This window comes from Styela clava, chromosome 5 (assembly GCF_964204865.1).
Source record: "Styela clava chromosome 5, kaStyClav1.hap1.2, whole genome shotgun sequence".
NCBI lineage: Eukaryota > Metazoa > Chordata > Ascidiacea > Stolidobranchia > Styelidae > Styela > Styela clava.
The window spans coordinates 12,934,059-13,078,237 of record NC_135254.1 but is presented as its reverse complement, the minus strand read 5'-3'; the positions used below and the strand labels follow the sequence as shown (position 1 = coordinate 13,078,237).

At 34.4% G+C, this 144,179-nt stretch overlaps 10 protein-coding genes and 2 long non-coding RNA genes across 17 annotated transcripts in view; 7 read left to right on the top strand and 5 right to left on the bottom strand.

Moving 5' to 3' along the window:
- The window catches only part of LOC144422999 (uncharacterized), a 3,476-nt gene extending 1,748 nt beyond the window's left edge, over positions 1-1,728 (bottom strand). Inside the window, exons 1-3 of the mRNA XM_078113141.1 lie at positions 1,446-1,728; positions 601-758; positions 25-169 (exon numbers count right to left, since the gene is read on the bottom strand). Of these exons, the coding sequence (XP_077969267.1) occupies positions 25-169; positions 601-758; positions 1,446-1,728 (586 nt within the window). The remainder of the gene's footprint in view (positions 1-24; positions 170-600; positions 759-1,445) is intronic.
- On the bottom strand, positions 1,684-3,712 carry LOC144423069 (uncharacterized). The gene is made up of 4 exons (XM_078113274.1): positions 3,628-3,712; positions 2,926-3,054; positions 2,525-2,671; positions 1,684-1,858 (listed from the first exon to the last, which is right to left on the bottom strand). Exons 1-4 carry the CDS (start codon positions 3,674-3,676, stop codon positions 1,755-1,757), a joined length of 429 nt encoding a protein of 142 aa, XP_077969400.1. The 5' UTR covers positions 3,677-3,712; the 3' UTR covers positions 1,684-1,754.
- Positions 3,713-6,546: 2,834 nt separating this feature from the next.
- LOC120344863 (complement factor B-like) lies at positions 6,547-22,005 on the top strand. Of its 2 annotated transcripts, none has more exons than XM_039414184.2 (18): positions 6,547-6,642; positions 7,138-7,272; positions 7,495-7,638; positions 8,927-9,163; positions 10,233-10,469; positions 11,800-11,957; positions 12,328-12,472; positions 13,172-13,318; positions 13,589-13,662; positions 14,108-14,261; positions 14,597-14,742; positions 17,211-17,340; positions 18,548-18,681; positions 18,952-19,144; positions 19,411-19,537; positions 20,179-20,326; positions 21,063-21,216; positions 21,738-22,005. In XM_039414184.2, exons 1-17 carry the CDS (start codon positions 6,591-6,593, stop codon positions 21,204-21,206), a joined length of 2,505 nt encoding a protein of 834 aa, XP_039270118.2. In that variant the 5' UTR covers positions 6,547-6,590; the 3' UTR covers positions 21,207-21,216; positions 21,738-22,005. The 2 variants fall into 2 exon arrangements, with proteins under 2 accessions (XP_039270118.2, XP_077969385.1); XM_078113259.1 differs by having other exon boundaries at positions 21,063-21,225.
- Positions 22,006-32,230: 10,225 nt separating this feature from the next.
- Positions 32,231-33,692, top strand: LOC144422903 (uncharacterized). Its single transcript, XR_013475434.1, has 2 exons — positions 32,231-32,480; positions 33,220-33,692. It is a non-coding gene; the product is annotated as an uncharacterized LOC144422903 (long non-coding RNA).
- A 3,039-nt stretch (positions 33,693-36,731) lies between these two features.
- LOC120344749 (transmembrane protein 50A-like) lies at positions 36,732-39,585 on the top strand. Its single transcript, XM_039414060.2, has one exon. The coding sequence runs from the start codon at positions 36,863-36,865 to the stop codon at positions 37,337-37,339; it is 477 nt and encodes a 158-aa protein (XP_039269994.1). The 5' UTR covers positions 36,732-36,862; the 3' UTR covers positions 37,340-39,585.
- Positions 39,586-50,945: 11,360 nt separating this feature from the next.
- LOC120344944 (spliceosome RNA helicase DDX39B) lies at positions 50,946-54,555 on the top strand. 2 transcript variants are annotated; one of them, XM_039414288.2, is made up of 10 exons: positions 50,946-51,214; positions 51,555-51,682; positions 51,877-51,969; positions 52,188-52,371; positions 52,463-52,581; positions 53,405-53,536; positions 53,619-53,753; positions 53,841-53,960; positions 54,032-54,179; positions 54,324-54,555. In XM_039414288.2, exons 1-10 carry the CDS (start codon positions 51,010-51,012, stop codon positions 54,335-54,337), a joined length of 1,278 nt encoding a protein of 425 aa, XP_039270222.1. In that variant the 5' UTR covers positions 50,946-51,009; the 3' UTR covers positions 54,338-54,555. The 2 variants fall into 2 exon arrangements, with proteins under 2 accessions (XP_039270222.1, XP_039270221.1); XM_039414287.2 differs by lacking the exon at positions 54,324-54,555 and having other exon boundaries at positions 54,032-54,196.
- A 3,880-nt stretch (positions 54,556-58,435) lies between these two features.
- On the top strand, positions 58,436-60,044 carry LOC144422947 (uncharacterized). Its single transcript, XR_013475470.1, has 3 exons — positions 58,436-58,738; positions 58,956-59,030; positions 59,632-60,044. It is a non-coding gene; the product is annotated as an uncharacterized LOC144422947 (long non-coding RNA).
- A 3,005-nt stretch (positions 60,045-63,049) lies between these two features.
- Positions 63,050-89,652, top strand: LOC120344037 (uncharacterized). 4 transcript variants are annotated; one of them, XM_078112519.1, is made up of 27 exons: positions 63,050-63,696; positions 68,862-69,033; positions 70,104-70,220; positions 70,757-70,814; positions 72,446-72,546; positions 73,513-73,752; positions 74,493-74,626; positions 75,396-75,473; positions 75,748-75,851; positions 76,378-77,290; positions 77,844-78,027; positions 78,882-79,004; positions 79,543-79,708; positions 80,226-80,454; positions 81,255-81,393; positions 81,875-82,032; positions 82,520-82,672; positions 83,141-83,239; positions 83,806-83,942; positions 84,165-84,266; positions 84,673-84,860; positions 85,059-85,238; positions 86,138-86,480; positions 87,268-87,368; positions 87,674-87,783; positions 88,255-88,419; positions 88,753-89,652. In XM_078112519.1, the coding sequence occupies exons 1-27, from the start codon at positions 63,169-63,171 to the stop codon at positions 88,954-88,956; spliced, it is 5,226 nt and encodes a 1,741-aa protein (XP_077968645.1). In that variant the 5' UTR covers positions 63,050-63,168; the 3' UTR covers positions 88,957-89,652. The 4 variants fall into 4 exon arrangements, with proteins under 4 accessions (XP_077968645.1, XP_039269052.2, XP_039269054.2 ...); XM_039413118.2 differs by having other exon boundaries at positions 87,265-87,368; XM_039413120.2 differs by lacking the exon at positions 63,050-63,696 and adding an exon at positions 66,884-67,066 and having other exon boundaries at positions 87,265-87,368.
- A 2,857-nt stretch (positions 89,653-92,509) lies between these two features.
- Positions 92,510-113,756, top strand: LOC120345197 (uncharacterized). The gene is made up of 10 exons (XM_039414632.2): positions 92,510-92,711; positions 93,346-93,456; positions 96,272-96,420; positions 98,829-99,057; positions 105,307-105,477; positions 106,225-106,373; positions 109,214-109,367; positions 111,268-111,707; positions 112,051-112,135; positions 112,204-113,756. Exons 1-10 carry the CDS (start codon positions 92,636-92,638, stop codon positions 113,631-113,633), a joined length of 2,994 nt encoding a protein of 997 aa, XP_039270566.2. The 5' UTR covers positions 92,510-92,635; the 3' UTR covers positions 113,634-113,756.
- Positions 113,757-118,741: 4,985 nt separating this feature from the next.
- LOC120344387 (tubulin-specific chaperone D-like) lies at positions 118,742-122,848 on the bottom strand. The gene has a single exon (XM_039413593.2). It carries the CDS (start codon positions 122,808-122,810, stop codon positions 119,250-119,252), a length of 3,561 nt encoding a protein of 1,186 aa, XP_039269527.2. The 5' UTR covers positions 122,811-122,848; the 3' UTR covers positions 118,742-119,249.
- Positions 122,849-128,876: 6,028 nt separating this feature from the next.
- Positions 128,877-131,432, bottom strand: LOC120344184 (CCR4-NOT transcription complex subunit 3-like). The gene has a single exon (XM_039413294.2). It carries the CDS (start codon positions 131,386-131,388, stop codon positions 129,178-129,180), a length of 2,211 nt encoding a protein of 736 aa, XP_039269228.2. The 5' UTR covers positions 131,389-131,432; the 3' UTR covers positions 128,877-129,177.
- A 10,920-nt stretch (positions 131,433-142,352) lies between these two features.
- The window catches only part of LOC120344207 (gap junction Cx32.7 protein-like), a 10,052-nt gene continuing 8,225 nt past the window's right edge, over positions 142,353-144,179 (bottom strand). Inside the window, exon 7 of the mRNA XM_039413323.2 lies at positions 142,353-143,867. Coding sequence (XP_039269257.2) covers positions 143,626-143,867 — 242 coding nt within the window. The 3' untranslated portion in view covers positions 142,353-143,625. The remainder of the gene's footprint in view (positions 143,868-144,179) is intronic.

Below are 144,179 nucleotides of genomic sequence, written 5' to 3'. Positions count from 1 at the left end.
AATAGTGTTAACAATAATAGGTACCATTTACGTAGACTTTGTCTAAAGTTAATAATATCTGTTCCGCGCTCTTCGGACTAATCGTACTTTCAAAAATATTCAGGATCATAACACATTCCGATGCAAAAACAAATATTCCAATGTGTATACTTCCTTTGAATCCTTCCATCTGAATTAAAAAACAAATTTAGTGAAAAACGCTAGTTGATCTTGGTCTTGACGATTTAAAAAAAGAGGAAGAATGATTTTTGTGGGTATCCGAATGTGAAAAAGTTATTTAATATTTGAAGTATTCACTTCAGCTATAGATGCCTTGCCACGAAGTGCAATAAAAATATGAATTGGCAATGAAATATCATCATTCCGAAACTTTCATAATTCATCTTGGTAAGTAACTGATCGAATGTTTTATACTAAATCTTGGTTATTATAAATTACTAACAATTTATTTCAGTTCAACTACCGGATTCCAGCCATCAGTTCCAAATTCCAACTCCAAATAGAAAAAAACTTTTCAAAAATTGTTATATTAACAATTTAGTCAGATTAAATATACTAAACAAATTTTGAAGTCTTTATATAAAATGTTTCTCAATTTACCCGTTTAACAAGTCGCTTTGCAAATTCTATTTCATATTTTATATCTTTTGGTTGTTTTATTACGCTTGCTGAAACATCGAACAGGAAGTAAATCTCTTGCCCTTCGGTTGCATTTGCGCTGATGGATCGCCCAAAATCCGTATGAGGATACCGAGGTTCTATAACAATAAAATTCAGGTAATTACATTTCATAATAATTTTTATATATTTTTTTTTCAAAGTACTATCTAAAGCTAACCATAGAAATAACCTGGTATTTATTTAACATAATGCACCATTTTAGTCCCATTTATTTTATGTTAATAAGCTACATAAAGATTCGGAATGGTAGACGATCCTAAACAAAAGCACATAACGTGCAAATGAAAAATATATATATATGTTAGAAATATTAATTCTGATTTTAATTGGGGGTGAATGTCTGCGGGATCGACTTTCGTAAATTTCAGTCTTGTAAATCGATTTTATGTGAACGGTAAAATAAGAAAACAATATAATATATAAAATCAAACGCATGTAAAATTATTTTTTTACTGAAAGTCCAGCATTTTAAAATTGAGCCAAAGTTGAAACCAAAGTTTTATTAATGCTCCATGTAAAATAAAAAACAAAGCATGAAAACTAGTTTACACGTTTACAAGTGTTCTTATTGGTCATCAAATTAATAATCGTAGAAAGACGTCATTGCACAGTTATAAACACTTGAAATTAAGCTGGTTATCCAATTACGTCAACTTCTGTCGGTTCATGTCGTTGTTCAGACAAATTAATAATATTCATTAGCGCTTACATGAGTATAATAAACATTGAGAAATACCACATCGAGTGATGCGTAAAATGCGTACCAATACATTGTGTGGTATGAGTTGACCACTTGGTATTATCCTGACATTTCGGAGGTTCGCCCGTGAGCAAAAATCCTTCTTCGCATGTGTATTCAACCACGTCATTCACAAGAGGGAATGGCCAATTAGAAACTGGCGACTTTCTTCCTCCATACGGTCTCACAATTTGATGGTATGCTGAATGACTTACATCTGGGATAGGACCCGGACATGTAATTTCTAATAGAAATAACGGCAAAGGACCTACCAAACGTCGTCCACGTTCGCATGTGTAAGTTATCATATCCCACAAGTAGTAAGGAGGTCTTACTAGATTGACAATTTCTTGAAACCGTTTGCAGTTAAAATGGTTCGCCTGATATTCCGGTAAACAGCGTGTTCAACAGTTGGTGGTTCATCTTTACATATTGATTCTATAATAAAACATTAACACTTCACAAAGTACTAACTGACACTGTTTTCAAGTTTAAGATGTTTTGATCTATTTAAATAATTGCAACATTTTTTTCATCTTTTCAATCAATAGTATTGAGATTTCATGTATAATTGCACAGTACAATAGCTTACAAACGTTACGGGTCTAACTATGTAATTTTCAATTACAACCTGATGAGAAACAACATATTGCCCTTACAATAGATTATAGAAGTGGAAGAGAAGTTTTACAGAGTGAGGCAAAAAATCTCCCACATAATGAATTCCCGGCATTGCCATAGTTATTCACCGACCAACCGACCCACAGGCAACAACCTCTAATAAACTGAAGGCTTACATTTGTAAAACAAAAATTAATTTTTAGGGGAAAGGACTCAGAGTGTCGTAAAAAACTTTAAAATACGCCTCAATTATTGTAAGGGAGGCCATATTGGAGAACGCCACATGAAGACGTTGTTTTTATAAAGAAGTTAACACAAAATGACTTCTTTTGTCTCACCCTGTACCGTTAATTATGAAAATGTCACCATAAGAGCTTGTTCAAATTTTGAAAAAATTAAAAAATAATTTGCGCAAGCTATTTTAATGATATTTTCATAATTGTTGGTAATTAGTTTTATTTTATAATGATTTTGATTTCTTACTCGGATTGATGCAACTCATTCCACACTCATCATCGCATACACATTGCTTCAGTCGACCTTTGCATTCTCGAGTCGATCCACAACCTTGCTTGCAGATGTATCCATTTGTAAACCACCAAGTATCATTTCTTTGGCAGGTGGACGCTGCTATAGTTGGGAAATATATTGATATTGTATTACCAACGTAATATTTTACTATTTAATGTCTTTGACGTGAATAGCTGTGATTGAAAAATTTTAGTTAGCTAACCAGGAATCTAATATTTCGTGGTGAAACTATAGTTTAAAAGATTTTTCTACATAAATAAATTCGAAGTGCTGGGAGATTATGAAAACTGGATACCGAAAAGTAACTATTGTAATGCAAAATCAAAGAATATTGATTTGCCAAGGTATTTCACCACAATTCGATTCATCTTCCCCCCGAAGGCAGTCTGCTACTCCATTGCAAAGTCTAGCTCTTGATATGCAAACTCCGTCCGAACACGTATATCTTCCTGTACCGTCGCACAATGATGCCTGGCATGACCCTTTGTAAAATTATATTGAATGAATGTTTAATTCGGAATAGACTCGATAACTTTTTAAAAGGTTGTGGAGTCAGAGGATGACTTTTCAAACATTCATAAACCATTGCTTCTACCACTACAATAATGACCTAATTAGGAATAAAAACTACGGGCATGAAACTTTGATGTAGCCCGAACTGACACTTAGTTATACTCTCTCTACTCTATTACGGAGATGTTTAAAAGTCATTTATGGTATGTTCTAGCATTAAAATTATGCGAAATTGAATAATTCTCAAGCAAGGTTCAAAATGACACCAACGAATCAAGGTCAGCGCATATTTGCACAATAGTACCAAGTTTCATTGCTTAATATTAGTTGTCGAAGCGAAAGAAAAAAAAAATTCTTTCCATTATTTGTTGTGGTCCAATATAATTTAACTTAAAAATGAATTAGCGTAACAAAGTAAGCTCTGAGTATAAACGATAAATAAGGAGTAATTGTACTAAATAAGATCGCTGTTACATTGCAATGATCATGATTTATAATCTAACTCATTCAAATGGAATGAATTCGATAATGACTGCACTTACCGTGCCCAATAAACAGAGCGACAAATAGACTTAATAATATTATTAACATTTTAGTGTAAGTAGCTAAATATTAATTAAGTATTCTGAAATAAAAACCAAGTATAATAAATGATTCAAAATCATAATAAGGATATGAGCTCAATCCAAACTTTCATAAATCCCTATTACAAGGTTGACCCCCAAAAAACGTATTCTATCAATTTCTCAATGACTTCCGTGAGAATGGAGTAGAAAGATCATTTGATTTTGTTTACACTTAAACTTCGTTTGGTGCGGGATTGTCCCCCGAAGTTTTAAAAATCTAGAACTTTTTGTACAAAGTTATATTCTCTCCAGAATATGTTCCAAATCATCTGCAAACAGGCTTTTGTATCCGTTATGCAAATTTGCCAATCCCTAACTTAGTTTCCTGCTGAAACGCACTTTCTTCTGTCTGAGCATGTAAAAATAATTTTCTACATTAAAAATCGATGTAATAATTTCATCCCCCGCGCCAAAATTCCACCCCGGCTGGGAAACGCTGCTTAGACTGTATTAGCGAAACCCTGGGGTGCCGCGAAACAACTGTTGAAAACCACTACACCACTCAAAATTATACGCCTACACATAATTTGAAACGCGGAGCAATATTGTACGATTATTTTGTCTCAATTGTTTAATATTTTGTTGGGAATTTTAGCAGTTTCAAAAATAAATTTGAACACAGAACCGAACTGTTCGTCGAAACCTCCGTACGCAATATGGTTTTCTAATTGCATTAAACTTTCATATGGAAAGAAAAACAGGAAACAGTTAATCTACAATCTAGTCTAGCAATATGCATTCTGTTCGTGCATGGTATTTATTTGGCAGCTGTGTCAAACTTGAATGACATTTCGATTGAACAAAATCATGTTTGATACAGCTGGCAAGTATTCACCATGCACGAACAGAATACATATTGCTAGACTAGATTGTAGATCAACTGTTTCCTGTTTTTTCTTTCCATCTGAAACTTCAAGGCAATTAGAAAACAATATTGCGCACGAAAGTTTTGCGAAAAACAGCTCGTTTCTGCTGTAAAAATTCCCAACGAAATATTAAAAAATGGAGAGAATATAATGGTGCAATATTGCTCCGCGTTTAAATTTTGAGTAGGCGTATAATTTTGTGTAATGTAGTGGTTTTCAACAGTTGTTCCGCGACATCTCCGGGTTTTGCCAATACAGTCTAGACATCGTTTTGAATCGGGGAGTAAGTTTGGTGCTTTCGGGATGAAATTGTTACTTCGATTTTGATGTAGAAAGTTATTTAGTGATTTACATGCCCAGATAGCAGAAAGAGCGGTTCAGCAGAAATCTAAGTCAGGAATTGGCAAATTTGCGCAACGGTTACAAGCCTGTTTGCACTGCCTAGAACAAACTTTTTTTTCGCGACCCCAATTTTCATAAATTCAACATCTACAGATACTCGCGACCCCACAACCAGAAACGTTAAGCAACCTCAAAAATCAGTACTATATATCAGTTTAATTATCTCAATGGGAACAATGTACCCGTATATCGACTGCAAGTGGACGTTTACGGTGAACATTGGCCAAAAAAATATATGAACTAGTCCGACAATGCGCCGGAAAAACGGAGAAACTTCAGAAGAATTGATAACACATGGCATCGTATGAATACCACGATGTAAAAATCTCTTAGATCTGAATTATAACGGTTCTTTGGCGAAACATAGACGAACTTAATAAAATGTTGTACATTGTAAGGAAGCGTACGATACTTAGTGAGCGTACGGAAATAGTGAGATTGATTCTAACTATACATAAAGTTAAAATCTTATTTGGTATATACTAACAGTGTCTTCATTATTTTTAGTTCGATATTAACATATTATAGATTGCTCCATTATTATTTTTAAAGTAAAATAGGAAAAAAACGTGTACGGAATCGCATCTTTTGAGTGCCTTTCATTATGCTAGAACTTGTGGTTTTGTGTTTGACCGCTCGGAACGCTTTGAAACTATATATGAAACGTCTAAATACGTAATATTGCAATACAAAAATTCACTTTTATTTTACTCGTAGTCGTAGATTTTATACACGTGCGCGAATTAACAAAGCGTTTTCGCAACTGATCGAAACCTTAAGTGTAATTACCCGGCCAAGACACCGCCTGGCAATCAATAGCATACTTGTCGAACACCTAAATAAAGGCCAATCGCCAAATAAAGCAACTATGCTTCGTATATTCGATAACCAAGCGACTACACTGGTACAAAATAACAAACCGACATAATTTCTCGCAGCCTGGCAAAAAATCCGATCAACTACTTATCCGGTCAACTATACTTATTCGGATGTAACATGATCAAAAAAGCTATTAAAAGGAAATATTATTGGCACTCGTATCACTGTCACTCAATTACATTTACTGATACCGGTACCTGCCGACCAGCTAGAGAGGTTGGGTACCGGTACCACATAAAAGTTTTACTGAGCAATTTTGGAGTAGATAAGACAATAAATGGTCGGGTTATTTCTGAAAAATCCGTTAGTTTTTTTACGATACCTGCCGAGAGCCGAACATTCAAATCCTATATTCACTTATGTGAATATGTTTGATGTGATATGTTTGACACAAATTAGGCGACCCCGGAAAATCTTCACGCGACCCACAGTTTGGGAACCACTGACCTAGAAGATGATTTGAAACATATTCTAGACTAGATTCTGGAGAGAACATAACTTTTGTGCAAAAATTTCTAGTTTCTCTAAACTTAGGGATACAATCATGCACTAAAATGTGAGTTCAAGTGTAAAAAAATTCAATTGCTCTACTCAATTGGGAGGTCATACCCTTGTAATACGGATTTTTGAAAGTTTGGAATGAGTTAATATCCTGTATATATTTTTTTTAATTTGATTTATTTATACCAGCATTTCAGTATACTTGATTGATATTTGGCTACTTACACTAAAATGTTAACAATATTATTTAGCCTACTTTTTGTCGTTCTCCTTTTTGAGCACGGTAAGTGCAATCCTTATCGATTTCCTTTGATTTAAATACGTTAGATTATAGATCAGGATCATTGCAATAAAACTTGGAACTAATGTGCAAATATTCGCTGACCTTGATTCGTTCAGGACATTTTGAACATTGCTTGAGAATTATTCAATTCAGTAACATTAAAGGCTGTCTTCGCATGATTATAAAGCTAGAACACAGCATAAAATTACTATGAAACCCTCAGCAATATAGTAGAAAGAGTATAATTAAGTGTCAGTTCATAGTCGTTGACAACATGTCCGGTATTTACAGCTGATCTATTCTGAAACCAAATATGCCCGTAGTGTGTATTTTTTATTAGGTCACTATAGTAATGGTGAAAGCAATGGTTTATAAATATTTCAAATAGTCACCCCCAACTCCACAACATTGAAAATAAATATCGAGTCTACGATTCCCACAAAGCATCCAAGCTCTAACTTAATATTCTTTTATTGCAATATACTTTTTACACAGGGTCATGCCAAGCATCATTGTGCGACGGTCCAGGAAGATATACATGCTCGGACGGAGTTTGCATATCAAGAGCTAGACTTTGCAATGGAGTAGCAGACTGCCGCAGCGGAGAAGATGAATCGAATTGTTACTATGGCAAATCAATATTTTTTCATTTTGCATTATAATAGTGATTTTTTAAATCGAGTTTTTGTAACCTCTAACCTCAAACATAATTTTGTTTTACCGCGAAATCAGATTTCTGGTTTTCCAACACAGCTATGATCATTAACGTAACAGACAGTGCTACATTAGTTAACCAATATAATATATTGGAGATTGGTAATATAATACTATTATATTTTTTAAATATATCAGGGTCCACGTGCGAAAAAAATTATCGTTGGTGGTTTGCAAACGGATATATATGCAAGCAAGGTTGTGGATCGACTCGACAATGCAAAGGTCAATTGAAGCAATGTGTATGCGATGATGAGTGTGGAAAGAGTTGCATCAATCCTAGTAGGAAATTAAAATCATTATAAGATAAAAACTAATTACCAACAATTATAAAAATATCATCATAAAAGCTTGTGGAGAATTTTTTTGTTTAGTTTTCTTAAAATTTTGCTCAAGCTGTTATGATGATATTTTCATATTTGTTGGTACAGGTAGAAGCAAAAACCTTCCACATTTCATTATTCAAAAAAATAAACAAGAAAAACCCTTTTGTGTAAACTTCTTCATAAAAACAAAGTCTTCAACATAGTCTCTCCAGCTACAATACATTGATGTAAGCGTCTTCTAAAGTTTTTCACCACCCGCTGAGTCAGTTCCCCTAAAAACTATTTTTTGTTTTACAAATGGTAGCTTTCAGTCGATTAGAGGTTGTTGGTCGGTGCTGTTACACATCCCTCGTAAAATACACCCAACCGAAAATAATCCACAAGGTTAATGGCCATCCCATATCGCCGTGAAAATAAATCGAATGTGTTGGAAACTGTCCTCGCAAAACATCCATTGATTTTCCATCTCCATCTTATTGAAAGCATACCGTTGCATGTTTTCTAAGATTCTTGAGTTTTGGCATCATAAAGTTTTGCAGCATCTGCGCATAACGATCTGAAGTAAAATAAATCACTTGTTCAAAGAAGTTTGAATTGATTTAAATTTACTTAAACTAAGTGAATACCTGCAACAGCATTGTGAAGTGAGAATTTATTATGTGAAAGATATTTTGCCTCACCCTGTAAAACTTTCTTCCACGTCCAGAATCTTTTGTCAAGGTCAATATGTTGTTTCTCAATAGATTATACTTGAAGATTATATATATATAGTTGGACCCGTAACGTTAGTAAGTTTTTGTACTGTGCAATTGTCAGGCCTGACCATGGCACATATCTTTCTGTCCCATCCCATTGGAATACAATTCAACAAAAATTGTTAAATTTAGTTTTAGCGCCTGCTAAATAGGACTACATGTACGCATAGACACGAAAAACAACAATTTTATTTACTTCGTCAACTTTAAATTCAGAACTTTTATACATGTGTCCATCAGCCCCTACAAAAAGTACATTGTTGAAGCTGAATATATTTTGCTTTTTATAACCAGCAATAGAGCTATGCTCAAATATATGGACACGAAGTCCATAACAAAATGTTTAACTATCAAAGCACCCTGAATCATACGTGATTACGTGTCCCACGGGATTCTCGTGGACATACAATTATTTAATTAGATCCAAACATTTTAAACTTGAAAACAATGTCAGTTATTACTTTGTAAAGTTTAGATGTTGTATTGTAGAATCAATATGTAAAGATGAACCACCAACCGTTGAACACGCTGTTTACCGGAATATCAGACGAACAGTTTTTGACAGGAACGGATTTAAGCGTTTGGAGATTGTTGATCGAGTAAGGCCTCCTTACTACTTGTGGGACATGATAACCTACACATGCGAACCTGGACGACGTTTGGTTGGCCCTCTACCGAGATGCAGTGGGCATCGCCGTTGGAGCAATGAGCTTCCGGAGTGCGTAGGTACATCCGTCTTATACATTATGGTGTAATAAAAATGGAACAGTTAATAATGCTATTTTCTTTTCTTATTTGATATAATATGTACAAAGGTGTATACTTTATAGCAGTGGTCGGCAACCACCGGGCCCCGGCCCATTGCCGGTCCGCGGAAAGGTTACTATCGGTCCGCAGAAGGGTGACACAAAAATTCACAAGGCCAAAATAACACCTCTGCAATCTAACAACCACAAACCCTACAACTAAAAACATCACACAATAGCAAAGTAGACAAACACAACGCATGTGAGCAGCATGTCTGTCTTTACAAATAATTTTCACGTCAATATATTGCAATAATGCTGCATCGATTTTACCTCTGCGTGAGAAAGTTCCACATCAGTCCAAATAAGATGTCTTAAACAAAATGATTCTCGCTAACAACGTGGCTGTTGGATTTGTAACCGTACGTGACAGCAACGAAATTTCCAGTTTGCCTCCTTTGTCATACTAAGCTCTTAAGTGAGGCAATGAATTCTTAGAAACTTCGTTGAACGGTGAGATAGTCTTGTCAGCGACGAAATACGGAATTAGGCTGGACATAAGCACATATTATGTGTATCACTACCGACCATGTCTCCAAATTGGAAAAAAGGTTAATGGGCAGCAAACAAATGCAGATCTCGATTGAATAGCATCACTTTTGTTTTTGAATATGCCAAATAAATTTTACGTAACTCGTATAATTTATTCCATATGCTTATAACTGTATCTAAGTTCGTTTGTATAAAAATGGTCCGCCAAAATTTTTGTCAGGCTTCACCGGTCCGCCACTTGAAAAAGGTTGCCGACCACTGCCTTATAGCACTCATGTTTACAATGAGGGAAAAATCATGTATGGCATAACAACATGAACATCTCGCTCGTCAATTCGACTCTTTTTATTTCATTGTATTACTGCTTTCACAGAAGCACGTATACCATATTTTACTAACTACTGTTTGTCCATATTCTATCAATGTTCTTGATGCTTCTAATGCTTCTGCAACTATTGCTTCTGTCACTTCAACACCGTTCTCTTTATTTTTATTAGAAATTACATGTCAGGGTCCCATCCCAGATGTAATTTATTCAACACACTATCGATTTTTGAGACCGTACAAAGGAAAAATGTTGCCAGTTTCAATTTGGAAGATTCCGAATATGAATGACGTGGCGCATATGAATGACGTGGTTGAATACACATGCGAAGAAGGATTCTTGCTCACGGGCAAACCTCCAAAATGTCTCAATAATGAAAAGTGGTCAACTCACACCACACAATGTATTGGTACGCATTTTAGACATCATTCGATGTGGTATTTCTCAATGTGTTTTATTCACGTAAGCGTAGATTTCTAATAATAATTTGTCGGAACAACAACGTAAAACATGCAGGAGTTGATACAATCGGATAAATAGCTAAATTTGAATTGTTCATAACTGTGATATGATGTGTTCTTGTTATAATTAATTTGACGACCAGTAAAACATCTTCAAAAGACGTGTGAATTACTTTTCAGCCTGTTTTATTTTACATAAAACGTTATTGTATTTGCAGATTGATATATTCAAATTGCGGTGCAATTATTGTTTTTCTCAATTAAAAATTGCCACTGATAAAATGATTACTCTATATGGTGTTTGCTTATTCTACCGTTCACATAAAATCGATTTGCAAGACTCAAATTTACGAAAGTCAATCCCGCAGAAATCGACCCCCAATTAAAATGAGAATTAATATTTCAAACGTATATTTGCATTTGCATGTTGCGTGCTTGTGTTTAGGATAGTCTGCCATGCCAGGATTATAATGGAGCATAATCACATAGAACAATAAATGGGACTAAAACGGTGCATTAAGTTGAATAAATAACAAATTATTATATATACATTATTTTGTTAGAACAAGTTGGTAATATCTGGAAACTTGACGGGCTGAGTTGTAATATGCTTCCTCTGACTAACAAGCACTCAGTACATGAATTATCAGTCCGCGACAATACGTATAGTAGTTAATGTGGTTGCTTCAAAACTTGTGAAGAAATCATGTATTCACACAAATTCACAAAAAGATACACAAGAATTTGCGGATCATGTTTGTTCAACAGACTAAATTACTCTGACAATAGATTGCATTACAACAATACCCTTTACGGAGTCGTCAATTTGTCATAGCAGAAATGCAAATTTTCAATATTTTCAAGTGTATCTTCATGGTTTAGGCTTTAGATGGTGTATCGCGTTAATAATATTAGTTCAGTAATAAAAGAACAGCTTCTAACATTGGAGAATTTTGACTACTTCGGGGTTGGAAATTTTGCGTATAAGAGCTTATCCAAACTTTTCCTGTGTCTCAGAAACCACACAAGATGAGAGTGGAATTTAATCTTGTTGCCAACTCTTGTCGAGGTGTTCAGGAAACCTTTGCATCAATCGTTCCAATTTCTCAATACTTTCGATGCCCAATTTCAAATCTAGACATGAGATTGTGGTAACTAAAATAATTTTATATGCCACTTCAAAAATTATTAAATTTAGCTTTTTTATAGTATAATATTTTATTATTTGGAAAATAATTGATGTAGAAATTTTTAATTACCAGAATTTTATTGTTTTAGCTCTTCGAAATCGACGTCGTAATTTTGGCCCGCCCATCAGCGCAGATGCAATTGATGGGAAAGAGATTTATCTCATGTTCGAGATCTCAGAAAGCGTTTTGAGACGACCAAAAGATTTCAAAAACGGAATAGAATTTGCAAAGCGACTTGTTCAACGGGTAAATTGAAGTAAAATATATTTTAAAACTACCGTATCAGTTTATTTTATCTAAACAAATTAGAAAAGTTTTCCATTCAAATTTAATTAGGAACTCATGGCTGATATTTAATGTGTTAGACTGCAATGTATTGTTGCTAATTTATATAAACAAAACCGAGCTTTGGTATAGTTACTCACCAAAAACAAGTGCGGTAATAATGACTATTTTTGAATGAGGATATTTTATTTTCAACTAACTCTAATATTTGATTTCCTCAAATATTAACTTAAATAATATTGAGATACTCCTGTAAAAAGTGATTCATTCTTTTTTTTACATTTCCAAGACCAAGGTCAACTATCATGTTTTTCACTGAATTTGTATTTAGATGAAAGGATTTAAGAGGACTTTACAGTTCGGAATAATGGTTTTTGCATCGGAATATCTTACGATCCTGGATATTTCTGAAAGTTCGACTAGTCCGAAAAGTATAAAGCAGATATTATTAATTTTGGACCAAATCTACGTGGGAGGTACAGTATGAAATCATTTGTTGATATGGTCAATTGATTGGGACTGTTCAGAGGCGTTTATTTTATTTATCTATAGCTTCAAATTCATATTTTCAATGTTTAAGACAAAATTCCCTAATGCGTTAGCAAATTTCACTAGAACAGACGTTCCTAAATTGCGTGTCGCAAACTGATGGGCCATTAAAGAGGTGTCGAATTGTGTCGTGAACGTTTCGTTTTGTGCGTATATATGAACTAAACTTAAGTTGTAAATCTCCCTTATTTTTTTGATACTCTCGCCGATTAGCACGTACAACATAACGTGACATTGTAAAATAACCATACCGACACCATAGTTGTCGGGAATCTTTCTAGCGCATATCGACTAATATCGAGGCACAAAAGTGCGTGGAAAAATTTTTTTTAGCACAAGCGTTCGTTTGCAAGCTATATAATAATAGCTGTTGTCAAATACTATACCAGTATATCAACTTGGAAAATGTACCTTCTTCCTCTATACCCAACCATGTGTCAACTTTATAGTTAGTTTGCGTCGCGGGGAAATTTATACCTTAATAATGTGATGTACAACAAAAAAGTTAGAAAACCGAAGACTGCACTTGACCCATTTTACGTGGTCTCATTTCTGCTGCAAGTGCACAGTTAAAAAAAAAGTTGAAAGTCGTCAATGTAATAAAATATAATATTTTGAACTTCCAGTCCTCAGCAGACATCATTACGTGGAAATAACAGGATCTGGAACAGCAACTGCAAATGCCTTGTTACAACTTGAAAATGTGATTGAACGAATGAATATTCAACCGAAAAATGCAAATAATAAAAGACAATGCTTCATTTTCACTGATGGTAAAAGAATATTTTTCTATGAGGGAAAGCCATCATGACAAATAGGCATTAGCAGCTCGCTTTACTAGCAAACCCCAAGTTTAACAACAACATTGGCCATTTTATCATATTATATTTTGTCGACAAGATAGTTTATCAAAAACAAAAAAAAAAGATTGAATCAGATGGCGAAATAAGTAATGATTTTTTGCATCTATAAAAAAATTTGCAGCTTTACGTTGAAAATAATTCGCAATAAATGCAAGCATATTCTGTTTAATACTTTTACAGGAGAACATACTGACGGAATTGATCCCATAATAATGAGAAAACGAATAGAAGCTCAATTCAGTCCGAATATTGAGGTATGCGATATTTCGTAGTTGTTTTACTGACTTTATTGAAGTCCTACAATACTCAGGCTCATAAAATAAACCGAAATATCCGAATAAAATGGCAATTTCGACAAAATAAATTAACTTGTGGTACCCCGAATTTCTATGAGTCTGGTAATATAGGCTACGAAACATTGTGCAGATGTAACTAATATTTCAGCAGGAACAAAGGTGACAGTAGCCTTTTAAAATTACCTCGAAACATATTACTATAATTTAATTCTAGTTCATCCGCCCTAATTACTTTCAGCAATATAGTTACATTGTGACATACCCGTTTAGAAATACAAAGACCGTCGGATCAGGAAATAATATTCATGAACACCGAAAATGTTATATGATTCACTTTTCATCGTATTCAAATTTCTTCTTCATCCAACTAGATTTTTAGTATAATTGCCTTTCGTTTGTTAAGTTTTACAGCATAACAGCTTGTAGGCATTGTCAAGAAGGTGCCAATCTAAAAGAATTGGTTGGACTCTCATCGAAAGATGGAGAAAACTACATTTATATAGAAGATTTTTATCAAATTCAGAGTTACCTCGATAGAATTACCGATTTAAAATTTGGTAAGAATTACTCATTGTTGTAGCCAGTGATTTTCCGAATAGTAAGAAAAAAAACTGTGTCATCAACATTCAAGTCCATACAAAACATTTTATGGTTTGGAAATTATACAACTCAACACACACAACTATCACAAAAAATTCTATGATTAAATTTCAAGGTAATTGTTTGAAATAATGTTCAATTGTACTTCGTCGTGAAAATTTTCGAAGCCGAGTTCCAGTTCCATCGAAGTTTTACTAAAAACTTGGTATAATAAAGGCTATTGAAATAGAGCCGTTTCGATCTTTTATTATATCATTTACATCCGGAGAAATACAACTTTTGGATTTTACAGATTTTGCGAAATGTGGCCAAGCTGGTGATGTCGGAAGCATAAAACAACAAACCAGATTACGTAGATCAATAGGTGGAGAAGACGCAGCTGAAAATGCTTGGCCCTGGCAAGTTTTAATTACAAGAAAAGCACGAACACCAGAGATGGTAAAACACAAATATATTTTTAAAAAATTAGTGCAAATTATCGAAATGCCAATAGCAGTTGATGCGAAATTATTACTAAAATGACCGATGACTATATTTTATGGGATATATATTTCAGGCATTCCACATATTCCACTTTAAATATTTACTTTGATCAAATATATCCATGGTGACTTGAAGTCGATGAATATTTGAATCTAGTCTATTTTATATTATTCAAACACTGATTATCATAATTTCATCATGCATATAAACATTACTATTCATTGATGGGATTGTAATATTTTATTTTGCGTAAATTTTTTTTTATTGTTGTTCTCATCATAATTTCCAACCGCTCGTGGTTGGTAGGGAAGCTTCAATTTAAATAATGTTTCTTGCCAACCGAATGTTTTTATATGTGTAATGTTTCCTGCCAACCGATAATTACCAGATAGCAATCAGTTTTGTTTAATTAACTATTTCAACCCTGACTTCTCTGAGCGAAATTACTTTTTCAACCTGAAATCTCGCGGCGCCTTATCGGTATAGGACGATAAAATAGTTTAAAATATTGGTTATTTTGAACGTTTATAACTTTTCAACAATTATGGGTAGGGTATTGACAGACATCTTAAACGAAAGCAAATTTTATCGTGCAGTGGGATAAAATGCTAAATTTGGAAATAAAGTTTGTCAAAAAGTGAGGAATTATTTTTAGTCTAAATATGTTTTTTTTCTGTTTGTAAGTGAGTTATGGCCCCCAAATGTCGTTTTTGGTTTTACCAATTTTACCTGCTCACATAGAGCTTCCTATATGCTTTTCGCTGATACTTGAATCATTTTCTTGACTATTGTATAACAAAAATTATAGCGAAATATGCAATTGTGCATTCTTGTGTCGGATGATGAAGTTCGATGAGTGGCCATGACGCACTGATTACGTAGCTATACGCAAATGCCGATCACATGACTAGCGTCACGAAAATGTTGCTACGTACCATCGAGACGTATTGCGTCGCAAATTGCGTAGGGTAACAATTACGTTGCGTAGGGTAACAATTAGCGTGTGATCACGTTCTAATCGTGACATCAGTCGAAGAGTTTCGAAAAACTTTAATCCTTTTTATCCTGTCAACATTGAAACACCGGATGCGTAAAATGAATACTGTAATGGTCTAACAAGACTAGAAACTTTTTCCTGGAGAATGGTTCGTTTGATCGCCAATTTTTTGTTCAAATATCAATGAAAAGTGAGTATTTCATTGCTCAAAAGATCAGAATATAAGATTGTATGAAATATTAGCCGGAGCAAGTAAAGATCTCGAACTTCATCGTTCACTGTCTGAATCCATCAAATTTGGAAGCGTCTGATTCAGGAGTCATACTGAGGCCAGAAACGCACCTGAAATGTATTACACATGTTTCGGTCTTATTCAATTATCGAGGTACCAATAAGTTGTAATCTCGGTACCGCTTTATATGAAACTGTACACTGTACAGTATGATTTTTAAAAGGAATTTCCGCTGTAAGATTCGCCAGGCATAGTCATAGTCAAGTTTATTTTTTCCCATTCAGTAAGAAATAACATACGAAATTAACAAAATACAAAACTGAAAACACATTTTTACTGGGGAAGGGAAGTCGCGGGGAACCAGGAATGGTTATCGAGCAGCGACACCCGAGGTTCAATATCTAACTTTATTTTTTAATTAAGGAAATTACGTTTTTAGAACACTTTTAATATGAATGAGCATGGCTTTGGCAGCTGAACCACATATAAAATTCCAAGAGACATAAAAGTTATATGAGACGATCACAAATAGTACATGGCAACATCTCTAATCGAACCCACCAGATAACTTATCGGGATTCCCCGACTGACAGGCACTAAGGAAATCTTTATTTTTTGGAAGAAGATTGAACGACTTTAGCATATTTTCATGCCAGCACACTGTAACTCCTACGATCTTATGAATTATATCAAGTCGTACAAACTGATAGGACATCCATTATGGTTTCATCTTTTAATTATTCTGTTATTTAATAATAAACCACTATTATCTGGTTTATGTTAAATATATTTGCCTATAAAATTTGAATTGCTTAACATAAAACCATTACGAAAGTGTCCACAGAAAGATACTCAAATTCTCTATATTTATTGTCGTCGTTGTTGTATATATATTACACATTAGGTTATTTCTTTAAGAAATCGGAACTTTTTTGGTATTTCAAATTTGCTTTCACTTAATTTCATACGCACTTTAATAGCCCCGATGACCGACTTTCATGCAGTATGAAACCTATTTGAATACTCATTTTGGTTCCTAAACATCAAGAGTTCTTTGCATTTATAAAGTTCTTTGCTTTTTACACGAGGCGCAAGCCGGAAATTCGGCTTGTAGGGGGAGAGAGCGTTCTCGGGCAAGCCGGAAAACCGGCTCACAGAGTTCAAATATCTTGATAATTTTGACATTAATTTTAGACTTTAGGGACGAATCATCTGAGAGGAGGAGGTTCAATTTTGAATAAAAAATGGATATTAACGGCAGCTCATATATTTGATACTAAATCGATGTACAATGGGTGGTTGGAGCAATTTGTGGTGTCTGTGGGTAAGATTATATACCTGTAAGCTGTGATATTGCGTGCACGAAGGTGATATAAGTAAAACAATTTTTTTTTTCGAGAGATCAGTAATGTCCATCGGTCAGAGAAAAAATTACTTGATAAATACATATGCAGACAAAAATACACAAATATGTCTAATGGTAATTCTCGTCCTTCGTTATTCATGATATGGAAAACAAAACCAAATAAACACGAAATCAACGCAGTAATATATGAATTCGATTCCACATATATATTTATATCTTCACACGTGACCATATGACCTTGGAGGGAGCGCGAGCTCGCAAAATCCATCGGCAGGAAATCGACGAGGTGTAATATTTTTTGAATCCTCTACAGTTCCGGTAAAATACCGAGAACCCTAAATCTCATGACAAATTCCTTAAAATATAAAAGTAATAGCATTTGAGAAAATAGTTGCATTTTCATACAGGCCTACAGCATAGAAGAAGGTATATGTTTAGTAGTTTATTAGTGTCAACTACTCGTTTCAATATCACTTAAAAAATTGCAGCCGCAACAAGATAAAAAAAATAATAATTTAGCAACATGTTTCCTAGGCCCACTTCGTTCCCGATAATGAAAATGTCTTTTAAGCAAACATAGTCCAGTTATTAGATGCTGTTTGATAAGTTATCCAAATGAAGGAAGTCAGTTAGCTATACTATATCTACTATTTTTCACGTATGGATTGCAGTGATAAATTGCTGTTGTTGTTAGGGTGATGGTTGTTCTAAGGAAAACTCGCGCGTTTCAATTCAAATTTCAATGCTTTAAGATGGTTAAAGCGGCTAGAGAGCGATAGCTTCATTGAAATACATAGTCACATCACATACACACACTTTCATCCTTAATGCATATTTCATCTAAATTTTTTATGTTTTATTAAATTACACTTTTTTTCAAAATCTGACAACGAATTGTGCGTGTCATGCTTGCCCGCTGATAGTTTCAGTAAACTATGTGTTTAACCCTAGGGCCTAGGCCTTGCCATACCGGCACCGCGACGTTCGTATCCCTATTTTTAGCATTGAATTCTTGTTTGTTTTTCACTTCTCTGCCGATATTTTACTTCGAGCAGAGATGGTGGAATTTTCACTTTGATCATTAACGAGGGTTTCATAAGATTCTATTTAAGTTTTCCCTTTTCCATTTAATGTTTTCCGAAATAAACCAATAATAATTATTCAGGGATATTCACTCGACCTACCTTTCGCAATGAAAAAGTCACATCTACCATCAAAATGTATTCAATCGGAGACTACATTCCACACGAACAATATTCAAATGAAGAGGGTAATAATTTCGAACACGACATTGCTTTGGTAAGAGTTTAACTTTCAGACAAGAAAAAAACATTTATGAAATCATACTGTAGCAAAATATTTCGAAACAGTGAAAATTCTAAACCTAAAGAAATCAATAAATTATAAGTTTTGTCGAATAAGAATTATAACTGCCTCCCAAAAATGGTATTGTTCAATAAGTTGAATCTGGAACTTGTATGGAATGTTTTCAAGGTCGGCCTTCCACATATTTATTGCAATCTTATTCTCCACAAAGTGTTTTGATATTTGAAATATTTCACTTTATAGATAAAACTTGGGCCTGAGTTTGATTCAAACATGCAAGCCATTGGGGCTGACCAACTAACATTTGGATACTACATTCGTCCCGTATGTCTGCCTTGCACTGGGACTTGCTTGACAGCAGAGCAATTGGTGGATGATAATGGAATATCATTGATAAAAGAAGGAATGAGCGAATCAGAGAAATGTCGGATAGAAGGTTTGGCACTTTACATTATCGTGAGGTAACAGAATTTTGATCAAGCCATATCCAATTTAAGGCTTCAATAAACGGACGAATGCAGCTCTTGTTGAAAAAGTTTTCTAAGCAAATTTTCAAATTTGTGAACATGGATTACATTGCACAAAAAAGAAATATTTGGAATAAAATATATATAAAAGAAAGATACTTCGCGTATTCAGAAAATCTGACAAACAAAATACTAACGGATGAATGCATAAACTTTGACTTATTTTATTTAACAGAGAAACAACTCCTTGGCAATGACGCAAAAGTTGTCTTAACCGGATTCGGACATATGAATATCAGTCATACGTTTAACCCATCCAGAAATCTTCGACAAGCTTTACTTCAAATCGAAAGACGACAAACGTACGTTATATGATTTAAATGATTTATATGATTTATATCATTTACTCTGTATGTGCCAAGTTCTGTTTTTCACTTTCGACAACTTTTTATCATATAACCTAAATGTGAAAGAAATGCATGCTTCAGCATGCATCAGTTCATTAAGCCAGTAAAGTTCTGTCAAATTGAAATTAACGTTGCTGGGCACGCCGATCCAGTTTTCAAAGTGCTTAGTCATGTTAATAAGCGTTATTCTCGTTTAATTGTGTACATTGAGGTATATCGCATTCGCTTGATGGCGCCCTTGCGCTCGTCAAGCGGTACCGGTTTCCTTAATTAAAGTCCTCATGGCTCTTCATATTTCCGTATTTTATTTATCATCCGTTGTTGTTGTTTCTATGCTTTTTAGTACCGTATTGTACGTGATAAACCCAAGTCTTTTGCTATATCTGTTGCTGTAATCCAGCATATAGGTGTCGCTGACACGATGACTTAATAGTCTTTCGCGACTCCTCGTCAATTGCGAAACATTGTGTATTTTTGATTTATTTAAATTTATTATTATTTGTTGACAATGTTTCATGCACGACGAAATAAAATATCTGAATCTGAATCTTAAAAAACGTAATTTCCTCATTCACTGCGGATTTCATATTCTTTAGCTGTGAACGAGTGACAGAGAAAATTAGACGTACAGAAAGCTTGGATACTCTCATATTTTCAGACAATATGTTTTGTTGCAAATCTGGAGATCCAAATAAAATGATTAATGCTTGTGCAGGAGATACCGGGAACCCAGTAGTGAGAGAGGTAATCAATTTATTTTTAAATTACAAAGACCGAACAAGGGTGCAAACGGATTGAATATACTTGGTAGTGTATCAATCTAATCATTCAATGAAGATCAACTAACAGTTCTCGAACCCGAAAATATTCTCCCATGATTTACCATTGCCAATTCTGATAAGTAAGGCAGTATTATCGCATCGGTGGAATTTTTACCCAATGTGTTATAAGCAGACTACCCATCGATATGCCCATATTATTGTGTTGGTTTGCTCGAACTCTATAAACTTTGACATTTGGGGCTGACATACATGACTCGACAATTGGTAAGGCGTAGCACCGAGTTCGCTGAGCAAAATAAAATATAGACTAATGACGGGATAAAAAAAATTTCCTGTTAATTAAAATAAAGCATCCAAATTGTGGCGAACTATGGGATCTCACCAGAGGTCCCAAAGTTAAGTAAAAATAGAATTAATAGCCTTCTGTCGACGTCTTGTATCTTCAAGTATTGAGAAATTGTAACTGATTGGTCCATCATTTGCGGATAAAAACGATCTTTCATCTAACAAAAATACGTCCCAACAACAAGACTAACAACAACAACACAGCAATCCATGCACTTCATGTCCAATGAACAAGAAAATCGGAGATGGGAGAAACATCCGTGATATTAGTAATTTTAAAGAGCATATCAGAAACATCGACAAATACCAAAACCCCTAATATTAAAGTACAATGTGTACTTCCTACATTCCAGGTGAAAAATGTTGAGGCTGAAGGTTCATGCTGGGTTCAAGTAGGAATAGTAAGCTTTGGATTTACATGTGGCTCGGACTTTCCGGGATATTACACAAATGTTGCAAGATACGTTCCTTGGATTCAATCAAAAACTGAAGCATAATGAAACCAATGTGCGTGAGGTTCGAAATTCATTTTATTGTATCGGATGATTTTTAAGATCTTTCATATTATGATCATATTTCATGTCAAAAATGATTTGCACTCACTACACTGGGGAGTAAATTTTTATCTGTTAAAAAGTTAATGCTCACGACAAATTTAGGTATCGGTTTTGATTAATCAGTTTCTAATCTATAGATATCACTAAATGTATAGCTCATGCCTTGCTGCTTCTCTGGTATTGTTAATGTAATATGCATTTCAAATAGATTTCTTATATTCAATTTCAACTGGTATTCTACTCGTATATTTGAAATGATTCACATGTAGCGTGTCGTGCCAGTGATAGCTCACGACTCTTCTTTCCTCTTCAATACCTTTGGACCTCGAATTCATACGAAAAACACAGTTATATACAGTACATAAATAATCGGTAATCCTTGAAATCATCCACGACTCGCGACTTTTTTTCAGCAAACTTGTATACAAATTTAGTTAAATTCTAACAATTCCAGTGTTATTTGTATTTCAGTAAAAAGACGTAACAAGAATATGGACGAATCATCCTCATATAAACGTCATCAACTCAACTTTATATCTCTCTTATGTGACTGACAAAAATACACTAGCACTAGAGCAATAAAAAAGACGGTGTGGCATCGTCACAATTATCTCATTCTTGATTTATTTCCCCCATTTTGGGCGAAAAAGTATTTTTATTTTTAAATGTTGTTTTGACGATTTGGTAAACAACTTCTTTGAGATTTCCCTCTAATTATAATGAGCATTGTCAACTGTTATACATGACCGTTTAATTTTGATATAAATGAACAAAATTCACCGAGTACGTCATTCAGCTGTCGTGAAATCTCGCTTGGCGGAACACGGAATGAACTCGTTTTCTCAATCATATGAGCCCCACCTTCTCAGCATAATGTTTGCCTGTCGATGGACAAACTTCTTTCTGGTAATTTTTGCGTTTGGCTTGGTTAAAAAAAGAAGCACCGATTAATGTGAATTATATTACGAGATTGATGAGATATTTCTAATAAAGCAGAATTTATATACTCGGACATGATATTTTAATAGCAATGTAAAATAAAACTAGATCGACTTGAAATAACCAAATAAAGATTGTCAAACTGAATTACTGGCCGCGCACCGAACAGCAAAAATATATATAAATAAAATTCAAGTTGATAAAGAACGTCAAACAAGCAAGTAAGCAACTCTAGGCTGAGAAAAGGTATGCCCTGTGACAATGTTAGACAGACGTAATTACAATCATTTAATGACAGTGCGCCAATAAGAACGTATTCGAACCTGGCGCTTAGCCTATTGTTTTATAGCAGGGGTTCCCAAAGTTGATTGACCGCAGGCCAAAATTCGAAGCAGATAGATATTCCCGGGCCAGAAAAAGGCCGCGACGTCAAGACTGGACTTGGGAGCGCGCTTAAGCGCCCTGAAAAAAATTTGGAAAAATAGGTACACGCTTGATTTTAGATACACCTAGCGTCGCAGTTTGTTATGTAATAAAATCATTAACTATAATAGTTAGGTGATTGAATACCCGAGGAATAACAAGCACAACTTTCAACAAAGGAATTTGCAACTGATAGTGACTAATGAAGTTACTTGCTCATCAATAAGAATGCTAAGTAATGCAAGCAATACATCGGATTCGATTCCAGTCGATTCCGCGTAGAATCGATTTTATAATCGAATCCAGACTCGATTCCGCCATCGCTACTCATCAAGCGTACGGGATCTTACAAATAGCTACTTATGGCTTGTTTTGTAACACTATAAACAGCCCAATGTATATAAATATAAAAAAAAAATGCCAACATAATTTAGTTGTGTATTTTTGTATATATATATATATACGTGTAATTAGGGTTGGCTCGAAATCAAATGTTCAAAACATGGTTTTTATGAAACTTAGTATGATATTGACGTCGAAATGTCGGCCCAATTTCCCTCCAAACAAGCATCTGTATGAGTATATCCACTGATATGCAAAAGCTATCTTATCTGGGAATCTTATCTTCTCTCTAGTCACACCCCAACATCGTTCAACATATGTTTTTGTTAGTGAATTAGATTCTATACATTTTTCCAGAATTTTTGATGGCTACTATTTACATAAAGTCGACTTAGTTTTCTACTTATGAATTTTTAAAAACCGCTCGAACAAAAATCGAACGCAGTTCGAAAATGGCCTTTGATGACGTAGTAGCCTACTGAGACTCATTCCAGAACTTGCCTTCATCGCGCATTCGCGAGTAGGTTGTTTAAACTTTGCTTTTGACATTTAATTCCAGTTCGTCATTACGTAGTTTGATAACGATTAAAACAATAATGTAACATAAAACAGAATAAGCACACAGAGCGCTATAATTGCCTTTAACCTAATGGGAAATTACTTTGGCGAGTTCTGAGTATTACGTCATCAGCGGACCCTTTCAGTTGGCACAAGCAATTAACCGTTTTAGTGGTTTACAGTCATATTTCTCCACTGATAGTATGAAATTTGGTCTGCTGATTGATTCACTACTTAAATTGTCTTATGCGTCTTGTCATGATGATTGCATATCAACTTATTTTTCTTGTAAAAAGTGAATTAAATAAACTACGATTAAAAACGAGATATTGTCTGCACAAATATTCGCACTTTAAACAAGAGAGCTATGCTCAAATATATGGACACGTAGCGCCACCCAGTGGGAATAATTTTGATGACGTCATAGCGAAAAAGTAATAGCATTCTGGAGAAAAATTTTATCTTCAACCTCTTAAAATTTCAAAGCAATTGGTCCAGTATTCGAGAGAAAAGCGATTTTTTCAAAACGTGTCAAAGAACAAGGACACTAAGAACAACAATAAGAACAACAACAACATAATATTGAAACGATCGCTATGTCCACCACGTGTCCAATAATTAAGCAGCGCACACGATAGTCCCCGGTAAACGACTTCCATTCAGGAATTTATATACCTGCTTCGAATGAACGCAGTATATTTAATGTATTTATTTCGGAGCAATTGGCCTCGTCGTGAGCTTCCAAGCGTGACGTCGTTAATTCAGTATGATTCTGAATACCTGGGTCCTCGTCAGTAACAGTGGCGCGGGGAAAGCGTAGAGACATGGCCAAGCGTAAGACGAGGGTTCGAACCCCACAGGCTAGACAGAGTTTCAGAACTGGCAGACTAGGCCGGGTGATCGAGGAAAGTAGAGTGGCAAGAAAAACATGGAGGTGAAATAGAAACCAAAGGGTACAGCAGCGTGTGGAATGACCGAAGTAAGCCAGCGACGGACCAGTCAAGGGAAATTGAGATGAAGTGAGCGGGATACAGCAACGACCAGGATAGACCGAGCCAGCAGGCAAGGTGCCAGAGGGAATGCGGAAATAGGTGGCTGAGCTGAGGGAATAGCGAAATAGAATCGACCAGGATAGACCGAGCCAGCTGACAAGGGTGGCTGAAGGAATGAAGGTGACTTGACGAGGAGCAACAAAAGATGAAAAGGAAATAAAAACTATAGGGGACAGCGTGTGCACATACTAGCTGCAAGCCGTCAAGAAAATTAAGCACGGGCTAGTAAAAAAAAAGATGGAGGGAGGTAGGTGAGTGGGAAATGGCAACGGCAGAAAAAGGCGGGGGTGGTTGAGGAAAGAAGAGGCAGCATGAAAAAAGAATGGGGACGTAGGCAAAAAACACCAGCAGCTGCAAGCCAGCGACGGGCCAGTCGTGGGAAATAGCAACGACCAGGATAGACCGAGCCAGCAGACAAGGTGGCTAGCTGCAAGCCGTCAAGAAAATTAAGCACGGGCTTAATAAGCATCAGAAGAAAAGAATGGGGCTGCTGGCACGTTACAAGCAAGCCGCTAAGCAAAATCCGGAAAGTCCCAGCCAGCAGTGGAAGAAAAAGCGCCCACGAATTCAGCGAATTGGGGCATATCAATAAGCGAGTGAGAAGAAATAAATAGGGACCGCCAGCTAGCAGCATCGCAGATTGATTAGTGGGAAAATAGCTAGCCTGTGAGGCACACCCACGAAGTCCAGCCAATGGGGGCCGCTGGCAAGCAAAGCATTCTTCCGTCCCCAACAGTCGAGAAAAAATAGTGATTGATATAAAGAGGGGCCGGCAGCCAGCAGCATTCTTCTTTCCCCAACCGTCAAGAAAAAAGTGATGCCGGCATTCAAGTCCCAAAAGTAAAATACAGATAGAAAAAATAGAGTGAGGGGGAAATTTATTGATTCGTCAACCTAAAGATTCTAGATATATATAGATATAACTCACAAATTAATAACAACTGACTGACGTACAGTAATGTCTGAAGATATAATCATTGTACTCTGATAAATTGAGAAGAAATCGTAAAAGAGATGAGGAAGAAAGATACACACTGGATAGGACGAAATGTATGTACTCGAAGTTTAGTGACGAAAAAATTATAAGAGAAGATATATGGGAATTTTTCAGAAAAGGTAATAAATATTGTATTTGATTCAGTAGACGGTTTTTTAACAACATCAAGGTATACAGCTGACATTACATTTAAAACCAGATCAACGGCAATCGATGTTGATAAGAGATTATGGGAAATGAAAAGAGTAGGTGCTGAGACCTTACCTTTTCACGGACTATATGTTTCTGAGAGTGTTGCAGTATTTCTTCACCATGTACCCATTCCAATGAAAGACACAGACATAAAGAAACATTTTGAAGATAATCATGGAGCTGTGAGCGAAATACTTTTATTGAGAGATAGATTTAACATCAAAAATGGTATTAGAAGATTTTTTGTAAATAAGGATAAATTGATGCAAAAACCTATTAAAAGTTATGTTACAATAAAAGGACGTTCACTTTTTGTTAAGTATTGGGGACAAGTCCCAACATGTCGAATATGCGGTGAAGCTGGCCATATAAAAAATGACTGTGAATACTTCATTCCAAAATTAAGCAAATATAAAGATACGGGTCAAAAATCAATAAATCCAAGTCCGACAATTAATGAAGAAATAGTTGCTACTGAAAAAGATTATCCCAAGATTAATGTACAGCAAAAAAAAAAAATTACTAGTGATACAAATAATGAGAAACCGATGAAGAATAAGCCAACACACAGTTCACCGACCAATGTATCAGATCAAGAAGAAACTCAAAAAAGATCGAATTTACTTCCAGAGATGTTTGGCAACATTTCTGATATAACTGATGAATATAATGAGATTAATGGACTAAATAATGATGAAGCAGTATACCCTCAAAATCAAAAACAATTTTATATGTATTAGAGCCAGAAACCCAAGCAAAAAAGAATGATTCGACCCAACAGATAACAATCGACACATCTACAAGAGAAAAATCACCACCAAGAAAAAAAAAAGCATCAAGAAAAGAAAAAACCGTGACTATGGAAGAAGCTAATGAATACTTACAAAACATGAGCGAATAAAGTTTTTCTTGAATCAGCCCAAATTCACACTAACTCATATAATGGTACTTTATTTAACAATATTAACACTAAATGTAAATGGACTTCGGGACAACGTGAAACGCAAAGATGTTTTTACTGAGTTATCTTTGAAAAAAGCTGATATTATTTTTCTTCAGGAGACACACTGTACTCCAGAGGTAGAATTACAATGGCGCCGAGAATGGAAGTGGGGTTGTAATTTTTGGAATAACGGTAACTCTAACTCAAGAGGGGTTGCAATATTAACCAAATCAAAGGTGGCAAGATTTCCAATTCACAACATTTCTTTTGATAATGAAGGAAGAATTCTTACAGTTGATATAAATATTTATGAAGAAAGACTTCATCTGGTAAATATATAAGCTCCCTGCCGAACAAATAGGCCTACTAGAATTCAGGAAAACTTCTACAACAACATCTACAGATACCTGCATTCTAAACATCCTGTAATATTAGCAGGAGACATGAGTTGTGTTCATGATGTACATAGAGACATAACAGAGAACAATAAAAGAGCTAGAAAAGAATATATCTCCGATGCACTAAATGAAGTTGTTGATACCTTTAACTTGGCTGATTCTATTGATTATTTCCCCAATTACCAGAATTTCTATACATGGAGAAATACTTCTGTACAGGCAAGACTGGATCGCATTTACTGCTCACAAACTTTATGTAATATGACCAATTTTTACTGTTCACCTACGTGCTATTCTGATCGCGATATGTATTCGGTTGATGTCCAAATTACTAGCAATTTAGAAGAAATAGGGAATGGTTACTGGGAAAATAATGTCTCTGTTTACAATAAAAAGGTGTTCAATGAAGACCTTCAAAATAAGTGGAATAATTGGTGTACGCTGAAGACCTTATTTGAAACAAAACAACAGTGGTGGAGTGAAATAAAAAAGAAATTAAAAGCTTTGATTATCAAACATTCTGTCAAACTTGCCAGAGAAAGAAGAGCAGAATATGATAGAGAAATTAAACAAATGGAAGATTTGGAAGAGAGATTGGACAAAGGAGAAAGAGTTTTAACCTTGTTCAACAAAATAAAAAGAGATATAATTAAAAGACAAAGAAATGGCAAAATTAGAATTCAAAATTTGGCCCATTTCTACGACACGCACGAAAAATGTAATAATCTTTAAAAATTTAAAGAAAAAACATAAAAAATGTTACATCCACAAATTAAAAAACAAAGAAGGTGTTGCACAAGAAAAATTACAGGAAAAAATGCTTATTGTTAAAGAATTTTATCAACAACTATACAAAGAACAAAAAAGTTATTTTAAGAAGGCTATTCCAGTTTCGCGTAAAATACAAGAAGAAGGTGCTGAAATATTACAAAGACCAATTGTTCCAACTGAAGTAAAAGAAACTATTCCATCTTTTAGGGAAGATAAAACACCAGGGCCTGACGGAATAAGTATCGAGTTTTATAAAAATTTCTGGACTATCATAAAAGATGATTTTTTTCGAATACTGGAAGAAATTTATCGAAAAGCCTTACTGAAAAAGACATAAAAATTGGATATACAACTTTGATTCATAAAAAGGGTGGACTGGATCAGATTAAAAATTATAGGCCGATATCATTACTAAATGCTGACTACAAAATTCTAACGAAGATATTGGCAAATAGATTAAAATGTGTTTTACTCAATATATTAGATATCCATTAAACATCTATTCCAGGGAGGAGAATATCACTTATATTGTTACGGGATATATGTACACAAAAACAAAACAAGACCGGAAATTCTTCAATCATATCATTGAACTTTAATAAAGCTTTCGATAGTGTTGATCTGGACTATCTTTACCATGTACTTCATGAATTTGGGCTCAAAACTAGGTTCATAAATATAATACAGACATTATATATAGAGGCAGAGACCAGAGTATTATTAAATGGATATTTGAGTGAGACTGTCAAGCTTGAATGAGGAATTCGACAAGGGGACCCTTTAAGTCTTTATATGTTCACGATCGCAATCGAACCACTCCTAATCAAAATCAATGTATCTAGTGATATTAATGGAATACTATTACCACAAAATAAAGAGATAAAACAGGTAAGTCATGCAGATGACATCACCTTAACTATTCGAAATAAAACATCTATATATTCAGCACTGGATTTAATAAAAAGATTTCAATTAGCAACAGGAATGAACTTAAACATGGATAAGACCAAAATTTTGAAATTAGGAAAATGGAACAACCCCATTTTTTTTCCAGCTTGGATGTAGTCGATACTATAAATATACTTGGAATAAAATTTTCCAACTATGATACATGTATTGTAAACTGGCAGGATTGTTTAATTAATGCGAGAACTGTCATAGAAGAACTGATGAATATTCCTTCATCATTGGATGGAAAATCTCTCCTCTTTAAACTGAAAATTTAACCATTATTTTTATATTGTGCTAAACTGTATCCAATACCATTGAACATTGCCAAACAAATCAATAAAGCTATTGAGATGTTTGTCTTTAATGGTAGAAGTGTTTTAAATATTGAAACTTTATGCAAAAACAAATCACTAGCCGGATATGATATAATTAATATTCCTCTTTTTACTATGACCTTATATATCAGGGATGGCGAACCTTTTTCAATGAATGGGTCAAAAATTATATTTTTATCGAGGAACAGAAGTGAGTGGGTCACATGTATTTATTTTTTCAATGTTTGTATCTTTAAGAAACTTCTGAAATCTTATAAACTTCTGTTGGTGTTAGTGTAGTTTTGTGCTTTACCTATGCAGCACTTCTATCAGGGACTTTTTATGGCACTCGATTTCATGAAATTAGAGGACGAAAACAACCATATGAATTACCAAAACCGTTTAGGATGAAGCGGTAAATTATTTTACGATTCCAAAGAGTTTGGAGCGAATCCCACTATGATAGTTTTATATTTTTCAATCAGCTTTCAAGCACATAAAGGCACTTTTACACTTCCCCCATTGTTGTTTCAGATTTCTAGGTTTTTATTTCAAGTCTGAAAGATTTTGTTTTCTCAACGGCCATGTAGGCCAGAAACTAATAAAATTCAAAGTAGCATCTAGTTCTAGTATATATAAGCCCTGAAACAGTCTGCAGATGCACTTCTGAAAGAGACAAGACGTTGCAAGAAATGAACATGAATTGCATTGTTATGTCATAAACGATGTTAGAGCCAATAGCTGAATACCGGTACACAGCGGTGCAGACATGCGTCCAACATCAGGGGTTTAAAAATTACCATACAGGCACAGAAATTAACAATTTGAATACGAGCGATCGCAGCTTTGACTGCCCAACTGACGGTACATTATAATAGTTACTTATCGATCTTGCGGTAAGTACGTTGTTAGGTATTTGTCTGTTTGTTACTTATCGATCTAAAGAGCGGTAAGTATGTTGATAGGTATTTGTCTGTTAGATGCACGCGATATCTCACGAAAGCGAGGTTCAATCTGCTCCTTGCATGTGCATTCATCATAGCTCGGATCAGAAGCCTATTGATTTTGGATGGATTATGTCGTATAATTAGCGAGGTATTAATTAATTAATGATGGGACACACGGTGTCACTATGGAGTAAGACCACTGTTTTGGGGGATCCCCTAACCTTCGATCGATAAGTCTTCGGTTTCCAACCGAATTCTAGTTCTTTGGTTTGTCTGTCTGTTGGACAGACACTTTCGTATGTTACGCGATATCTCATGAATCTGCTTCAAATTTTGCATGTGCATTCATCATATCTTGGACCATAAGCCTATTGATTTTGGATGAATTATGTCGTATAATTAGCGAGTTATTGATTAATTAGTGATGGGACACACGGTGTTGCTATGGAGTCAAATCGAATGAATCGAAACCGCGGTTTCTGTTTTGGAGGATCTCCTAACTTTCAATCGATAAGTCGTCGGTCTTCGACCGATATTCTCGTTTAGTTATTGTTGGATTAATTTAAGGTCGATTTTATCAATTTTTATCACTGATATGCTAGAATTGTATTTTATTCGTGCCTTGGCGGGTCACGAATAAAACGCGGTGGGTCAGTGGTTCGCCATCCCTGTTATATATCATGACTGCATATGAATATTATTGCAACAGAGTTAGTATTACTATTGATCCAAGTAAACAATCAGTTTTTAATTTTGTTGAACATAACATAGGACAACAGCTTAGTGTGTTTTTTTTAAATTGCCTCCGAATAATAGTGTGTCACATTCATTTTTTCCCAATAAATATTATGCAGCTATTATTAATTTCCTAAGACAGTACAATATCACTGAATCAAATTTATCTCAAGGAAAACATAGACTTTTATATGATATAATTGTGAATAACCTAATGGGCGGGGAAAGAATTGTGTTTCTCAGAGATGGTAATTTGGATGGAGCTTGCTCAAATATACATTCTAAAATTTTGGCCAATAGTATCAAAACTTTTAATTACAAATTTTAAAGTAATACCAAGTATAAGACATATCACTGGGGATGATGTATGTATACTGTGTAAACAAGAACCTGAATTTGTATCTCACCTGTTTTGGAACTGTATTTTTACACAAAGTGTATTTGATTATGTTTTTTCTGTTTCATTAAAAATAAATAACTGTGTGTTGAAAAATAATTATAAAACTTGTATCTTATTGGACTTAAATGATCACTGCTATTCACATTTATCCAATGTTGAACGGAATGCCATTATATTATTATTGTGTACAGCAAGGTATAAAATTTGGCTAGAACGGAATGCCACCATTTTTCAAAATCATAACCCAAGTGTAAATAATGTAATTATGAAAATTAGAAGCTCAATTTTAGCAAGAAGAAATATTGAAAAATATAGAAAAGAATCTTTAGAAAATATAGAAAAGAATCGATAGCTTATGACTAATTATATTTTTGTTTTTTATGCTCTTTAATTATAAATATACTACATAACTGAAATGACTTGTATTGAAAACAACAAACAAATGAATGGAACTATGGATTATATGAAAATTATGTGCCTGATGGAACTATCATGATGATATTGATATATATTTGTTTGTTTACCTCATGTCTTTATTTATTATTATTTTATTTATTTAATGGATAATCCACTTTGTGAAACCATAAAAAAAAAAAAAATAGTCAACCAAGTGGAATGAATAAACGGCGTCAGGAAAAATCGAAGAAGTCCTCAACAATGGTGGCAGAACCAGCAGCTCCCATCCAAAACCGTCAAAAAAAAATAACGGCAGGAAAACTTAGGATAGGAAAAAAGAAACTAAACTGAAAAACTGTAAAAAAAGGTAGTAGCGACAAGGAAAAAACTCTTCTTAGGATCGGAAAAAATCCAAAGATGGAGTTAGAGGAAAATAGACAGCAAAGAAACTATAAAACGAGAATATCGGTCAGAGATCGAAGACTTATCGATCGAAAGTTAGGGAATCCCCCAAAACAGCGCTCTTACTCCATAGTGACACCTTGACTTGCACGGGTCACGTGACCTTGTTACTGGACGGCAATAAAAGAAAAACGTCCATTTGGCTTCTGTCAGTTGCAAGACGGATTATACGTTTCCGTTTTGTTTGGCCGTTGAAAATGGTTATTTCGTATTGTTCCGCTGGCTGTACGTATAGTATAGACAACGAAATGGATCTTCAGCTATATTCCACTGTTTTCAAAAGATCCGGAACGTCGCGCAATGTGGATATCATCTATTGGCTGGACTGCTTGGTGTCAAGTCCAGAAGCCATCTTACTTGTGTTTCACTGTTTGCGGACAGCACTTCGTTGATGGTGAGTCATGATGTGCCGTTATCAATTTTTTTAAATATTCATAAGCTCCCTCATTTCAATGGAAAGCAGATAACAAACTACTGTTATTGGGAGGCTTAGGCGTAGGCCTACTTGCAGACTTGACTCGTGTAAGGGCCTACTTGCAGACTTGACTCGTGTAAGGTATTAATCAATAATTGCCATAAGGTATTGTTTCCCTAGTTAGCAGGTAATCTATTAGTAAGTGTGAAAATTTGAATAGATAAATAAAGTTTAACGCCAGTGCAAATGCAAAAAATAACCAGAATTCAATTGAATTCTCTATCTGAGAATACGCTCGCCACCACATCTCTGATCCCCCTGGGAGTTTCACAGGTTCCAATCCCATGCGGGGATAGTTATGTGCGAGGGGATTGCAGCTCTCCTCCCACTAAGGGTGGTTCACACGACCGCTGGTCGATTACGACATCCCCCACCATCAAGTCCATGCTTCTAAAACAAATAACTGGCTAACTAATCCCGACATAGAATGGTAATCGTACGATGTTGCACCTTGCAATCTGTCCCCAACCACAGATAAATTCTATCCTAAAAACTAACCACATTGGTAGGCATAGTTGCGTTTTAAATTGAAAGAAATCTTCATTAATGGTCAGAAGGTGTTGTCTGATTGTTTTGTTAGTTAGCAGGTAATTTATTACTGATCTGATACACAAACTTGGCACTGTCAAATGATGATTAGTGTTTAATTTATTTTCAGGAAAAGGGGAAGATAACCCATTATCAGCTGCTTACATGTCCCATCGATATTTGAATTTTCGCCATCCCCAGAGAAGAAGAGAATAGTTAGAAAAAGGAGGATTTTGAAGAAAGGCAAAAGGCAGGACCATTTCAACAAATTCTGTTAACTTGTATGCGTTGCAATATTAATTCGCAGTTGTTAGCATAAACATTTAATGTGTTATTCGACTAGACCTACCACACTTTAGAAAAAAGCCGCCTACACCCCTTTTCACTAGAACCATAATACTGTAAAATATTTGATAGAAATTACCCCCGAGGCATCATCTTTCATTTGAAAGGGCTGTGGAGGCAGATACATTTTTTACTCTAAATTATGGAATGTTACTTCCAGGTTATCTTATCCTTGCTTATAGATATCTTGAGGTTAGTGACTCCAACTGACTCATGCATGCCACACTGAAAATTCTCTTGTGTACCCATAAAATAAGGCTGTTGGAGCCTTCAGACCTTGAAAACAGTCGAATCTGAGCACGATGGATTCATGTGAAACACGTAATATGCATTTAGAGGCAAAAATATCCCATCCTGAGCAGCACCGATCCACAACCTCCTGCCTATGGAATCAAAACATTAGACAAATTGGTGTACTGTGCGCATTCACAAATTTTTGCGAATCAAGTGTGCCTTTTGACTAAAGAAAATTTGGCATTGAAATGGTCAATCTCAATATCAATCTAGTATCTGCAGATAAAACCAATTGTTTTTTAAAAATACAATTTTTGATGTGCTTTATTTTTCAAATATAATTTATAATTACTGTAAAGTGTGTGATACATTTGGTACCATGAATGCTATTTGCAAATTAGCTTGGGTTACACCCCTCTCAAATAAAATATCTATTTTGGCATTGAAATGGTCAATCTCAATATCAACCTAGTATCTGCAGATAAAACCAATTGTTTTTTAAAAATACAATTTTTGATGTGCTTTATTTTTCAAATATAATTTATAATTACTGTAAATTGTGTGATACATTTGGTACCATGAATACTATTTGCAAATTAGCTTGGGTTACACCCCTCTCAAATAAAATATCTAATAATATTCTTTAAACAAAAGGTTGATTTCGTTAAAGCACAATGGACACTTTATCTCCACCAATCCACAGTAATGACAAGTTACTTTGTCATTACGATCTATAAGCATCAATAAATGGATACTGAGGATGTATTATCAAGTCACGCAAGCTGAGGTCTTGTGCCACTGTGGTCTTGTTGCAACTTATACTTTGACATCCATCTATTCCATGGTCGCACCCATATCTAAGAGTATTCATAAAATCTAACGATCAAGAAGTGTGAAATTTATGTCCATATCCCACCACAGCCACTAGTCGTAAATGAATTTGATTCCGGGTAGCATATCTTTTTTACCAATGACAATAAAAAGACATTTTGAATCAGTTGTACAAGCACCATTAGGATAGGATTTATCTGGGGGGGGGGGGGGGGGGCAGTTATTTGTTTTCAGAAGCATGGACTTGGATGGTGGGAAATGGTCGTAACCGATCAGCGGTCATGTGCACCAACCTCGGTGGGAGAAACCTGTGAAACTACCAGGGTGATCAGAGATGCGGTGGCGAGCGTGTTCCTAGATGGCGAATTCAATTGAATTCTGGTTATTTTTTGCATGACCCCTGGTGTTAAACGTTAGTTATCTATTCAACCTTTCACACTTAGTAAAAGATTACCTGCTAATTAGGGAAACAATACCTTACAGCAATTGATTATTAATTCCTTACTGTCTTACACAAGTCAAGTCTGCAACTGCAAGTAGGCCCACGCCTAGGCCTACTAATAACAGTAGTTGATTATTAGATTAATTCCTTACTGTCTTACACAAGTCAAGTCTGCAACTAGGCCTACTAATAACAGTAGTTGATTATTAGATTATTAATTCCTTACTGTCTTACACAAGTCAAGTCTGCAACTGCAAGTCGGCCCACGCCTAGGCCTACTGCAGTACTGATAACAGTAGTTTGTGATCTGCTTTCCATTGAAATGAGGGAGCTTGTGAATATTTAAAGAAATTGATAACGGCACACTATCACTCACCATCAACGAAGTGCTGTCCGCAAACAGTGAAACACAAGTAAGATGGCTTCTGGACTTGACACCAAGCAGTTCTGCCAATAGGCAATAGATGATATCCACATTGCGCGACGTTCAGGATCTTTTGAAATCAGTGGAATATTACTGAAGATCCATTTCGTTGTCTATACTCTATACTATACCTACAGCCAACAGAACAACGAAATAACCATTTTCAACAGCCAAACAAAACGCAAACGTATAATCCGACTTGCAACTGACAGGAGCCAAATGGACGTTTTTGTTTTATTGCCGTCCAGTAACAATGTCACGTGACCCGTGCAAGTCCTCTATAACCCGCTAATTATACGACATAATTCGCCCAAAATCGATAGGCTTCTGGTCCGAGATATGATGAATGCACATGCAAAATCTGCAGCAGATCCAATCTCACTTTCGTGAGATATCGCGTGCATCTAACAGACAGACAAATACCTATCAACATACTTACCGATTAAAATCGATAAGTAAAAAGGTAGTAGCGACAAGGAAAACTTTCTAAAATAGCAATCCAAAGACGGAATTAGAAGGAAATAGGACAGCAAAGAAAGAAAAAGTAACGGCGGCGGTAAGTGTGGAAGATAACAGCCAGTGAGAAAATATGACAGCAAAATAAGCAAAGAAAGAAAAGTAAGCCAGCGGCTGCCAACCAGTGAGAGGAATAAACGGGATCAGGGAAAATCGAATAGGCAACCAAGTGAGGAGGCAAGGATCGAAGAGGAAGAAGCCTTATGAGAACCATAAAAAAGGTAGTAGCGACAAGGAAACTTGGTATAGAAATAAAAATGAAATAAAAAATATAGACTGAGTTGGAGCTTGCGTCATAGAGCTTGCCAAAATATATCTAAGATCGCTCAAAGTGGCATCTGCGCCGATGATAAAGAACTCACTAACGGCAGCGATCTCTCTCATATCGGGATCGTTGCGACGAGAAAACGAGAGAAATAACTTTCGATCGATTTCTCGTGATCGACTGCCGTCTTGGATGACAGTTCGTATAGTGTTTGGATGGCGCAGTCAGGTGGGTTTAGGATTAACATATGCAAAAATTGTTACGCTACGTCCACTAGAAGTACGTTAGGTACGAAGCTACACGAGACCCGTTTTTTCTGATACTGCGATGGTGCTAGGCCTTTGCGAAACTCAATATTTCAGGAGTTGTAACACAACATCGTCATCATATAGGCTACAATCAGACAATATTGGTACCGTATGCTGCGGTACTTCTGTTCTAGATACAGAGATAATTTGGTACGGTGTTCTGGTTTTAGGAATTTTTTTTCACATCAACTCAATTTAGAAACTTTGAACTACCTACTGATCTAAGATACAGAAAACTTATATCACTGTAAGACAGTAAGATTATTGTACTTAACCATCTAACCCTTGGGCTTTTTGTGCATTCAGCGTTATTACAAACAATTATAAATACTACAGGTTTCATAGGATTCGCTGATACTTCCGTACTAGTCGTAGTACTTCTTAACTTTCAAGAACAAACTCAAAACAATGTCTGGCATATTAGACAACTTTCAATGTCCAAGTTGCGAATGTTGTGAATTGGGAGAAAAGCGAAATTTAGTGGCCTCTATAGCTGCTGGAGCTCTATTTTTCACTGGTTGGTGGATCATTATTGATGCTGCCGCTTTCTATGATGCAACCGAGATGGATCATGCAGTACATGCATGTGGTGCAGTTGGAACTGTTGCTTTTTTCATGATAAATTCAATTTCCAATGGACATATTCGTGGAGATACATACAATGAAGGATGTTTTGGTACACTAGCAGGAAGAATATGGTTGCTTAATGGTTTTCTTCTTGGATTTGGGGCACTCATTTCTTCTATGTGGATTCTTTTTGGAGTGTATGTTGTTCCAGGTGCAGCTAATCCTTACCCAGGTATTGCAGTTTTTCTTCAGAATGCTTTAATTTTTTTTGCAACCATGCTTTTCAAATTTGGACGAACAGAAGATCTTTGGGATTAGATTAAATACGCTGTGATACTTTTATTAAATACAACGGTACCTGTTACAAATCGTGCAAAATGAACAATATGTCCCCAAAGTGAATTTATGAAAGATGAAAACAAATAGACAATGCTGATCCAGCTTTGGAAGGTTAAACTTTGTATTCTTGATTCGCTTTTAAATTTTTATACAGCATTTTTCCACACAATGCCTAGTCTGCTTGTATCTCTTGCAAATTAAATTGTAATATTATCAATGAAATTTACTTTTAGATTGGGGTAGGTTGGTAGGTGAAAGTAACACTTGGTACTTTGAACAAAATTTGTGTATAAAGTTTCAATTATCATATATTTATGCCTTGTCTTGAAACTGTTAGCACCCCATCCTTAACTTCAGCTTCTCTCAATTTTCTCATACAAAGAATAACTATTTCAGGCAGGTAGTAACAGTTCATTTGTTTATTACTGTGTGAGTATTGTCAGTTTACGTTTTGTCAAAGTTTGTGAGTATAAACCACATTATAACATTTTGTTTTCTTGTAGTTGTTATTAGTTTTATGTGTTGCAATATTACATTTCTGATCTATATATCTTAAAAATATTGTTCAAACTTGTGAATTTATCTATCTTTATTAATCTGGGGTTCAACTTTCCTCAATCAATTTCCTCTTCCCTGAGCGTATGATACCGTTTACTTCAATCCCAATTTATTAAATGGAATTACCGGTAAAAACCTACCGGTATAGTCTATAGACCTTTTGTGTGGGTTGAAAAGATAGATTCGTTTGTGCTGATACCACAATTTTGACAGATATTTATACAAATACCATCAAATACCAGTATCATTTTCTAAAGATATCACTAAATGTAGCCAAGCCCCGAATCTGACCATTTCTAAGTTAATTTACTTACTATCCCAAACATTTTCAATGCTGAGCACAATTTTGGTAGTTTTATGAGCTTTTGCCTAAAAATGTAATGGGCCATATTTCTGTTTCTATGTTATTAGAAACAATGAAACACTAAAACTCGGAATATTGTAGAGAACCCTTCCTAAAAATATGGTATCAGTTTCGCTCAATAATCAACTATGAAACATTTGAAATCTCATTTTATTAATTTTGATAATAAATAATTGTTGCATGAATGGCATTTGTATCCTATATCTTTATGCAATTGATTGTAAAAGCGTTTTTGTAATTATTACATAAGTCATAAACAATGACCCAAAAGTTCATCTATTCAAAATTATGATGCATAAATACACCTTGAATATTTTGTTATTTGTTGCAAAGTATTTTCATGTGTTGTTAGTCCTGGGTCATACAAATCTTCTCATTAATTATTTGTTATGAAACTGGAAACCGGCAGCCATAATAGTGATAGGTGTCTGCTAAGGTTTGATACAATTTGTATGTTTTAATTTGGCATGGCATTCTCAATCTCTTTTACTCTTTTTGTGATTAGCTCTACCTTACTGTTGGGCATGAACCTATGGTGAAACATTGTTAGGCAAAACCTGGCACATTCAAATGTGAAAAGATTGCCCTTGGTAACAGATGTGTCTGCAATCTTTAAATTGCATGATTTATATTATTACTTATTTATTCTTGTTTTTGCATCACTACTATTACACTCACACTACAATGCAGCCATTGCTGCGGAAACTATCATCAATAACAGGATTCCTGTTCTATGTCTGCCATTGGTGTGAATAAGGAGACAGTAATTTTAGATCTAGTCACTGACAACTAAATCCTGTTCTCATGGCAATTTTATCCTATTACCAATTTACCACATAAGTTAGCTAATGTGTTTTATTGGACTTTCAATGTTTCAGGAAGAAAAGAAAATGCTGTAGGTATACCAGTTTGGTGATAATATGTCATATATATACATATAAATGTTTGTTATGATTGTGATATATATATATATGCTGTTTTGCACTTTCAATAAATGTGGTTGATAATTATTGTCTATAACTTAAGATTTGCGACGACTAAGCAGTTCGGTTAACAGTAATTTTTGGCATTCTATCAAGTATGCAATTTTGGAGAAACAGTTCAGTGCGTTACAACAATCATAACCTGGTGATATGTTGAAAATCTGGCCTGATTTTCTTTTCCACTACTATGTTAAGTCACCATTTCCTTCCGTTAGTGGGATCGATTTCGCCCACATACGAAATATTAAGTTTAAGAATTGAATATGATATCGTTCAATATTGGTTTGGTTAAAACGCGTTGGGTTTGCTGTCCTCGACGCTTACTATATTTTAGAAGCTACTATTTAAGTTACAAATTGGCATGTTACCATTTTTCACGTATCAATAAAATATATTGAATCATACCCGCTATCTAGCATGAGGTTTCTTTTCTTGCTCCGAACAAGGCACGGTTCAAGCAACCACTAATGTCTACTAGACTCTAAGGCAGTGTTTCCAACCCGAGTCCGCGGTCTCAAATGAGTCCACGGGGCGTTTGAATGAGTCCGCAACGAGCCAGAAATTTACTGCGGGCCGCAAACGTTTATGCGAAACTATCAGCCAAGTTACGATTTACGTTAGAATTTACATACAACATAAATAGCAAGTTTATTCACACAACATTAATCGAATCAATAATTACTGGTTAATTAGTAGGGCTGGGCATGTATTCAACAAGTAGAAAAGCAATTTACTATTCGAAAATTTGGTAACAAGTCACTTGCGTGTAGGGATGGGAAATGTAGAATAATTTACTATTCTAGAATAGCTAAATCGAATCCAGAATACCGAATCCTATTCTATTTTCATACTTATTCAAATAGTGGGAATTTCCACATTGCTGGATTTAGATGTTAAAAAATTGCAAATGTATTACTTACTGTAAATAAATTTATTTGGAAATATACTGAATATTGGATTTCATTTGATACTAAACGGGCAGTTCCCAGGACAATAAAATTTAGGAATATTACAATATTTTTTGCCTTCAATTGTTTCAAATGTATGTAATCCCTAAATACTAATAAATACTGATATGCTAAATTAAGACACGCTCCACACACTTTAATAGAAAGCGGTTAAATACAAAAATAGACATGAAACGGCGTTAAGTCATCATTAATGTAAGTCTGCCGAGTGTACTAAGCACATACCCGCTGAGAATTAATTAGATGCAGAACCAGCGTGTGGCCAATGCAACCTATGCACACTTGTAAAATATTAAATTTAACCACTATCAATTAAAATCAACTTTATATTCTGTGCGAGCAAGACACGTAAAACCAAGTTCCCGTAAACGCGATTTCGTACTTAGTTATTAGGTAATAACATCTAAAGACGAATTCATTTTCTATGATTGTTGTTACATATCATTATCTACCCAGACTTGGCCCTACTCAAATTCAATACGTCACTATCTTCACCAGATGCGGCAACTTTTTTAAAAATTTATCTGCGAATAAAATACTACAGACACTCGATCAAACGTGCGTCTATCTTGAACGATAAAAATGTTATTATTAATCATTATCTACCCAGACTTAGCCCTACTCAAATTCAATAATCCATACGTCACTATCTTCGCCAGATGCGGCAACTTTTTTAAAATTTATCTGCGACTAAAATACTACAGACACTCGATCAAACGTGCGTCTATCTTGAATGATAGAAACGGACTGAAAAATATGTAATCTTTTGAGAGTGAAATTTAAATGTGACAGATGTTCGCGTTTTGCGATATAACTTTGTATTTCGGAAAATGGTATAATAAAATTATTCGTAAATAATATTTGATCTAAATTAACGCATTTAATTAACGCCTGGCTTTTGGTTTACGTGCATCATTTTTTGGGAAAACTCGCAGGTAGCGAAAAATCATTTAATTTAAAATGAATCAAGGCACGTCAGTAAACAATTAAAGATTGTTGCATTCAGATTATCGGAATATCACTAGTAAGTCGGCACAGATAAATATTAATTATTATACGCTAGCTAGATAGCAAAGCAGGAAAACGCAAAAATGGTGCAATAACGAGTCTTCGTCGTGAGGTTATATTGCCGACTTCTTGTCCTGAATTGAGCCGATTGAAATTACAGTGTTTGATGTCTACCGAGTTCCGGGTTCTATGCGAGCAGACGCAAGTTTAATTAAACGAGAGAGATTTCCACGCGAGAAAAACGCTCGTCTATAATTGATAAATTAGAAGCCCGAAATACAAATATTGACGCATGGCGCCGGAACGGCGGAACCGAATCCTGTTATCGGATCCCGTTGGATTCGGATACTTTGGGATTCGAATCCTCTGGATTCGGTATTCTATATTGCCCATCCCTACTTGCGTGTCGCTCAATCAAACGATTGGATTTTCTACGAAAACACGAGTCGGCACACGCGTCGATGGATACCTATAAGTGGTGTTTCTCGCGAGTTCGAACAACCAGGAATCTTTTTTTTTTCTGGTGGGTGTTAATGGTGGCAGCCCTAATTTTCTAAATTGAAAAGTGGCAATACAAAATACTGGAAATAAAACGGAGGATACCATAAGTTTTAATTTATGATGGTCCTTGACCGATTAAAATCGCTGTTTTAGACATTGCAAATCGCAAAATTTCGGGTGCTACCGCAGTGTACGTACGAGGGCATTTTCCCTTAGGATTCTTTGCTTTACTGCCTCCACATTGGTACGTACAGTAATGGAGCGCCGAAAGTGTTGTACGAACAGCTCAGGTTTGACGAATTCACAAAAATACGAATCGAAACAAAATATAATTGGGCTTCGCCACGCATTTTTGTGTCCACGGATTGTCATGATATTTTCTGAGTTGTATTGCTTTTATTTCGTCAACACAACCGCGGATTAAAATGATCACAATTAAATTTATAATAAAGCAAGGCGATGAATATGTATTTTTGATTCACTGACAGTGGCGTAGCAAGATTCTCGTGCCCTCCCCCCCCCCCCCACCCGCAAAAATATTTCGTGGAAATGACCCTAAAAACTCTTGGAGATAAGCTAAAACAACGCTTTTTTTTATTTCGTCAAAAAGCATAACATGTCGCTATAAAAAGGCAATGGTAACCTAAAATTTGCTGTTTATCTCGGTTACTTTAATTTTTTTCATACGTTCTTCATCTTCTGCCCTTTTTCTGCGTTTCTGTGCGCCACTGAGAGGTTTTGCTTTCGACATCATTCTGACAGCCTTCGCAATTTCGCCAGTGCGATCAAACCACAAGACGCCGAAAATCGACGACTCCCTGGCATTGTTACGTAACAAAACGATTTGAGCAGAACTAACACCAACGTTATAAGATGTGCATAACTTGGTTTGCACTGTAGCTTTTCGTTTGCGGCTTAAATTTCTAAATTCTAACCGCTTGGGCCCCTTTGAGCTGTGGGCGCGACCGCGGGGGTGGATGCTACGCCACTGTTCACTGATATATATAAATATGAACACAATTTCGCACGCAGGCCAGCCACACATATGTTCAGTATATACTCTGTGGATGAAAGTTAAACTAAAAATAGAATTATTTATCGTTACACTACATGGATGAACTTCAAATATTTAATTCGACCACTTTACTCCATCACTAGTTAGAGACCCAAAATGACATGCTGGAAAGGTAAAGCAAATTTTAGCCTCGACCAATCGGTCAAAAATATTGTTTTGCCCAATAGTTTTCAAAAATTAGACCTATATCAAAACTGGTTCCCGTACATTTGAACCCATGTACATTTGAAGCCACGACTATTGCACCTGCATACTATTGCACCTATGGGATATTTTTTGCGGATACTAACCCTAACCCAAATGTACGGCAACCATCAAAACTACATGACTGCTACACAGTAGCGTTGTTAGGTCAATACATGATATCGTAGGAAGAATGATAAAAAACCAAGCTCAGCCTAGAACTTCTGTCGCTTTTCATATAGAATTATAGCATAATAAACAAATCATCCGAGTGTGCATCAAGCGGTTAATACAGAAAAGAATGCTGACTCCTCGCCGTTGTATGATGATGCATCACGTAACTGGTAAGTAACATTAGACTGTGGCTGATGTAAGATCGAAAATTTTGCAAAGGCAAATAAAGTAGCGCTAAATTATTATTTATTTCTAAATAATTAATTTATTAAAATATAATTTAAACCAGTGTTTAGTAAAATATTGAAACTTCAAATTATGATTTAACTATTGTTAACTTGTTGTTCGGATTTAGTGAAAAAAAAATGTATATTTGGGGGTAACGATCAGTAATGGGATTCAAAAATTTAAAAACGGGTTCTCTTTTGTATCGAACTTACTAACAACAGGCTCCTTCAACAACATGCCATACCTGCACCCCAAAAAACTGTCAATCCAAATGTATTGACGTTGCTAATTCATCAGCAACATTCGATGGCCAAAATGTGAGCTTTTGTCTTCGAATATTCATTTATCCTTAATAACAGTCAGTTAGTATTTATGTAATAAACAACTGCACAATGACAAGTATTTGAGCGCTTACAGATAATAGACCACTTCAAAAATATTTATATATATAATAGCTATCAAGAGAGCTCAAGAATGAATTGTGACAGTGATTCTTTTATAAATCTGGACTGTAAAGTAGAGGTTTTATCGGGTTCATCATATCAATCCCTCTGCAGTTGATCGACGCCCCAAACAAAATGAAATTATATTACAATGATAAAGTCGTTGCTAACTTTGCACCAGGCTCAAAATCCTGCTGTGCATCACCCGGAAAATACCTCAGCCGCCCCCGGTTTTGTTACGCGTCTCGTGACCACCTGCAGGGTCGCAACAAGTTCATATTTCGCTGGGTGTCATGGTGAAGCTCTGGGATATCATACTGTTCTTGACAGTTTTCTGGTTTAAACAATGAGAAGAAATATTAAAACAATGAAATATTCATAACCTTTTATTCAAATGATAATATCAATCAAGAAAAGCATACAGAGCGGGAAAAGCACGCATGCCGATTTCCAGGTTTCTGAATCTTGCGAGATTTGACCGAACGCTTTCGCGATGAATCGAAACCGAAAAAGCGAAAAGTGTGATTGCTCGGCGCCAAAACGTCGCCGGTTCATCCCGCACGTATCCAACTCCACAGTTGTATATATTTACGATCAAACAGCAATAAGACGGCGGAAGAGAAATTGCCCAATAAACTAACGTAACTTCGTCTTTTCGGCGTCGGTAAAGCGATTGAGACGGTAAAAAAACAACAAAATAAAATTTTCTGCGGACCGGCAAAAAGCTTCGTGGACCGGCGGTTGGGAACCACTATGTTAGAGCATGCCTTCAGTGCCGTGACTGTGCTTATTCACAGATAGAACGAGAAATTGCATTAGTATGGTCAGACGAAGAGACTCATATATATCTGTTTCTGACTAAAATAAAGCCGGATCTTTACAATCTGATGGCATTGCTCTGATCTCATCCTCCTCATTAGATAATGATCAACGACTAACATACCGATAATGACGGATGGAAAATGGAGTTGTTTGTGTGTCGGGTAGGGTTGCCAACTATGAAAAGTCTCAATAAAGCACATAGATTACCGTCATCATTTATTTTGTAACTTGCAGGAAACAATATAAAACAATGTTAGCCCTAAAAATATCATCATTTAGTGTGCGAACATTAGTATGAAGAAAATGTTTTCCTCCAAAGTTGCAATTTGCGTTATCTGCACTTAAACAAGAAAATCTTTTCCAGTCAAGTTGTAAATTGTCCATAGTGTTTTTCAAACAGGTAAACATTCCATCCGCACTTTCATCTGCATTCTCGAAGAAATCAATAATACAAGTAACTATGCCATGTTCCAAGCTAGAATACTGAACACAGACTGGAAACATTTTCATGTTTTTGTGATTTGAAGCATCAGATTGAATGCCAAAATTAACAGAGGATCATGTTGTTTCAAATCGTACATGATCACGGATAATGCCTTCTCACCTAGCACATTTGTGACGATTGCCTCGTATTTGCTTCGACTATTAGATACTTTGGTAGCAACTTCTGAATCCTTGTAACCTTTCGAATTCAATTTCAATCCGCAATCCAGTGAGTTATATGAATGACTATGTTTAATTACGTGATATATTTGAGCTATTTCTAAAGCAACTACAATATCGTCTTCTTCTGAATTTTTTCACCAAAAATTTATCCATTACAGAAAATGAAGCAAAATCCATGGTTCTAATTTTGTGACAGGCTGATTTTGCATGCTGTGCTACTGCTAAAGCACCCATGTATGTGTGACGACCCTTGTTTTGCCTGTTAAATGACGTCACGTGATATCGTTTCCATATTTGGTATTCTAGCAGTTTAGACGCTGCGACACGGTCGATCGGTTCTCGGGGGCAGCGTGGTCTGTTGGTGTATGGTGTGCGACAGAGGGCAGTCGTCTGAGTGTTTCGGTTTGATTGGTGGGTTTTGAATGTCTGTGTGAATGCCTCTGGTCTTCAGGGATGTTTGTCTGTGTTGTGTGACTGTCGGATGTTTTGTGCTGGACAGTGGGCTGACGTAGGGACCATGTTATTGTTTTTACCAGTACAGTGCCATTACAGTTCATTTACCGTAGTGTTGTATTTTCAGTTTTATCGTGGAATTAGCTTTCATCAGTATTGTTCAAATGTTGTGCACCCAGGGATGGCCAATTCGGATAAAGTATTCGAATATCTCGTCATTCGAATATCGGAATTCACGTTCATAAGAATATCGGATATTTGTGTGACGTCACACATTTTCGACTCCGCTTTCAAGACGTTTCCGTTGAATGAAAACATTCTCGGTAGAAACTTGCGCGTGATTGTTTCCATCACTCATCAGCGTAACGTGTTATTTAGGCCCGTAAATGCCTTTACGATTGTGTTATTTTCTCTAAAACGAAAATTTTCCACAAATTTGTTCCACGATAACGATAACATTTATTTTATTTTTGTACGCGCACGGAATTGTGAATCTGATAAATACGTTCATCGGCGGCGAGTTTCTAAAGACAACGCAACTTTTTGATTGAAAAGCGGAAATTTAAAATACTGAAAATAAAACCGTAAACAACATAAGTTTTATTGAGGCCCGCGAAAATTTAAAAAACGCTTTTCTAGGCAGTGAAAATCGCAAAATTTCGTGCTTCTGGCACACATTATGTTTGGTCGGCGTTTACAAACATATCGTCACTAATTGAGGGCGGGATTTGCCTGATTATCCATTACTTTAAATTGCCGTCGAATATTTTCGGGTTAACACGATACAAGGTTTGAAACGCGACTTTTTCCCTGGTTGTGAGGATGTATATAATATAATTATTCTAAAGTATATTCAATCAATTTTATTGTGATGAAACAAATTTTACTCTGAGCATTTCGATCGAGCGGAGTCACTGTTAACAAGTACATCTAAATATTTGCCGAATTCGCAAAATACGGATAAAAACAATATTTAATCGGACAGTTTACCTCACGTTTTTATTTTTATGGCCGCGGATTGCAATGGTATATAAGAGTGGTGAGGATTTTATTTTGTCGACGCAACCGCAGGTTAAATTGAAGACAATTAAATTAATAAGAGCAAGACATTTTAAATATGCCTGTGTCGGTCACGAATTCATCACTTTGCACAACAGAAAAATATATATTCGTTGTTATATTTTTGTTGTAAAAGTCGACTCTTTTAACAGGTGGCATAATCGCGGCGATGAATATGTATTTTTAATTAACTGCTAAACTTTATATGTATATTCATTGTATGAAATGAATTATTCTCTACACTTAACAGGATTTTATATAATTATTTGGGATTTTTCTAATGGCGATAACGAGTTGTCAAGATTGCAAAAATACGTATTAAAATTAAATACATCAGGCAGTTTATCTCGTAATTTTAGGTCACAGATTGCCGTGGACCGAATAGTAATGTTTTTTTTTTTGACGTAAGAAGAAGCAACCGCGAGTTATGTTGGACACATTAAATTAATATATAAAGATATTTAGAATCTCTTAGTTGTCATGGATTGAATATTTTACGTAACAGAATGATCATTATATGCTGACAAGACGGCTCTTTTAACGATCGCGGGATCGCGGTGGGTGCTACAGGCGGCAATGAGAATTTCCGATTTCGAAAATCCTGGCTGCGCGCTGGCAGTGGTCGTCATCTATTCTCTACTAATTTATTTCTAACTTCAAACACAACAATATGTTACACATAATAACAATATGGTTCACACAAATTTATATACAAATATACTGGTAGGTAGTAGAATACTCTAGGCTTAAATATTAGAATTTTCAAAGGCATAATGGATTTTCGATTGTTGTTGCCTGTATTGCCAATAAATTTTATTACTCTCAGAAAATATACACAATTATCTGAATAAAAGTAGTATTTTTGTCAATAGACTCGACTATTATCGTAATATCATGGTACCAATGATAGAAAGCGTCAGACAACTCCTTGGCTATTTTTTCATATGATCATTTGTACAAAGTGAATAATTTTAATAAACTGACTGTGTCACAAGTTGCTATTATTTTTTATTAATAGCTATAAACTATCAATTACTTTGTGTACATATACTGTTGGTCTGTGGCTTCATTCTGATATTCCTATTGAAGCTTATTTCCTAATTTACTGGGTTTTAATCAACTAAAACAAAAATGTGTTATTTTCGATTTTAGAATGTATTCGGAATTCCAGATTCGAAAACATTATTTTAGAATGTATTCGGAATAGTTTAGTATTCGGAAATGGCCATCCCTGTGTGCACCTATAGAATTGTTCATAGTCTTTTTAAATGCCTGTCATAAGTTACTTTCGGCCTGTTTTGCAAATTGCAGTAGCTAGTTCATTGTACCAGATTCTAGGGGTCATTTGGTTTTTTATTCAGAGTTGTCTTGGATTTCAGGGTTGGTCAGTGTTTTTGTTGTGTATGTGGTCTTTCTTGCATTTTACTGCCTGGTATCTGTTATTTTTATTTTATGCTTTTCGTTCCTTTGGGGAGTGTTTGGTTGTTTTGGATCGTTTACTGTTCGAGTTGTTAATAAATGACATAAAATAGCATAAAGACTTGGACTATTGAGAGAAAACTTGACGTCAGATCATATTAGAAGATATTCTGAACCTGGATAATTATTTCATACATTGCCGGTGCGCTACATATGCAATAGTAAAAACACTGTGATACATTTTGCCTTTTGTGGATTACTATTTTCTCTCAGCCAATCATAGTCATTTTCCAGTCTTTATTAAATGAACACACGCGCTCTCCATCTTTATTGGGGGTTCCATGATTTTCATTACAAAATTAATATTGAAATACTGAACAAAGCATTTAATGAAGTTATTACTAAAACAATAAACGTAAATTTAATTTTAATTAAAAGACGATTTTACTTCAATTACATTTAGCTGAAACTAGACTGAGAATTTTATTCCTCAGTGAATTCCATACATTTGTTTTAAACTCATTTATATCTGTTACTTCCGCAAGAAATAATTTGAAATTATTCGAAATTTGTTCTTCTTTTTTCGACGCTTCTTGGAGTGTTGCCACTTGCCATCTTCGAAAAATTAATGTAAAATATTTGAAATGTTAAAAAAATTGGTATTTTTTGGCTATTTGAGCCGGACCAAAGCGAAATTAAAAAGAATAATTAAAAGCTTGCAAATACATGAACGAAGGCGATTAAAGAACAAAACAATACCAAACACAGTTATATATAACTATCGCGCAAAACGACGTTGGAAAAAATAAGGGACAATTATCATCTTAAAAAGGACAAGGACAAAAATCTCAAACAAAGGATTGTTCTTTGAAATAAAGGACGATTGGCAAACCTAGTGTCGGGCGTTTGGTAGTCTCTTGGTTGTCTTAGCGGGCGATGCCAGAGAAAAGTTCGGGAAACACTGCTCTAAACGAAACAATCTAGTTAGATGAATTTGCGCGCTTGTAGGCTATAACTTGGACATCGAAGTAAGTCGATGGAGAGCTTTTTTGAGCTATCTTTAGAACTGTCTGTATGCACTTCAGGTATGAGGATTTTATACATATTTGATTTATTGTTTTTTATATTTATCAAAAGAGGTGCATGTCTCACTTTTGTGTTTAAGACCTCGTTTATATTACTTTTACGAGCCGAATAAACATGTGTACATACAACTTATCCCGCCATCGCTAAAGAGCAGTGTGCAGCTTGCACAGACTTGAATGGAGTAGAAAGTTATAACGGACCTATGGTGACGTGATACACCCCGCGGCGACGTGGATTATTCAATCTTTTTGCATATTATTATACTGTACTCAGAACATCGAACTTGCGAATCATGCAGAGTAATTATCGGTACTACAGTGAGTATAATTGTTACGCTTTGTAGGCCACGATAACAATTTGAAACCACCGGAGTCTTGCAGCTGTTAAAAAGGAAAAAAAAATCTGGGAAATTGATGGATTCATGCAGCGCCATGAAACTAGGCTCAGCAATTAAACTCAGGTTGGAATAAAATATAACATGCTCAAAACTTGTTTTGGTCAATGAGCTTTGTACGGTTCGAGAAACGTTAAGTCTTGAAGTTCGAAACATTATGTATGGACAAGACCTCAATCTAATCTATTTATTGACGGATCGCCTAATAAATCGAGGTTCCTCATGGACAATAAAGCAACATCATCAATTTTTATGTTTTCTAAGATGTATACCTTCCCTTTTTTAAATATTATGTATGGTGGAGAAACTATATTTTAAAGACTAAAGGATCAATTTTGGTCTACAATTTTGAATATTGTAAATGTTCAATCAATCAATCAATCAATCATTTATTCGTCGTCACAAAAACATCAAATTCACAAAAAATTGGTACAATAAATAAATATAATAATAATGATATTTGTGCGACAGGAGTCGCGAGGGACCATATTAGGTCTTCAAGCAGCGACACCTAAAGCGCTGTTACTGGTTCAGTGTAAAAAAATAACTACATTTGCTACAAACATTGACTATGCAATAGTCGTTATGATGAACTATTTTGAATCATTGAAAAAATTCGCAGCAAACGCACTTTTTCACTTTTAGCTTTACTGATGTGGTTCATTTGTGACCAGTAATTAGTTTACTTTTTCAACATACTCTGAATACACTTTGTACGAACAGAATATAAAAAAAATAACGCAAAAATGTTATTTTAGGGCGAAGGGAGGCGCGAGAACCCAATACTGTTAATCGAGCATCTATATCACTCTTTTAAACTTATCGCACAGTAATCTAAATGCCATGGTACATCGTTTCATTTCGAAAACAATCTGCAACGTATTACTGTAGTATGGATCATGAAGTAAGCGCAAAAGCGAAAATCATTGCCAACTAAATCAGGCTTCTTTGAGATTATCCATCACGTGTCGTTCTTCCCACCGCAAATTGACCAAAACGGCACAATCTTCGTGCCGGCATCGTTTGAAATAGGCCCTTCAATTGACGGTTGCGCAATTGGTTCGCGCTGTGCTTTTTCTTCTTTGTCAGTCAGGTTAGGCCGCGTCGAAATTGTTATTTTTTAAATTTATATTTGATGAAGTAGACTATGTTCCTGAACATCTACTATCTAAATTCCGATCAGACAGTCAGGATTATTTTATTTCATTTTAGAAATAGATTCTGATTTTAAATTAAACCACGCTCAGGATTAAATTTGCAAAATAATGGCCGACGCTGATCAAGATTTGTTAGATTACGAAGAGGAAGAAAATGAAACTACTACTGAAACTACACAAGATAAAAAAGAACAGAAAAAAGATGTGAAGGGAACATATGTTTCCATACACAGTTCTGGTTTCAGAGATTTTCTTCTCAAACCAGAACTCCTTAGGGCGATTGTGGATTGTGGTTTTGAACATCCGTCAGAAGGTATAAATGAATGTTTATTTAATTCAATTCCTGAATTCAGCAATAACTGAATTATACTATATTCAGATATTCAATACACAATATAAACATCAATCCTATAATTTTTGCCAATTCTAAATGACTGAATTAAGACATGCAATATGATAATTATGTCTGTATGTGTAGAAAACAATACTGATTCCTGGAAAATAGTGTATTAAATATTCTATCACGTTCTTCAGTTCTTATAGTTTAAAAAGTCTGGTGTCATATGTATATCAGGTCTTCCATTATGATGGGAGTTTCATACTAATCTTCAATTTTTGTCATATGTTGTGTACTAACTTGTGTTTTTTTACAGTTCAGAATGAATGCATTCCGCAGGCAGTCTTGGGAATGGATGTCGTTTGCCAGGCAAAATCTGGCATGGGAAAGACTGCTGTCTTTGTACTGGCGACATTGCAACAGTTGGAACCAGTTGATGGCCAGGTATAAATAATCCCATTTCTATCAAGCATTTTCAAGCCGCAAGTCACGTGTAATCTCAGTGTTAAAGTGCAGACATTATAAAATGTATTTGTTAACGTGAATATCTCCGTAAACTGTGAGAAGGCCTGGTCCTGTAGTCCAGTAGTCTATTGCCTTGTTGCACACTGTTTAATATTATTATGTTTGATTTTCAGGTTTCAGTTTTGGTTATGTGTCACACAAGAGAATTGGCTTTCCAGATCAGTAAAGAGTATGAACGGTTTTCAAAATACATGCCAACAATCAAGGTTTGCTGAATTTAATATCCTAAGTAATGTTTGTATCTGGATAGTTTGGTAATGCTAAAATTGTAAAAATACAAATCAGTTTTATTATTTTTCCTCAAGTGACATTACAAATTTTGTTTTATCAATCACTGTAATAAAATTGATAATACCTGTATAATGTTTCAACACTAAAGTGTATTCTCGCAAAGTACTATTTTGAATATTTTCTGATATTTCAGGTTGGAGTATTTTTCGGAGGACTTCCAATCACCAAAGATCAGTCGACGCTTAGCAGCAATTGCCCGCACATTGTGGTTGGCACACCAGGTCGACTGCTTGCGCTCATCAGAAGCAAATCTTTGTCACTCAAAAATATCAAACATTTCATTTTGGATGAATGTGACAAAATGCTCGAACAACTAGGTAAGGCTTTTTATAACATTGTTTATTTTTGTTTTTATGGCTTTGTATTTTTCCATTCAGTAACTTTTGCTTACATTTACATTTTTTTCAGATATGCGTCGTGATGTGCAAGATATATTCAGACTGACTCCACACGAAAAGCAAGTTATGATGTTCAGTGCCACCCTGAGCAAAGAAATTCGTCCAGTCTGCAAAAAGTTTATGCAAGATGTAATGATCAAAAGTCCTTCATCAAAAATATCTCCTGTTTTACCAATAAGCTGCCTGTCGTCGTCCATTAATCTTCCACTAATCCACTGCCTTAGTAGTTAGAATCAGTAGTCTATGTGTCTTATCACTCATTGTCGTGTTTAGTTTTCCCAACCTTATATGATATGTCACAAATATGAGCTTGGTCCAAAATGGGGTTCATCTACTCTAAAGTTGGGTTGAGGGTCCTCAGCATGCGGTTTCCATTGTTCCTGATTTGCTATACTCCTGGGATTGGGTCATCTGCAATCTTTGCCCACTGGGTTGAGGGTTCTCTGCATGTCATTTCCACTGTTGCTGAATCGCCACTATCCTGGGATTAGGTCATCTGCTATATTGAAGTTTGGTTTATCCGTCTTCAAGTCATCAACCAGGAAGTTGAACAGATGGATGGAAGTTTTTAAATGGAGGCTGCCATTGATTGCATGTTCAAGTTCTATGATTGAAGATGAATTTCTTTTCATTCTTTCAAGCGGAAGAGCACCAACTGATCAGATGTGATGTGGACATTTCATCAATCTGAATCTACATTTAGAGTTACATTTTTTTACACTTGTTAGGGGCAACCAGGATGTTGTTTTGGTTTGTATTTGGCTGAAATCTTTCACACATATTTAAATAAATAATTAGTAGTTAAGCTTGTACCGGAATCTGTATGATTTTTGTTGTACTTGATTACTAAGTTTATCACAATCTGTTTGTGTGTGAATAAATATGTGGTCGCTTTCCTGGTCAGCCCCACTTTTGTTAGACACAAAAAATAAAAGTTAACTTTTGTTTATAGCCAATGGAAGTATATGTGGACGATGAAGCAAAACTCACCCTACATGGTCTAAGGCAGCACTATGTTAAATTGAGGGATAATGAAAAGAACCGCAAACTTTTTGATCTATTGGATGCGCTTGAGTTTAACCAGGTTTCCCTACTTTCTATTCTATTTTCAATAATGTACCAGTGTTAGTATATTATCTCTAATAATTCCTTATTTTGTTGTTAAGGTTGTCATTTTTGTCAAATCTGTCCAAAGGTGCATTGCTCTTGCTCAACTACTGAAGGATCAAAACTTCCCAGCAATTGATATACATAGAGCGATGAATCAAGAAGAGCGTCTTACTCGTTACCAACTTTTCAAGGTAAAAATGATGCATGATTTTATCTAATAACTGTATGATTTTATAATTAAAATATTCGGATCGAGTGGATATATTGTACTTTTACAGAACTTTCAGAAACGTATCTTGGTTGCAACCAATTTATTCGGACGTGGTATGGATATTGAGAGAGTCAACATTGTTTTTAACTATGATATGCCAGAGGATTCAGACACTTATTTGCACAGGGTATGTGTGGTCAATTTATTTCATAATTCATGTTGCTTTATTCTATATTTGACTTATGTGTTTTTGATTAGGTGGCTCGTGCTGGTCGTTTTGGCACCAAAGGTTTGGCAATCACATTTGTATCTGATGAGACTGATGCCAAAACCCTGAATGATGTACAAGACAGATTTGAAGTGAATGTGACTGAACTGCCAGATGAAATCGATATCTCCGCCTACAGTGAGTGTTTACAATAACCCTTCTGTTTGTCCTTGTCAATTTATTGGGTTATCGTGTTGGTTTTTGTGTTAATTTGTGAACTTTCTTCCCACATTTTGTTGACATTTATACTTCTATATTCAATGTAATCGTATTTTTTCACAGTTGAAGGACGCTGAGATTCTAAAGAAACTGCATGGTTTTATTGAAGTAGAAGAAACTACAAATAGTTGTGGAATGGACTGATGTCCATTGTATTTTATTCGTTTCATGTTGTACGTGATGATTTCTAGCTTGTTAACCAATCATTTCTTTGTGTACTGTAGATTCTGACGCCTACCATCTTTTTTAAAAAACTTGTAAATTTTGTCAATAAAAGTGCAGGCTGATTCTTTAATCTATTTTGAGTGCTCCTAGCAATTGGGTGTGGGGTATGTGCATGGCGTTACAGGATGATCTGAAAATGTTTTTGCCTATTCAGTTGAGCGATTTAGGAAACGGTTGTGGCCAGAACTGGAGGTTGAGAAAATTCAAATATGACGTACAATTCAAAAAACTTCAGCTCGGGATTCCTAGAAAGCCAAATTTTGATAACACTATTCTGCGTTTTTTAATTTGTATTCTCTATTCCAAGGCCTGGGCTAGGTCGGTCGATATTCTGATTTCCTGATCTTCCGTTTGGTCGCACTGTTATCAACAAATCTTTTGTAAGTTGGCTCCGATATTCTGATTTCCAGATCTTCCGTTTGGTCGCACCGTTATCAACAAATCTTTTGTAAGGTGGCTTACGGGAATAGTTAAATACTGATAATTTGATCCGTGCTTCGTAATCGTGATTCTCAAAGTCTACCGTCGAGAATGCCACCATAGAGTCCACGTAATGCTTGCCGAACCGTTACTAAAATTTCCTGAGAATAATATAAATACAATCAGTAGTCTGCGGCGTATGAACGTAGGGGAGAGGTGCGGTTGGGAGGGTATGTGCTAATTCTAGGATGGCGTCGTATGATACATTTATAGAATTTGCGAAAGATGTTAATGAAAAAATATTCTATGGCGACATGAACCATGGCTGAATCGAATGATACAGATTTTAGGAACTTGATCATAGCGGTGGTCGATTACTTCGGGAAACTTTAAGTATATATTGGCCGACGCAGTACAAAACGTTAAACATTATGAGAATTTCACTTATTTGATGCAGTTTTATATCTATTGCTCTTTGACACATCGTCCCTGTAATGTCATGTCATCGTCCGTTAAACGTTTCCTTCGATTGATTTGGTGGGGCTTATTAGCTGCTGTGCGTGGTATTAGCATCAGGTATTGGAAATACGGGGGTCATTACAGCTGATAAGTCTTTTACAGTCCTAAGGCCACACAAGGCTGTTAACGCTATTAGAAAAGATTAAACTTAATTCTGACAACACGCAAATGTACGAACGGTTTCCCAATTGTTGACTCACCCTGATAAAGTAAGTATGTTTATAATAATGAAATCGTTTATGTAGATTTCTAATCGCGTACGGTTTAATATCACGTACAAATCTATGCTCGTGATGTTTCTCGCCAACAAATTCTGCAATGGTACATGATATATGTTTCAACTTTGTTTCGTAATCGCCTAAACGCTGGCACAAAGCATCAGACGTATTTCAAGCTTGGCGAGGTATCCTTTCTTCGTCTGAGAATTAAGTGGGGAACTTGACGGCCGATTTTAACCCGTTAACCACGAGACGACTACGTAATTGCACAAGATTGTCATTCATAAGGCTGCCATTTTATTCTTCAGGCGAAGAGGTTCTGAAATTAGCAAGTCTTGGCGTCCCTTCGCGATGGAATCGTGACTAACGTAACGGCGATGGTGTGTTTGTACAGATGACATTCATTTAATAGTGAGGCAGCAGACTGAGATCCGAATCATTTCTGCCGATGCAACCATTTATTGCATGCTTACACCCCATTCCATAGTAGGATATTGTTTCCAGTATGTTTTTCTCGCAGCTTTCTCCGTGTTCGTACTTTGTTTTTTTTCAAATCGTATTTTGAGAGATGAGACGAAGCTTATGTGCTTTGCGGCTACAGATATTCATGGCATATTTCGTGTAGTGTCTTGATAATGTGACGCTCGTGCAGTGTACAGTTGTTGAGTGCGTTGGCCGGGCGCTTTTCGGGCAATTTAGTTGTTTTCACCAATGCGAAATCGAATATTTTTAAATAATTACATACCCTTTGCGTATGAATATAATCTTTGGGCGAGAAATAAAATATACTCCGCATAAAAGGCCGAGGTTCATATTGCAAATTGGCCGACTCAACTTCCTCCTACCCCTCGGCGAGTAGATGTTTCAGCGTAAATGCGGGCAAATGATGTATCTGTTACGCACGATGTATTTATCTGGTCGCCTTGACATTTATTTGGAAAGGAAAAATAGAGAATAGCCTAATTTATTTAGTATATTCTTTATTTTTGGTTTGAGCGAATTACACGTTTACTGGGGCGATAAGTGAACAAAATGGCGATGCTAGTCTGCAGTACCCGATCGCCCTCAAAACACTGATACTACAGTACTGTACTACAGACGTACAGTCGACTCATATCATTTCAGATTTCCGCCAACAAAACAGTCGAAAAATATTCGTTTAACAGCCCATGTGTAGCAAAGTTTACACAGTCACAGTTGTACTGGTTGTATGATACAGTGAATTGAAAATATCTTTCAGAATACTGGAATACTAGAATACTGTACTAAAACAATCGTTTCCTACAAATCATGGGTAAAAGTTGTTAGTTGAAGGCCTTAGTTGAATAGCCCAATACTGCTAGACTATATAAGTTGAAACTTGAAAGACATGACTGTAAGTTGAGTCTCGAAAGAATATTGCTGGGTTGTAAGATTATTACTGTAAAACTGTCCATATATTAATCTATATTAATATTATTACTGTATTGATTAAGCTATTTACAATCGGTATGAGTTTGTCTGCTTATGGCATATGGCTGTATGGAAAGCAATCTGATTGTTAGAATCACAGAATTAACTTTATATGACTGTTGGAAAAATTATAACTGACAAACTGAAAATTAAAATAGTCAAATTTCAGAATTTTTGTTCATGTTGGTGGTTTCCAATACCAAACAAACTGGATACTTCATTCACATGAGTGTGACATACTGGGAAGTATATCATAAATACTGAAATTATATAATATCAAATTTTTGCTGTCGTCTGTGTGTAGTGGAAAAAATCTGGAAATGAATCAGCACTTATTGGATATAATATGAATATTTGGGGAATGTTTTGGAAATATGTAGTGATTGCTGATAATACAGTAATAGCATATATATAACAGCTATCAGGCAACACATGGCAGATGTGAGTTTACTTTGTGTTTGCTTGGAAAATAAAATATTCACAAAATAAGAAGTCAATTTTAATTTATATTCAGAATTCAGAATTTTGTTATGAAAAGTTCAATATGATACCTCTGTACTTGGATTGAATAAAATGAAATTTCACGCGAACAGGATTTGACTATCTCTGTTTTTGAAACCCATTGTGGCATTCAAAGTCAAACTGAAATAATATCAGTCAATTCTAAACAATGTATTTTTGTTATACATTACATATTTAGGGTGGAGATCAAAAATGTAGTTTAACCTCGAATCGGAGTTTAACTTTGGATCGGCGGTTTAAGTCCGGATCAAAAAGGTGGTTTAACTTTCTGTGACGTAAATCTCGACTTAAAATCGGCGATTTTTTAAACCTGGTCTGGAGGTGGTTTAACTCGGTTTGTCGAGTGCATTTGGATTGCGGCGCTTGTCGTGTTGGATGTTATCGCTTACCGTACAATCTATATTGTATTCTGGGGCGACAAAAGGAGTAGCAGGGAGCTCTGTACAAGCGTCACGACGAATGAATAATTGTATACCTGTACCACGAGGCTGCGATATGTAGCATTTGCGGTGGTACCTGTGCTGTACCTAGTACCTACCGTACTACGCCCGAACAAAATTATTTACAACGTGGAATTGGGCTATACTATAATAAATCCAGTAGGGTAAATACATACCGTACCCAGCGTATTGATACATTTCTGTATTTGCGTTTTTTAATTTTCTTAGCAGTTTTTGTGAAGATTTATTTTAGCTTAGATTGTAGACTACAGTTATACCAGTAGCCTATTGCTATATGGGTTCTTGTCATAAACAGACATAGGGCCCAGTATTTTAGTATAGTTTCGTTGATAAGCAGTTGCGCAGTGGTACCGTCGAACAGTCCTAATACAGTAATATGAACTTCAAAATGTTTTAACAAAAATGATATATTTTCAGATATTTAGATCTACCAGTGCCCAAAAGATTCCTTTTATTTATATGTTGTGTATGAGCAGAACTGAGATTTACCTACGATATCCATGTATCACTACTGCACTGTGCCCCGGTGTATGTATCCTGTCATCGGCTAATTCACAAGTCTGCAAGTTCTTGGAGTAGATAGCAGAAGGTTGACTGGATATTTTGATGTACACCAATGTAAAATCATATTGCATGTTATTGGTATGCTGTTTGCACAGATGTACGATATTTATGGTATTAATGATTCTGACTCTTGCTATATAAAATGAAACTAGAATATTGTAGTACCGTGACCATGAATTTCACCAAATGCTAGATTGCAGGAATGAGTATATTGATAACTATATATTGCCAATAACTTATCATGAATGCAATGGTTCATGCTATCATAACATTTCTTTAATGTAACATTGTTTTCTGATTTTTCATTTCTACAGCTGTTTCAAATCAAGTAAACTGTCTGAGTGCCATGATGATGATCAATTTCATCAGCTCTATTGAAAAGCAAATTTGTGAGTTTGTCACTATTTAAATGTCATATTATTTGTATGTAAACTGTCCTAAATTCATGTTCGCAATTTTCAGTAAAAATAGGAGAATCAGCCTCTTTAGTATCAGCTGTTAAATGAAAATTATTTTTAGTTTGTGTGTATAATCTGTATTATTCGTATAATGTGAGGATACTTTTATCAAGGTAAATTTCTTATTGGTATTGTCCCAGATATGTTCAAGTAACCGAGATGTGACAAACTTTTCAAAATCATTCCCATTAGTCATTTCTTGTTACATGCAGGCAAAACTAGTGTCACATGATTTTAGAGTAGAGCAAAGTTGTTCGACATGCATTCACAATCGAAGACAAAAGAGCCTTCATTTAATATCTGAAAACTAAAAATACTCTACTGTTTTACTTCTCCAAATTCATATAATTAAATATACATTGGATTTTATATAATTCAAAAATATCATTTCAGAATACAAAAAAATCTGTACAAATTCGAATACAAATTATTCGGTTTTAGTCATTGCCTAGGTCGAATTTGCTTCTTCAATATCTAGCGCACTTCATCAATATACTATCTTTAACCCTGTATTTTCATTTATACTGTTCAGGTCATGAAGACAAACAACTGTTATGGATAGGATTATAGTTAAAGTGTTGTCAAGTCAAGGTTGCAGCAGTGCTTTATTTTACGACTTCGTGTCCAACAAATATGTGGAACACCCGCCTTTGTGTCCAACAAATATGTGGAACCCGGTTAACTTAAGCTTAACAAACAAATAATTCTTGCATGCTAAAACATTTGAAGCAAACGTAGTTATGTCGATTTTTCGTCACTTGGCGAGTCTTTCGCAGAAGAAATAAATAAAACTTTCAAATAGCAACGAAAGCAACAACTATGATTGCACCTGTGTCTGTGTGCATCTGTCTCAAAGCTGTAGAGCCAGGATAAAATTTAGCACCTCTTCCGAATTGATGCCATACTTTTTCCATTTCTTGAATGTCAGTACATTTTAGCAGTCATTTGAACAAATGAATATTAGTTATTTTTGCAATACAAATTTTCAAAATAATATAATGTTAAATATGTAGAAGCCTATGGCCCAGAACTTGCCAAGGATAGGTTTTCAGCTGAAGTGTGTTCATTTCGTCTGTTTTCACTCTAAGTAGGATGTGGGTTCTATAATTGAAGTCTGTTTGTTGTTACGCTGAGGTTTAGGGAGAAAATATTAGATTCAATTGGTGTTGTAGACCAGGGTCGTCCAACTCGTGGCCCTCAGGCCATATGTAGAAGCATTTCTAGGTGTTTGCAAAAATAGCCTGTCAAGACAGACCATAACTCGTCTTGTTGAAGAGCTTGGGAATTCTGTTGCGAGAATTTTAATCGCAAAAGCGGGATATTTTTTATTGTATTCCTTGGCGCTTGAGGAAGCGCTGACATTAAGTTTACTGCTCAGTTGGTGACTTGCTATCTTTTTGCGGGTAGTTAATGATGATATAAAATTACCGCGGAGACCGCAGCCATTGCCCCTGTTAAGGGTTTGACTAGAGGCATTGATTTTTCGACAGCTGTGATCTTGTCTTTGGCTAAACTTTCGGGAATAACCACTGATGGCGACCCCTCAATGGTTGGAAAACAACAGTTTTATTGTTCTAATAATTGTGAAAAATTGATGTGAGGGTATTTTTTTATTATTAACCTGTGGTAGTGTAGCAAAACTAGATCATAACTACCATGTCAATTGACCCGCGCAATTATTAATGAATTACATGTGGCCCTTAGACCAAAAAGGTTAGCCGACCCTGTTGTAGTTGTAGACTGTACCAGTAGTGGGAAGAATTCTATTTATGATAAAGTGTTATTATTTCGATATTTCGTGTAATGCGCGTCAGCTCTTCGTAGTTCTACCGCCCAGCTTGTTTTGCTTCGGCAAAATCAACGAAATACATCAAAAACCGACTTTGCAAGGACAGCAAATTACAACAAAATTGGGTTCGCGTTGTCATCGCCATGGGAATACGGGGCCAAAGAGCAACATGCCACGACGTTTTAAAGAAATGCCTCGTGGCGTCGGACTTAAACCAGGATTAGTTAAGTAACCGCTAAACTAGGTTTTTGATCTCCGGTTAACTATCGAAGTTGAACCGAGTTTAACTAACCCGAGATTAGTTTTAATCCAAGTTTAAGTTAAGTGAGGTTTTTGATCTCCACCCTTACTGTATTAGGATCATATCAGTGTCCAACTACTGAACTATGAAAATTTGAAAATTATCTGATCATATTATTATGCCCTTTTCCTTATTATTTATAAACTTTATACATTTGGGGAGGTCTGCTTTCCAAAATGTGCCGGACATTCCTACTCACCCTCTAGAACAGTGGTTCTCAAACTTTTCAAGCTGTACCCCCTTTTTAGAATTTGACGAGTCTCGTCTCCCTACCTCAAAAATAACTAGCTATCAATAAGCTACAAATAACAGATATCATGGCGAAAGTATGATTCATTCAAAAAACACATTGAAAATATGTGGATGATACTAAATATCCAAAATAAGTCATGCAAGATCAAATCTAATACATGTTTTTATTGTTAATAAACTTCGCACCCCCCTTTCCTTGTGGGTTGTGGCTCTAGAAACTTGTTTTCTTGAATATCTTGGATGAAATCTACAATATGATCAGCCATTTTGTTTTGATTTCTTATTTTAAATAGGTATCATATTTTAGATATTAAAAAATATTGTATTTGTTTCAAACAAAAATGCCCCGTTCAAAATTTTTGCACTCAAAATTTGAATTGTGAAAATATTTCAGAGAGTTGACTTGCTACTCAAAACAATGCCGAAAAAATCATAGTACTTGACTCTAAAAGTGAAAAATAATGTTGTTTATGAAAATTGATTTGATGGTTTAAATTCATCTGAAGTTTTAGAATATTTTTGTTTTTATTTTTGTTATTATACACAACAGCCTAAAAATTACACACTAAATGATTTTGCTAAAAAAACAAAATGGCCGACAGCAAAAAGGGGCAATATTGGGATAAGGACTGCACTGTGAATGTCTTCATTTTATGGCATATATCAATGCAAGTTCGTATTTCTCAGAATCCAAGTGCCATTTGAAATGACCATTTCATGAGTTTTTAGTCCAATTTTGCCATAACTTTCTCGAAATATTTATATATCCTAATAAATATTGGGCTGAAGTCTGAATTTAAAAGACAAAAATTATTTTTTACCTATAAAGTAAAATGATACATTCATTGTGAAATTAAATAACGATTGTTACTTGCGAGCCTAATGGTTTAAAAGTTTGTTGTATTGTATACTTGTAAGTTAGAAGAGTTTTATTGCTTAGTTTTGAACATGTAGGTAAAATTTGCAGAATAAGAGATATTTCAATGTTCAAATATATAAATGTAACATTACCAAAATGGTGGATTGTTATTCAAAGGCGGATGGAAACAGCGTTTGTTAGTAACACATTACAAATATATTCATAATAGTGATTTTGCTTGGAGTTAGTAATAGCTTTGATTTTGAAATTAATTTTAAATTTGATGCCTCAATTTACACTTTTTTATCATTGATAATAGAGAATATTATTAAATGTCATTAAATGCAATTTATAACTTTATATATATCTGTATATTATATATAATGGCGTTATAGCTAACTTATAGAAATTCAAAAACTGATACATAATTGGCCATTGATTTCAGAAACTTTTTGTCACTCTTTTATTATGTATGGAAATGAATGAAACATTGTAATTGTCACATGACTCATTACCGGGCAAATGCGTAATATACTATTTTGAGAATTCATATCCTAAATTTTAATATGTCTGTAGTTTGTACATTATAGTCATGTAAACACTTTCAAAACATTTCAATTTAGGCAATAATTTCTATAGAATTTGATGTGTAGTAAACTATTTATAAACATAAAATCAGTGGGACACCAGATTTTCTGTCCTCCATTTTGTGTTTGCTTACAGACTTACAGAACATTAAATAACCAATAATAAAATCTATTTTCACATCAGATGAATGTTTTTGTGTAAATAGACCTCAATGAAAATGGATGCTGTTTTATTAAGTAGGCTTGACGTATTGGCGACCTAAACTGTAAACTAATCCTGTATGGAGCCGAAAGAAAAACAACGTATTTATGCCCAGACGTTTGTGCCGAGCGTGGAACGTTTCGATGATAATCCGAGTCTTATTCAACTCGCCTCCAAGGCTAAGGACAGTAAATCAAATGACGATGATTCTTTAAATAGAGTTCTACTACCATCTGTAAGAAAATTTCCGGAAGCTTTACAGACATTTGCTTTAAAAGCGGGAAATTTATCTGAAGTTAGTAATATTGTGAACGTACGACCTGATTTGCGCCAAAATGGTGGACTTGTTTCACCTAAAAATCAGGATGCTTTAATGAAAAGTGACGCTATAAACTTGGCATATAAAGATAAGAGATTTACTGATAACGTCTCACCAAAAGGTTTGCATGACGTTAAACAAGGTTTGTACATCTCAGCGAAGCAAAAATCTCCATTTAGCAAGGCTATTTCACCACATAAAGAACAGAGACAAATCACTTCTATTAGTGCTTGTACTTGGACGCCGGGATCTTCTAATCAGGATATAAGGGATCATTCACACAATCAGGTAACGAAAGTAAATTAACTTTATGATTATTTATATAAAACCTATGTTATTTCAAAGATTGTAACAAAATTTGAAACAAAATATTGAAATTATTGTATGATAATGTCAAGTTTATTTTTACCACTATTGTCCAGATGATACATTTTATTTAGTGTAACAGTTTATTATTATTTATGTCTCACGAATTTTATTTTGCGTCATTTTTGCCTAATTTACTCTGAAAGTTAACGGAAGCTCTTGCACTGGTTTTAGTTTAGTTTATAATAGTATAACTGTGTACAACTAATGATGCTATCAAAAAACAGGGCTTTGCAGCTGACTTACCTGACATTGTAGATGTATGATAGTTGTTGTTATATTTAACATCTCCTAAATATAGAGTCATTGCGTTGAGAGTAATGTTGTGCGTAGACACATGGGCGCATTAGGTTTTGGAATTTGTTTGAATAAAGCATGAGCAATTTGAAATCTTTTTGTGAGCAATTGATCAATCGTCAATCACACTTGAATAATAGATAGCAGTGCTCATGTATGAACCATGCTTGGGAAGTGCTATTATATTTGGCATTTACAATTTTCATATTTTCAGATGTCAGTTTTATAGGTAATTTACGTAATTTTTTATTCAATATTATGTTTTGAAATAGATTTTAGTTTAATTGATGACCAAAGAATAATATTGATTTTACCCGTCAAAACAATCTGCTTTATCAAGGCAGACAATTTCAAATTACTTAATCGGGCCCACTTGATATTGAAAGGTCTAAAATTGGGGTGATGGATAATTTTTGTATAGACAATCATTATTTCAGGCTCAATAATTTTTAACTATTCCTTGTATATAAAATTTGTTGAATTATTCAAAAGCTTATTTCAAGAATTGTAACTGGGGCTAGTATCCATTGAGATCATAAATAAATGAATAATTCAGAAAAATATATGTAATTTTGCAGTGAATAAATATAAGTATATCAGGTTCATTTAAGGTAAACATGAATCGTGTGGCGTAGTTATGCATCTATTATCCATGCTTGATACATGAGTAATTTGTCTTCGTGGTGAATTTCCAACTTTATAACTTTTATTGTAGTATTGGTATACAATATTTCTCAAGCTTGACCAAGTGACTGAGTTAAGTATCTGAAATAGATTTTATTTATTATTTATAAATCCGCATGAGGGGTTGTACTATATTACGGTACTTGTAATTGTAACAATGGTTCAGGAAAGGTTTTATTTTTATTAGCTCCAGGTGTTGTTAAATATGGCACGTATCTGGAATTGCCTACAAAACCATCATAACAAATTAGAATAGGAAACTTCCTTTTCATACGCGCAACTGATTTCGGAAAACAATATAATATGATTTGTGTGGCTCACTAAAATTCAGTTTCGCATCAAAATATAGTGATGGTAGTAAAAGTTCAATAGGCCTATATGCTTAATTTTATTCTGAGTCATCAAAGTGTTAGCAATTTCTGGTTTATTGTTGGCTACGTAAAATTTTAACCAAAACAGCAATGCATTTATTCAATATTAGTTTCTGATAACGTTTCAATCAATTGTTAATATACCAAACCATAATATTTTATATTATTAGAAGGTCATAGTGGTAATTTACTCGTTTATTCAGGACCAACATACTTTTCTTTTCTCTTTTTTGTTATTTTTTTTTTATTTTATTTTTTTCATTATTACTTTAGGTGACCACATTTGAGAGGAGTAAATAATCATTACGCTTTCTGGTATATTTTTCAGAAATAGTATTTACCAAGCATATTCCAAAGGCAAAATATAATTCTTCTTTTAAACATAGACTAACCGAATTTTACAATAGATTTCTGAATAATTACTAGTTCCCAGAATTATTTTTAATCTTTATGATTAATCATGTATGTATGCGACATAGTGGTGCAATTATAAGTACTTTTTACTACCAATATTGTATGATAAGACAGGAGATTGTTCATTAATTCTTTACATTTTTAATTTCCTATTTTCGGTCTCATGACTGACAATTAGTGTTTGTTTACCAATGTAAGATACGACATGAAAAACTAGGGGTTCAAATAGACTGTGACGTTAGTCCGGATGTTTTGTACAATATTGTATTACACATCGATTTTATTTAACAAATGCGTATTTAACTTCATGACGTGATATATCAACTACATTTATGATTATATTCATTGAATAAGCAGTTCGGTGTTTAAATGGGTCTTTTGTTCAAATTTTTTGTCAAGCTATATTTTATTCAAGAATGATATAATAACTATAATTTTATAAAACAAATGAGCAGATAGCAAAAGTTACAGGTTATTTCACAATCGACTTGATTTTTAGTTATAAGTTCGGTGCTTTTTGATCAAGGTATTTTGCATGTAATTTTTTCTGAAAGGTGAAGTAAGGTTATAAATATTCTTTCCTCCCATGAGGTTTACTTCAAAGTATGCAAGTGCATAAAGTGATTTTCTAATAATCGCCAACATCATTATGTCTTACCAGGGCCAATATGCGACACGTAATTGGGATAAGATCGAGTAAACTAAAGTCTCGAAGTTGATATTTAAATGTTAAACCGTTGCCATAGCTGATGGCAATAGAATGTCCTGGGGACAAATTGATTCGCGAATAGCTGTTTTACTTTCATTATAATAGCGTTAATCTGACAGCTTTCCTATATAAGAGTTGAGATTTTAATTTAACTGATTTAATCTGTGTCAACAGAAATTTAAGGCAATTAGTTCTAAGGATTTTGTGAAATTATTATTTTAGTTTGTGTGCCTTTAAAAATTTTATAATCTGACGTGTTTTGCTTTCTGAATATTTACAGAAGTGTGGTCCATATATGATGTTGACTGAGGTTTTTTTTTTATTTTATGCGTGGCATTGTTAAGCCAAGTAAAAATTTCTTTAAATCTAGAAATGTTCTGTATAACCATAATTGGAATTAGTTTGGTGTTGCACAAAATTAACGCACTAGTAATTGCATTAGAATTGCTCGGCTTTAGGCAAAAGAACTGTATATATAAATTTGTTGGGGGAAAATATTTTGTTCATATTTTGAATATTAGCTTCATTCCTAAGGTCTTGAAATTGTTTTAAAAAGGGCATATATGTGTAATAATTTTTATGGGTAACATTTTATTTAATCATTACAGAATATTTCCCGATATGATTCAATTGTGCAAATTTATCAACCCTTATCCTATTTTTCACAATCTTAGTGTGACAATTTCTGTTTACTACCCTAATTATGCATAAACAGTTCTGGCGTTCTGGTACATTTCAGTTAAGTAGGTAGAACCGACTTATCATGATAAGTATTTAAAATAGAAGGATGTGGCAACAACGGAAATTCCCTATTACAGTAAGTCATTTTCTTTTCAACGTTTGGTATCAAGTTTCGTCTCTGGGTAGTTTTTGTCTCTGAAGGGTCAATTCGAATCTCAATTAATCAAACTAGGAAATGGCCATTTCTAATACAAACATACAAGTGATTCAAGACAAGTAGGTTATTATTAGTTTTAAAAAATTTTTTTTTTTTTTAAAAATAGAAGAATTTTAAATTTTATTTTATGAATATAATTATCAACCTTCATATTAATGAAGTTTTCGATAAAAATTGGTTTTTTAATATTTTTTCAAATTGTCGTGAATTCACGTTCAATAGGAATTGTCTTTTATTCAAACACGAACCCATGAAATAAATTTTTACTGTGTAGTCGTAATATGAATTGTACAAATAAACGTCTACTTGCTATTGAAAGGGTGGATTATATTGTTTGCGCACTATGACGTCTTGATGTTGATAGCATCAGATTTGTAAGTTTACACCTCACTGAGATTTGACTTATTTGAGTAAATTCTATGCGAAAGACGTCAAACGATCCACAACATAATTTGAGGATTGTGTGAAGGATTTATTTTAGCGCCATTATACCTGGTGTTTGCAGACTTGTAGCTTATGAATAGATGCAAGAAATTATATTCATACTTATTCATTTTTTTCTGAAAATTTAATATGATAAGAAATCGAAATAGTTGTATTCTTTTAAAATACGAAATGTGGTGTTGTAAAAAGTAATGCTCCTATGCAAAATTTATCCTGAAGTCTTATGAGGAAATATATATTTGTGCGTTAGACATGGCTATATTTTAAAATCTGACTTGATAAACTGTTTACAGATATCCGGAATATTTTGAATTAATGTTTAAGGTAGAGTTTTTTCATTGTTTTCTCCAATTTCTAAATTAAATGACAATTTGGTAGTAAATTACACAGTTATTCATTTACGATAGAGTGTTTGTTATGAAATTGTCAAAGTTTTACTAAAATTTGGGAAAAAACTGAAAAAAAAAACTAGTCGTTTCAAGATTGTCACATCTTGATTGATGTTTGGAGTAATTTATTTCAATAACTTTTAGTATTTTCATTCGTAAGTTTCTTTGCAAAAATATCTATTATCTTAATAAAGTTGTTATCTACAAATTTGCATTTTAAAAGAGATTTCTCCATTGAAATGCAAATTAGAATGGTCAAATGGGTTTCTTCGAATTTTGCAACCACTTAGATAGAATGTTCTTTTGTCATGTATAATCAAGTGTAATTTCAATTTTAGCCATGTTTTATTATAGACATACCAATGGCCCACACAAATCATGATACTATATCACTTCCATTTTGTCAGTTTACAAAATAAACAATTCAAACAGGTTTTGAGATAGCGAGATATATATCTCATGCTATCAATCGATTAAAAATGCCCTATCCTACAATAAAAAAATTCATTACTCTTTGTGCTCGTTAAGAATTTTACAATGCACGGCAAGGTTTTTGCGATTGTGTTAGGAGGGATAATGATTTTTTTGTCATTGCATTACAAAAGCAATAATGGTAAAATTATACTCTCCAACCTTAAAAATTTAAATAATTATGGTTTGATTTTAAATTTCTCTATAATTACATCTATAATTATCCTGTTTATATATAATTTCTTTTTAGCCTTAAATTGCTTCAATTATTTTCACTTTTGAAACAGTTTTTCTGTTATTATAGACAGTACTATTATACAATAGATACTTGTTGTTTATTGGCATTGAAATCGAAAAACAAAATGGCGTCTTGTCAATGAGATCAATAAGATTATTGTGTTTTGTTCTAGCCACAACCTAAAGATAACACAACAAGTCCTCAACCACAAACAAGAAGTGATACGCTATCGTCGTTGTCAGAAGATAAATTAGATTTAAAAGACGTAAAACAATCGCCGTCATCATCATCATTTTTCCGAACTTTTTCTACACAGTCTGGACGTCCTCCAATGAAACTTGAAAGTAAGTGAATGGCCATATCTTTGTCCTATAAAAAATATTGGATTTTGATAACGTATACGTTAGACACCGAGGCAATTATTCAATCATACCTTATTGTTTAAACTTTTGAGTGCGTGATTGAATGGCGCGTTATTCGGACTATCATATACATACATATCAAGAACATAAATTTCTTTTAACTCTATATATCTATGCTTATTTGAATCCCTACATTTATATACAATTTCGTACATTGTACTACTTTATTGCAAAATACAAATTAATTTACTTTTATCAATACTTTTGAAAGGTTATTAAATATATTGGTATATTAAATATGTACGCTCCATTGTCAATAAAATTTAGATATGAAATTGATTATAATATACGGTATTATTTTTGTTCGTTATTTGGTGATGTTTATCATATAATTACACCAATGTGTCTTTCAAGACGTAGTTTCACTTATAATATACTGTTTTCATCTTGCTGATGTTAAATTTTTCATATCTTACGCTACAACATAACAGTGGTTTCCATGAAATTTGAGATATTATAAAATTAATTCCAACATAAATATGTGTGGGTGTATCGTGTATATTTGCAGATAAGCTTTTTACCTTGAATTTTATCGGTCAAATTGTATAAGCGTAGTGTGTTGTTTGTCAAGTAACGATACCCAAAGTATAACATTGATAACATCAGTCCACCTGCGATAGAATATTCATTATTTAGAACTTAAAATTTAAAGTAATGCGATATTGTTAAAAGTATAATAGGCATATTTTTGTTTTTAAAGTTATTAGAATTGAAATAAATTTTTACGTAATTTTGACCTATATCAGGTCAATGTACTATTTGTTAATGCAGGACGATAAAATAATGTCAGCCAATTTTGAATATCTGATTTTGCTTATTATCAAAATGTTTAATTATTCAAATAAGTTCTGTATCACCTCTCAATTAAAATATACCATTTTGTTTAATGCTAATGCCATGTACATGTTGGCCATAAAAATTTCAAGGTAGCTTAAACAAGATTTCTTTATTCCTATGGGATTAGCAACAATTTTTTTAAATTTATTCTACAGGAAATAGAGGAAACCAGAAGCTGCCTGTTGGCATCGCTGTGGCACGGCAGAGGCAACATGCCACTCCTTCTGCAGCCACTGCCAAGACCAGAACATCTGCTAAAAATACATCACCAGGTAAAATTATCTATGACCCCCCTTAGTTTTCACCATGTCTGCTATATAATATTTTAGTGTTTTAATATGGTGCTTCTTCCTATATACTTTCTAAGAAAAATTTTTTTTTTTCCATGTTATAGGAAAGTATATTGTCAGTGGGTATCCATTCCTATTGATTTGAGGTCAAACTAGTTATGACCATGTATGGGACAGTAATACGGCACTCGCCTGATTCTTGTACCAAGCATGATCTATACATTTTCTTTTATCATATCAAATTAATATTTTATCTAATAAGAAATTTGATTAGAATTCTTGCACTAGGTTCTATTTTGTTAGATTTTCCTACAAAATCTTTTTTGCAATTTTTATACTTCAATAAGCGCAACTAATTCATTGACACGCAAAACTTTATCATCTTCCATTTACGCTGTTTTGTTTATTTTGTGACCTTCGTCGCATATAGGGTTGTGACCGGTACAGATGTTATCACTAATATGACAACATTTCTACACATTAATTTACATGTATTTACTTGAAATTCTATTTGACAGGTCTTGATAGAAGATTCAATGAACATGCTTTAAATCAAGAAAGAGAAGTTTTATTAAGGTATTTATATAAAGATTAATACTTTTTGAATGAAAACAGTATGAATTGAAATTTGCATCTTAAAAATAACGTAATATACCATTATATGATTTGAAACGATTTCTTTTTTGTTGGGACAATCTACAGTTGTACATTAGGATATCAAATTCATTTACGTTTCTAAATAATTCTGAACATCTCTTTCGCATTGAACATTTACATGACCCATGTTTAATGTGTGAATATTTTGTGAAATTAAATAAATATTTTAAATATATTTCATATATTTACATATATAAAGTTAGAAATTTGAGTTATTTCAGAAACAAAATATGTTACTGATTAAAGTTTGGTATAAATAATATGTTATTATATTATGCTCATAGCTACAGCACACTTAAGGCACTCATAGTCTTGAGGTCTTCACTCAATCCAAATATTTAAGGCATATATACCTAATTGCAATACAGATATTTGACATAAATTTAGGTCACAAACACTTTTGGTTTATGATTTTTACATACAAAATTCATCAAAAAATTTATCATTGCCTATACAATCCTTATATTTAATAGAAATTATAGTATGATAAAGAAACTGATGTATTCATTTTTAGTCATTAATTTTCTGTAGTGATGCGTTTGTTATGATAATTTAATATAATTTAATTGAATTTAAACTTGGTACGTCTTTCTGTAGTGAGAAAATATTCTTTGCAAAACATTAATACAGGCATATTTAAATAAGTTAAACTGTAACAAAAATAATTTTCTCTTTAGTTTTGAAATTAAATTTTAGTGGTTAGAATACAATTTGCTCATTATTCTTACTCAGTCTCATTTAAATTTACACGTACATAAATATTTGTCTTTTGGTTGAAATTTTACTCTATTCATCAATTTGAAAAAGGAACTCTCGCTATTGCAAACAATTATGTTAAATTTAATAGAATTTCCATGTAATTAAATATTACGCTATTCACTCAACTTTTATATGAAGCTTGGGCCATTGATGAGGCGTGTTACTGAGAAATGATTTTATTTTTAATTTGGCAATTTTTGTCTTAAATTTAAACCCAATAAAATTCGAATTTATTTGAAATAAATAATATTATTCATGATTTACTTATTCTTTATTCATATCTCGCTGTAAGGGTGAATTTACTTCGTTTTTTTGAATATTTATGAAGTATATGTAATGACCAATAACATGATTAATTGATGTATAGAAAATAAAAATCAGGTGATATCTTGTTTAAAATGCAGAACTGTTATTAACAGATCAATTTTGTGCGAGTGTTATCAGATTTGGCACATACTTATTCCATTTCATTTTTCTGCTCCTATCAAGTCACTATTCTCATATTTCAAATTAAATTTGATTGAAAAGACTTCAATTACAACAGAAATTGACGTAAATTGCGTTCTCCGATACTGAAGAAACCAATTTTATTGATATTCTCATTGCTGTGTTTGGATTGTTAATTTTGTTTGCATATTGTGCTTGATTTACTCTATAGCTTTATCAAGCTCGTGCTGGTGATAAATAGAGTGTATCAATTGTTAATAATGATCTATCCATGCTTGTCGAAGCGTCAGTTGTTATTTTTTCGACTAGTACTGTTTGAAAAATGCGGTTGATGTTGTTTTTAGGGAAAATAAAGAGTTGTCAAATTACACATCGAGATTGCAGACTAGCGGTTCAGCCACATCACTTCCAATGCTCAATCTACCCGGTGCTATGTTACCAGGAAGTAAGTATATTACTTAGCAATGAATATATTGATTTGATTCCGTAATTTTGAATTATTATGTTGCTTGTTAAGGCTGGTTATATGTGAAAACATATCTTATTTATTCCATTTTTTATCTAACAGATAGGGACAGCTAAACTAAATAATTTATTATTTAGAGAATATAATGAAATAATATTTTTCAATACCGCCATTATGTTTTCTTTCAATATTTGGACTAGGTTTGATGAGAAAACGATCACATTTATATAGTTCCTATGAGAAATTAATATTGCTTTTTTTACGTTATTAGCCATTAATAACTGAAACATGTTCCGTTGAGCCTTTATGGCAATAATTTTCGGAGTAAGTTACAAATTTACAACTGTATAGAATTCATATATAATAAAAATATATTACATTCTTCATTGGATTTGGAGTATATTCGAATGGGAGGTCCTCCTATGCGGAGGTATAATACGGTACATTTATTCAGAATTATTCATTGCTTAATCAATAGGTATTATTTGATAGTTAATAGCTTCAACACTTGTGATATGAATAAGCTGGTTGGGTTTGGGCTCGATACATTTTGTTTCAAATGCTGAAACAGCCAATAGGTAGTTTTCATTTTATTTCATATGTTCTTTTGAAAACTAGAAAATGCTTTAAAAAGGGCTTATTAAAAATGAGGATATTTTTATATTAGAAGAATAGTTTCTTGCAGGATTGGCATTACGTGATTCCTTAATTGTGCGATGGAACCCAACATTAAGTTGACCAACGCCGAACACAAATTTTTAACCCGTGGTTGGAACATAGTCAGGCCTGCTATATATTTCACCACAAAATATTTCATATCAAAAATACACTATATATTATTTATTGTCTTTAACAAGGTTCAAAAAACTGCCTGAAAATCCATTTTTCACCCAACAATTTGTCATCGACGAATCTTACTATATCGTTCTATTATCATTTCTGTAGGTTGGGAAAGAGAACAAGCACTGATGGCATCATCTTTATTACAATGGCAAGCAGCTCAGCAACAATCATCAGCATTATTAAACAGTAGTTTACAGCATCAATCTATGTGGTTTGGTGGTGCATCACCCTACCATCTACCTGGTACTCAGGCAGGAACTTCTCTTCCAGCGAGCCAGGCTTCTGCATCTGGATATCCATTGCTTGGGAGTGGGATTCCAAGTGGATTTGTTATTATGCCGCGTAAGTACTCATTGTTTTGAAAATTTGTGCCTGGGATTAAAGAACATAAATTAGTATTTTTCTCGTCATATTTGGAAGTGATGAATTTTTCAGAAGTCTAAATAATTAAAAATTATACCACGTTTATAAACTGAATTTCTGCTAAAATAACATATTAAAGTTTTTGTATTTTCACTTTTAAAGTACAATCACTCAATTAGATTTCTATACTGGGTCAACTGCTATCATTTTGATTCGCAATAGACTTCTCATGATGAGCTGGTATTGAAGTTTAAAACTTTAGACCAGCGGTTTTCAACTGGAGGTCACAGAGTGTTGGAAGGGGGCCACAATGTTAGTCTCAGAACTTATTTTACCTTTCCATTTACAAGAAAACTCTCCATTTTTTCTATTTTCATTGATTGAAAAGTTTATTTCACAGGATGTTTTCGCTTCAGTGAGCATGAATTGTTTGATCATAATGGGATTTGGAATCTACCATTCATAATAACACACTAAATATCACTGGAATAATAAACAGGGCCATAAGTGCTAAAAGCCTACAGAAGGGGGCCACAAGCCATAAAAGGTTGGGAACCACTGCTTTAGACAATGGTAGAGCCCCTAACCTACGACAACAGAGACCAAAGCATAAGTTGCACAATATTTTTTGCGTAGAAATTTCAAAGAACTTCAGTTCCTTTCTTTTAAAGTCTTAATGTTTATGCTGATTTATGACCTTCTAAATGTTCTTATTTCAGAATTTTTACAAGAAGGCAATGCTGCTGCTGCAGCAGCGGCTGCAAGTATGTGGCCATCACTTGCTCTTTATGGCAACTCACATCCTGCAATGAGAAATCTACCACATACATATCAAGATATAATATCTCGACAGGTACATTGAACAAATTGTTACTCAAATATCGAGCAGAACTATTGTTAGTTAAATATGATTTGAAATTTTGCTGCAACCCAAACTTTTTTCAGGCGACTAATTTTTCCAGTTTACCATGGCATATCCCAGCGGTCCTCAAACTTTTTGTTCGTGCGGCGCCAAACTCACACTTTTACGAAAAAAAATACTGCTTTTAAATAAAACTCAATTTTGTAATCTTTAATGTGTACTCTATGCCTTGTAATGTTTGTAAACATGTAGGCTTAAGGAATAATAGCAAAAGGTCAACTCTTCTTTCTCATCTCTGCCTGATTTTTCTCTGAAATGCGGAAAAAATCACTCATGTTCGCTAAACTTGGTTCAGTGAATAAATAAACTGCAGCTCTCGAAATTGCAGCATGTAGTGTCTATCTATATTGTCACATAACAATAGAAGCTGACACTACGGAACAGAAAGTAAACGACATAGAAAGGTAGAATGAAGCTTTGAGAACTGCTGAGCTATTCAATTTATTATAGGATTACTTATAAAGCTACTAAGTTGTTATTTATACTGTGTTTATGTGGATTAAAAAAAGTTGGAATTTTAAGGCAGTTATTGTGATAGTTTCAGTATCATTGTTTGACGTGCTGCGTGGGTGCAAAGGAGTTGTGTCAAACTGGAGTTCTAGTTGCGTCAAACTTGAATTTTCCGAACCCATTTAGTTACATATTTTCTTATTTTATAGACTGAAAGTACATTATTGAAACATTCATATGTATATTTTAGTTGCAGAATCTTCAGCATCATGAATTGCAAGCTTTACATCAGCAAGCTATGCAAGGAATACCAATCTCGTTACCAAAAGTAAGTGTTTTTTCAACTCGTTGCATTCACTTTTAGCACATCATCAATGGTGTGAATCAAGGAAATCTAAAAATACAAGTTGTTTTGAAATACTGCATTGGCCTTTCTCAAGCATGGTATTTTTTATATTGTGATTTTAAATGAATTGAGTAAGTAAGGCCACTGTTGAGCCAGAATGCTATGCGGATGCCTTGCTTCAGAATTAACAGTAGGACGGGAACAGATACTGAGACTGGTGATGAGTACAATTTATTCAAATATTACAATATTTCAGAATGAGTCACAACTACAAGATGAGCGTCGTCAAACTCCGTCAGCACATTTTCCTCGGAAACGCAGGAGCTCAGATAGTGGACGTTCGTCACCTTCCCCATACAGGTATATTAATTATCATTGACTGAATCCTTTCAAGGTAAATTATCAGTTTTTACTCTCTTTTATACAGTAATAGGCAGGCTTGACGGTTGGCATGTTGTGTTGAGTGTTAGGAACACGCTTGCCATTGTATCATTGATACCGTTACAAGTTTGCAAAGTCAAATTCTGTGTAAGATAATAATGTGCCAGGAAATTGCTGGACACCTCCCATTTGTAGGTTCACATAGCTAGGTACTCCATGCATCTGAAACAAATAATTGGTCAACTATCCCCATATCCAAATGGAGCAGTAACCAGATAAAAAGTGCAGTAGTTCGGCATATGAATGAGCAATTTCATCAGTTTTCATCTTCTTGAGATTAAATACAAAAAAAAGTTATCTCTTATCCTGTTTCTGATTTTTTTAACTCTTGAAAACTCTTTTTTGAAATACATTAAATTTAGATCTCATATTGAACCAAATTATGTAAAAAAAAACCTCTTGTAACTATTGTTATTCTCAACCTGTGTATTATTAATTTGATCAGATATTCTGCTTCTCCAAAACACGCACGAAGAGAAGTTTGGCAGAATCACGAACCACCCCGTCGATCTCCGATGGTTTCACCACCTGCTCGTCCACCGTCTTATACTCATAAATCAATGATGCGTGAAGAGACGTCGAGACCAGGAAGTGCGAAATATCGAGATCGTTCTAACACAGCAGGATCAGACAATATTTTATTAATGCGAAGACAAAATCGAAACGAAAATTTTCCACCTTCCACGAAATGTTCCAACCAAGCAGATACGCCACATCCAACAGTTACACAAGTTCTGGATTTAACTGCTTCCTCACCTGAAACTGTTCCATCGGAATCGCAGCCTCAAACAAAAACTGAAAAACCGGATTATATTAGAGAACCATCAGGCCCTATATTTCATGTTCCACATCCTGTTTCTGAAGATGACCAAAAAGCTATTCCTAGTGTTATTAAAATTAGAAGTCCACCGAACCCAGATCCATCGCACCAAACTGCCATTGACACCCATACTGTAAAATTGAACAACAAAGTGCCAATTCATATACAAACCACAACACAATCAACGACTGTGGACAATAATAAAGAAATTGTCAATCTCCATAAACTGCATGATAGCAGAGGAGTCGAATTACTCACGAGAGCAGTAGATATCCATCTCAAACATATGAGTAACAAAACGACGAATTCTCATGTAACGAAAAAACAAAGACTACTGGACAGACCACCTTCACAGCAATCAACTTTGTTTGATAACAAAACAGTTCCTTTTAAAAAAAATGTTTCTTTGAATGTCAAGAATAATGATTGTGTAAATACCAAAGATTCCCTCGACCAAAATACAAATGCAAATATTGATATCACGTCTGTTGATCCCGAGATATTGGAAGCCGTACGTGGAATAACACTTCTCAGTCAAGTGAGTGATATGTTATAATAAAGTTGAGTGAATGATCTTCATTAATCCCACTCAAAAGTAAGTCATTCATATTGAAGCAACCTCTCAGCTTTAAATATTTGACGATAAGTCTTCCAAAATGAATTTTTGCTTGTCTATCACTATTTTATCGGGTAAAATTAAGTCTGATATCAACGCAAAACTTCCCAATTGAAATTTCTCAAAAGATAGTTTTAATTTGTGTCATTTCCTCTTAGAATCACAATTTTTTAACATATGATCTCTGCTATTAAATAGGAATTCAATGGCATCAGTAGTATCAGTATATTTTGTATTGACATTTTCTGTAAAGCCTGTTATTCTAAATAAATAGAATAAGAAATGAAGCATTCTTGAATATGCCAAGTTGCCATTTCTTGCAATTTTATTTTTAGTTCTTGAAAACACATACCTGACAGAAACATGGAAAACCAGTAACAATGCCCGCAATAAAATTTTGTGAAACACTCATTAATTAATTACTAATTTGCCAGTAATTGGCATTGTATTTCACTTTCATTTTTATTTTTTTCAGTCATATAATCAGAAACGAGACACAACTCCTACCGCCACTGATGTTCCTGATGGTAGTCCATTTGAACCAGAGCATTTATCAGAACGACAACGACATTCCCAACCTTCTACAAGTGACTGTAATGATGACGTCCAATCCACTGTTTCATTTAGTTCAATGGCAGATTCAGTCATTTTTTCTGGAGGTATGAAAAGATGGTGTCTTTCTATTTGAACAGTTTTGCCAGATTTTGATTGTGCCTGAACTAATGGTAGAGTTCCAAAACTGGGATTCTGCCTACAGTTTTAATCATAAGTAATTTGAATTGTTATTACATATTAAACATCATAATGTGTTGCTGAAATACGCATTGGGAAGATAATTTCACTTTATCAACGTTAAACTACAACAAGGAAAAATTTATCATGCGTGTGAATTTCATTAATGTAAAATTTTTTTGTGCATCTAAAGCAAAACCAAGGTTGGGCAAGGTTTTTTGTACCAGGGGCCAAAATTTTGCCCACCTAGACTAGCGGGCTATGTTAGTGCATTGCATTGTAACAAGTTATATTCGACTGCACACAACAAGCGCACAAGGCTAAAGAAAAAGGTGTGAAAAGCACGCTTCGGGTTCGCATGAGCATTAAAACGTAAACTTTCGATAACGGCCCATACCATGAAAGTCTGTGACAACCTAAAATACAACTTCCACAGAGTAAAATGATCCTAATCTAACAAGCCTATTGCAGGGCCAGATTGAATAACCCAATGGGCCGTATTTGATCCGCATGCCGTAGTTTGCACATGTCAGATCGAAATGATCATGGTGCATTACCAGTTGTAGTTTTGCCTCTACTTAATTATGATCATAAATTAACTTTTTAAGAAATGACAAGAAATTTGAAACTTTTCCGCACGTATCCTGTGATGCACATAAGCTATTGGAATAATGCATGAGAACTTTTCCTTTGACCAGTTTTTAGGGCATTTATTTTTGCTCTACTCAAATTTATTGGATATATCTGTCAATTTTTCGAATTGATTTTATTTTTCATTTAGATTGCATGTCAAGCAGTGAAATGAAAGAGAATGAATCTGGTGAAAAGATTAGACTCAGAAGAAGATTGAAGAAACCAATTTCATCCAAATTAAAATTTACAAAAGAGGATGAAGTGACAGCAGGTAGGATTAAATTGACATAATAATTAATTGCCAATACTTTCTACTAACAATTACAAATATGTTCTAGAATAGGATTTTAATATTTAGAGGAAAGTCTATAAGAAGGCTTAATCATATGGCCATCCACACCCTCCTGTCTGCTTACCAGCCCATGCCAAAGATGCGAAAAGTTCCGAAAAGTTAACCTGTTATTTGTTTTTGTGGTACTCCCGTAGTGTGTACCAGGTTAGGTTCAAGCCATAATTTTATTCCGATTTTGCTTATTTAGTTCTGTTACAAGTTTGGGGACTGTCTGTGTTAGCCATAGGTTTCAGTCCCTTTACAAAACTTGATTTAAAGTAGGTGAACAAAATTAGTTACCTCCATATTGGTACACACACTTGTGGAGCACCGTTTGTTGCATGGATTTATTATTATCTTGCTCTTATTCCTCATTGTTGGAATGTCAAAATTATTTATTTGTTAAAAAACACTTGTTATCTGTAACTATATAAATGTTGCATGAGTTGGTTTAATCAGAAATAATTTTTTTTTGTAGCAACTGGAATAAAGTTGGACAGTATGGATGGAGGTGCATTGGAGATTGATATGAAAATGAGGATGGCTGATCTACAGAGAAGATATAAGGAAAAACAAAAAGAACTCGCTAAAATACAGAGAAGAAATAAAAAAGAAAAACACGATCCTATTCATACAACGACAAGGTACATTGTCATTATTGCAAAGCAATGATATCTTATATTAATTAATATAAGATCTAATTCAAAATACAGATACAAATAACTGGGTGAAACCGGGGGCCGCATCTTTATTTAACATAGGCTTTCCAGTAGTTGCAGGCACAAAAATTCCGGTATAGGCTTTGCAACGAAAAAGGGATTGGAAGTACTCGCACGTACCAGATTAAACTAAATCGAAAACTCGTTTCGTGGGCCGCACATCATTCTAAATTGGCACTTCTCTGCAGGCCGCAAAATTTTCACCTGTAGGTCGCGCTTGGCCAGCGGGCCGCAGGTTGCACACCCCCGTATTATGGGATGCGTCATGACGCCATATGTTCCACATCTCTTGTATTGCCGCATCCATACGTGACCTGTGACACAGATTAATGAAATGTGATCACTAATTCTGACAAAGCTGGACAAAACCATAGTAATTGCTTGGATAAGATTTGTGTACTGACTAGACTTTTGTTACCTTATTTGTCATTTTCTCATTTAGTTCCACCATCACCAGCTTGGCCACTGCTAGCACCAACATGAACACTGTTTTATCGACTCATCCTCCATATCCAGCACCTCTTAAATTTCGATTTGCTGAACTTCCATCGTCAACACCAATTCAATTTACTCCGAAAAAACCTGCTGCTCCTAAATTACCAAAACCCACTGTGAATATTACTGGGTTGTTTTCATCCAACAAGAGAGAGAAATCTTCAGATAGTGACAAGGTTCGAAATTATTGGCTTTGTAATTACTTACTATATAGCAGTTTTCCTGATTCATTTACTGGACTGTCTCAAAGCATCTGTCCACCTATCGTGCTACACTGAAATGGCCACAACAGGATAGCTTACTACTTAGAATATAGGATTTACATATTTATATCGGGGAGAGGAAAGCCGCGAAGACGGTTTAATCATATGGCGAACTACAGCCTCTCAGCCGATTACCAGTCCATGTCAAGTATCGGAACAGTTAGCCAGTTGTTTGTTTCAGATGCATAGACTTGATGGTCGAGGAAGCCGTAACTGACCAGCGGTTATGTGAACAACCTGACGGCGGCGATGAGTCCAGCAATCCTCTCGCACATAATTATCCCCCGTGGGATTTGAATCTGCTAACCCACATAATCGGAGGTGTAGTGGCGAGCGTATTTCTAACGCTTAGCACGATCCGCCACACTGTCGAGCTGAATACATTTTTAATCAAATAATATTTTTAAAAATGGAATATTGAATTAAAAAAATTGTTCTATGGGATGTTTTGAAGGGCTCTTTGTTTCCTATGGCCCCCAGAGTATAGGCTATTTTGGTCATACTGTGAGTTGCTGCTGCTGTGAGACCTCAATTGCTCAAAATGTTACTTTTTTAAAAGTATTTCTAAAATCCAGAATATGGAATGTAATTAATACCGATTCTATTCCGACTTTACTGATTGACAAAGAATTTTTTTGTATATTGACATATTTCAGTTGGAAAATCATAATTATTGGGATTTTCACATTTTTGATGTAAAAATTTTTTTTTAGGATCATTCAAAACCAAAATCGAAAGTTATCATCAAGCAATCAAATAATAAACAAGATACGACAAGATCGATATTTGAAAAATTTGCTTCAGATGTTTTAGCAGCAGAAAAAATAACTGAAGAAACAACAAGCAGAAAAGGTATCAACATAAAAATATTAATAAACTTCAAATACAGGCGTTTTGATTTTTGCTATAGTATCCTGGCAGTCAGTACATATTGATCCACTAACATAACAGCAGAAAAAAGGAGAAATGGTTAAATACTTAAATGCTATAATTTTGTCTGTATTGCTTTATTCATGTACTTCTTTTTAATATTTCACATTGTAGAATACATTAGCTTTTATTAATTTATATGTACTTTATTTTTTGATATCATTGACAAAATTGATAACATAAATTGTTAAATTTAGACTGAAGTTTGGACTGAAACTGCCTTTTCTAGAGCCATGTGGGTTTTCATTTTATTCCCGTTTTTTAATTCTTAATTTCATCAATTTGGTATCAGTTTAACGTTACAATTGTATTTTCGTCACTTATCATTATCCTATTCTTTTGTGCCATTGTATGTTCAATAATATCTATGAAAATTCTTAAAACTCTTTTTCCCCAAATGCAGTTTCATCAGAAGATCATGAAATAGAATTAGTATTGTCAACAGATCAACATCAGATACCATCGGGTAGTAGAAAACGAAAACCTGATAAACCAAAAAGAATTTGTTTACAACCCGGGGAAACTTCTACTGTACCTCTTGTGGATCCAGCTCAGAAAACAGTAAGAAGATATTTTTAATGATATTTTAGTATTGTTTAGAGGGCTAAGTGAAAAATGGACTTACTAAATCCAGACTTACTAAATCTATATAAGGGTTATTTCTCTATAGCCTGATATCTAAAACCTATAGAAATAAATTATTTCTGTATTCTACTATAATTTGGTATTAAATTTTTCAAACTGCTTATCGGTACTTGTAAGTTTATGTGAAAATCATGAATGTTCTATCTATAGAAAATGTCACATGTTACTAGTACTACAAATGGTGGTTGAATTCATTTAAATGGGTTTTTTCACAGGTTTGACTGTAAATATTGGTATATTTTTTCCTGTCTTCGATAAAAAAAATCATATGTAGAAGCAATCCATTGCCATTTAAACATTTCAAGTATTTACCATTTGAGCAACTTTCCGAGGCGGAAAGTAAAACAGTTTATAAATTTTTAAAATAGTAATTTCTTACCCTGTTGTTTCATTGTTTTCACAGCATACGTCATTCTCCAATATTCACGATGATCGAAAATCATCCAGCTTTGAGACAACAACTAACACTGAAAAAAAGACAAAGAGAAAAATGAAACAAGCAACAAAGAAAATGAAACGAGATACGGAAGGAGGGGATTCAAACATGAGTTCTTGGGTAAGTAAAACAATAGTTTAAAAAAACTGGATCAAGTTTTCTAGGGGTGGTATATAGGTGGTATTTATCATTAAAATTTGAATCTCATTTTCTGTAAATTTGTGTAAATCGAATAGTTTTACTGTAAATTTATTTGACCATTTGTCAATACAAATTATTATGTCTGAATCTTTTAATTTTTTTTTTTTGTCAAATTGATTGATAATATTATAAATTTATACAAATGAAAATGCACAATTACAAATTTGGTATGTAAATACATGGATACTCCAATCTCTTATGATTTCAAGATTACTCTGTTTTGAATCGCTTTATGTTGTTCAAAGTGTTTATACCATTTTCACAAACATGTAGCATTGATTCTTGATTTTAAATTATTCAAAATACTTTGCAAAGTATTAGTGAAATATATGCTGTGTGCAACTGTTGAATTTTTTGTCATATATATAATTTTTTATTTCTTTTTAGGTCTTCAAATCTGCCAGCAAAACTGAAAAGCATGAAAAGAAACACAAACATAATCACAAATTGCATGACGTCGATAAAGTTAAACAAAGCAAATCTCAAGTAATGACTTTTTTCATATTCTAACATTCCCGGGTATCAATATTGGTATTGTGAGGCCAATATTACTATTTCTATTTCAGAGTGCTTGAATCTGAAAATATTAAAATCTATATCGTCTCAAGATATCTTGAATTGTGTTTTCAATTTTAATATTAGAGTGCTATTACCAATAGACAAAATGATGAGATTGACATACTTGGTAGTCCCAATTGGCTGTGATCATTTAGCCTTATCAGATTTTAATTAACATTAATTTGAGAATGGTACAACTATTATAGAAAAGGAATTTAGGTCATGTATAATTTATAATTGGTCTACTATGTAACATACGGCACACCAAAATAATTTCAAAAGACTTTTTTCAGCGTTTTTGATGTGTTCAACTCTAAATAAGGCTTCGATCAAGCAGCTACTGTTATGGAAGGACCAGCATCTTTACTGTTTAAGTGGTGTTGTGTGCATGACGTTTGAGCCCAGGACCATTAAGTTCTTCAATTAGTTGAAGAAAAAGATCTTGGGGAATCTGCGAAGAGCGGACATTTTTAATGTTTACTTTTTATTTTCAGAAATCTCAAAATCCTAACTTGAGTAACAATAACAACAAAAGAAAAAAATCGAGGAGTGTTTCGAAAGAACAAGTTGAAATTAAACAGGAAGAAAAACCTCTCATTGAACTACCAAGACCCTCAACTCCTCGTCTCGAGTGAGTACATTATTGTAATAGTAGAATGATTACATTCAAAATTTGAGAATGTTGTTCAACTATATTAGAACATTGTTGACTTTAAATTATTTCATAAGAATTCATAAGTTATGGTTTCTAATATTTTTTATGAGGAAAATTTTTATTGTCTTGCAAATTCACACATTTTCCATTAAAGTTACTTGTGTTTTTTTGACATATTTTTTCTACTTTTTCATACAGACTAAAAGAAGAAGATTTAGTGAAAGGTCTTCAAGTTCTTGTTCCTCTGGAGGATAAGTTATTATACCTTTGTCAAGTAAATCCAATTCAGCCACCTGACATGTAAGTGTTATTACTTATCGATTTTAATCGGTATTTGTTTGTCTGTCTGTCTGTTAGATGCACGCGATATCTCACGAAAGCGAGATTGAATCTGCTCCAGATTTTGCATGTGCATTCATCATATGTCGTACTAGAAGCCTATTGATTTTGGATGAATTATATAGTATAATTAGCGAGTTATTGATTAATTAGTGATGGGACACAAGGTGTCACTATGGAGTAAGAGCGCTGTTTTGGGGGGTCCCCTAACTTTCGATCGATAAGTCTTTGGTCTCTGACCGATATTCTCGTTTAATCAATTATCTACAATAATTTTGCTGCAATGTCAATTTAGTTTTTTCAAAATATCAGCCCAAAAGTCTTTATGGGTATTTCCTCCTTAAGAATAAGCTATTGTCTTTTTTAGTTATGAGGTCACAGTTGAAGGAGAGAGACATCGTCATCGTCCCATTGTGATGTGTCTTGAACAAATCTTAAAAGAAGCTGTTCCCGATGTGAAACCAAGATCAAGAATGGAAATATGTGAAGGATCAAGAGTTGCTGCCTATTGGAGTCATAAGATGCATTGCTTGTACACTGGAACCATTGCTTTTGGTGAGAGCTTTTGCAGTTTTTTGCGGTTGGGTACAGGCATAGACTCTCACTATATAGAACCTCATGTTTACGAAAAATGTAACTCCAGTCGATTCGATGACTCTAGCCTCCTCAACATTGTAATCTGTATTGTAAAGACTTTTTATCAAAATAAATTTTGAAAAGAAAATTTTTTTATTTTTCAATTTATTATTCCAGATGATTCTGATGATGAAGAGGACGAGACAGGAGAAGAAAATGTGCAAGTTGAATTTGATGATGGAGATTCAAGTATGATTCCATTAGAAGATATCAGATTGTTACCAAGGAATTATCCTGTCATGCAACCTGACGCTCCTTTCATGATGCATTATACTCACAGAAGAAGAACTACTTCAGGTGAGAGATTATCTTATTATGTTGTACTATTACACCAATTGTGTTGGTTAGTAATGCAGTATGAGATTTAGTTTAAGATGTTTACATGCCTTTATAAATACAGCCAGAATATTGCCGGCATCAGAACTTTTTTCGGTACTCCAGAATTATGTGCACCAAGATGGCGGACACCGAAACGTCGTATGTGTACCAGGTTAGGGTTAGGCCATAATTTTAGGTACAAATACTACGGGAGTCACTTTGCTAGTCACCGATCTCGTAATAGGACTGAAATAAGGAAAATTGGAATAAATTTGTGGCCTAACTCTAACCTGGTACACATACGACGTTCCAGTGTCCGTCATCTTGGTGCACAAGCTTCTGGAGCGCCCTTTTTTCTAAGGTGCTATAACCAGTAGTTTGGTGTTCTTACACAAGAAAACTTTTGAAAATTATTTTATTTGCCTTGACTTATTCTGACAATAACTATTTGGGTACAGTTGTATATGTGTGCTCTCCAGAGTCTAAGTAGAATTTTGGAATTATTTACCGGTAAGTCTGTAGTGTCAGTCAGTATTTTAGACTTCCAATGGGGGTACGTGAAGGCAAAATTCTGTTGGAAACTGGAAACCGTTAAATTGACTGATTGAAATTTTGTACAATACAAGTCACAATTTTTATTGATCAAGATTTATCGCATGCCTCGGAGTTTGAATGAAGTTTTCCTCGGTTCCTCATCTCTGGTAAATTCCTATTTACCAAGGGGCACATGCTTTTGATTGGTAGGTAAATTGGTGTTGGTGATTTTTATTTCTATCCGCAAATCAAGAAACATTGGGAATTACTGCAATAACCCATGCCTAATATACACTTTATTTTACCTAAATTTTAGTCCATATTACACCACTCTTTTCTCACAGATTTGTCAGGCAAAGAAAACAAAACAACCCAAGCAAGCAAGGTTAAGAAAACTGTTCAATCATCTGAAAAGAAAGTAAAGGTTGAAGAGAAATCACGACGCAAATCTGAGAAATTACCAAAGCATAAAAGTTCTCTAGATCTTAGTGCTTATGACTACCCATCTAATGACGACGTGGACCAAGCGTTACAAATGCCAAGAAAACGAGCGGCATCGTTAAAAGTCAAACTCAAATCTACCGATTCATCGAAGAAAACAACTAACAGGGATAACAATGCAGATACTTCGTCATCTTCTGTGTCATCTGCTGAAGATGATGATAGTGACACTGTGTTTTCAGATAGGTAAGTTTTTATGCTGCAGTTTGATTTACATTTGATGTTTTGAGATATTTTAGAACAGTAGTAACAAAACTACAGAATTTTGGGTTCGAACCACATCCTACGAATATTTACAAATATGAAATGTTTCATAATCAGAAATGGGGTTAAAAGTTATTCTACGTTGGTTAATTTGATAAAAATATGCTTCAGTGGATCTGAGTTGTATGTATATTTCTTAATAAAAATTACATTGCACATTCAGTTCCTGTTCCTTGATTCAACAGTGGCTGGCTTGATGTTTATTCACACTTTTTACCCTTCATCTGTGTCGTCCTTTTTTTCTGCTTTTTATATCATTTTTGGTTGTATTTACATTTCTTATATTTTAAACAGTATCACCATAGCACCTATGAGTTTTATAACTAATGTAACAAAATTGTTTTTCAATATTTTACCATAAAGATAGACATTCGAAATCATTTAAATCACTAACAAAACTCACATGTAAAACTTTGTGCTTGATTGGCAGTACATATCTTATGTGAATGTCCTCTGAACAAATCTATTTCTATATATTCAATCTGTCTGTATGGCAGCCCACTGGATGAAGCCATTGAAATGACAATTATAACCTTATATAGTACATCCCAACTCCTAGCTTGCGTTTTTAAATGTAATTCTCTATTCTAACTGTTAAACTTTTTTTTATATGATTCAGGCCTAATGGTGACTTTTATTAAAGTACTATTCACTGCTAAATATACTTAAAAAATTGATGTTTTATTCTAAACTTTCAAACTTGCAGTAGTGATGACACATATGATGGAGATGATGGGCCTGTGTCTCGTATCGAAGATAAACGACTTCCTCCTAAATATCATAAAAGTCGGCCAAGCATGGGAAATCAATGTAAGTTTATTCTAATTCGTAGTGGAACTAATTTTTAGTAATCTATAGATGTATTTATATTACTTGTGAATATCTTGATACCGAAAGTTACAAGATCTTAAATTTTGAGACCTGGTTGTTCATTGATCACATTAGTCCATCGTCACTTTACATGCATATTTAACTATTCTGATAGTCTATGCCTAACAGAAAGGATTCTGTCAATTCAAAATCTAAGTAGCTCTGTACTTATAAATGGCTGTTGGTCTGGGGTTGACAATAGGATAGTCCTTATATTTTTACATACTCATTTTTCTGCATTCTAGCCAATGAACCTTGGGTGTGGTATGACAAAGATGTGCAAAAGAAGACAGTGAAAGGAAAGGCAAGAAAAATTTATCATAAATCTATAAGCAGAGGAGAAGAAGTTATATCTGTGAGTTGTTCATTGTTCACTCTCTTCAACTTAACAATTACTAATTCTTATTGAACATGCTTTTCTGAGAGAAATTCTTACTGAATGGATATTTTTCTGAAAAAAAAACCCCAAAAAGTTGTTCATTGGTATTTAATCAATGGTAGTCGATCTTATGAAACTTATGTGCGAGAATATGGAATATGTATATTAGCATTTTCTTTTTCCATAGGACTTCCTATTTCACAAAGAAGATTCAGAAACAATGATTGTGTTTTAATTAGAAAATTAAATAAAATTCTGATTAATGGGTTAGTTTACTAGCACTGGTTAATAGACCTTATGGATGATAAATTTTTTATCAGGGTGAGCGAACAGCTAATCATATAATATAATCCTGTATATGATTGTCATGCTTTCTTGTATTTATACAGTGCAAATATTTTATTATTACAAGAACATACCTAAAAAATTGTGTTTTAATATTCTCAGTGTGGTGACTCTGCTGTATTTCTCTCTGCTGGACGGCCATATCTTCCATACATTGGTCGTATAGAATCTATGTGGGAGTCATGGGGAAATAATATGGTCGTCAAGGTAAGGTGGTTCTATCATCCAGAGGAAACTAAAAGAGGAAGACTGAAATCACATGGTAAAGTAAGTTGAATTTACCAATTTGTTCCAAAAACTGCAATTACTTTGTACATTGGTTTTCAACCTCTGTTCCGTGGCACCCTAGGGCTAAGATAGAATAAAAGAAACCTCTGTTCTGTGTCACCCTAGGGTTAAACTAAAAGAAACCTCTGTTCTGTGTCACCCTAGGGTTAAGATAATAGAAACCCCTGTTCCGAGGCACCCTAGGGTTAGAATAAAAGAAATTCCTGTTCTGTGTCACCCCAGGGTTAAGATAATAGATACCCCTGTTCCGAGACACCCTAGGGTTAAGATAAAGAAAAAGTATGGCCAAATAAACAAGTTTTCTTTTTACAGCATCCATTGTATAAATCTTCTCATATTGATGAAAACGATGTTCAAACGATTTCACACAAATGCGAGGTTGTGTCGTTTAAAGAATACAACAGAAGAATAAGAAATGATGAACAAAATGTTTTTTACTGTACTGGCATTTACGATCCTGCGACAGGTCAAGTCCTCCAAGAACATTCTGATAAGCGCAAACACCAAAAATCATAGAACATTTCTGTAGATTTTATGATTATGACTTTATTCTGTACAGTTCATGTGCTTGAACTGTGCTAATTTTTGTTCTGTTTAGCCTTATCTGGGATGGATACAACAGGTTTTCGAGTTTTGGAATATCAAATTTGTACTGTTGATAATGTTGCTATGAAATTTTTTTGCATATCTCTTTTGAGAAGAATGGTTATCACTTGTCACCCACAAAGTTGTGATTAATAATAGGGTATTGTTTTTATGTATTTCGATCTCACTTTCATAAGGCGTTATTGTTGCTATTCGTTTTTGTGTTTGAACTCCTTTTCTAGTTGCACTACTCACGTATACCGCACATTTTGTGAATAGTTTTATCATGTACTGTCGTACTAAAGTATAAATATTTGCTTTTACTGTATATTACTTACTGACAGTTTTATCTATGCTTCTTTATTGATTACTTAATCTAGTACTAACACGCATTCATTGTATTTTTGTCACTTTGCTTATTTGTATATTCACCAGCACTCACCCATTTTTCATGTATCGTATATTTTCGAAGCTTTTATTGAATTTTTATTATCATGAAAAGTTCCACATTAATGAAATTTTGAATTTTTCTTATGCTGTTGCAATTCTTTTATGCCATTCAATTGTATAAAATGCTATTACATAACTTGCTGTTTATTGTTTTAATGGCAAGGATCAATGAGGGTAGTTGAATGTTTATTGAAATTGTGATGTGTGTGGATGGAAGAGAAGGCTGGGACATTACTGTGGTTCGCTATTGCAAGGTGGTTCACATAAGTCTTTCATGTATTTCACAATCCTGGTCTTATTCGCCGAATGAAGGGCGTTTACCATATTATGTTTGAGCTGCTTTGGTTGGAAAAATAACAGTCCATGAGAAAAATATCAAAATTTCATTTCACCTTTGGGAAGTTAAGTATACCATTGATATGAACAGGTGGTTAGGAGTAAGTTTATTGAAAACCTGCTAAACATCACGAACAATCTCTTTCCTATCTGCGTGGATTCATCTGTTCGAAATAGCCGAGGAATAATTATGAGCTAGAAGTTTGCGGGACCTTTTTCACGGGTGGTTCGCATAATTGGTTACCACTTCCTCCGCCCTCAAGTGTCTATGAATAAAGTGGTTGTGGTGCTCCGTATTTCCATCAGATTCGCTCTTCCATAATAATTTCTAAAATCACATACCGGTACCTGGTCACTGGAATTTTGTTCATTGATGATTGAAACCTTATTTTATGTAATCTTGAATCGCGGATAATTTCATAGCTGATAGGAATATTCCTTAGCGAACCTTTGTATAATTGTTAGATGAAAGAATCCATGTATATCTTCGCCACCATACACCGGCATAAGGCCAGGTATCACTAAAATAGATACAACTTAAAGGATTGTACGTGGGCACTGGGCAGTCGATCGACTGCCGGTAGATCCGTGTCGTTCATACATGCAGCGCCATCCTGCGAAAATTCTCGTTTTGTCTAGCAACCCACCCTAACGAGAGCCGGGTGGTCGAATGGTCTTTGTGCGATTTATTCGCAATGCTAAAGCTTCCTACAGTCTGGCAGTGCTGTCTGTACTATGTAGTGTCTTTAAAATGGTTCAATCGTTTATTGCTGGCTTTGCTACGGTAAAGTATAACATTATAAGTTACGATACTATTAGATGTGCTTAGCGTAACGAGAAATATGGTGACGGTACAGGTACCGTACTTATAATGTCTGTATGTCAGTGGAGACGAACAGCTGGTTTTCAATTTTCTGATCTTTGTAAATGAGTTTTACGGTTTCTGAGTTTTAATTACCGTTTTACAGATATACCGGTGCCTGCATATAGCAATGGGCCTAAACGAAAAGGTCCCGAAATCTCAAATAGAAATTTAATTTTTTGATCTATCATTACAGCATTACATGCATTACAGCATTACATGCATTACAGCATTACATGCATTACAGCATTATTACAGTATTAATTGAAAGGTTTGGGTATTGCCGTACTGTATCCAGGTATCAGTGTATTGAATACCACCGCCACCGCACCTCTAATTACTCTGCGTGGGTTCGCAGGTTCGAACCCATGCAGGGATGGTTATGTGCGAGAGGATTGCTGGACTCCTCGCCGTCGTTGGGTGGTTCACGTAATCGCTGGTCGGTTACGGCTTCCTCCACCACCAAGTCCATGCCTCCGAAAACAAACAATATAACTAATCCCATACCCGACTTGGAATGGTAACCGGACGAGAGGCCGTGGTTCGGCATATGGATAAGCCGTCTTATCGGCTTTCCTCTCCCCCGGGATAAATATGTAAATCCTAAATACCGGTACCGTATCTGCATATTCTCCTTGTCCTATTTTCCTAGCCAAATCATTTTTTGCATAGTACGGTAATGTCTGAATGTCTGGATCTTATGTCTCTTGGATCTTTTTTTTCATTCATTAAAACTCATACCTGTATGTTAAAACTTGATTCAATGTAATTTTCTTGATGTCATTGATGAAGTGTCAATCCATTATGCCTTTGGTTTAATTGCTTTCTATATAGGGATCAGAACTAGTAAACTTCAACAAGTTCATATCAAGTCAAAATAATAAAAGCTCAGAAATTATTCCTTGTAGTGGTGTTGTTGTATTACTTCATTAGAGAAAGAATAATAATTTGTATATGTAAATTATGACAGATGGATGGTGATTATTAATTTAATTGATTTATATAATAAGAAAAGATGGCATAAATAGCGCCCTTTCGTTAGATATTATTTTTTAGGCAACTCCATGATGATGATATAATTTAATTAATCATGCCTGTGATCGATTATCTCAATAAAAAGTCATTTTGATACCTTAATATATGTTTCTATAGCTTGGGTTGAAAAAAGGATGATGATCCAAAATTTACAATCAAATTTTTTTTTGATATAGAGCAGGACTATGGAGTCTGAGTTTGGCGTGTTTTCATTGTCGGTATTGAGTCGGAGCTACATTTTAAAACACTCTGTGGGAGTTGGGTGTCAGAGTCAAAATTTTGAATTCGTTTGAGTCAGAATTTCAGACTTTAAGGGTGACAGCCGAAGCCAATTTTTTCTACAAAAACTAAAAAAAGGCGTTTCTAACAGTTTATGAATATGCCACAAAGTTTTATTGATGAAATTTGATTTCCTCGGAAATTTAGAGCTGGAGTTGGAATCAAAATTTCCATCAAGAATAAGTCAAAATTTTTCTCAATATAGAGTCTATTAAAAAATTCCACAGCCCTGCTATTTTGTTATTCCTTATTAAAATCATATTAAACCCAAAAATATACTCTATGGAATTCGATAGAAATAATAACTTCAGTTAAGTTTTACTGATTACATAATGAAAAAAATATTGTGCCTATTTAAATTCACAATGAAAGGCTTGAAAGACATACCGTAACCTACATACTTTGGCACACTGTGGTAAGCTAGAGTCCGAGATATGTAATTCCAACATAATTTGGTAGGCTATTCATGCCTATATAGATATATTTAACCCAATTTCTGTTTTCAATTTCAGCTTCATAATTTCTATATCACTCTAACAATGAAATTTTTCTGATCACTATTCCAGTTTTGTATAATAAAAGTAGAAATTGTTAATACATGGAGTGAAATAAAGTATTACAAGTAATTCAATACTCCCAGAATATAAGATGGAACTAAGAGTGGGAAATAAATACAGACTGGGACGGAAGATTGGGAGTGGATCTTTCGGCGACATCTACCTCGGTATGATACTATTGTTATGATTATGTTGAACCTATTTACTATCAGTATATTTCAATTGAGCGATTTTCATAGTCCTTTAGAATATTATGGAGATTAATGGAAATGATAGACCTGAGTATTTTCCATAATTTCGCAATCCATTTGCATGGAACATTCCTGTTTCGATAAACTTTTTTTGGACAAAATTAAAACACCATTTTTTTTAATGTTTTTTATGCTGCTACCAGATCCTTTCCATCACTGAGACAGATATAGCTAGTTCGGATACTAGATAGATCATCTAAAAGTACAATAGAAAAATGTTGTGAAAGGAAATTTTATTGTTGAAGTTTGGCATAAATAATACAAATTGACTAGACGGGGCAATAAAGTATTGGACACCAATATCTAAAAATGGTTTTGTTTGTCTGTCATGTTATCTTGATTCGATCCCGCCTTATGTTTGAGTTGTACTTGAGGAAAGTTAGAGAGCCAAATATAACTGGAAATATGCAAATTCTATTATAATTTACTAAACCGTGATTAGAAAAATGTCACTATTTGTCTTTCCTTCTGTAGACACTTGTGAGGTGAACTTAAATCTTGCTTGCTTTCTGTGATTGTGTGACTTTATAATATATCCATACTTTATCAGGTACGAATATTTCCACTGGAGAGGAAGTAGCCATCAAATTAGAATGTGTGAAGACCAAACATCCACAACTTCACATAGAAAGCAAGTTTTATAAAATGATGCAAGGAGGAGGTGATATCAAGTTTCTTCAATCTAGTGTTTTTATTGTTTCTTATGTCATCTAATACTCTCATCGCTTATTAAGGATTTTATTAGTTTTATTATTATGGTACCGGTAATTGTTAGAGAGGCACTGTTTATTTCAAAGCCAGAGGCGTTAAATCTCTTTTGAATACTCTCACGGATCCCTCAAAATGTGTTAAAAAAGTTACAAATCTGAGATAAGTTTGGTAGCATGCGGCAAAGCATGTATGAATTTGATTATGAAATCAAAATTGTTGTATTGTATTTATGTTGGGTTTGCTTGGTTTCGAAATAATATTTTAATAGTTTGTCTAACAGAGGGGTAATAAAAGGGCTTTCTATACCCCCAAAATAACTTTTGACCCAGTCGGATATGAAATTATTTCTACCAAGTAGATGCCATGTTTGTTACACACTTAAACAGAAAATTTTATCGGAGACAGACATATGGCTCACTGAACATAAATAGAGTAGATTTTCAGTTGGTTAAAGCAGTCGAGTACTTCCTGTGTCTAATGTGTTTCCTAATAATAAATTGAAACGAGTGATTTCCCTTGAGTAAGTCTTTATCATTGTTTGGGATGACCTTATCTGGTATTGTCAAGTTTGTTTATTGATAATATGAGAAGTGTGCATTGTTCACGTACAATGTTTCAACTTTGATTAATGTTGTCAATTGTCATATACCTGTGAATAATTCAATTGGCTTTGTTATTTGGCAAAATAAATGTTATTCATACTATTCAATATCAAAGTCAAGAATTGCCAAGCGTAAGAATTCCATATTTTTAAATAACATATTTTGAAATTCGCTTTTATGTAGTAGAGGAGAAACTAACACAGAGTTGTGACTTTGAGGTAAAAAGTTGCGAAACAATTTCATTCTGATTGGTGGTCTATTTACATCTTCAATAAGGGGATAATTTATGATTTATCGTCCTTCTAGTTAGTCATACCTACGGTAGTTTAGTTTTTCAATTTACAATTTATACGGATACTTGTGTGCAGAAATAACCTAATCTTTCAAGTTTCAACCATTCAAAGTTATTTTTAAAGTAGGCTACTCATTTAGATTTTATTATGCTATGTCCTGTCTTTGATGCCGTGTTGCAATGAATAGCCATTTGTATTGGACTGTGTAAATTGTAATTTATAATATCCCAAAATGTATCAGTTTTAAACAATGCCTCTATATTTGACTTGAAGTCACGTAGAAAGTAGAAAAGGATTAGGTTGTTAACAATTCATAAGACGAAAGCAAATGACACAGCACAAACCTGATGACCCCACTAATCCTGCTGTCATATTGTCATACGAGACATTGTGTACAATTTGGGTTCATTGTATTCCCTTGTGGAATTGTTTTGAGGATTTTAAACATAAGCCTTTATGGATTAGAATCAATTTAGGGTTAAAGTAAACAGGAAATTTTTATTCACAGAATTAAGAATCACATTGTCCTCGATCGATTCATTTTTACCACAATTTGAACCCACTTTTGTTGGAAGAGAAAAATAAATTACATTTGGGTCAATGGGTCTCAACACTTTTTTCACCCATTGCCCCCTCTAAGTTCAACCAGAAAATTTGAATGAATGAATCAAACCATTTGCTAATGCTGCCTATTAGTCTGAATTTTTTTTTTTTATCAAATTTAAATTAATAGTACTAAACTAACTAAAATGTGGCAATATTTTGTAATTCAGATAAGGAGGCGCAGCATATAACCCAGAATAAAACATGTTGTTTCTCACATTTATCACTAAAATGTTTCATAACAGATTTCCACTCTTAATTGAACATGAAATCGATAATTTGCTTTTTAAAACTGATTTGTTGAATTTTTAAATTCCATATAAATAAACAATTGACGAAAACAAAGATTTGTTTTGTTCCAATAAATCGCAAGCCATTTGGGCTGTGTGAAAGAATGACAGATGTTAACAACATGCTGTTGATGGTTTTGTTATCACTGTTATCAATTGATTTTTGAGGTCGGGTGATCTTATCTACCCAATTGCAACCTATCTTTTGTAATGTACTACTAGCTTTGAAAACAACAAAATTGCAATGCTTTTCAGAATGTATTTTTACTTGACTATAGTGGAAGTCATTCCAATCACATTACGAAAAATTGAGAAATTTGAATTTTTACCTTCGATTCCAAAGCAGATATGTGATCAAGTGCTTTCACATTGAACTGAAACTTCTCTCTTTAGGGATCATGACACCAAACCATTAGTATTCTCCAGACTTTTTCAATTTATTTTCAAAAAAATTATTCAATTATTTTTCAAAACATCATGTACATAGCTGATTTCTGTGTGTTGTGTTTGTGTTTTTCATTAATGGAATCAACTATCCTACTAGGCCTATTAATTTTTGTGTTTTACAATGGCGACTGGGGGCTCCCGAAGTATGCGAACCAAGATGGCGGACATCGGAATGTAATATGTGTACTAAGTTAGGGTTAGGCCATAATTTTAGGTATAAATACTACGGGAGGCTCTTGGCTAGTCTTCGAACTGATAATAGGACTAAAATAAAGAAAATTGAAAAAAAAAAATGATCGCCTAACCATAACCTGTTACCCATGTTACGTTCCGATGTCCGCCATCTTGGTTCGCATACTTCGGGAGCAACGGCGACTGTATGTTTGGAGAACTTTCTGAAATCTGTCTCCCAATGTCAAGCGTTCAGGCTCAAATAATTTTCTGTTCAAAATTACTCACAACAATAGGCCTAAGCTTTCAATTGGGTACTATTGGTCAATAACGGTCAGTAATATTTTCAAATTTTACAGTTGGGATACCCACTGTGAAGTGGTGCGGTGCTGAAGGAGATTATAACGTACTGGTGATGGAATTACTGGGACCAAGTCTTGAAGATTTATTCAATTTCTGTTCAAGGAAATTCAGTTTAAAAACAGTCTTACTTCTAGCTGATCAACTGGTTAGTCATGATTTTATTATGTTTCCTTCATTATTTGGTCATTTAAACGTTTGATTACTAGATGCATACAATTCTATCTGAATTAATTTTGTAATTTCTGGATTAAAAAATATTTTTACGAATATGGTTACTTAGAATTGCATATACAGTAGTTCTGTGTTATTTGCTCTTTTCTTTGTTAAATTTTAAATATCACAATTGCTCTTGTATAACCTTGTTATTTTCTTAGAATTTAAAATTTTTGTTTTAATATAATTTTTCGTATTTATAGATTACAAGGCTTAAATAGTATTATACTGGCACCCACAAGATTGTGGAATATTTTATATCGTATTTTAATGAACATTACTAGCGCATTACAACAACTACTCAAATTTTTGTTTATTTTTTGTGTCATCACCATTTATGACATTATAAAACTGTATTGTTTGCATAAATATTGCTTTCTCATATTTTTATTTGCTGATAAACAGAGGATAACAGAGCAATGTGTATTGAACTGACAGTCCTTCCTTCTGGTAAAATACACTTACAAATACATTTAACGTTTCAAGGGAAAAGATGATATTATCCTTGTTTATATTTCTTTTAGTCACTGAAAAATCAGGAGTTTGTATATTTACCATACAAGGAAAATTTTTAACGCAGCCAATTCATTTTATTGTATTAAATTAGTCCTGAATTGTGTAGACCAGGGATCCTTGAACTGGGCCCCTAACCCCCCAAAGGGAACACACCGCGGATTTGTAAGGGATACGAGCAAAGGTCATCACAAAGTACCATTCGTGATTCGTGAATTTAAACTAGCATGACTGTGATTTATTCAATTCTTTGACTGTATTTATTCTTTCGCTCTGTTTATTGACTGTTTTATTATTAAAGATGACACATAAAATAACTGATTGAAACGTTTTAAAAGTAAAACTAGATAACAAGTGTTAATAGGAGTCTTTGAAAGCGGACCAACACATCATGAAAAATCATCTTAAATATCATGGTACAACTTAGTAGGTTTCCTCAGATAATTATAAATTTTTAGTTTGTTCTGGTTTTGAGAAATTGTTAGCCTACTATTTATGATTTACAAATAACTTTTCATGTTTCGAGATTTATTTTTGGTCACTTTTGGCACTCTCAAAATATTTTGTACACTAATTAAAATTCATTATACAAAGCTTTCCATAATTTATCTGTAAAAAAATGAAACACTATGGTCATTTAATCTTGGGTGTAGTATGTATGTAGGTTTACAGGTAAAACTTTTAACTGTCATAATTTGTTTTTTTATTTACTCCAACATCTCATTATTGTAGTTTGGTAAACAATTTATGGTTTATTGATATCCTCTCCATAACAGTTATTAAAGTAAACGTGCCATTTTGATTTGTGCCCAGAGCAATTATAACATCTAAAGGAATGGATGTCTTTACTTCAAGATAGTCAGTCTAAGACATATATCAATAGAAAAAATTTTGCGCCTATATTCAGTTTTTGATAGCCTGTGCCTATCCATTAGAAAATGCTATTAACGCTACTATATTATGATAATTTGAAAATTTTTACAATATAATTCATTTTTGTATTATTGAAATGTGACATGAATTTGCTGGTAACAATATTATTTCGTGAATCATCACAGCCCTCTCTAATATTCTTTTGTCCTTTATATCATTGTGGAATTATGTTTTTCCCTCCACACATATAATTATTATTGAAAATATGATTCATAGCAAATCTCTCTTGAGACTACTTATTCAATATAGGGATGTGTGCTGTGCATAATGTGTGCAATAAGATGAATAACATTTTACATCTGCAATAATTGTTTTTGTTACTGGATTTAGATACTCACTTGTGATTGAAAGTATTACTTTGCTCTTGAATTGGCCTTATCTAAAGCAGAGTTTCGTTTGTCATTATTTTACATCCAACTATTGTTGGATTAATTTAACGTTATGTGGAATCATATTGCGTTGTGGCATAAATTACTACCTCATGGAATTTCCGAAAGAATCATTCATTAGAATGAAAATTTAAAATCAATTCAATATGAGAAAAAAGGTTTTTAAAATATTAAAACGAGTGTTAGTTTTTGTTTTATATTTTGTTTTGAAATCTGTCAAATCCCAATTTTTCTAAATTTAATCAAATTAACCAACTATTTTATTTGGATATTCGGCACAGCAGCACAATGCAGTAGTTTTTGTGTAATTATGTACCAACACAGGAGAAAACTTCAATTCAATTTTTTCTTAATCTTTCCTAATTGCTTATTATAGTCACTTTTATATTTTGAATTTTGAAGTGAATAAGTAATAAGTTAACTTTCGAGAAATACAGATGTGGTATTTATATTCTGTGTTAAGAAAAAATTTTTTTCTAATTGTTATTGAAATTCTCTATTTCAGATCAGTCGGATCGAATACATTCACAGCAAGAATTTTATTCATCGAGACGTAAAGCCGGATAATTTTCTAATGGGACTTGGCAAGAAAGGAAATCTCGTTTATATCATCGATTTTGGTCTTGCTAAGAAATACAGAGACGCGAGGACACACCAGCACATTCCTTATAGGGAAAACAAAAACCTCACAGGCACGGCACGATACGCCTCTATCAACACACATCTTGGTATAGGTGGGTAAACTTGAATTTTACTTCATTGTATTTTTGGTGATGAAAGCTGTGAAGTGAAGTAGAAAAATTTTGTTTTTGTAAATTTTTAGAGAACTAAGATTTCTGTATTGATACCTTTACCAATGCTTTCAATATAGTGGATTATGTTTAATTTTGTTCATAAATAATATTATATGCCTCCAAACACTGTGCTAATAGAGCAAATAGGGCACTGTTTTTCAAAGAGTCATAGTTCGAAGAAAACAATTTGTGACATTAGAATGATATGCCTATTTAATTCTCATATCTGGCATTATGTTTAAATGTGATAATCTGCACACCAGAAGCTATATTCTCACAGACCAAAAAGATAATCCTTTAATTGTTATTATATTATAGGATATTTTTTGAAAGAATGCTCAACTGTGAATTCAATAGATAGCCAAATCTTTTCATATTTAATACAATAAGAAAAATTTGAAGAGAAAATACATAAACATTTACATTTATCACAATTCGCTTTATCCAAAGGTATTATTATCTATTAATGTGTTTGGCAGGACTATTCATTTTATCAAATAATTTCCTATTGACATTTCATGTTTCAATCAATTAAAAATCTTATGACATATCTGTTAATATTTACACTTCTCAAGTGTTTATCTATGACATGATAAAAGGATAGATAATTTATTTCAAACACTTATAATAGAACAAAAGATATCGGCATATTTTTAAAATCAACATAATGACAAGGAATGTCTATGGTGACATACTAGATGACAATTTTTGAAACAATTCTAGCGTTTTTATTATGGGTACGTTAGCCAGAAACGCTGGTGCTGGTCTATCCGCACTCAGGGGGCAATTATTCATGAATATGAATAAGATTTTAAACGCAATACTCCCAAGATTTAACTAGATGAATAAAATTAGTAAAAAAGAATATATTTTATTAGGCTGTGATAAAAGATGAAATTGTATAACTTGGAATAATATAGAATATTTAAATTTATTTTCATAGAATGTCTTTTTATCAGAAGTGTTCTTGAATTTAATTCTTGCATTGCAACCTCAATAGCCTCTGGCTGTAAAATTTTACAACCCTGAATTTTGTTTTATTACTCTGCTAAAGGGCTAATTAAAGTGCCATTCCAGTGTAGTCTAGTTTAAAAACATGAAATTTATTTCACTTTTCAGTAATTCAATATAAACACATATACAGATGGGCATTATGCTGATATACATAATATATTCGGTGAAAAAATCGGGGTACCATGATTATAAAGACATTGGCAGTCAATGGTTGTGGTTTTATCATTTTCATTCTTCTGTAACGGGAACCTAATAACATGTTGGTAATTTGATTAACTCTACCAAGGATTACTTTCAACAGCTCATTTGTATTGCTTCAGGCTGTGATTGACTTTAGGTTCAATGTTTTACATAATTGGATATCATATTTATGAGAATTTCTGTTGCTCGAAACTGCAATTTTTGTAAATGGTTTGATGATGTTAAATAGCCAAATGCTGTCTGTTTGTCTCCATCGCTGTCCACTATTTAGAATAATAACAAACCCTGGTAGATGTAGTGTTTTCATTTTAACAACAATCACATATTTATTCTAAACTGTTTAGACAAGCCAATCCCAACTAAAAAACATTTTTGTGCAAAGTAAGTCGATTATTCGGTGTGCACTTCGATTAGAACGATGTCAATAAATTACTCAGATGGGTTTTTTATTCATACATAAAGCACACAGGGCTATATGGCGGTACTGGTACTGCTGGTTTTGAGTGCAGGCAATAAAGCACAGGGCACTTCATGGTCCATACATTAGCGAACAATTTTTGAGAAAAAGGGTACCGTATGTGAAGAGTGCCTTATGGACTGTAAAATGCGGTATCCTAACTGTGCAATGCAAACCAGAGTAAAAATACTGGTACTGCTGGTTTTGATTGTAGGCAATAAAGCACAGCACCTCATGATCCATACATTAGCGAACAATTTTTGGGAGGAAGGGTATTTGAAGCAAGCCTTATGGCCTGTAAAATGCGGTATCCGAACTGTGCAATGCAAACCAGAGTAAAAATACTGGTACTGCTGGTTTTGATTGTAGGCAATAAAGCACAGCACCTCATGATCCATACATTAGCGAACAATTTTTGGGAGGAAGGGTATTTGAAGCAAGCCTTATGGCCTGTAAAATGCGGTATCCGAACTGTGCAATGCAAACCAGAGTAAAAATACTGGTACTGCTGGTTTTGATTGTAGGCAATGAAGCACAGCACCTCATGATCCATACATTAGCGAACAATTTTTGAGAAAAAGGGTATTTGAAGAGTGTCTTATGGCCTGTAAAATGCGGTATCCTAACTGTGCACTGCAAATCAGAGTAAAATGGAAAATCATAAAAGGCATTTAGTTGATAACATCATAGAATTAGCTTTTGAACCACCGGAAATGTTATCAGCGATATCAAATCTAATGAAGCCACCAACAAGTGCTTTCGAAACCACAATCACTTCCATTTAGCATTAGTGGTATTCTGTAATTTCATGAATTTTGTTTTCATTTTGACATTCAAATACTCTAAACATGAAATCTTTAAATCAAAGGCCAGGAGGTATAATGTAGAGAATGAATCGAAAATCATGATGTTTTATTCATCCTTATGGAAGATAATCCACATTGTACTGAAGACAATTCTTTATTATTTATTATTAGGCATGCAAATCATATATGAGACTTTCTGTTTTCTTTACAATGTCTTGGTTAAAACCAGTAATTCAAGGACAACCATTATGACAGTATTTTATTATGACTGAATTCTAAACAAAACAATGTTGACAATGGTTTCTACAGTGTGTTAGACATAGAATATATGAAAACACTAAGGTGTGTCATTTTCAATGAATTTTTTTGAAGCCTACTAAAACTGTAAAAGTAAGAATAAGTATGCTTTAGTTGTGATAATTATATGGAATATAATTTCCTGGGTTCTTATCAGTGTTTTCATTGAAATAAAATTGGTTATCAGGACTATCTTCCTCATAACAATAACATGGTGATTATAACATTCAAAATAATAATAATATGGTTGTTGTTTGAATTTGCCTGTTAACTGGAGTTTGCTTACTTGGTAGTTGTTTTCTCATTTCCCATTTTCTTTAAAAAATTTACATGCGATTTCATATGTGGGCATATACGCCATTTTCTACATCTGCATGATGACCGAATAAATTATGTTTGGTTTGAATCATTTAGATGTTTTATATTATGGTGCTACTGTATATAAATCATCATTGTATAGCCTGATTTACGTCATGAATTGTGGTGTTCTTGTCAATAAAATCAGTTTGTTTATACTTACAAATGACTAAAGGCTGACCTATGATTGCCAGTGACGTCAATATAACTATGCTGGGATGTTATAATAGGTTTAAAACATAGACTGCTAATTCGAATAATTTTGTTGAAAAGCATAAGTATTGAATAATTTTGATTTAGCATAATTTTTGAAATTTTTTTTGTTATGTCTTGTTTTATGTAAATTTGTTATATAAGAGTAAGTTAAAATCTGTACCTCTGCCTCGACTTTGAATTTGATTTGATTGTTTGAATTTGTTGATTTGAATTAAATTCATTAGATTACCTCATACAACAGAAAACAACCTCATTTGATATCCTAAGTTACACAATGTGCTTTAATGAGTTTAGTCTTGTAGAATTTTTTTTTACACCATTACTGACTTTTTGTAGACCCAATATAATGTAATATAATCTGTCAAGTTTTGATGAACAAACTTCAAATAATTTGTAATATAATTTCATCATTTTGTTCCTAAAATGATGCCATTGTATATTTTATAATATTTCTCAATTTGACTTGAATAACTCCAAAATTCTAGTGAATCATTCTTTACTAGTGTGTAATGCACTAACACTATAATGTTTCAATTGTTCTTGGCATTTTTGTGGTCTCAACAAATTCACACTGAGATGAGTTTTCTTTATTTTTGAGTGAGTGTGCGGACTTGACTTTGGATAAATCTCTTTAATAAAAGAGAAATGTTAAAAACAAAATTTATAATATTTTCCTGAAGAAAATGAATCTCAATATTCTTGTTGAACAGCAACTTTTTGATTATTTTGAATCGTAATTCCCATTAAGTTTTCCTAAACCTATTTATGTGATTGTAGATTTTATTTCTAGGCGGTCAACTAATACAATGGGTATCTCCTTGCCAACTAGGTATCTCCTAATTTCTACTTTTTGTTCAATGAATTGATACAACATTCTTTGTCAAGTAATTGATGTTCTGAAATGACCTGACGAGTACTAGACATTATTGTCTGTCCAGTTTTGTTTGCTTAGTGAAATCCTTCGGTCCACTTAGGATGAATAATAGTAGATAGAAATGTCGATATCAAAATTTTTTATTTTTTCGTTCTTATATTATATTGTGACTTATGTACGGGTCTAACACAAATACCCTCTTTGACAACACAACTAGGGGTGCAAATGCCTAAACAATTTTTATGAATTTGATTCACGATTTTTTTTCACATAATTTCACACTTTTCATAAGAATTTCATTTTTTTATATCCACCAGTTATCAGCCAGCGATGTATTTGAACCATGGTCATCTTTTCATTACATTATAAGCAATTTACTAAACATCCTACTTAGCTGGGAATTTTAATTTGCTAATTTTATGTAGAAATCAATCCAGATGTTGTCAGTCAGTTCTCTTACAAGTTACAATTCACTGATCAATGAACTTTGATTTGATCTGAGTTGTCTTATTAATAATGAAACAGGTAGCAGAAGGGAATACATCAAATTTAATTAGGACATTTGTTACCTCTGTTATAAATTGTAATTTAACAAAGAATGTTTGGTTTATAATGTAGAATTTCTAATCCAACATGTTGTGAGAGACATGATAATGCGTATTTAATTAAGTAACGGCTGTCTTAGTAAAGGATGTCTATATGGTTAATAAGGAAACAGTTTTATGGTAATGTCATTCCATAAATTTAATTATATTATGACAACTCCAAATCACAATGAAAGCATGGTATTCCGTATCAATAGGTATATCCTAAAATTATTTTCTAAACAAGTTATTTCATATTTAATTATGCTTCACACAAGACCCTAGATAAGAAGAAAAGAAAATATTGAATATTTTACAAAATTACAGCGGTTTCCAAAGAGTGGGTCATGGCGAGTTGCTAAGTGTGCCGCTGAAATTAACGGAATTGTGTCAGACATAACTAAAATATGAGTTAATCATGTACATATTGTATTTATTATAAATGTTCATCATATTCTAAATGAATGGATACCAACTACGGAATTGTTGTGATCACTGATGATTAAAAAACAGCCAAAATGGTTTTCAAGTTAGAAGCCAATTAGACAAAATCAAAATTGTGCATTATTAATCATCCAACCTTTAAATACTTTCAGTACTTTCAATTATACTGGACTTGGAACTACGAACATGCTCTATTGCTCACTCAAGGGCTTAAGTTTTTTATGAGATGTCTCGCAAGGTTATAAGTACCATCAGTTTCATAGGCTATAAATATTTTTACAAAGATATGATTTGACTCTTTGGCACACTTGAGCTTATTATGACAAAGGTGGATATTTCGGACATTTAGTTAAAGTTGACCACTTGTTGCCCGTAGTTAAATTATTCTCTATTGTAATGTTCCCTTTTAAATGAAATTGTTCAATTATGCCTGTAAACATTTTCTGGTATGTAACATTTTCAGAGCATCGCACAATTTGTTCAAATGCTGATACAGTATTATCAAGGCATCTGTCTATGGTCAACAAAACCGTACACATACTCAATTTTTCTGATACTTTCATAAGTTCCATTCTTTGAAAATTGTGTGAATTATTTTTTTCTTAAAATGGCATCGTTGTTTTTACTCATTTTTCTAGGTCATAATACTGTAGATGTGAGAAGTTGGTTGAAAATTCTTTTTTCATCAAATTTTTACACTCGAATTAATCGTATAAAAGTGTGGATAGAACGTGGTGGATTGTTGTAGGTTTTCGTAGCACAGAAGAACAATTACAGAATGTAAAAAAATCTGACATTTTTTCGTCATTCTTTTACTTGATTTACAATTTTTTTCAAAATATCATGAACGTTTTTTCAAGGCTTTAGAATGTTCATATTTTTTCGAGACACTCTCATTAAATTTTCAATAATCATAACACCAATTGTTTTTCTTCCCAGAACAAAGTCGGCGAGATGATCTGGAATCACTCGGATATGTTCTTATGTATTTCAATCTTGGTAATTTACCGTGGCAAGGATTGAAAGCAGCAACAAAAAGACAGAAATATGAGAGGATCAGCGAAAAGAAAATGTCGACACCTATCGAAATGTTATGCAAGGGATTTCCATGTTAGTATTTTTACTCCATATTAGTATGTTCTGATTTCCTCCCATTCTGGTACTAAAGCTGAACATATAGCTACCTTTATCTTTATCATGCATGTTTTATATCAGTTTTATGTGTTCGACAAAGAGTAAGAATTTGTAAATTCTGCTGTTTGGCAATTTTTAAAAAAAAAAAAAATTTTTATTTGGAAAAAACAAAAGTCAGTTTTCTTACTGCAACATACTCATTTGTTTATATGTACGAGTCCGGGCATTAAATGCCAGGTCCCTAAAGTTGCAAGGCAAGTGGAGTCGCGGGTTATCCAAGAGTCGAGTCAATCGCTGAGATACGTTTGGCAATTAATTGAGTATGAGCCCTACTCATTTCATTTAGACCAGGGGTGTGAAACAGGCGGCCGGTGGGCCACAACGCAGTCCCCCAAGCCATTTAGTGTGGCTCTTGTCAAAAGTTGGTTAATTAGCCCACCGACAAAAAATGTCCCCTGATTTAGATGCTTCGAGTCGCTTGGAGTCTTTGATAAATAGTGACTCGAGTTCTACTCCAGTTGAGTCAATTACTCGAGCTCTATCAACATTGTTCAATGCTTATCTTGACAAAGAGGGAATATGCGGGAATAACACTTTTCAAATTATCGCAATACTTAGTATATTTTTAATCAATTTAATGTGACATCCACTTATAGGTATTTATACATTTATTGAAACTTCTAACCTTTATATTTATTAATTCACATTTATTTTCTTTTAAAGCGGAATTTGCAACATACTTGAACTACTGTCGATCTCTTCGATTTGATGATAAACCAGATTATTCTTACTTGAGACAATTATTTCGAAATTTATTCCATAGGCAAGGATTTTCATACGATTACGTCTTCGATTGGAATATGTTAAAATTTGTAAGTTATTTGTTAAATTGCTCTATCATTTGACACTTTGTCACATTATGTTCCAGATTTATGTGTCACAATATATATTTAGCATGACTGGGGATGGGGTTGATTATTGTGAGAGTTATAGGAGTGGAAAGGGGGTGCTCCAGAAGTGAGAGTACCAATATGGAGGTAACTAATTTTGTTCGCCTACTTCATATCAAGTTGTGCGGGGGTATATTCACTTGGCTAACACACTCGTAATAGAATCAAAATAGGGAAAATCGGAATAAAATTATGGCATAACCGTAACCTGGTACACACACTACGGGAGTACGGAATAGACAATAGTTAAAATTACCTTGGTCGTCCTAGTTTCGTACTACTCGGTTGACCTAGTTGGAGAAAAGACCTAATAGGGCACATTATGGCATACTTGGTAATACTTCCTTCTGCCATGTCTTTCTGATGCTTTTCACATTTTTTTTTGCCTACAAACCGACTTTAATGCCATATTTGAATAATTTGAACTTTAAAATTGTTGTCTAAATGAATTTCAACTACAAATTCTAAATCTTATCTGTTTTGCAGTAAAATCAAGATTTGTGATATTTTTATGATTGATGCAAATGATTTATTGTGAAAATAACAAAATTTACTGAAATAAATACTGAAATCTCGTTTCTCAAGAAAAAATTGTTCAAAATAAATTTTTTCTTATTCACCATGCATGGGTGGTTCCCTTTAAATTAGTGTATTTAAATAAAATCTTGATCAATAAAAATTGGGACTGTGATTGAACAAAGCTCTTGATGATATATATATATATATATAGCGGTCTAAAATAATAATAATAACAATGAAAGTACAGACCAATCTTTATAAATATCAATGTCTCAAAGCCAGTCTGGAATCTTTTTGAAAACATCCCTCAACCCACCTGTATAATGTTAATACTAACTTCAAACAGTCATGACTTGTGAATTACGTTGATTTAGGGGACTTTCATCAACATGTGTTGAAATGTGTATTCAGTCTGTATTTCTTTGTGTTTTCAAACTGTGATTTTATTTAGTGTTGTCGTTATCGTCATAATATTTTTCCATGGTTTGTCACTATTTATGCTTGATCGAAGGGACCTCGGGCCGAATTTTTTAAAATATAATTACTGTCATCATGCAGTAATTACGAAATAAGATAATATTTTAATATCAGTTTTGTTCATTTTAAAAGGTTGGGGCCGTCTTTGTCATTCATTTAAATTGTTGGTTTTATAATAAACTTTGCAACATTTTTGTTGCAAGCCTTTTAACTGAATGACGTGACTAACTAGCAAGCAACAGTTTAGTCATTGATATTGCATGAATCATAACAACGACACGTAAAAGTAACCGGAAGTGATTGCTAATATGTTTGCTGATGATACTAGACTTATTATTACCGTTTATTAACCAATTTGCATACTCCCATTAGTCCCATACCATCTCCATCATATGGGTACAACATTTTCTACTTTATACTACACAATATATTTGCAATTCAATTGGGCAAAATGAAAAAAATGATATATTTGAATGATATAAAAATACTTCGACACATTTCTAGCACCAAATCTCTTCCTAATTTTAATGGAATCTTGAATGTGTGAAGACGGCTCGAATCGTTCAAGAGCCATATATTAGACCAGTGGCTTCTCTAACCCAGCGGTTCCCAAACTATGGGTCGCGACCCACTGGTGGGTCGCAAAAGGAATCCTAGTTGGTCGTGAAAAGTTTTAGTTAATTATACTGGTTATTAGGATCGATGGCGACTCGAATACGTAAATCTTCAAAAAATAAATTAAATTGAATTGAAATTCTAAGTTGAAATTGAAGTTTCTTTTTACATCTTCTCAAAGCAACAAAAATTTGCTACACAAAGAATGACCATGTGGCTTTTTTACGCATAGCAGTTTTGTACACTGTACAAGCACTTCTTACCGCGTTTCCCCGAAATTTAGACAGGATTTAGATTTATTTCTTTTGAAGAATAACAGTATGGTTTTTTTTTTGAAAGAGGTCTTTTGTGTTCATTTATCAAAAATAAAATTACATTATAGAAAATCACAAAATTCTTTATCAAACATTATATAAAAACCGACATCCATTTTTTTTATTTATATTTCATATACAAAAATCAAGTGACAAATATCACAATTGTGATATCACACAATCTTGAATAGTGGTGTGATCTTCACCTTACCTCAGGCCAATGAACCTTTCCTCTTCCACACATTTAAATTTATTTCAAGAGTAGGGTTTAATTAAAATCATTTTGAAAATTCAAATTATCATCTTATTTTCAGGCGAAGTCCTCTTTTCGAGGAAACACGGTAGCTTTGCGATGATTAGCCATTGCTGTGTTCTGTGTTATGTCATAAAAAAAAAAAAAATTGAATTAAAGTTAAGTGGGTCGCCATAAGCTGTGGTAATAAATAGTGGGTCCCAACTCTAAAAAGTTTGGGAACCACTGCTCTAACCTTTTTGATACCATGAATCCTTTCAATAATTTGACTGAAAACTGAGGACTCCTTAAAATGAAGCCAGTCAATACTGTTATGCACACATTGTCTCTACCAGACGCCTGTCATCAAACACACCTCGAAACTCGCCTTGAATTCGAAGGGTGATTTACGATATCCTCTTCCAGAAACTGAATGTTTCGTTGTAAATCATTTGTTTACATTACATCTACGGACCTTCGGCTGAGAACTACTTGATCAGGGTCCATACATTTATAATGTTCCAATGATCATCTAATTATGTATTACCTCAACTTCTGGTTCTCTGTCTAATCATTGGTGATATTTATACATTCCATCAATATAGAGTAATAGAAGCAATGCAGATAGTGCAGACAAAGAGAGGAAGGAAAGAGAAGACAGAACGCAACATACTCGATCATCAACAACTAGAGCACTTGGTGGAACAAACACAACTGGAGGTCGACAGTTACAGGGATCTGCTGCTCATCATGGACAAAGTATTATTTCTGATTTTTTTTTTTTTTAGAAAATTAGGGATTTATTAGGAAACTCAGGGAGTATTGATTTCATATGATACAGAAAGGTGTTCTAGATTTCAGAAATGTTTAGGTTCAAGCCAGAGGTAGATTTAGATTTTTTTGTGAGGAAGCATTATTAAATAGCTAAAATTAGAATACTTCAAGCTCAGTAGCGAATGACTATGAATCGATGCAAACTATATACATTACTTTCTTGTGTCCATTGTGTCTGCTCACATTTCAATTTCATCCTTTGTCAAAATTAGTGTCTCTAGAGAGCAATAGCTGTATGTGGATGAGGTCTTTCAATAGCAATATATATTTTTATGTCAAAATTTGTCCAATCTAAGGTATGGGAAATTTTTTCATATTATCTTAGTATAATGTTGATTGTGTACTCATGTTGCCACAGTTATTAAAGTAGGTTTTCAACTTGAAAGATTATAGTTTATAACATGATGTAATATATTCTTTATTGAATGGAGCCATTCTTGAAAAATAATACTTCAATTAGTAATATATATATAAATATATGATGCTCATCTTGATTTTGGTCTACTGTATTCCAACTATTTGGTCAGTCTTGGTTAACAGTTTCAATCCTACATAATGTGGTTTTCTGTTACCACACAGTTAATAATCATTAGGAGGTGAGCTTTGGTGCATGTACTTCTATGTGTCATGTCAATTAACAAGCTAATTTACATTTATGTATAGTTGCTGATTGGTTGTCATACCACCATAAAAACAATTAGACTATTGGATGTTGTCATATTGACGTCACACTATACAACGAAGTAACTTTCGGTCGATCAGTTTTGGTTTCTGTGTCGGGTCACGCAGTGTTTTAAACAGTGTACTTGATGTCTGGATCATACTTGATCCTTTTTATCTGTATTATATCAGTGGCGCACAGTTTTGATGCTTGATGCACAGTTTTTCGAATAATCAAAATCTTTTTATCCATTTTGTATTATTATTTCGTTTTATAATCTCATTTATAATTTGCATATAGAAAGTAATATTGGCTGTTAGAACTCTTTAAATACTCCTTTTTTGATTTAGAATAACTCAATAACTCACGAAATATGTCATATTTATATAGCAGAGCAGAAAATTTTAGTTTGTGCCATGAAAACAAGGCAGTGCCCTAACCTTGTGATGTCTCTGACATTGATCTGGGATTTCCTGATTCACCGGCAATCATAATGGGATCATATAGGTTTTATGGTTGAACCTACATGACATCTCACTTGTCTAGATCAGCTCATTGACATTTCATTAATTAGCATTAATAACATAGATTTTTATACAATTACAGTTTTTTTCTTTGGTAGCCTTTGTTTGATTGTCTCTATATGCCAATTATTTGATGGTAATCTTGAAATTCTGTTTTTTCTTCTCTTGGAAAACTGAATTATTTTTGTCCTCAATTTAAGAATAGAAAAAAAAATACAAACTAGCTAACATCAAACAATTCTCATATACAATAAAAAAACCATTCAAACATTTCTATTTCTTGAAGGTATTTTTTCAAACTATGTTTTTTTTTTATGCTCCTATCATTGTTAAAAATTAGACATGAGCAGAATTTGTTACAAAATCATCTTCGACTAAAATCAAAATTTCAATATGAATTTTGAATAAATGTGAAGTTTTTGCACTTGATTCTGTAAAAAGTTAATCCAGTATATAACACATTTGAAGTATAAATTCTATTATTAGCTGTACTGTTTGGTATGGCATTCCTGGATATTTCAATCCAGTGTGAGACGAAAAAAAATTAGATTTTTTTTGCCCATTAGCCATTTTTCCAACAACTTCTTACATTACAACTGTTATAAGTAAACTTAATCAATTAGATTACTTTTTTCTTCAGGTAGAAAGTCAAAACTACTGATGCTAAAAGATCAAAGCAGAAATAAATTATTTAGCACAAAAGAAATGTACAAAGATCTTGAATTAAAAGTTGAAATTCATCCAGTTATGAAACAGATTAGTGCAGAGCATACGCTACGATCAAAAAGTAAAGTTCTTGGTTGGCTTGTAAGCGATTGTGCATCTATTCAAAGCATGGACACGATTCCTTATGTTGAATCATCGTTGACGAAAGCAGCGCAGAAAAAATCATTGGAGTATGTGTCGTATTCGAAAGGAGACAGCAGGAAAAGTTATATGCAGAATTGGGAAAATAAAGCAGCCTATTTATTCTCTCAAAACGATGAAGCCTTACAACAAAAGCTTGCCATACATCATGGTGGTCTCGTCAATTATATAATGTATAAATCGGAAACGGATCAGAATAACCTCAAAAGCAAAGTTAGTTGTCAGGAATCATTGTGTTTTAATAGTTTTTGGCATCTGTGTTGTTTGTGGTTGAGAATGTATTTTAGAATTGAATGTAAAGTAAGGTAACTCTTAAAAATTAGGATGTTTACTCATTAGAGTTAGGATGTTCACTCATACATAGTGTAAATTGAGCATATAGAAAGAAATAGAATAATAGATTCATGTTGATCATTTATATCTGTAACAAGCTGTGAAAATACATTAACGTCGGAATTTTATGCAGTGGAATATTTTTAATTGCTGATTGATATAAGAGGCTTCTTCCCTCAATTCCAATCCAAGGAACATGACTGACAACTTCTTCCATGTTTAGATATCAACTAAGAAATTATCAGGTCAAAAACAGGATGAGATTTCAAAAAGCCAGAGGTGCAAATCAGTTGAACCAAGGAGTAAAGGTTAGAATCGGTATATTTGTCTCTTTCTCAGAATTTTCAAACTGACCATTAAATTGCTTTATTTTCAGTTGGGAGTGGAAAGAAGAATAAACATTCCAATAAAAGATCTTGTGTACCTACTAAAAGTGAAGGAGATATGGCTAGTGCTGGATCACACACTCCAAACGCAAATGTTGAAGTTTTGGAATCGCCTCTGTCCAATAGATGGCATATTCGTGCAAGACCTAAAAGCATTCGATATGAAATTGATTTAACGTTAGAAGATTTTCCTAAAGTACCAACAGCACCTAAGTTGTTTCGTAAATCGAACAAATCAAAAATGAGGAAAAGTCCGTCAAGAGAGGATATCACTATGCGGAAAAGAGTTTTGATGAAATCGGTCTCTCCTAATTGTGATGATTCCAACATGCCGTACTCGACTGTACGAGTGGCGGATTTTTCAAACATGGCTCGGAACGCTAGAAAAAAAACTTCAAAAGGTGTTGGTCTTCAAACTCGTGAAGTTTCCAGCCCTGGTCGTGATTCTTTTAAAATTTCAAGCCCCAAAGGTCAAGAGTCGTATAAAGCTATCAGCCCAGAGCGAAGGTCCCCAAAAGTACGTAGTCCAGCAGAAAACTCGTTGAAAGCTTATATGGGGTTTTTAAAATCTGGTAATATTTCAAAAAATCGTCCAATTTTTCTCAGTAGAAATCCAAAGGTTGCAAAACAGCAAAAAGTTGTTTTTGAGGAGCCAAAAGTTGCAGAGAAGAAAAGAGTAGTGGAAAGTAGTCGATCCACTTCGACTAAGAAAGAACGCAGAGAATGCAAAGTAAAAGCCAAAAAAATTCAACCTTCCGTGAGACTGAAAGTCAAAGAGAATCAAGATGCCAAACAAGCAGAAGAAATAAAAAAAGAACACAGTATACCTCGCATACCTTCTGAAAGCACGTCTGTGGGTAAAGGCCACATATTTTACGCAGATGCATGGCCAAAAGCAAAGCTTCCTGTAGGTTTGAAACAAAAGAAAAAAATTGCGAAATTAGACGCAGTCGATAATATTACAACATCACCAAGCCCAAAAAAGGATATCAGTTACACAGAAACTTCAAAAAATTACTCGAGTAATCATACATGTCGCAAATTAAGCGGAGACAAAAGTAAGCATATTTCACTTGGATCTAGAGGAAGATTAACAGACAAGAGAGGAATTTCACCGATAGAAAAAGAAATGGTTATCCGTTCGTTACTTTTTAAGTTACACCATGGAATGAAATTGAAAAACGAAGTAGGAGATTGCATGGATTCTTCTACTTCATTGAAACAACGAAAATCGTTGGAGACACAAGGTGGGGCTGATGCAACCGACTTAGTGAAGCAAACACCATGGTTTAAAAAGGACACTTCGCAAGTGCGATCACCTGGAAAAAATCGTAGATCTTTTGCTACGCCTTTCGCATCCGCAAAAACTTTTCCTGTCAAATATCAAATAAAGGAATACTTGAGAAATAAATCTCCTTAGTTAGTCTCCATTTATTTTATAGTAACACATATTATAGTTTATTTATATTATTTAAGTGCAATAGCCTTTTGCTTTTAAGCAACTGTTAATATTTTTAATAAAATAAAAAAGAAATGAAAAAAAGAGTTTCTTCGGTTTTGCGATTGAAGAAGTCTCATTAGTTCAGCATAACGTATAGAAAAGATGAAAAATTGAGAAAAATTTGCAGAAGAATCAGATCAGACTAGAAAACTTCAAAAAAGCAGGCAATCTTTTACATTTTATCAATCATATCAGAACATAGACATAGAATCTTTATTTATGTAGTTATATTATTTCCATATTCTATTTTGCTGGATAAATGTAAATTGGTTTTTTAAAAATTTTAAAAAATTTTGTAATGTATTTCAGCGTCATCCTCTTCAAGGCCTATGTCTCGTGCCGAAAGAGAAAGACATGTCAGTAACAGATTACATCGTGGAGCTTCAGCCAATGTGGCGCCTGAACCTAACCCAGGAAGAATGGTCGGTTTTCATTTTATCTCGAATAAGCTTTTGACATTTTATTGTTAGATTTTCCACTGATGAATGGCATTTCTTCTTTCAAAAGTATGACAATGCATGCCAAATTGATAACGGAACTCTGTAGAGAGAGAACTCTTGGATATTTGTTAGGCTTCTGAATCTTGAAAAATTTTCAGGAATTCCCTTGGTTATCTTTTTTTATGCCTTTTCCCCTAAACAAGGCTTTGTACCAGGGGTGTGTCACTGGCAGATGTTAGAAAGACCTGAATCTCTCCGCTTCAGCATTCATACTCAATTTATTACACTCTGAGTGAGGAGGTGGCCATTTTATCTGCAATGCCAACATGGGTTAAGTTTATTGTTTAAACAACTTGACAATCTTGCCCACAAACCTTATTATGATGTCATTTGCTCAACTGATGACTTGAAGGAATCTCACGGTAAATTTTGTTTTTGAGTAGTCCAGATTTTTATGTACAAAATTCTATTTGAACAGCATCATATGCAATCTGCAACTCTGACAGGAAGCAACATGAGAAGAGCAGATGATGGAGGAATGGTCAGTGCAAGATCCTTACACAAGAAATGAAAGTGCCAATCAAAATCGGGATTTTTGAATTTTATAGCAAACCCCGATATATTTTCCCTCAAATTCATCTCTTCCATGTTTGGTGCGCTGTCTCATAATTGAAACAACAGCCTTTACTTCTTGTGTGCACTTAACTTGAAAACTCAAGTTTCGTTTACGATTTTTTTTATTCGAAAGTCGATTTTTTAACACCAAATGTTACATAAAGATTGGTCTTTCAAATTTGTTTGTAATATTATTCTGATGTGGTTAAGCAGTACAGTTATGCTAGTAGTGAAATGTGCACATTCCGCTTTAGTGTGTATAGTAGTTGCGAAATTGAATCCGAGCATCGCATTGATCAGCGGACATTTTGACTGCGTGAGATTCATTAATTGGTGCGTCACATTCTCCAGTGGCAAAATGAAACTTTGCTACATCTTTATATATTTTTTCCTCTTTAGCCTGTATTTATTCGTTATATACATGTTTTATTATTCTTCGTCTGATTGTCCATAGATATTTGTAAAGTTTTGTACCTCTCGCTTTTAATATATACTACTATCTATTCGATGGATCTACTTCCTCATCGTAGAGTCTCGAATAGTTCAATTATGGATGGTTTTTCTGATTCACACAAATCTAAAAATTTTCGAAGAAAATGACTTAGTTATGACAATATTGTGTTGTTTCATATAAATGATTTCATTGGATTTTTTGGAAAGTTTCTGCTGCCTGTCTTAAAGCTGATTGTGAAGTTCTTCTATTTCTCCCCATAATTTCACAGAAATGCTTTCAGTAACTATCCCAATGCTTGTCTGTACATTGACATTGAAAAACAATGAGAAGCATCATGTTGTTGTTTTATCATGAATTACATTATTGTGTATACTCCATGTACAGGACCTGATAACTGTTGTTTCGTTTTGCAAGTTTTTATTTTGAATCCAGTCGTAGCCAAGATATCTCGTTCAGGAGTGTTTGAGTGGCTTATGGATATATTTATACATAACATATCACTTAACATTGATAACCTGGTATTTATAGTTTCTTTACATTTCAGCGACTTTATCCAGAAGAATATATAGATGGGAGCATTAGTTTTTTTTTTATTGAAACGCTCCACAAAGTATGTCACAGTCTCATGAACAGTTTTATTGCAGCTGATAAATGCAGTTGTTTTTATGACTAGGTGATTGCGTTGCCGTTAATGCCAATTATGATTTACAATTGAATTTGCTAACCTATTTTTATTTTAAAGGCAAAATTTCTTACCCAAAATTCTTATATAATGTATACTATCAACTCCTACTGAAAAATGTAGAATAAATTATTTTGCAGTCTACCTAAATAGTGTACCCTGTCTAGCAATTTTTTAGTCTTCTCATGAAACCATTAAAAGGTGCTCGATGCATCCACTTCAATGCGCTAATTTTCGTTGAAAAATAAATTACAGTTGACATGCCAGTGTCCATACCTATTTGGGAGGTTATGGGTTGTTTTTTGTATCTTAACACCATAATTAATTTTTTTCAATAATATCTTGAACTGATAAAGAGCATGGTAGCAAAACATCACTTTAGCTGTGATAGGTAAGGTAAAATTGTTGTATGAGGACTTAAACGCACAAGTGTATTCTTTTGGTGTGCAGTATCGTTCTCATTTTGAATTTTAAAGTAGGCATGCAGGACTTGCTGTCTAAACTCTCTGAATTTTAGGAAATGTTCACTTCAAATTGATGAACATGTTATGTTTGTCGCAGCTTTGTGTTTTACATAGAAACCTACCACATTGCTTGTAGAAGTGTACAACTGTGAAAATTTTGTAGGTACATGTTTTTTCTTCTGTACAGTACTTTAATAAAATTGATAAAACAAAGCTTTTCACTGTTGGATTTGTATGTTGACCACCTTGGCTAAGATCGGGCATCATGTCACAAGTCGTTTCGACTTTGAATGAAAATGAATTTCTGAAAGTTCTTCAATGATCTCCTATGCATCAACGCCAATACAAATGGTGAAGAGTGATATTTGTTATTTTTAACACCTCGGTTTTTCTAAATCAGAAATCATGTTGCATTTGGTGGGAATAAAAGCGAATAATTAGAGTATGTGATCCAGAGAAATCTTGTTGTCTTCTTAGGGTGTTCATAGTGTCCCTTTTGCAAAGTTATTCTAAATTGTAAAAGGGATTCTTGGATATGTGATTTTTATTTATTTTGCTTTATAGCCTTCCGAGTACGTGATTAAAACCCACACATTGCCTGGTCGGATTCACAAAAACATCTCAGTCACACTTGGTGCGGAAATGCCAGCCGCAAGGTCATTTTTGGGCTTTCATGTTTTTATTGTTAAAGAATTCAAAAATTTTTCCTACAGCAAATGATTCTAGTTCCCATATATATATATATAGGTATATATGTAGGCTTACCATACGTCCCGCTTTTTAGCGTCTTGTCCCGCTGTCCCGACATATCAGCCAAGATTCCCGCTTGGCGTTAAGCCATCCAGAATAATACGCGAACATGTACTCGTTACTGTGTAGCCAATTAGTTGTTATGTAACTACAAAACTACACCAAATAGGCCCAATTCGTGAGAAACTCATGAAAAACAGAATTAATTATTCCCGTTATAGCAATTATCAATTTCTAAAAATCCAATTTCAAGTTTTCTAAGATTGCATTTTATAGACAAACCAAATATAGTGATTAGTTATCACTACACTGCGTTTGTTTGTATATTAAACCACTTATCACCTTTTCCGCAATGCCCAATCTAGCAATCAGTGTAGTTTTTCATGGCTTGGTTTTTCTTAAAGCTTTCATGGCTTCATGAGTATGACTATCGTCGCAACTTTATTACATTCCACTCCCCACATTATCTTTGCATGAGGTTGTAGGTATTGGTCATTATCAACGTAATTGTTGGAAGAGAGTACAACAGCCCGAAAGTTTATTACTATCGTGTATTTTGTTTGTTAAGTTTGGCCCAAGCCTCATTTAATTGGGCTTGTGTTTTTGTGTGCGTGCTGGTGGGCAGGCACATAAGATACTTCATGTTTTAAACTTTTTTGTAGGTTTTGCTTGCCCTCCAGAATTCTCCATTTTTAATTTAGGTTTGTTATATGGAGTTTTCGAAATAAACTATCTATCTATCTATCACATAGATTGTTTGTAGATTGGTCTGGTTTGCAAGTCACCCGTTCACCCTTCGATCTTCAACGCCCACGTGAATGAAGATGCGTTAAAAATCTCCATGTAGTGATACCTAATCACTATATTTGGTTTGTCTCTAAAATCAATCTTAAAAAAACTTGAAATTGGATTTTTAGAAAATGATAATTGCTATAACGGGAATAATTCTGTTTTTAATGAGTTTCTCACGAATTGGGCCAATTTGGTGTAGTTTTGTAGTTACATAACAACTAATTGGCTACAACTGTTGTTGCTGTGTAGCGCAACGCTGGCCTACTTACTGAAGGCGAATGCGTTATTTTGTTGGTTTCCGCTAACATTGTTAGCGAACGTATCACATGTGAAATCAATTCTAATTGGTCCTGTTCGCACGTTCACGTGAATGTAACATCGAACAACGTCTTTTCCAAGGTATTATCTACAGAAAAGCATGCTTGGTAAACCTCGAATAAGTAAATCCCAATGCTTGAAAACGGCAGACTATTCCATTATTCTCTTTGCTGTCCTTAAATTTTTTTAAATTCGGACCATTTGTATCGTTAGCGTCTATTCCTTTCTATTTTTCGAACTGAACCCGATATTTAGACAGAGAATATGCGCATGAACTTTTGATGACAATATGGTCAATGAAGACAGCCATGATGGCTTTAAATGTAGGCGTCCCGCTTTGAAGTCAAAAAAATATGGTAACCCTATATATATATGTCAACCCGATACTGCAGAAACAAACTTTGCTAATTGTAATGTCAAGTTAAGCAGGGATTTCATTTCCCTGTATGAAGCCCCAGGTATGTGACTAACTATCCTGGAATTTCATTCATTTCAAACATTTTAATTGATGACAACAGTGAACATTTAGTTATTAATTAGCAACATTACGTTAGGTGAAAATAATTGAACAACGAATACATGAATTGGATACTACTCATAGCTAGTGTTTACAAAATATTCAGTACATGCTAAATAAAAGAGAATTGCCAAAGCAATTAATCAAATTTCTATGTCAAATTGCTGATCATGGTTGATAAAGGTCTCTAACTGAAAAAATTATTGAGGTGGACAACAATTAGAACAAACTATGTCAGGCTACAAATAGAAATGTACAAAACATTGCTCAATCACAAGAAAAATATATAACTGAAATTAGTAACCATAAAAGTTTCCCTCATTGCATCAACAACATGTATACCAAGCGAATAACGGGACACACAGTGGAACAATTCTTGGAATATGGAATTAAAATGAGCTGGAAGGAACAACTGAAGAATATCAAACGTTCTATATCACATTGGGTGCAAAATTATTTTTTAAATTATACTCTAGGTAACGTCAGTGCGTACTAAAAGTTTATCATTTTTTTGAAACTAGTTTCGGAACAGCTACAGAAAAGTATGGACAGAGTTCATTTCGTATCGGACGTAGAGCATCAACTGGACTATCCCAAACGGTTTCACTCAATATAGTCATGACTGTTTCCAAGTTGTCCATGTCAGACACCAAATCATCGTAAGTTAGTACAGATTCATAAAGTTGAGTTGCAGTTGAACGTCGGACCTTCGGATAAACATGACAAAGCATTCGTAGAAGTTGCGAAATAGTACATTTTCGAAGATCATCAGATGGTAACTGTAGAAATCCACAAAATACTTCGATACTTGTTAAAAGTCGTTGGGCATCTTTTGTCCTAGCAATCTCCTGCTTCACTAGTGAGAATATCTTGGTGGGTGTTTGCGAAAGTGGTGAATCTTTCTTCTTAGGGTCTTGCATGACATCTGCGATACCAGAAAAGTATCCTCTCTGCAAAATAAGCTGTAACGTTTTCAGTAAAGGCATGCTCACTCTTGTAACTTTCAAATGATTTTCAAATATTTTTATAAATGCGTCAATAAATTTTTCCATTTGCTCTTCATTTCTGTGAATGCTATCCAAATGAGCGAAAAGAGCTTCCCCGCTTGCATCAGCTAGTGATTGGGTGAGATCCCCAACAGATACTACCAATCCGAGAAGCATGTTATACAGATACGTGTCGAACATCAATACTTTGCTTGTCATTCGGTATAAGCCTTTCATACGAGGCATGTAACCTCTGTTGATGAATATGGGTACAAGTTCATCATGATGTGGTATAAACGGAACTTTAGGATTGTTGTGGAGAAGTGAGAATAAAGCATCTCTGGCTCCATCACGAACTTTATGAATTTTTTCACCTGATTGTTGTAGCACAGAACACATCAACTTTCGAATGATTTCTTTGTTTAAAATGGATTTATCCTTTTGAACTATTTCTAGTGTTATCATCTCCAGACCACGAATTCCGGCCAGCCGTACAATGGATCCTATATCACCCCTGTTGTCTTTAGTATAATCAGATAAACAGTGAATCAAGGTTTCATAAACATCATTCACGTTTGTTACACACAGGGCCTCATCCGGATTTCCATCTTTTTTAATGTCCATTCCTTTACATATTTTTACCAATGCTTGGACTGCATGCATATGAGCTTCTGCAAATGCGGCGTCCGCACTTCCAGATTTTTTAGTTGCTGCCATCAAAGCATTCAATATCTTCATGTATCTTCCATTTACAACATGCTTAGGAAGCGCAGAAATAGCTTGAGAATAACCAATTCTCTCTTTTTCCGATGAACTTTTCAGCTTGAGTATATAACTATCAAGCACATCGTTTGCTTTGCCATCAGATTTCTGATTTAACGCTACTTCAGTGAAATCACCAGTAGGAATAGTAATGTGATTTACTTCGGCTAAAGCCTTCACTGCAGCATTACAGACTTTTTCTACATCTACATACCAATCCAAATTAGATAAAGTGTCGTGGATCACTTTCAGCCAACTTTTTGTTGCTGCGGGAGGAGGTTTAATCAGCGCTCTACATTCAGAAACTCTTGTGATTAAGTGACAAATAGCGAGTCTCATCAGTTCATTTCCAAAGCCACGAAACACCGAAGCATTCTGCAGTTCCTTGCATATACCAAAAGCTGTTTTCAGATGTTTATTTCTCGAAATCAAACCAACAGATCCTGTGCTTGTTTCCACTCCAGATAAAGAATGTATGATTTCAGCAACTGCTATGATACTGCCGTGTCGTGCAACGAGATCTATGCCAGTGCACATAGGCAGCAATTTAGCTAAAACAGCATCTGCCATATAAGTTGGACTTATAGGTACAAGATTATGAAGTGCTATTGCGGTCAATAATCTGATTTCAGGATCCCAGTGGTCAACTTTTCGTTCACATAAATGATCAATGAACGTCACAGTGTATTCTTTGAAACTGGCGATATAAGGCCCAATCACCAAATAAGAATCAGTACGACTACCAACTGCAAAATAATCTGCTTTCGTCAAGATATCGATTCCATGAGGAAATTGTCCTTGTCGACCAACATTCTCTTGAAATGCCGCTGAAGCAGCACGTCTGCAGTTTACTTCTCTATCATATGCTGTCACGATAAGCAATGATCTTGCAATCTTCTCAACATATGGTGCTATAGTTTCAGCATTATATGCTCTTGCAAAAGACCAAGCCAGATAACAAGCTGAATCTCTCACATTCGCACCTACACTAAAAGCTCCACGTTTGAGGTCAAAAACAAGGGCATGAAGCAAAATTGGAACAACCTCTTCTAATCTATGAGGCAAAAGAAGACCACGTCTCCCCAACTCCGCTAAAGTCAAACAACCTCCATGATAAGCACCATCAGCTTGGGTGTCGGAAAAGCAATCAAGCACAGACCCGACTACTTCATCTGCTAAATCCCGTGGTAAGCGACTGGTCACTCGTCCGATACCCTTTGCAGCTGACCAACGAACGATCGTATCTGAATCATATAGGGCATTCATAAGACATTCAATCACCGACTCAATTTCATCAGGAACATCGTATTCATCCTCTTCTCCATCAATATTGGTTTTGTCAGCTGCATCTTGATTTTGAGATTTCAAGGTATCTTTCAACGAACGACAACCACGTTGGTACCTCCATTTTGGCAGTATAGGCTTCAAAAACGTGATGCCCAATCTCTGAACCAGTTTTACACTCAGTTTTCTAATTTGGGAATGTTGATTATGGGGTAAATCCTCTTTTTGAATTGCTTGTAATACAATAGGTGCAAAGGGTATTATACTGCTTCGTTTACCCACTGCGAAGATGGTTGCCAGAGCGAGTAGCGGTCCTTGTAATGTTGCAATTCCAGCACTGTCTTCCTTTTTAAAATCGCATATTTTCTCAACACACCAGGTGATAAAGTTTGGCAAATGTTGCTCTTGTGCATCAGGTCTTGTCAAGATCTTAGATAAAACCAAAGCAGCGGCTTCTTGGCATTTATCCCCATAAAGCATAAGATATAACTTCGCTACATCAATTATGCGTTCGATAAGAGGTTTACTACCCTCGGAATCGAACTTATCCATATCAAATGGTATCAGGCATATCATGGAAAGCCACAGTAAAAGCATGTATTTGTTTTCCCATGTTTCTCTGTCGTATGGATTCTGTTTTGACAACATCGTCATAATAGGTTCAAGATCACTTACTTCATGAGGAAAAAGTCTCACAATAGCTTTATGTCCACGAACTTTTGTGATCAGATATAGATATTTGAAAGCATGATGAAGTAGCTTCCCTGTTTCAGTTGTACGTACAAGCTTCAGAAGTTTTGTTAGGAGCTCCTCCAGATGAGGATCCAAGAGATGGGGCTGCTCTTGATACTTATTCAAAATGAAATTAAACCCTTCATCAGATAGTTCAGATTTAGTCTGGTTGGCATAAGCGTGATGTAAATCATCTATTATTTTTATTACTTCGTTGTACTCGGCAAAGTGGTCTTTCACATCCCCTTTTGCCAGGAAATCTTCCTCTTCCTGAGTTAATGCAGTGTCAGTACTAGACATAATTAACTTATTATATCTGCTGCAATATGCATTGATAAATGATAGCCATTTATTTTTTATTAGTGCTATAGTTTGGTGCATGTATAAGCAAACACAGAAACATACATCTGAACATACTAACTTATTTGAGTATTTGCAGATTTGGGAAATTTTAAAATATATTTCTGTATTTATATAGTTATAAGAGACTTATGTAAATTTTTGTCTCTCTAGTTTCAACTTTTTACTTTTGCAGTTTATTATTTCACATCCTGTTTAATATTAAAAGACATACCAATTTATAAGTTAACAGATTTACATTTAATACAGTATTATCATACCACAGCATTAGAATAAATGCAAATATTAACATATATTGCTGTAATGGGTCTTGTGTAGTTTCCTACCTGAATGACTTCTAGTGGGCCTGGTGTGGCAATTTTTGGATATATGATTCCTGGGCCCCACCTGATGTTGTCATCATCTGATGACGTCAAAAATTGCGTCACTGGGATGCCACGATAACGAAATACAGCTTGCCAAAGTATAGCGGCGGCCCCCGTAATGGCGCCTGCGAGTATGTTAACATGTATGTGGCATCGTATGTAATCTTTATGTGTTACAAGCAATAGATTAGAATTTACCTATTTATCCTGAGGGAGAGGAAAACCTAAAAGACGGCTTAACCATATGGCAAACCACAGCTTCTCAACCAGTTACCATTCCATGTCGGGTACAGGATAAGTTGATTATTTTTTTTGTAGCATGGACTTGAATGAATGGCGGCTAGGAGTCCAGCAATCCTCTCGCACATAACCATCCCCGCTCATGGCATTCAAACCTGCGAACCCACGCAATGTAATCAGAGGTGAGGTGGCGAGCGTAAACCTAGCGCTTTATAGCACGATGAGCTGCAAGTGCGGATATTTTTGCATGGCCTGTAGCTGTATTTACAGTGTTCGCATAAGATTTCTCCGGACGTTCATTGGACTACCGGTACAGTTTTAACATTTTTTATTGAGTAAAATTGAGTTTTCTGGTAGGCAAGATTCAAAAAATAAATTAACATATTCTGCCACCGGTGCAGTACCGTACAGCCGTATCTAACTGACCGACAGATCGAAAGGTCTGTCTGTTCGGAGATGGAGACGAGGGGCCATGTTCACAAGTCACAACCCGCCCCTGCACTGCACTCGTGTCAACCACCGTTCGTTAATTATTAACAGGTACGGTACCGTACCGCCGTATGACGAGTGGCCCCGCATTTTTCTAGGCATTAGGACGCAGGTGATACCGCAATTCGTAACGCCCATTGCTCCCAATCTGGGCAGCCCAGACCGAAACGCCATCCATAAAACAAAAGACCCATTTGCTGAATTCTTCAAATACGCGATGCGAAAACAACGTTAAAATGAAAGTGCTACTTGGAGTCAAAAATTCCAATTCGATCTATTTATTTTTATTTTTTCTAATAATATAATAAGTTAATTAGCCATGCATTTTCATCATAATAAGAATATTAATTTGATTAATGAATCATTCACCAATTCCATGTATAATTTTTTCATTCAACATGTATTCCATTTGAAGATCCAAGCCATTGGTTGTCATATTCCAACAAATTTTTCACATATTCATAATTAATTTAGATTATTGTATTATTACAGTTAATATATATACATGTAAAAAATATGTATATTGTTGTACAATACAATAGTAGATTTAGTCCATTAAAGCCTTTACAACGTTCTAAATAAAATGTTATACAGTTTTTGCATAACATTTTCGTACTTAGAGTCATTCTTTTGATTCTCTATATTTTTACGACCAACAATCGACATTTTAACCTTTTTGACAACTCTGTCCACATTAGGCATTACGTTTTGAAATACAGCTTCATTTTTTTCGAGCCATATCTTATGTCTGGTGATTGACATTACAAGGATTATACACTCCAACTCTTCAGCATTTTGATAAAATGCATATTCACTGAAATCAAGCATTAAACAAGTTTTGAAATCTTTCTTTAGTTTGTATTTTTTCAAATTTCCGACTAATTTATTGAGCACTGATTGGGCAAATGTACATTTCCAAAATAAATAAGTTTCTAAATAAATTCTGATTCTTTCTTGCCTAATACACATATTTCATCTCCTGCTATGTTTCTAATTCTTGGCAATGTCTTTAAGAGCAAAATATTCCACATAACTTTATAATTAAATTCTTTCATACTATTCGGTAGTATCTTGTGGTGTATACTCGCATATGCACTCTTTAGGTTAACAGGATATAATATCCTCAATTCCCGGGCACATTTATTGCGTACAATCAAGTCATATAATACTTTGTGTTCACCATGCTTCACATCTTCAGGTTTTATGCTGTATTTTTTTAGAAATTCCATATTGCATTTGTAGTTTTCGTGAGGAATGCATCTATGTGCTATATTGTTTTTCATATTCATTTTGAAATAATTGCTCATCTGGTGTCCAATATTATACTCCATATAAGCATTATATATGCTTTGGTCCTCTTCAGTTCTATAATTAAAATATTCAAATGCCTTCATGACGTACATGCATTTCATAAATGCATTTCACATGCAAATTCAAAAATTTATTTATTCTACCAAGTGTTAGAAGTTCACTTACCTAAAATATGTCAACAGTTAATAATTAACCAAATAAAAAGTAAATAAATAACAGGAACAAAAGTTAGAAATTTGGGGAAATATATATTGTCCAATAATACACTTCAATAATCAGAGTGGAACAATAAATTAAACTATTTAATTTAAACTATTGATGTTTATATTTAAATGAAGGAAAATGTGACATGATTTAACGTGGTTCTGGATTTTGTTTATAGAAGCTTTATTAAATATCTCTTCCAAAAGTTCTTACAGAAACATGATATTGTAACCTGCTCATCTTACCTGAAAATTAATCTAAGCGGAAAAATGTATGAGCGGCCGCTAAGAAACCAATGGTGTCTTGCTGAGCCGAATTTGGTTGGATTTTAATGGAAACCTTATAAGGCATAACAGTAGAATTTTTCCGATGTGTAAAATATGACATCATATTTCGGCATCATAAAATATAAATTATGAAATGCCCCAATTCCCCTTGCAACCAAATCATGGGTACTGAGAATATGTATAGTAAGATGAAAATGACAATAAATGTCGTAGTCAATGTCGGATTTAATATTATGCAAGGAAGGTCGAAGCCTAGGTGCTTCAACGTACAATTTTGAACTATTCTTCGCTTTGAAATTTCAAAAACTCATATTTGTTTAATTTATCGTTCAGGTCATTAGTTATTGTCCCAAATATGAAATCGTTTTGAAAGACTGACGACTTGACAGGGTTAAATAAGCGAATTTGTCTAAATTTGTAAAAGGGTACCCCTTCAATCTTAAAAATAAAATATGCTAATTTAGATTGATTAAATAGCCTAATTTCTTTTTAAAAAAGATAAGAAAATATCGATATACTAATTTATTTAAGCAACAACGAATCTAAGAATTATTATATTTTGTGCTATTTCGAATATTTTTCATAATACATCTCTTTTAATTTAATCAATGGAATGATCATTTCATTTAACAGTAATGTATAATTTATCAGTAATCCATGCCCGCCTTTATTCCAGTCGCGACTAGAAATTGATGAAATGACGTTTTATAACAGCATTGAGTTTCCTAATTTAATTTACTATCCCATCTCCATGAACGTTCGTATCTTTACTTTAACTAAAAATTCGTATTTTACACTTATTTTAGTTTTTATTCATGTCGTCATAATATTTTCTCAAATTTTTATACACATATTTTGACGTCATATTATGCACCATTGTTAAGAAGGGCTCACAAACGTCATAGCCTAGCGCCCTAGCAGCTAGCTAGAGGCCTCGCGTTGTCTTAATCCGGTCCTGGTTACAGTTGATATAAATATGCATGATAGGTAATGCGATAAACAACAATGAAAATGAGTTTATAGCTTTTTAGAGATTTTAAGCTAAGTAAACTTTGCACAGAACTGCATTAAAAAACATTGGGTAGCGATAGTTCGAAAACCATATTTTTGAGTCGCGACCAAAAATAATTGAGCGATGGACCCCTGACGATAACAAAAATGCGACAGCCAGGATCCCTGTCAGCTATTTAATCGAAAATCCGCAAAATGCTAAACGAAGTTTTTTTTTTTTGCGCCGCGCCACCCAATTTGATCAGCGGATTCTTGGAACTTGAAGCGGATTCAAAGCGTACCATGAAATAGGACGCTGTGTCATCGCTAATATAGTTGTACACATGTATATTTTTCAATTGGAATATGCTGACGAGTCGCGTTCTGGGACCAAATCAACCTATCGCGCAAATGGATGTTATTGAACTGTAATATGCAGACGAGCAATATTTTACACATCGATTGAATAAATATATATACAGTATATTGGTTTCTGCATTGAGTCATCGCTATTATAACTGCTCGTATACACACCTTCGTTCAATATTTAAACCATAATATTTATACTCATTATAATTTATATTCAAATTCCGCACAGAAGTCACCCAAATTTTATGCACTATGCTGCATGACATGAGGGAGCACAAATTCACTTGCCTTGCTTTTGTTATACTGATTGCTGCAGCACTGTCTGATTGTTGTAATTGGCGGCATCACGCCAACCAAAACATTTTGTCAACTTTCATAATTTGTACTTCACGTTGTACATGCTGTATTGGCCCGATAGCATGGGCGTATAGGATAGGATTTACATATTTATCCCTGGGGAGAAGAAGGCCGATAAGACGCTTTAATCCTATGAAGAACCGCGGCCTCTCGCCCGGTTACCAGTTCATGTCGGGTATGGAATTAGCTAGCCAGTTATTTGTTTTCGCAGGCATGGACTTGATGGTAGAGGAAGCTGTAACCGACCAGCGGTTACGTGAACCACCTTACGGCGGCGAGGAGTCCAGCAATCCTCTCGCACGTGATCATTTCCGCATGGGATTCGAACCTGCGATCCCACGAAGGGTAATCAGAGATGCGTTGGCAAGCGTATTCCTAACGCTCAGCACGATGCGCCACACCGCCGAGCCGAGCGCAAATACTTTACTTGAAATTACTTAAAATGCGCATCTAGTCGAGGGCATTGCTTTTGTTATTATAGATGAGAGACGCGTGCTTTGTAAGTCTTAAAACCTTGCTTCAAGTTTCATTTTTTTTTGTATTTTGCCCTCGCGTCATTGTTAAGTTTTAATGGGAGATCAAAATAAACATAAAACTTTAAACACCTGAAAATAATTGCCGGGAATATTGAAATTCGACAACGCTCGCAAAACTCTTCCCTTCGCACTTTTAGAACCCCATGCCAGAAGCCATGATACACGTCTTTGGTGCGTGAGTTCCCAGCACAGTCGACCACAATGCTAAACGTCACCTTGGCCAGGCGCGAATTTACTATTCAAATTTACTCAAGCCGGATAGCTTGTCTAACTACACCGATCGGATGTTCGAGCAGGAACTACCAGATGGGAGATATAAACTAAATTCTGCGTTTCTAATGTGACTTGAAAATGATATCAAATTGGGTATCTTCCACTTCAGAACGGTCATTTAGGATATTTGATCCCCCCCCCCCCGTTTTGAATTACTTCACAAATTCTATTTCTATAATCGATTTGGGACAATCAGATTATGAAAATATGCGAAACCTGGTTCCATTACACTTGAACCCGTAATTTGAACCCACGACAATGGCACCTGTGTACCATTGCACCTATGGAAACATTTTTTTTTATGAATATTTGAACCCATACTAACCCTAACCCATGGATTTTAGCACCCTCATATAGATTGAACCCTCGGATATACGAGTGCAAATGTATGGGTTCAAATATATGTGGGTTCAAATGTACAGTCACCGCCAAACCTATTCCAAGGGTTTTATTCCCTGAAAACACAAGATGGGGGCATACCAACTTTCGACACACAAATGTAAATGTTCAGGAAAGGGATTTTTAACTTTTCCAAAACAAATTCATTGATTGAAATTAGCTCTGCAAATGAAAGCATAACCAAGACACGGGTGTTCTGTTTATTCCATCACATTGTACATAACTTAGACCTAACATATGGGTTTTTAGAAAAGGGACAAGTACCAGATGGGTGGTGGTTATAGCATTTTAATTGCTTCAAAAAACGACTTATATTTTTGAATAAAAGGGTCATACTGCAATACCATACCCATATATAAGAGTGTGTCATTGATAGTAATACACAATACTATTCATTGCAGTAATGGTTACGGTAAGTGCCTGTGCATAGAAAGACCCATATCTTACTAGCACTGCCAATTTGTAAGCTGGGGGAGACAAAATATTATTATGGAAGCTCCCTGTCTTCCAGGTATCTGTACTCAAATGTGAAACCTTCCTTTTTGCGCTGTCCCCATTTCTCGTAGTCAAAATAAATATATGTCCCTTGTTCATATTCATCAGTGATCGTTTTTGGCTCCTCGTGCCTTTGAAACCACATCATGTACTTGGTGTGAAACCTCCATGATTGTTTTTTCAAAGCTTTAGCAGCCATGTACTGAGCTTTCGTCGCCTCCATGTAGTAAAATATAAAGAATAATGTTTCCGTCGAAAGTCGAAGATAAAAATCTATGGAATCGTGATGAGGAAGTGGAGTCTGGTGGTAGTATGCCGGTGTGGGGCACGGATTTCTTGGCAAGTAATGGCGAAGCCTTTCGGAATCAGATGGGTGCGGCATATGTCTCCAAGAAGCCTCGAGCATTGCTTGCTGGTACATGTTATCTTTATTAAGCGGAACAGGGCCGAGAGGTGCAACACCAAGTAAAGGAGCCATTCTGGTTTCCCCGGAGCCATTAGGGATTTGTCGTATCAAGTTGGACTGCTGTTGTTGCATTGAGCTGCTCAAAGACGTCAAATCTGCTTTTGATGGGGCAGAAGTGTTTATTGATAGATTAGAATCCTGAGAAAAGGGTGAAGATGTCTGTTCCGGCTGTCCTAAACCTGCCTCCACGACTGCTTGTTCTGCAATGCTTTTTAAATTAAAATTATTATTCAAGAAGGCAGATGTAACCAAATTATCATGTGGAGAGGGTTGTACTTCAGGTAATGATATTGGAGTTGGTACCTTACTTGGTTGTGTTGTTGACAAATCGTTTGTCAGTTTTGATACCAAAACAATGTCCAACGATGAAGGCGCGGACTTCTCTTCAGGAACTGCAGTAACAACACCATTAATACCTAATCCACTTGAAGCCACAGATGTTAACAAACTATTCACTGTGCTTTGCACATCTAAATTTGTTAACGAAATTGATGAAGAAACAACATTATTTGGTGTTTGCCAAGTTGTTGATTTTTCTACTGATTTTTGAAGGGACTTATTGAGATTTTTAACTGCTCCTAATCCACTATGTTCAACCGCATTGGAATGTGTATCTGATATCGTTTGCGAATGGTGAACTTGATTTTGCGTCGGTTGTCCACTTGCTGCAGCTGCATATGCCTGTACGTGCGTACTCTTCTGATTGAGCTTGTTAGGTGTTGTGCTCGTGGAATGACTTCTAGATGCAGGTTTCGATGAATTGGCAGTAGATGAATACGACGTCAAAGAACCCTTCCTAGGTGATAAGATATCATCAGATGCTCCAGATCTATTCCTACTCCTTGAATCAGTATCATCTTTACTGTTATGACTTGATGAAGATGAATGACCATTATTGGGAACGGGTGATGTTGACAAAGTTGGATCAATAAGAGATTTCACATCTTCATCCCCCTTCGAACTGTTGCTATTAGTCAGACTATTATTCATATGCTTTTCAACTGGAGATGTTGCAGGAACAACGGTAGCTGTAAGTGCTTCATCCAAATTGAGATCTTCATACAAAAATTCATTTTCTTCATAATCTGGATCTTCACAAGCTTCCAAATAAAATTCCAAATCATCTTGCAATTCCATAATCCTCTCTGATGTGATGGTTTGATTATCTAACATTCTCATTAATGTTTCCAACTTGTTTATATGAAACTTGTGCCTTTCCACATGAGCTTTCATTTCATCATTTTGTTTTTGCTTCTCGCCATCAATTTTCTTCTTACGAGAATGTGATGAATTACTTTCAATTCTACTTTCGAAAATTTCAACTTGTAGACCGAGTTTATCAATCGTATGTTGTAACCACTGCATCGTCTCTTCTCTCTCTTTTTGTGCAGGGTCAATTTTCGCCGCGAGACCTAAGCCTTCTTTTGAATAGGCTTTTGTTTTTGTTTCCCTTTCGACAACTTTAAACCGCTCCATTTGGGTTTCAATTAACTTTCTATTGTCCAGTAAATTCTTTTTATCCTTAATTTCATTCGAAGCGGCCCACGTTTTGATTTGGTCCCGTAATCTTTGAAGTTTTTTAATCTCTTTTTTGAGATCACTTTCATATTTATCTTTTTGATTTGTGTTGGCCGCATTATGAAGTTTTTGCCAAATATCTTCAAATGTATCAACACCTTCTTGCACCTTTTTTAGACATCGATCAATCTCTCCTTGCAATCGTCGTTTGTCGGCCATGATGTTATTAAAGCCAAAAATAGCTGAAATTATGGAGAATTAAAACATATACACGGATTAATTGCATTTAAAAAAAGCCTATATCAAATGCTTTTATCTACCATACTCAATGCCAGTATCAAAGATGAAGCTGAAAGGTTGCATATATCTATGTTCGTTATCATATTTCTAGAATCTCTTTTTCACATGTCTCGTAATTAATGACATCGTCTTTTCAATGATTTTTGATATGAAAATGGTACAATTGAACTATCATAAGTTTTGTACCAATGCTTTTAACTAATTCAGCACAGGATTTGAAATCTTCCTTTCTAATTACACTACTCCCATAAACTTTATATATCAAGAGTATAGATATTGTCGAATTGCTGTTAATATCGATATACAGTAGTTTATACTGTTATATTTTCACATCACACTGATGTGTAAGAAGGTCCCTAAAAACTGCATTATTCTAACTGAGCATGTTATTATAAATTCATAACAGTCAGACAGCGGCAACAATGAGTTCAATTGCTATATACTTATAAGCTTGTAACCTGATAGTTGTACAAGAACACTGCAGTATTGGATAATTCCATAATTCGTATAGTCTACGACTTTATTAAACTCTGAAGTATGGTTTGTGATATCCACAATTAATGGCCCTGCATCAAACCTGATACGTGCATAAACTATGGATATACAAAAGACAACAAGAAAACTTTTTTGTAAGTATACAGCAAGTTCCAAATGCAAAAGAACTTATAGCACAGTAGCAGTTAGAAACATGGACAACATGTACATTAACACTGTCAACACAGTAACAGCAGACATCTACTTTGATGAAAAGGTGATATACTAGCTAACGTTTCAATAATATGCCCAACATTAATTAAATAGGATTTAAAATAAGAGAAGCAGCAACTAGGCCTATACTGGTAACTCAATACAATTCATTCCAATCACAATCTGAAAAGTTTATCGCTACAAACACATTCAGCAAAAAATACGATTCCAAAGCTGCATTTGCTTCAACAAGAGGATGAGAGGCCAGAAAGTTAAAGACTGGAAGAAATTTCGCCTATACCAATAGTGACTACTCCAAAAATAAACAGATGAAAAGCCAGCCAGGTCACAAACAAACAATCTTTTTGTATTTCAGTTGATAATTTCATAAAACAGTAATACTATTTTTGTTTTAGTTTGTCTAACGTTATACAGTTATAGACTACTTAGGCCACGCACTGCGTTATAGCCCATTCATCATTTTCAGTCTCATGACTAGTAATTTTATTTTCTCTGCAACCATCCCCTAAAACGCCTGTTTGCCAAGCATCCAAGGCAAGATAGAGAATGAGTTAAATGAAAACAGCAAAATATTGTTTCGAACAGAAGAACTGTCTCGATGCTGTGATTAAAGGCTTCCAGAACCATAAATGCAGAATGTATTAGGAAATAATCGTCAATTTAACAACAATAATTCCAATAAACAAAAACAACATTATTCGGAAGCGCCAAGATCAAATACAGTTACGACAGAAAATATGAACCAAATGCCCGAAAGGCGTCAGTAGTACTTCACAAAAATAAATTTCCGGTTTGGTCGAAGATAGATGCATGACACATAGCGCCATCTCGAGTTTGCCAATGTTTGAGTGCTCGCACAGTCCGAGAAGAATGTTCGTCATTTTAATCTATGTCAATAAAGAAATTGCATAAAAACTGAAGTAAATAAACTTGCGCCCTGCATGAGATATTGATCACAATTTCAATATTTCCGACAACATATTTCCTTATCTTGACTTCTCGTTGGCTTGAAACTGCGACTAACATTTCCGATTCCAATGTGTTGTTTGCTTGGCAAAATTGGCACGTCTCAATTCTCTTTCAAGTTTTTAGCTACTTTCCCGATTTTCAGTTTATAGAGGACTTGCACGGGTCACGTGACTTTGTTACTGGACGGCAATAAAACAAAAACGTCCATTTGGCTCCTGTCAGTTGCAAGTCGGATTATACGTTTCCGTTTTGTTTGGTTGTTGAAAATGGTTATTTCGTATTGTTCCGTTGGCTGTACGTATAGTATAGACAACGAAATAGATCTTCAGTTATATTCCACTGATTTCAAAAGATCCGGGACGTCGCGCAATGTGGATATCATCTATTGCCTATTGGCAGAACTGCTTGGTGTCAAGTCCAGAAGCCATCTTACTTGTGTTTCAATGTTTGCGGACAGCACTTCGTTGATGGTTAGTGATAATGTGGTGATAGTGTGCCGTTATCAATTTCTTTAAATATTCACAAGCTCCCTCATTTCAACGGAAAGCAGATGACAAACTACTGTTATTAGTAGGCCTAGGCGTGGGCCTACTTACAGTTGCAGACTTGACTTGTGTAAGACAGTAAGGAATTAATAATCAATTGCTATAAGGTATTGTTTCCCTAATTAGCAGGTAATCTATTACTAAGTGTGATTGAATAGATAACTAAAGTTTAACACCAGTGGTCATGCAAAAAATAACCAGAATTCAATTGAATTCGCCATCTAGGAATACGCTCGCAACCGCCTCTGTGATCACCCTGGTAGTTTCACAGGTTTCAATCCCATGCGGGGATAGTTATGTGCGAGAGGATTGCAGCTCTACTCCCACCGAGGGTGGTTCACATGACCGCTGATCGGTTACGACCATTCCCCACCATCCAAGTCCATGCTTCTGAAAACAAATAACTGCCCCCCCCCCCCCCCCCCTAAATCCTATCCTAATGGTGGGAGCTTGTACAACTGATCCATAGTGATTTTTTTATGGTGATTGGTAAAAAATATATGCTACCCGGAATCAAATTCATTTACGACTAGTGGATGTGGTGGGATATGGACATAAATTTCACACTCCTTGATCGTTAGTTTTTATGAAAACTCTATCTGTATCCATTATCTTACAGATATAGGTGCGACCATGGAATAGATGGATGGCAAAGTATGAGTTGCAACAAGACCACAGTGACACAAGACCTCATCTTGCGTGACTTGATAATACATCCTCAGGATCCATTTATTGATGCTTATCGTAATGACAAAGTAACTTGTGATTACTGTGGATTGGTGGAGATAAAGTGTCAATTGTGCTTTAACGAAAGCAACTTCAAGACGACCCTATCAAGAAAAAAAAATTGTTTCGGTGGGTCTGGTAGTGAAGGTTTTTGTCTAACGTTGGACACCGATACTACAACCAGACATACTACAACAGTTGCCAATGAAACTTTCCGAGGCGTAATATTGCGACTTTGTGATCTGAAAGTAAATTCTGATGGGTAGCCGGCTAGCCGCAACGTTTTGTTAAAAGAATATTATGAGATATGACTTAAGAGTCTAAACCTCTATTTGAGAGGGGTGTAACCCAAGATAATTTGCAAATGGTATTCATGGTACCAAATGTATCACACACTTTACAGTAATTATAAATTATATTTAAAAAATAAAGCACATCAAAAATGTATTTTTAAAAAACAATTGGTTTTATCTGCAGATACTAGGTTGATATTGAGATTGACCATTTCAATGCTAAATTTTCTTTAGTCAAAAGGCACACTTGATTCGCAAAGATTTGTGAATGCGCACAATACACCAATTTGTCTAATGTTTTGATTCCATAGGCAGGAGGTTGTGGATCGGTGCTGCTCAGGATGGGATATTTTTGCCTCTAAATGCATATTACGTGTTTCACATGAATCCATCGTGCTCAGATTCGACTGTTTTCAAGGTCTAAAGGCTCCAACAGCCTTATTTTATGGGTACACAAGAGAATTTTCAGTGTGGCATGCATGGGTCAGTTGGAGTCACTAACCTCAAGATATCTTTAAGCGAGGATAAGATAACCTGGAAGTAACATTCCATAATTTAGAGTAAAAAATGTATTTGCCTCCACAGCCCTTTCAAATGGAAGATATGATGCCTCGGGGGTAATTTCTTTCAAATATTTTACAGTATTATGGTTCTAGTGAAAAAGGGGTGTAGGCGGCTTTTTTTAAAGTGTGGTAGGTCTAGTCGAAAGAGACATTAAATGTTTATGCTAACAACTGCAAATTAATATTGCAACGCATACAAGTTAACAGAATTTGTTGAAATGGTCCTGCCTTTTGCCTTTCTTCAAAATCCCCCTTTTTCTAACTATTCTCTTCCTCTCTGGGGATGGCAAAAATTCAAATATCGATGGGATATATAAGCAGCTGATAATGGGTTAGCTTCCCTTTTTCATGAAAATAAATTAAACACTAATCATCATTTGACAGTGCCAAGTTTGTGTAACAGATCAGTAATAAATTACCTGCTAACTAACAAAACAATCAGACAACACCTTCTGACCATTAATGAAGATTTCTTTCAATTTAAAACGCAACTATGCCTACCAATGTGGGTAGTTTTTAGGGTAGAATTTATTTGTGGTTGGGGACAGATTGCAAGGTGCAACATCGTACGATTACCATTCTATGTCGGGATTAGTTAGCCAGTTATTTGTTTCAGAAGCATGGACTTGATGGTGGGGGATGTCGTAATCGACCAGCGGTCGTGTGAACCACCCTCAGTGGGAGGAGAGCTGCAATCCCCTCGCACATAACTATCCCCGCATGGGATTGGAACCTGTGAAACTCCCAGGGGGATCAGAGATGCGGTGGCGAGCGTATTCTTAGATGGAGAATTCAATTGAATTCTGGTTATTTTTTGCATTAGCACTGGCGTTAAACTTTAGTTATCTATTCAACTTTCCACACTTACTAACCTGCTAACTACCTGCTAACTAGGGAAACAATACCTTATGGCAATTATTGATTAATACCTTACACGAGTCAAGTCTGCAAGTAGGCCTACGCCTAGGTCTACCAATAACAGTAGTTTGTCATCTGCTTTCCATTGAAATGAGGGAGCTTATGAATATTCAAAAAAACTGATAACGGCACATTATGACTTCAATCAACGAAGTGCTGTCCGCAAACAGTGAAACACGAGTGAGATGGCTTCTGAACTTGACACCAAGCAGTCCTACCAATAGATGATATCCACATTGCGCGACGTTCCGGATCTTTTGAAAACAGTGGAATATAACTGAAGATCCATTTCGTTGTTTATACTATACGTACAACAGCCAGCGGAACAATACGAAATAACCATTTTCAACAGCCAAACAAAACGGAAACGTATAATCCGACTTGCAACTGACAGGAGCCAAATGGACGTTTTTGTTTTATTGCCGTCCAGTGAACAAGGTCACGTGACCCGTGCAAGTCCTCTATATGTTTGTTTGTTTTGTCTTAAATCACACATTTTTAAATAGGAAAGTATTACACAACGCAAACCAGTGTTGATATACGACAATAGTTACAACCATGATAAGTATTGCCATCAAACATCCTTCCATTACCAGCGTATAATAAGTGATGAGATGTAAGATGAGATGTATTATGGCACCCGCTTTTTCGACTGAATCAGAAGCAAAAGGCCGACGAAGACATCCACCCCATTTACCTGACGCTGTCGTTGCTATATGCCATAAATCTTCGTATGTAATTTATTTACTCGTGTGAATTTTGTAAATTACATATTGAAACCTTTTTGCATTTATTTTATTATTGTGAGATAACCAGTAAATTTTGGTCTGAGATAGACCAGTGGATTGTTTTTAAGACAGAAAACTTGAATTTTGATATTTCCATCAAAGAATGTTTTATTGGCTTTGATAACATTCTCTATATTTAGTGCACGGTTATTTATATATAGATGCCGGATCCAGAAACCAATTTTTGGCGTTTTTTATAACTTTATCTGTGACATTCGTGACAACGAGAAATATATATATATATAGCAATAAAAAATGATAAAATTCTTATACACAAAAGAAAATGGCATTTATTTTTATACCTTCGGATTATTTAATTTATGCTTTAGACTGACTGTGTTATTGTTTTTTTTTTATACTGTTTGTTTATTTATTGTCCCTAAATGCTGTATATATATATAAAATGTGAGATTTCCTTGTATCATAATTAGAATAAAACTGCAGTATGCAATTGCAAGCATTATTGCTAAATAATATGATTCAATGCAATATTATTTTATTTGGTGCTCCTGAAGTATGCGCATCAAGGTGTCGCATAACCTGAACCCTAACCTGGTACATAATCTGAGTTCAGATTGTGCGCCATCTTGGTCCGCATACTTCAGCAGGTCCTTTTATTTTATAAAAATCTAATAAAAAGACTAGTTACAACAATTTATGTATATGTATATAATCGTTTGGTCTGACTGTGTTATTAAATTATAGATAAGGTGAAATGGTCTTTATTAATTAATATTGTTTACTGTAATAATGTTTTATATCCAAAAATGGCATGTATAGAGTGATCTGAAATGATTGATTTTTATCAATATTGTTTATTGCAATATTGTTTTATTTAAAACATATGTATATATATACTGACTCCAATATAGCACTATAAGAATCGTTGCCTTTTAAGTAAGAGTCGATTAGCATCATTTTGAGGCACGGTGGCACAAGTCACACTGATGTATCATATGATACATCGCTTCCTTTCTTTGTCGAGATTGCACCACATTTAAACACGAAATGATTTGCAGTATATACATTAATTTGTGTTTGCAGCGTATTGAAGTGGTGGTTGAAGGGTATTTATTTCATAGATCGTTATACCATGCTTTGGGCTCTTTTACATGTTATGTCGATATGCAAATCTCGGTCCCACGTGAACAGATACGTGCTTTTGTTTAGCAAATTGAATTTTTTTGTTTCAGGCTCTTTCATAGTGGTGATCTTGAATTTCGTACGACTCATCAAGCTTTTTTACCCACTGGTAGTATGTGACAGAGGGCAGACTATAATATCAAATTTGCATGTTGTCTACCAATAAAAATGTATTTCTGAATATCACATGCATCTAAATTTTTATTGGTAAAACAAAACTATAAAAAAACCTATACTTTTAGTTGACATATAGGGAGATTTGCATGCTATGCCAAATATTAAAAAACCACGACACTAGATATTGAATGATTACAAGATTTCGAATCTTGCTTTGTTCTCTTATTTCAATAGAAGTAGAATTCTTCTAAATCCATTGTTTCGTTCCTGTTCGATTTGTGTATTGATTTGAATTTTTTCCGGCAATAAATTTGGGTTTAGATTAGAGTTTAATTCGTTGTCTTTCTTTTTCAAACCCGATCTGAATTTTGCTTGTATGGCTTGCCGAATCCATCGAAATAGATTTTCCGACTTGCAATGATATTTTTTGAGTGAAAAAATTTTGCCTAAAATTCTTCTTCTTTGTGTTTTTTCTAATTCGGATGTGAATAAAATTAAAAAAATGAGTACTTTATCTGTAATTTAATTGAACTGAACTAGTATTTTGGCAAAATAACCTATTTATTTATGTATTTTTTTTACTTCTAGTCCGTAACACAATATTTTTCACACCTCGTATGAGTCAACTTCACTTTTGAATACAAACTCCTTTCCCTGTTTTTGACTTATCTTTGATGATTCATAATTAAAGTCGTCGACATCTTTCCATTCGCGAAGACATTGTTGTCCTAATCATAAATACAATATTAAATTTTGAATAGTCGACTCAACATTTGACATGAGGTCTAATTTATTTTCCGAGCTTGCTCGCCTATTTTTATCATTTAGACTTTAGAGTGTATAACTGAATGGGTGAATGATATCAAATATTCAAGGAAGGAACTATTTCCATGGTCAATTTTTTATCATCAATTCACAAAAAGCTTCAAACTAGTTTTATTTTGGATAAAAAAAAATTGGCGCGACAGAAGTACGAGTATTAATATGGAAGTAAATAATTTTGTTCGCATACTTTACATCAAGTTGTGTAAATGGACGGGAGCCTATGGCCAGCGGGTATATTCACTTGGCTAACAATATAGGCATATATATACAATGTTTGATTTAAATTGTCTGGCGCAAAAGACTTAAATTGTTTAAAGCGCCATATACTCTCATACCACACACACTTGGCTAACACAAACAGTCCCTGAACTCGTAGGTCGTAATACAACTAAAATGAGGAAAATCGGAAAAAAAACTATGGCTTAACCCTAACCTGGTACACATACTACAGGAGTACCATAAATAAAATTTGCTATTTTATGTCATAAAATGGAGACAGGACAATTCTGGAGTATTAAAGCATTTACTCAATCTCGTGAACATTGTTTTTCTTTAATTACAAACCTCAACAATAGCAGATGCATCAAATGTTCTGTTTGTCTTCACCATTTTCCTATTGGAGCATACTTGCGCGCTATATTCATCACATGTCTAATAGACTGTCCATGAAAGCTTTTCGAAGCTCATCTAAATATCACAAGTTGAAAAAGAAATATCTCGGATACCATTCATCTTTTCACTTGTCAAATATGTCCTAAGCCGATTCAATCTTATATTTTCAAACCTATGTTCAAAAACACCAAACGATAGAAAAAAAATTTTTGGAACAGCCTCCCGACTTCCGAATGAATTGAAGGTCTTCTGAATGGAAGGAATAAGTCTCCAAACTCACGTTTATAATGATTCTTCCGTATTTTGCAGGCACCACACGATTTCTGGAATCATTTTTTGGGTCATCATGACTGACTAAACAAGAAGCAGTATCATATTTATCTTCGTCTATACTCTAGCCTAGCGCATCATCGTGAATTTCGGTATTGTTTGCTAAGTTTCCATGGTTCATCGAGGCAAAAGCAGCTTACTTTCATCCTCAATGGTGTTTGATTTTGCCAGATATTCCAAAATAGTTGAATTTTCAGATTCTGAAACAGGATCATTCTTACCCATATTATTTGAGCTTTATTTTTGCTTCTCAATGAAGATTTTTTTCTGACTGTTGATGATCGGATGTTCTGATTGGTTTGATGGGTGATAATATGGGTCACACAGTCTCATTCTTCTCCGATCATTTAAGGAGATGGCGAGGTACCCCGTTTTCTTTTTGCCGGAGTTTTTTGAATCGCCAGCAGCATTGACTTCATATTCATTTATCAGCTGTATAGTCTGAATTGATGACTTGTCATCAACAAAATTCGGTAAATTACCACTTTCGTCGACAACAGCAATTTTACCAGCAATTTTATGACTGACTTGGTTACGTTTTAAATATTTTTGGTCGATTGTAAACCAATTTATCTCCATAGAAACCTCTCCATATTCCGTTAGACTGGAGGTACTTTCATTTCTAGGAAGTCGTCGAGAATACTCGGTAGGGCTTTCGTGAGACGGAGTTGGGTTACTGATTGCAGGTTCTTGATATAGACAAACTGACATTTTTCACCCGGTTCTGTTACAAAAAGTCATTGACAGTAACCAGTAATGCTAACCGGTTCGCTGATCTCATGAAATTCCATGAGACGGTTTATATATAACCGGTGCGAACCCCTGGTTGTAGCCTATATAGTAGTATAAGTCTGCTGAATACTCAAGAATTTTAAAAAAATAATCATAAACAACGTTATATGAGGTAGTGCTCAACAAAGATTAGGTCTAGCCAACGACTAACATACCGGTCTAGCCTTCCTTGAAGTTATCGCACCGTACCTGATTAACAACGTTATATATGAGCTAGTGCTCGAAATTGCTATCTATGGTAAGGATCTACAAGTGTTTAATAGCTTACTTATACCTCTTAACACCGTCTTAGCATAACTTAATAACTAATAATGACTAAAATAGACGATGGAAAGGCTACCCAACTCAACGCAAGATCGAGCAGTACCAACTGAGATTCATCCGCCCGCCAACACCTGATAATATTTTAATTGTTACGTCATGCAGAAGTCTGCGTTCATTGGCTAATGTTGCCGGAAAAAAAGAGATATAGGACAAAGGGTAGCACATATTTCTTGTAGTAAAAGAGCCTTTTTCGTAAAACGTGCAACTTTTGGAAATGGGAACAAGGTATTATTTGTTACTAAATTTCTAAGGAACATTTTAAAATTATTTCCAAGGAGTTCCCTTATGTGCGCTACGGTCTCTGTGCAACGTGAATTATTGCCGGGGGTTCTACTGACTATAGTACCCATATAAAATACGGATTACTGGACGATTTATCCAATTGTAATCAAAAATTATTATGTACGCTAGTCAGCGCTTTCAAGCTGGCTATAGCAAAGCGAAGCAAAGTTGAACTTACTGGGGGCTTCCATGGTCTTAAATTCCTGAGTACAATTCGTATCAATATGTAATAGCATAAAGTTATTGGATTTTATGCTGAACGTTTTGTTAAGTTATTGTTTTTGGTTATTTTTTATGTTGTTATCGTGAAAAAAACTATTTCCCCCTAACTACTGGACCAAATGGAATCTATAGTGACCGAAGATTGTTGTAATCTGTAGATATTTATATATATTATTTATTTCGAAAATTTCTGTGAGAATTTCGTTTTTCACTTTGAAGTGTTGTTTGATGACGCCATCGAAATGAAAATTGCGCACCGTTTGGCGGTTCCGCAATCGCATTTCAGTAACTTCGTAGTCAGCGAATTCGGGTAGTTTTTTGGCGAGGTGGACCACCGGTTCTGCGGAGGATTTTATATCGCCTCGTGTCCATATATTTGAGCATTTCTCCCTTGTTGACATAGTAGTTATCACGATATGGTATGTTTAAGATACTTTCGAAGTCCTCAAATTAGTAATTTCACTTCCTTCAAATAGACAAAGTATTTTAAGCATCTGGTTCATCACCAGACTACCTCGGTCAAGCTGTGTTTTTGTTGTTGTCTAAAGCCGCTTGCTATACGGCGGTAGCCGAGAGCAGCACATTGAGCAATAACTAAGACCTACCTCCATTATTCTAATTGATTGAGTTCAGAACTGAGCGCAGGTTCTACTTAATTCCTAGTCTTCTCTACGACTACGATAAAAACTGTTTGGCCAAATAATATCCCTTACTGTAAATAAATGATTGCAAAAAGCTAAGATTTTTATTTCTGTGAAGCCAAAGTTTTCGTGCAATTGCAAAACACAGTCAGAAAAAAAGCATATTATAATAATATTATAAAACATTCCTAAAACCATAATAATACCAACAATTCATTGCATACGAAATTTCATTAGCGTTTGGAACAAATGCCAATTGATAAGATTATCTGAAATTTGCGGAATACAGTTCCCAAATACTAGTATTAATATCGTTGACATTCTATAAATAGTTGTGAGAAATGACAGAAATTTAATATATATATCGGAGATATTCCATCCAAATTTTTAACTTTATATCTACATTCCTCGCCTGAATGTTACACGGTTACGCATTATCTTTACTTGTTATAATGTGAATAAAATATTATAGAATCACATTAAAATGTACGCGTCCTCACAATTAATAAATGCATAGAAATTACATATTTCTTGAAGAATTAAGCGATAAAATAGTTGAAACATTATTTAACAACATAATTTTGTTTATCTCAAATATATTTGTAGAAATTGTTGCTTTAAACCAAATAAATTTATCCAACGAATGAACTTTAGTTTGATATTCAAATTGACGACATTGGAATTTCCCGGAATAAGTTGTATTTTCCGTTTTTTTCTTCTTTCTGTTCCTATCTGATATGATGAAAACTGGTCATCTCAAATCGATTAATTTTGAATTGAGCACACGCGAAAATTATGAATAAAATAACAAAGCGGGCAGGGATTTTTCCACACAACATACTCAATTCAAATAAATTTCGTTTTCTGTTAGTTATGGTTAATGTTACATTGTAGGGCTGTTGTAATTTTGAAGCATCTGGGATCAATATGGAAAGAAAATTAAAATATAAAACAATAATAAGCTAAATAAAACCTTCTCTACACAAACATAAAACCAAACAAACAAAATTTAAAGTAGGCATTGATTACAGTGTTGTCATGGCAATGGAGTGGTCACTATGACGTGCTATGCTGTCAGAAGAAATAAGAAAAGTACTGTTTTTTTTAGATTAAAAAAAGGCTGAGCGATGTGTTTGCTTCAGACGTTTGAAATAATTTATAATTTCAAATATATAACTATTTTAAGTATATTCGTCAATACCAGTCAGTACCTTAACTTATCATCGAACAGTTAGCGTGATTGCATTAAAAGCTTAATAGTGGACTACGAAAGCATAAACATTGGTCAACGCCCGCCAGCACTTTTTATGAGACCAATATGTCACGCAACGTATCTTTAATGACGTCATTATATGATGTCACACACTTTCAACCGTAGTGTCACTGCTCAAACTGTCCAAACTAACCACACTTGTTAATCGTTTTATCGGTGCTTCATTAGAATCATGTTTCTTCTCACGTCCATGAGATTCTAACAATGCGAGTCTTCTTTTCCTTTCTTCAAATGTTTCTTCTTCTGTACAACACATGAAAGCTACTTTTGCTCTTCTTAGTCCAAGAACCCAGAACTCCGCTAAACTTAGAATGCATGCAATACCACCTGGAAATATTAATGATTATATCACATTTATAAGATTTTAGAACAAGTGTCTTTATAAATAGCGGCTTGGTGTCTAAACGATTTCTTTGTTTTGGAAAATTCAACAGTAGGTTACACTACATTAGATGATGAATGTATTAGGTACAAATCAACACATGAAAGATTGTAAATTGTTGATTTGTAGTAATTCTTTCAAACATTACATACTTCAGAGCAAGTGAGTGCTTCAAATACTGATAATTAAGAATGATATAATACTAAGGACATTATAAAAGTCGGCCAATTAATTAATGACTTTTCAGTTTCTAATTC

What these genes read in the sequence shown, in the direction of transcription:
- LOC144423069 (XM_078113274.1), bottom strand. Translation starts at nt 3,676, where the DNA reads ATGTTAATAATATTATTAAGTCTATTTGTCGCTCTGTTTATTGGGCAC. An exon ending in GGAAGATGAATCGAATTGTG is followed by an intron (nt 2,672 to 2,925) that starts GTGAAATACCTT and finishes TCCCAACTATAG; the next exon opens with CAGCGTCCACCTGCCAAAGA. An exon ending in AATGAGTTGCATCAATCCGA is followed by an intron (nt 1,859 to 2,524) that starts GTAAGAAATCAA and finishes GTTTTATTATAG; the next exon opens with AATCAATATGTAAAGATGAA.
- LOC120344863 (XM_039414184.2), top strand. Translation starts at nt 6,591, where the DNA reads ATGTTAACAATATTATTTAGCCTACTTTTTGTCGTTCTCCTTTTTGAG. An exon ending in AAAGAGTTGCATCAATCCTA is followed by an intron (nt 7,639 to 8,926) that starts GTAGGAAATTAA and finishes GTTGTATTGTAG; the next exon opens with AATCAATATGTAAAGATGAA. An exon ending in TGAGCTTCCGGAGTGCGTAG is followed by an intron (nt 9,164 to 10,232) that starts GTACATCCGTCT and finishes TATTTTTATTAG; the next exon opens with AAATTACATGTCAGGGTCCC.
- LOC120344749 (XM_039414060.2), top strand. Translation starts at nt 36,863, where the DNA reads ATGTCTGGCATATTAGACAACTTTCAATGTCCAAGTTGCGAATGTTGT.
- LOC120344944 (XM_039414287.2), top strand. Translation starts at nt 51,010, where the DNA reads ATGGCCGACGCTGATCAAGATTTGTTAGATTACGAAGAGGAAGAAAAT. An exon ending in TGGAACCAGTTGATGGCCAG is followed by an intron (nt 51,683 to 51,876) that starts GTATAAATAATC and finishes TTTGATTTTCAG; the next exon opens with GTTTCAGTTTTGGTTATGTG. An exon ending in CAAAATGCTCGAACAACTAG is followed by an intron (nt 52,372 to 52,462) that starts GTAAGGCTTTTT and finishes CATTTTTTTCAG; the next exon opens with ATATGCGTCGTGATGTGCAA.
- LOC120344037 (XM_039413118.2), top strand. Translation starts at nt 63,169, where the DNA reads ATGGAGCCGAAAGAAAAACAACGTATTTATGCCCAGACGTTTGTGCCG. An exon ending in CCTATTCATACAACGACAAG is followed by an intron (nt 79,709 to 80,225) that starts GTACATTGTCAT and finishes TTTCTCATTTAG; the next exon opens with TTCCACCATCACCAGCTTGG. An exon ending in CCCTCAACTCCTCGTCTCGA is followed by an intron (nt 83,943 to 84,164) that starts GTGAGTACATTA and finishes TTTTTCATACAG; the next exon opens with ACTAAAAGAAGAAGATTTAG.
- LOC120345197 (XM_039414632.2), top strand. Translation starts at nt 92,636, where the DNA reads ATGGAACTAAGAGTGGGAAATAAATACAGACTGGGACGGAAGATTGGG. An exon ending in TACTTCTAGCTGATCAACTG is followed by an intron (nt 96,421 to 98,828) that starts GTTAGTCATGAT and finishes TCTCTATTTCAG; the next exon opens with ATCAGTCGGATCGAATACAT. An exon ending in GTTATGCAAGGGATTTCCAT is followed by an intron (nt 105,478 to 106,224) that starts GTTAGTATTTTT and finishes TTTCTTTTAAAG; the next exon opens with CGGAATTTGCAACATACTTG.
- LOC120344387 (XM_039413593.2), bottom strand. Translation starts at nt 122,810, where the DNA reads ATGTCTAGTACTGACACTGCATTAACTCAGGAAGAGGAAGATTTCCTG.
- LOC120344184 (XM_039413294.2), bottom strand. Translation starts at nt 131,388, where the DNA reads ATGGCCGACAAACGACGATTGCAAGGAGAGATTGATCGATGTCTAAAA.